This window comes from Sciurus carolinensis, chromosome 2 (genome assembly GCF_902686445.1).
Source record: "Sciurus carolinensis chromosome 2, mSciCar1.2, whole genome shotgun sequence".
Lineage (NCBI taxonomy): Eukaryota > Metazoa > Chordata > Mammalia > Rodentia > Sciuridae > Sciurus > Sciurus carolinensis.
This window is the reverse complement of record NC_062214.1, coordinates 188490137-188634315: the sequence shown is the minus strand read 5'-3', so window position 1 is coordinate 188634315 and position 144179 is coordinate 188490137. Positions and strand designations below refer to the sequence as shown.

Below are 144179 nucleotides of genomic sequence, written 5' to 3'. Positions count from 1 at the left end.
GTATCTTGGTCTTTGCTCTCTGCTCTGAGTATCTGATGTTGAATTTCAGCAGTCTTTCACCCACCTTGCTGAGAAGCAGTATATCCCCACTGCTTGAATCCCAAGCCATGGAGCAACTGGATATGCAGTCTTCCTCCAACGCACCATCTTGAATCTCCCTAATGAGGTGACTTTTAGAAGATGCCTAAGGATTGGGGCTGGTTGCCAGGGAAATCAACCACATGACTCAGAGGGTTAGAACTTATCCCACCTCCTGACCTCTGGGGAGGGGAGCAGGGCTATAGATTGAGTTCAGTCACCAATGGCCAATTATTTAATCAATCATGCCTGAATAACGAAGTTTTCACAGAAGCCTCAGAGGGTTCAGGGGATTTCTGAATTGATGTCAACAGTGAGGTGCTAGGAGGGTGATGCTCCCACAAGAGAGAAGCAAGTTCCATATTCTTCCTGTATATCTTGCCCTATGCATCTCTTCTAAATGACCGTTCCTAAGTCACACCCTTTAAAAAAATTGGCATGTAAAGCATTTCCCTGAGTTCTGTGAACCATTCTAGCAAATCATTGAATCTCAGGAGGGGTCATGGGAAGACACAATTGGTAGCCAAGTCAGACGTGTATTGTAGGTACCCAGTGGACCCTCCATTTGTGCTTAGCACATGAAGTAGGCATAAGACCTATGAAACCAAGTTATTAACCTATGGGGTCTATGGTATTTCTGGGTAATGTCAGAATTGAGCTAAATTACAGGACACCCAGTTGGTGTCCACAGAGTAATCGAAAAAACTTAGTATGGGAAAACCACATGTTTGGTGTCAGAAGTGTTTTGAGAATATAGAAACAGTTTTTCCACTGACAAGGTGACTCTTAGATTTCTGGGATGACCAACCAGGTACATGATAGTACCTTTCACTTAGAAGGGGAAAAATGAAGACCAGTTTTTTGAGGGAATGTGAAATAAAGAGTTTGGCTTAGAACATGTTCAAGAAAAGATGTTCACATTAGCTATATGATACTGGAATTCCCACTAGATTTGGGTAGAGATAAAAATTTGACTGCTATTGATCAGTAGATAGCATTTGAAGCCATGAAAATGGGTAAGGTTGACCAGAGAGATAGTGTAGAGTAAGAAGATGGCCTAGGAATGAGTTCTAAAGCACTCCCAATTTTTAAAGGTCATGTGCATGAAGATAAGCCAATAGAGAAAAATGAGTTCAGTGCTAAGAAAATAAGCACAGCATAATGACATGACAGTTAAGGGAAGAGATGGTTTCAAGGCAGAAGAGATCTATTGTTCAGAAAGCTGATGAATAATAATGAAAAATACCTACGGCATTTGTTAAGACTTCATGAGTTTCAACGGAGTGGCCAGGACAGAAGACTGAAGAGACAGGCTGGGGACAGAGCAGTCAGAAGTTATCTATGAAAGTGGAGATAAGGTAGAATCTAGAACAGAGTAGGAGAGTAAATAATTTTTTAAAAGAGGGAAATAGATCACAAAGAATCCTGAAACATAAGAGACCTAATAGATATCATGCTGAGAAACTAATTCTTGTATTTACAGAGTTAATTACACTAAAATTCTTAGTAGTTACTTGGGATTTATTGTTATCTACCAATGAACAGGCAGACATGGGAGTAGCCAGGTGGAAGGAAAGTGAAGAAAGAATAAAAATTCCTTTGAGAATAAAAAGTGAGCTTCTGGTATCAGAAAGCATCTTCATTGGCTATAGGTAGACTCATCCATGGAGTGTACTCCAGGGAACTTTGGAGACCTAGAAAGACATGCTGCATTGCTTCCTACTTTATGTAATGTTTTTGTCTTAGTCTGAGCTAATCTAACAAAATAATAAATTGGTTAGTATATTAACAACAAACATTTGTTCCCCCCAATTTTGGAGACTGGGAATTTCAACATTGAGGTTCTCTCAGATTTGTGGATGCTTGCTTCCTCACAGCCTGACAGAGAGGCAAAGCATCACATTCAGCTCTCTTGTATAAGGGCACTAATCCCATTTGTGAGGGCTCTACCCAAATGACCTAATACGATCATCTTGGGGGTCAGGATTTCAACAAATGAATTTGGGGTGGGGAGATATAAACATTAAGTCCACTGCAAATTTACCACAGGTTCCTTTGTCAATATAGTAATCTAACCACCAATATTAGGTCTATAGGATCTTTTCCATCAAACACATCACCAAGCAATTTTGAGATAGTCAGGCACCAGGGTTTGACAATGCTGCAAAGAATCCAGCAACAAAGGCTCAGAGAATAGAAGAGCATGTGTTTAACAAATGGAATGAGTGTCCAAAAAAGGCTAAAAGGATTGTATTCCGAATTTAAAAGGAAGGCCTGGCTTTTTAACATGAGAAGATGGATATGGGTAAAAATAAGTTTGTAAATATGGCAGTAGGTAACTGAAGGAATTCTTTATCATCAAGAAGTAAGATTTTTTTTGGGGGGTTGGGGATATAGCTCAGTTGGTAGAGTGCTTGCATGGCACCACCAAAAACAAAAAAAGATTTTTAAGTCGGGTATGGTGGCACATGTCTGTAATCCCAGTGACAGATGAAGATCTTCTATTAGGAGTAAAGAAAAAAGCAGGTGAGTTAAAGGTGAGAAAGTGGAAGGAAGTTAAGAATTTTTTTTCAGTGTGTCAATTTACAAAAAAATAAAATGAAGATTGCTAGGTAGGTAAATTTAGTGATCATAAATAATAGTGCTACCAATCTGCTTGCTTTTGTGTGTTTCAGGTCAGGGATTTAACAAATCTTTCCTAATTCCTTAAGTTATGTTTAATTCTTACTTTATTTGAGCCTCCAAAGCATTTTATCCATGCCTCAAACCCTATTTTATAACACTGCTTTAATATATGGTTTAATTTTTCCACTAAAATAAAAATCTCAAAATAAACAATGATGGCTTATAGAATTTAATTATTTAATATTGATGTGTTACATAAAATGGCTCATTGCTCATTAAAAGTTTAGTTGTTTCATGATCAAGACTCCATACATTACATAATCAAAAAAGATGAAAGGCTCAGATATCAAACTGAAAGCTAATTTAGAGCCACAGCCAACCAAATTTATTTTTGCTAAAATAAATCCATCTCTACCATGAAGAGCAGACGTTTTTATCATCTTCTTGCCTTAGAAACTAAATTCCACAGCATAAGAATATGAAAAGCAATACTGAACAAACATCACCATCATTTAAAAGATATTTTATTCAGTGATTTAGCTCAGCATGAAATTGGCAACCTTTTGGCCATCTAAGACGACATATAAAATTTCCTTTTAGATACCTACTGCCATTGTCAGAATCCTGTGATTTAATGTTGGTACTGACTATAATCATTGTTTTTAAAGATAAGACTTTTTAGAGATGAAAATATTTAAAAACCAAAAAAACCAAGTTAAAATTTTTTTCTACTAAGAAATTATTAAAAATGTAGGCAGCATTTAGCTTCAGACAAATTGCCACTCAAAAAATAAAATACAGTTTTTGAGGGTTACATTAATTCTCTTAATATCTTTTAAAATCTTAAATCTATATTTCAAAGTGGACATGGTATTTTACATGGGCCCATTTTTTACAATTCTTTCAACTAAGTGTTTCACCTAAAACTGCAAGCATTTGAAATTTAATTCTTAACAAGAATTACACTTATATAACAAGAAGAACATCAGAAAATGTCTTCATAACTACCAGATACAGATATTTTATCTGGTATTTTTCTTAGTATACCTGAGGAAACACCAAACAAATGTCCAAATATTGAAAAGAGATGTATAATTTTGAAATACCTGTTACTGAGCTGGGCACAGTGGCACGTGCCTGTAATCCCAACAGCTCAGGAGGCTAAGGAAGGAGGATTTAAAGTTCAAAGCTAGATTCAGCTATTCAGTGAGGCACTCAGCAACTTAGTGTGACCCTGTCTCTAAATAAAATATAAAAAGGATTGGGACATGGCTCAGTGGTTAAGCGTTTCTGAGTTCAATTCCCATGATAAGAAGTTAAAATTTAATGAAAAAATTTTAAATCCTTCATAAATAAGCAAATATTTGATTAAACAAACAATGGAAATTTTTGATAGGAAATAGTTTCCACTGGACTGTGGAGTACATTAGTATCAGAGAAATTCAGGTAATTATATTCAAATAGAATTTCACTTTGGGTTATTTTCAGACCAATTACATATGTTCAAAATCCCATTGGTTTCTTAACAGTCTGATTAAGAGATTGAACTGATATACTTTGGTGGTCATTTCTCAATGAGTTCTCCTTTAAAAATCACACATGTAAAACTAAAAGTCAAGTAGTGATGCTGTATTTTGACATGGGTTGTAGTTATTTAACTGTTAATGCAAAAGTTTATAAATAAATATTCTTAAAGATTAACACTATATAAGCTGTCAGTTACCAACATGAACCTTCCCATGGTTCCCTTTGATCACCCAGAATCATTTGGTTCCCTTTTTCTTTTAAGAGAAATTTTTTTTTTTAGTATTTTTTTAGCTGTTGATAGACCTTTATTTTATTCTTTTGTTTATATGTGGTGCTGAGAACTGAACCCAGTGCTTCACACATGCTAGGCAAGCGCTCTACCACTGAGCCACAACTCCAGTCCCCCCTTTTCCTTATAAGAGTGGGGTAAAGTCAAGAAAAGCCTCAGCAAATATAAAGAAAGGGAAGTGATTTTTCCATGGTATCTAATTTTTTATTACCAGTTCCTATTGTTTTTCTCACAATATGAATGCCTATTAACAGGAAGAGTGTGTTTCTAGGGCTGGAATTGTGATCAGTGGTAGAGCGCTTGCCTAGCACAGGTTAGACACTGGGTTTGATTCTCAACACCACATAAAAAGCAAATAAATAAAAGAAGGTTAAATTTTTTAAAAAGTATGTTTCTATTTACATTTCTACATAAAGCTTCAAGGAACCAAATGAGCGTTTCAGCTATATTCAATCTCTCCTCACCTTTGGAAGGTTTAAGTAAATACCAATTAGAATATCTGTAGTCTTAGTTCTATCAATATTTTCCTACTTGAAAGTTTGTTTAAATGAAAAGTTTTCTTTTTATTGATTTACCTGGGATGCTTAGAAACCAAGAAAACTTCTTTCCCTCAAATCATACATTATACACATATTGTAAAAATACTGCAAATTAAATAATTAAAAATTGAGTTGAATATATGGACTACATATATTAAATTTAGGAATTGAAAACACAATAGAACACAGAAAATTGCTAAAATAAAGTTCTAGTTTTTTAAAAAACAAAGCCTGTTATTTATTATCTAAAAGTCAATAAATATACTTATTTCTTTGATAGCTATTAAAATAGTTGCATTGAGGAGGATTTTTAAGGCAATGAGAAACTACTGAGCTAGATTCTAATGATAGATACATGTCATTACACGTTTGTCAAAATTTACAAAATGAAAAACACCAGGAAGGAGTCCTAAAGTAAATTATAGACTTTAGGTGATAATGGCATGATTGTATGTTCATCAGGTGCAATAAGTGTATTATTCTGGTGCAGGAGCTGACAGTGTAAAGAGGCTGTGCTTCTGTGTGTATGTACAGGAGAGGGTATGTAGGAAATCTCTGTACCTTTTTCATTTTGCTATGAACCTAAAATCACTCTAAAAAATAGTTTATTTAAAAAAAACATGACAAAAACAAAAATAAGTTTATTTGTCTCAAAGATTTTAAATACTACCACACAGGTAGTATTTCTTCTAGAAGTCCACGTGAGTACTATCAAATATACCATTTTCCTTTTTTATTTATTTATTTTTGTTTTTTAAATTTAATTTATTTTAAAATTTTCATTTATTTATTTATTTGGTACTGAGGATTGAACTCAGGGGCATTCAACCACTGAGTCACAGACCCAGCCCTATTTTGTATTTTATTTAGAGACAGGGTCTCACTGAGTTGCTTAATGCTTCGCCATTGTTGAGACTGGCTTTGAACTCGAAATCTTCCTGCCTCAGTGTCCTGAGCCACTGGGATTACAGGTGTGTGCCACTGTGCCTGGCCTCTAATAGACCATTTTTCACAAATCTAAAATTATTATTTCAAAATGCACAGTGGCAGAGAATACTTGTCAATACCACTGATAGCATAAAATCTAGGCAGAAGCAAAAGGGATATAAAACTGATACATTTTACAGTTGAGGAGATGGTATCTAGGCAAAAGAACTAAGTATTTATTTGGGGAAATTTTAATGATATACCTAGAACACAGGAACCAGAATGAAAAGGGAATGCTTAGGTTATAGCAAGGTATACTTATAGCCTGAAATATTACCATCTCTCGGCGTGTTTAGGACAAAGAAAGAAAAATAGAAAACCAAGAAAACAGAGCACATAAGTCTACTTACTAGCAAAAATAAAGTCATATTTTTCTAATAAATTAGGAGTATGGTTATTTGTTTCCCCAAAAAGCTGTTGTTTTGAGCTGTAGTAAGTTGTTGTTTTAGGCCATGGTTCATATGGACAACTAGGCTGAAATTATCCCCTTATACTGAGTTCTAATAAGTATCTGAAAGAAACCTGCAATAGAAAATATTTGCTATACAATGTTATCAGGTATAGTTATAAAAAACATGAAAAAATACTCTAACATTATAGATTATGGAACAAGTAATTTGTACTTAAAAAATTAAAAGTGAGGAAATGATTATCATAAAATATTTAATTTTCTATTTAAACTCATTCAATTCTGCTAGTTAGGATGGACCATATGGATGATAATCTTATTTCAACTCCAAATAAAACAAAGACTAAAATATCTAAGGGAGAGAAAGAGCAAAATAAATATGATTCTGCATCTCCAATTAAACTTCAACCTTCTGGTATTTTTGTTTATCCTTGTCTAAATGTAGTTTCTATTTTTGAAGTTTCTTGGAGGTAAGTTGTTTACAAAATAACAATGTAATGTCTTATAGGTAATAAATTATAAACACAGGTCATGAACTTTCCCCAAATATAGAAAATAATTGAAATGGTTCAATTCAGTTTTGCTGAGAGAAAAGATATAGGAAGAGGCAGACAGTGGAACCAAAACATGATCAATAATGCCTAGCACTGAAACAAAGGTATAGTCATCTAAATATCTAGTAGTACAACAGGGACTTGCTATACTAGGTTTATTTAAAAAAAAAAAAAAAAAAAAAAAAAAGTCTAGGTAAAACTTAAAAAAAAAAAAGCAAAAACATAATACAGAAATTCCTACGTGTGGTTGATATTCTCATAGACTTCATGTTATTTAACTGCCATCAAAATACTACCCTTTTATTTTTGTCTGTTCTGGCACTATTTTAAAGCATTTCCTTCACTTTGTATATCTGATAAAATTTATTATAATTTTTGGCGAATTAAAATTCTAAGTCTTCTAAAAGAATGTCAAGTTGTTTCTTCATCAAATTAATGTGTGAAGTCTTCAGGATGGATTGAACTTGTGCCACTTGGTAACAACCTTTTCTGGATTTGCAATTGTTTCTTTCCATTGGTTCACTGCTTCAGTGCTATTACTGTCTTCGCTTATCCAAATCTAAAAGGAATAGTGCAATCATTTAACTTGACACATAATGACAAGTGAGTTAAAACAGTTAATTATTCTTATTGATAAAAAAATTTAAAGTCTGGTTTATATATTTATAAGTAAACACCATTTTCCCAAAAGTAAATTTGATGTATCTGTTTTGTATCTGTTTGAAGCTTAAACTCTAAAACATTTAAACTATTTAGTCATCCTGAAGACTATTTCACAAAAACCAAATCTAAAAATTTAAGGTGAGATTTTTTGCAAAATAATTTCCCCCCAAATAGTTCCAACTTCCCTTTCTTATTCAATTAATCTAGAAGCTCAATTTAAAATTGATTTTGATCACTCAAAAACAACTTTAGAAAGATGAACTAGACTGAGGATAATAATGATTTCAATTAGTGAGGAATGTGCATTTTTAAATTTTCATTAAATAAAGTTATGATCTTAATTGAAATTTAATAAATTGTCATTCTTGATCCAGAGTAATTTCATAGTACCTGTCACTTACGGGTTTTAGATTATACATGTGAATAAACCTAGGAAAATTGTATAGTATTATGTAAATTTAAGACATCACAACGGCTATACATCATGGAGACAAGGTGGACAAGGAATCTAAAACCTGTACCTTGGCTCTAGCATTAACAAATGCTATAACCTTGGAATTAATTTCTCTGAGTAAAGAGATTGGAGAAGATCACTAGTTTTCAAATCTTTTTCCTTTTCTTTCTTGGTCTGAAGACACTTTCCTTTAAATAATATGTTACAAAGAATCCCAACATATAAAACAGGCAACATCAGAGTGCTGTGGTTGGTAAACAAGAGTGGGAGAACTTGAGTCTGCATTTGTTTACCCCATTATGGTGACACCAAAGGCCACCAAAGAATCTGTTGGGGGTAGACAACCAGCAAGAAACATTCCAGAATCCTATTCCATTCATACATGATAGCTGAGGCTTGATGATACAGAAAAACTTTAAGTGAATTGACTTCATAGGCCTCATGGCTATCAAAAGTATACTAGTTATATAAGGTCTTGAATTCAAGCTATTTTCCAAATAATAAATGCAGAAACAAAACTACATTTAAATTAACATTTTAGGTAAATTATATGAAAAAGTGAGTCAAGAGTTAATATCAATCTTTAAAAATTCATATATGTAATTTGAGGACTACACATAGACTATGAATAGCAGTTTACTATGAAGTGGAAGTTTTTAGACCTGTAATTTGAATGTGGTTCAAATAACTGTAAGAAAAGTAAAGATTAACAGATAATAGACAACTACCATTAATCCATTCAGAGTAAGGAAAAAATATAAATGGAAACAAGTTGCTATAGGGTTGGCAAGTAAGCTAGTATTCTATTGTATTACACAGATTACTAAGAATTTTAAAATAGACAATCCAGACACTGGTATTGACCATCTAAATATTTCCACCAATGTTCAAATTGTTTTTTAGGAATTCAAATCTAACATAATTAAATTAGTAAAAGACAAAAAGTGCTCATATTAGATATTAAATTGAAGGTAAAACAGAATGAGGCAAATTTGACATTTGAAGTCTTAACAAATTCAATGTACATACTTAGTGTTTTCTTCCACAACGAATGAGTCAGTAATACTGAAAAATTGATCTTAGTTTTTAAAGTTGAAAAGCTGAGAAAAAGGCTTATAGATAAGCCTGATTTCTTAGAAATTCCAACTACTTATATTAAAGAGGAGTGTGACGAGATTTGATCTTTGTGTCAACACTGAATATTAACCTATGCTAAGAAATATGACACTATTCTACTTCAATATTATTCTCTATTCCCTTTGTTAACCACTGTTTTAAATGCATAGGAAAATACAAGAAAGAAATTCAAGATAAAATCCTCCTACTAACCTGGCCCACGAAGTGTTTTCTTCTTACAGAGCTTCGACTATAAAGCTTAATGAGGAAAACAATTTCCTTTTCATTCTGTATAAGTGGAAAAATCATCGTCTCTCCCCACTTCACTCTTCCACTGGAGGCCTTCAGTAATCGTGTTTTCTTCTTATAAATCAACTCTCCTGAGCTGAACATTCCCACCTTCACAGAAAAACCTATGAAACAAATGCTAATTTATAAAATTTTATTTAAAATACCACACGAAGATATATATTAAAATGTTATGTTGACCACAACACAATACTGGCTGACTTTAACATGCCTCTGTCACCTTTGGATAGATCCTCCAAACAAGAACTAAATAAAGAAGCTATAGAAGTAAAAAATATAATTGATAATTTAGACTTAACAGACGTATATAGAATATTTCATCCATCGATGATAGAATACATTTTCTTCTCAGCAGTACATGGATCCTTCCCTACTATAGACTATGTTATGGAAGCTATCACATATGTTGGCATATGATTGTAATATTACCTTAATATATTTTTAGCACCTGTAGGGTTATTTTTATAGCTTCCTTTCCACTGATAATCATTTTTGTGTTCTTGGCTTTTATCTTAATAAAACTTTTTTTTAATCAAATTTTAGCTGTATTATTTCTTGTCTATTTCATATATTTCTGCTCCTACTCTTATTTTTCTTACCTACTACATAATTTGAAAACAATTTGATTATTATTCTAGTTTCTTTTTGACACAAGTACTTTGTTATAAATGTTCACCTGAGTACTGTTTCATTCCAGAGATTCTGATATTTTAAGCTTTTATTATCACTTAGTTCAAAGCATTTTTTATTTACTTTTCTTGAGCTTTCTTCCTTCACCTCTGAGATATTTATAAGTGTGCCATTTAATTTTGAAATAGTTGACATGTAGGGGGTGGGGTTCTATATATCTTAAGGTGACTGATTTCTAATGTAATAAGTCATGCAGGAAACATAGTCTGCATGATTTCAAATTTTAAAAAAACTAATGGAGGGGCTGGAGTTGTAGCTCAGTAGTAAAACATTTGTCTGGCATGTATAAGGCTGTGGGTTCGATCCTCAGCACCACATATAAATAAATAAATTAAATAAAAGATTCACTGACAACTAAAAAAATATTTTAAAAAGTAATGGAAATCCTTTTTATATTGACTGTGTTGGTTGCATACATGTCAAAACTGATCAAATTGCATACTTCAAATATGTGCATTTTATTGTACTTCAATTTTACCTCAATAAAGCTATGGAAAAAAAACCCAAAAAAATGTTATGTTTAATGTAAATATATAAATTAGCTATTTTATTTTATTTACTTATTTATTTATTTTTTTTGCAGTGCTGGGGATCGAACCCAGGGCCTTGTGCTTACAAGGCAAGCACTCTACCAACTGAGCTATCTCCCCAGCCCTAAATTAGCTATTTTAAAAGGTTTAATGAGCTACTGTTTGATGACAGAAAACATCTCTAGTCATCTAGTCAACCTTATAACCTTTACTACATTTCACAAGTAACTACTATAACTTCAAATAAATTTAATCTTCCTTCAGTCTGAATGACATTAACAATTAGAACTGCAAGCATAAATAACAAGGGCAGTAAAGGAATATGCACTAAAAAGGATTACAAAAGAGAGAGGCTCCAACTCTTTGGATAGATGAGGTATTTACTTCACAATTTTATGTAGGTAAAATTTTTTGCTTGAGACTCTAGAAGTGTATGCCCACTAGAAAACAATCCATTCTTTAAATAAGTTTGAGATACAGAGCTTCCAACAACGGTGAAATAGTTTGTATGAACTAATCTTCCCATAGACTACAAGTACAAATTTTGGGGAAATATTAAAAATAAAGATTGATCAAAATCAGGTAAAAATTGAAGGGAAGTCGACTCTTAAAAGATGGGAACTTCATTGAAATTCAGATTTAATACAGCTTTTCACTTCAGCATATGCCCTAGTCTGACTGGCACAGGATGCTTATGGCTCAAGCAGAATGGGCTACGTGACTAATGTTAAGAGTCCGATGATAAGAGTGGGGACTGTAGGGTAGCAAGAAAGGAATGAGGAAACTCCCAGGAAGGAGCAAGTCTCAGAATGAGGACCAAGAGACCTGAGCATTTAATTTATAAAATGGAGATCATCAGTAATGCTGATTAGCAGTTTTGATCTGGGGAGGTCACCTGTTAATGTAATATATTCTATCCGTGGACTTCCACTGCTGTCCTTGTTTCCTAGAATTAACATACATAATCCGTGGTGACTCACTATTCCAAGATGGATTTTATTTGCTTACTTTTTTAAAATTTGTTCTTTATCTACATGACAGTACAGTATATTTTGGCATGTTATACATAAATGGAGTATAAGTTATTCTAACTAGGATCCTATTCTTGTGGTTGTACATGATGTGGAGGTACACTGGTTGTGTATTCATATATGAACACAAGAAAGTTGTCTGATTCATTCTACTCTCTTTCCTATTCCTATTCCCTCTCCCTTCCTTTCATTCCCTTCTGCCTAATCCAATGAACTTCTATTCTTTCCTTCCCTCTATTACTTTTAATTTGTGATTTTTCTATGTGTGATGTTAGTGTAGAGCTACTTTTATGTATATGCTTTCTAATCTGTTTATATATAAGTTGTAGGTAGACACAATACCTTTATTTTTATTTTTTATGTGGTGCTGAGGATTGAACCCAGTGCGTCGCATGTGCTAGGTGAGCACTCTACCACTGAGCCACAACTCCAGCCCTCTAATTTGTTTTGATATCAATAATATGCTAACAAAATTATTATCCATCTTTTTTCTTGCTTTAGAATAGCTTATATAAAAAAGGAATCAGGGGCTGGGGAGATAGCTCAGTCAGTAGAGTGCTTGCCTTGTAAGCACAAGGCCCTGGGTTCGATCCCTAGCACCCCCCCAAAAAAAAAAAAAAAAAAAGGAATCAGATGTTCCTTGATTTCAACCTCTCAAGTAAATTTCTTAGAAAGCCATTTATTTCATATAGATGTACAAATAAATGAATTAGTACTGTTACACCTGGTATTGTCTTATATACAACCAAATCTCTTCTGAATTTGGAATTACATCATTTTCTTTGTTCCAAATACCATTCACATTTTCTCTATTTTTTTTGCTTTATCCAACCTACAGATTGGCCTATTTTAATGGTCCTTTCAAACATTTGGTTTCATTGATTGTGTTATCTGTTGTTGTCTCCACATTTTATAGCTGCAACCTTAGCTTTAATACCTTACTTCTTTCCTTGAATTTGCTGTTTTTGTAGCTTCTTGAATTGAATGTTCAATTTCATCTATTTTTAGCCTTTCTAGTTATAGTGGACATCCATTGCTTTGCCTGCTTCCAGATAGTTAGTTCCCTTTTTTGGTAGTAAAAAAGAACAATCCTATCTTCCACTTAGTCTGTGAGGTAGGGCTGACCTCAAACCTCCAGCTCTAGGTATGACCAAGTAATTAGGCCTAGCTAACCAAAGTATCACAAGCCCTGCTTGTGCATCCAGCAAAGGACACAGACACTACTCTACTGGTCTCTTCATTCTTATTGAATTGCAACCTCTCTACATTCGATGTACTTTCAACACTACACACTTACTTAAAGTCAGAGGTGTTGATGAGCTTGGAAGGTACCGTGCCTCAAGAATTTGAAGCTGAATCCTGCTATTTACTGCTTGAAAACAAGTCCCCAGTTCAAGTTCTGCATGGCAAACCTGCATATCAAAAAGTGTCATTCAGTATTTAATAATAAAGTGTAGGAATATTTCAAAAATTCAAAATTAAAGGATTACACTTAGAAATTCTGAAAGGACTGCTTTCTACTGACTCTCAAAGTACTAAGATAAGGATAAGAAGATAAACGTCATAGATTCTGTAAATATAAGGTATTCATGTACATGAATTCTGAAAATGTTGTACCTACATACTGGATTTCAATATCAGTGATATCAAAAGACAATTTAACTTAAAAACAAATTAAATTCCTTAGCAATATTAATGGAAAAACTCCAGTGAAATAAACCAATAGGAAGGAATGCACTTTTAAAATAATTAAATGTAGTCAATTGAGTTATTGAGAACATATTAAATATGATAAAGTTACATAAAAGAACTATTAATTTTCCTAATTTTACAATTCAGAGTAGGTGCTATAAAAATTAGAAGACAAAGGATTACTATAATAAACAGATTTATGGATCCAGAGTTGCATTTCTATCCTGAATGGAAACAAGCCAAGGAAGGTAGTCAAAGTGATGAGGAAGAGGTTTTAAAAAGTAACAACCTAAGGCAAACTGTAAGATGAAGACTACAGGCAGTGGAGCAGGGGAAGGGATTAAAACACACTCGTCAGTACTGCTTACCAACAGCAAAAAAAAAAGTTGGTGATTTATCTATGAAATACAACACAAGTCAGCCTACTTGTGTGGATCCCAAAGTACTTGGAGTGAAAAGTAAAAGAGAAACATGAAGTTGTCCAGACACAAAAAGATCACGGATCATGCATTGAAAAAAAAAAAAATGGGAATAAGAATACAACATTTTCAGATTTACTAGAACTGATTTCAATAATTCTACAGAATAGTTGACACTTTACAAAAAGGTTTAGATATTTGGTAACAGCCCAGTATTCTTTAATTATTGGCTCATTGAGGGGGAGAAAAACATAAAACTTGGTCTATGTACATGCCATCAACTCAAGCTTGGGTCTTTCTGAATAATGTATCAATTTTAAAACACGATTCTGTGTTAGAGAAACACACGATTCTGTGTTTTTAAACTGTCATGCCATGAGTAGTCAAGAAATAGAAAGTGAAAAGTGAATTGTTTAAAAAGTATAAACTTGAGTTAAGGTTAATTTCCTCTTGAAAAAGTCTAAAATGAGAATAAAACTGTTCATTTTGGCAATAAATGCTGACTTCTAATAAATAAGTGAATTTGTTGCTTTTGATGTTTAAGTGCGAACAGATTAACAACTTTTTTGTGTGAACTAATTTGATAGCCACATGTAAAATAAAGTCTTTGTTGTTAAGAAAAAAGTTGTTTCTGCCCTTGGCATTTAAATTAATACATCAAAAAAACTATAGTGGCTTATTGTTTACAAAACACAAAGATAACCATCATTAAAATTTTTTCATTAATTCTTTATTCATTATGATTTTGTACCCATAATTAAATCATACTTATGAAAACAGCTAAGGGTGGCAAAACTTCTCTTACTGTTACACAATTGCAGAATTCATTCTCATAAACAGCAGCATTTGGCAAAGGGTTTGCTATTTCCTACTTGCCAAGGTTATTTCACAAATAATTTATGTTCCAGGACATTAATTCAGATCATGAAAAAATATTCAAAGTAGTTTTCAATCTCATAACATAACAACCAAAAAGTTAATATTCAAATCAATTAGGTGGTATGTGTTAACTGTATTTAATGGGCACAAAACTGTAAAAGGTGCAAGGTATGATCTCTGCTCCTGAATAATGTATCAATTTTTAAAGAAAACTTTATTAGCCTTCCTGGAATTGTTAAAAAATGAAATGCCAACCATAATCAGGAAGAATCATAATCTGGTGATGTCTGAAAATATCTTCCAAAGGGACATACATGGTAGAGTTCAGAGAGTTGGTTCTGGAATCAAATCTGGACTCCTTGACTACTTACTGGCTGTGCAAGTAGCTTCACTGATTTCCGCATTAAGAATAAGGAGAGCACAGGCTCAGGAGTGTGGTATGAGCACGAGATCACTTAGCAACCATAAGGTAAGTCAGCCACGAAGGAAATCTCTATAAAGGTCAACTACTTCTTCAGGCAAACTTTGTCTCTTCTATCTTATTCAATACTGAAATTTGAGATCTCAAGTTAATACATTACCATTGGCCAAGGTCAGGAACTCTCCTTAGAAAAATATTAGCTTTACAAAAAGCCGTGCTATTCGTGGTGCAACAATTATCAATGTGGATGGCAGGTACACAAGCCTGGCTCTTTCAATGGCACAATTACAATACCTATTTTCCTCTTCAGAACATGAAATGAAGTATAGTATTCTTCTTGTCTTAGCCAATAATTGAAACATCAGCATAAGTAACATAAATGCATTGGTCCTGAATAACCCAAATGCTCTTATTTTAAGACATCAATCTTTGTATCTCTAGCACCTGGCATCCAGATTTCTAATATATGAAATATAATTTAGTAGAAATCCAGTCATAATCATTCATTCAAATTCTCCAAGGCACATAATATCTCAATTTTCCAGAAAATGCCTTCAGTGAGTTCTCTTCTGATGTTTTCTATTTTTAGAGCTTTAATATATGAATTACCCATTTGATTAGTATATTTGTATCTTCTGTAAAATATAGTTGCAGATTACTATCTACTAAGCTAGTATTATATTTTAACAGAAAAGAACAATAATCTCATTTGGTATGCTTTTGTTCATCATTTATTCTTTCATACCTGCCTACATACAAATATTCAGTACCGACAACATGGTGGGACCTTAGTTAATAGAGCACGGTAAAACATGAAGAAAACAGATGGAAACTTGAAACTAGTTTTGTTTTATCTAAAATTAAGTAACCTAAATAAAGATATGATGTGATAAATGCCATAAAGAAAACATTGGGGACTGAGAATAACAGGGAAAAGATAAGAAATTTCAGTTCCTCTAGGTGAATTACAGTAATCCTTTGTTTTTTATGTTTTAATTTCTAATTTCCCCTATACTTTGGTGGTTTGCAAGGCTACACATTAGAATCACTTGGAGAACTTCTGAAAACCACAAATTTTTCTGTCCCAACCCCCAAGAAATTTTATTGACCTACATTTCCAAAGTGATTATAATGTACAGAAAAGGTTAAGAAGCACTTCAAATCATCATAAATATTTTTGGAAGTAGGTAAAATAAAAATTTTATATAAATTTAAAATTACATATAGATTTGACCTTATAAAACAGGATTGATCTCTACAAATGTTATCCTGATAGAGAAACTATATAATTAAATTGTTAGGAATCTCTAAATAAAGATAATGTTCAGCTGGCCAGTTGAGAGAAGTAAACATCAGGTCTCAGAAATCAATCAAGCACTACAGGTAAGCAAGGGTAAACCAAACCAAACCAAACAAACAAACAAAAAACTCAGTTGTAAAAACTTCATTTCTGGGCTGGAAATATAGCTCAGTGGTATAGCATGTGCTCACCATGCCTGATGTCCTGAATTCCATTCCAAGCACCAAAAAATCAAAACCCATCATCTAACCAATTTGTGAACAGATATATTGCTTACCCATGATTAAACCAACTTCCCTAATCTCTATCAGGGCAATCTATTTTAGTTTGGACTTTGACCTTATGATTCTTTGTTGTTTTTCCCAAGTCATCAGGTACTAGAAAAACTTTTAAAAATGTGTTGAAGTTATTCATACTTAAGGGTTATTGTACTTGATGAAATATTAATAAATAATGTGCTAGCAGAAGGTAACCCAAGGTTATTTTAAAATAGAGAAACAATTATGTTGACCTTTCATCAATTATTTCTGAAATATTACTTCCTTAAACTTTTACAGATTCCATAATTAATATTCTAAAGTGTTCAAGTTATCCTCCACAAACAAAATCCTACTCATTAAGCCATTCTAAGAGTACAAAATACTTTTAACACTACATAGTATTATCACTTACAGAAAATTTTGAAGGTGGTATTATATCCAAAGAATAATCCATTTCCTGTGTGCTGAGAGTTCTGAGTGACACAGAGCATTCTCCAATGGTTTTCTTCCTGGGAGTTTGGGTTTGAATCTTAAATACAAGTCTTACAGTTTGTAAATGTTGTAGTTTAATAGCAAATACAAAAGTTTCCAAAAATTCAATGACCTTAAAAAACAAGAAAAAATATATAAATGTATGAAAAAAGTTTGATATACTACTACAAAATGATATTTTACTTTATATATAGAAAAGTCATATTTAATTTTTTTACAACAGTAAAAAATATTTTTTCCACTTTTTTATTGGTACATTTTAGTTGTACATACTGATGGGATTTGTTGTTATTTATCAGTATATGACACAATATAACAACATAATTTAAAAATTTTTTTAATGTAAATGAAAATGAGAAGAGCCATACTTGTTTTTCCAGAGTTTATTCTGGATACTACCTTCCCTACCTTCACAAATCATCTTTTTAATTACCTAGGAATTCAGGTCAATATCAACACTGAGCTAACCGGAATATAGCTTTTACCCTTTTATTCATCTTTGGATCTAGGACATCTTTCCTGCTATTCGCCACAATTCTTCAACAGTGAAAGTAGTCCAACAATCTCACATGTGAGCACCTTCAGTGCCCAGAATCTTGAATTATCACATGGAGAGATTTAAATTATCTCCTTAAAGGAGACTAAACACTAGACCATTCTTTTCTATATACTTCCTTCTTTCCGTCTTTAGTGCATTCTTTTGAAAAGGCAAGCTATCTGAGTAACTAAAATACATTATTTTTGAGACTGTGGCCAAATTTTCACCCTCACTGTAAAAGTTTACATCTGCATGCAGTCAGAATAATGTTTCTAGAATCTCCCCACTACTGAACTTTTTCTTTAAGGCTTTCAAGCTACAGGACCACTCTGACAATACCATTACACATAAAATGTTAAACAAGTTTACAAATTAAGCAAGTATGCAGGTTTACTTCACATTTTCCACATTTTGCCATAATAGGGATCTCCCAAAAATTTACTATATAAAAATAAATGTTAAAAATGAAAGATCCGATGTAGGTTCCAATAAACTAACATTTTCCCCACTAACTTTTCCTAAGTTAATTAGTTAATTTTTAAAGAAGTAAAATTGTTTAATTCAGAAAATATTCATCCTTGAGTGGTAGAATTATAGCCAGAGTTAAGCTTTTTTTCCATCTAGGCTTTCTATGATACATGTTTTCATAAAGTGAGATCCTGATATATACATTACACACACCAATTTTTGATCACTGCCTTTTTCTCTAATTTACCCGGTCCTTAAAAACTCTTCCTATACATTATTTTTCACAGATGCCTGGTATTCTATCACATAGTGTTATGGGTTGAATTGTGTTGTATCCAAAGTTCTAACCCCTAGTACATCAGAAAGTGACATCATTTGCAAACGGGTTTATTGCAGATGTAATTAGTAAAGTTAAAATAAGGTAATACGGGTGTAGGGTGGACCCCAATCCAGTATGAGTAGTATCTTTGTAAGTAGATGGCCATGTGAAGACACAGAAACAGGGAGAACACCATATGAAGATGGAGGCAAAGGCCAAAGTTACGCATCACCCAAGACAAGAAATAAGGAAAGTCAAAGATTGCCGGCCATCACAGAATCTGGAAGAGAAGAGTGGAAGAGATTCTCCCTCAGAAAAGGAACCAACATTGCTGACACCTTGATTTTGAATTTCAATTTTTTTTTTTTTTTCCGATGCTAGGGATTGAACCCAGGGTCTTACACATGCTATACAAGCACTCTATCATTGAGCTCTAACCCTAGCACCAAACTTCTGTTATTTTAAAGTCATCCAGTTTGTGGTACTTTTTTTTTTTTTTTTTTTTACAGTAGCCTTAAGAAATTAATTAAATGGGTATACCATCAGGTCCTCTATGAGACTCTGAGATTGTTTTTAACTTTTTCACTATGAAAAATCAGCAAGAATATTTTATATAGTTTTGTTTGGATTTTAGATTATTTCCAAGGAGTAGATTCCAAATAGAATTACTATGTTAAAAAGTAGAAATATATAAGGTTTTGATGTGTACTGTCAAAAGCATTTCCAGAAAGTTGTATATTCTAGAATACCTGTAAAATATTTCCTTATTTCAAGAAAAAAAGAGAAAGATCAATATGTAATTTAAATCTGTATTTCTATGATTTATAACAAGAGTAATGCTTTGTTAGTCATTTGAATTCTATTTTTAAATGATATGTTCTTTTAAAAGATACCTTTTCATTTGTATATAAAACCCTAAGTTTTCAACTATATCAAAAGATAATAATGAACATGCATTAATGTGAAAATAAGAATTTATGAAAGCCAGGACCATAAAGTCCTCCAGTTACAATGACTGGAAGTACTTAAAAGTGATTAATTGCAATTGTGCAATTATTTTTCAAAGCCAATGTTAGGCACAAGAAAAAATGAAAACACACACATTTATTTTCTTTTCAAAAAGATTTCTTATATATTGCTAATCCTATATATATTTTAGTGATCAAAATTTTCTTTTTAAATGCATCTTAATATTAGACAATAAAATATCAAAACATTTTGAGACAAAATTTATCTTTAATTTTAAGGAATACATAATTTTTAGTTTCCTAAAAGTAAAACATTTTCTTATTCTATACAGGGATAAAGTGACAGCTATTAGAAAAACAGAAAAGAAATTCAAACATAAACAGTCACTTACATGAGAAGCTTCCTTTGCTGATGACTTGAAATGCACTGGTTTGGGCAATGTTAGTATTCCTTTTACAGAAACAGTGGGAGTATCACCATAACTAGAAGGCCAACTTAAATCTATGCACTAAAAAATTAAAAGTGTAGTTAGAATTTTACAAAGGAATCAGACAACACAAATATTTGATATGTTTGTTGAGTTAATGGCTTTGGATAAAAATTTTAAATATAAATATTTTGTACACTGAATGACTTTAAAGATTTCTAAAATAAACTTTAGTATATACTGAGACTTCATGTTTCATCCACATAAAAAAATTGATATTAAATATAGATACATTAATTTTTCTCTTGAAGTTAAAGACATACATATAGGGCTGGGGTTGTGGCTCAGTGGTAGAGCGCTTGCCTAACCCATGTGAGGCATTCGGTTCCATCCTTAGCACCACATAAAAAATAAATAAATAAATTCATAAAAAATATACTCATTACACTACATGTTTATTTTCTTAAATGCTTTTTTTTTTTTTTTTTTTGGTACTGGGAACTGAACCCTGGGTACTCTACCACTGAGCTTCATCCCCAACCCTTTTTGTTTTTTATTTTGAGAGAGGCCTCAAACTTGCAATCCTCCTGCTTCAGCCTCTCAAGTCACTGGATTACAGTTGTGCACCGCCAAGCCTGCTTCTTAAATGCTTTATTAAGTACTATTTCCTGCAAAACACTATAAAATCCTAAATTCCCAACTATTAACCCTTTCCCCAGAAGAGAGCAACAGCAGGTGTCTAAATATATAATTTCATAATAAAAGTTGGTACTAACTATACTAACTTACCTGTAAAACTGTGATCCATATCTGCTCCACTGAAGAATTATAAAACAATTTCACATTCAATCTGCCAAAATCTTTCTCATCTCCTGAGAGAGTAATTGTATCTGAATTGTAAAAAAAGACAAAAGATGTAATCTTGTAAATTCAATTTTAAGAGCACAATTGAAAAATGCCCACAATTACTTTTTAAAGTTTCCGATTTAGTAGGGCAAAAGTCATACTTCTATGTTTTATTAAAGACAAGAGGTGACATAAACTATAAAAACTTCACAGTTTAAAATTTTAACCAAATTGTAGTGTGAGGCATTTAAGTTAAAGCTTTGAAAAAACTTTCCAAATAAGGTTTATATGGCTTTAGTACTGTATGCTTCTGGAACTTTCTTCATTCATCTACTTTAAAACAAACATACAAAGATATTTAACAGCTTCACATTTTAAAAACTGATTAATTCATACTGACCACTGAGAAATGGACCATCTGATCTGAGTATCTACATGCAGATAATACTGTCAACACAGATATAATCATGTAGAACTTTTGTTTTTAGTTGATCATGTTCACTTTCAAATTACTAATGAGTATAAAAATGGAATCTTATATTTCTTACCCAGGCTTCTGTTACTCCCCTGAGAATTTTTTCTTGAAGATGTACTGCTGGGTACACTAGACAATGAATCATGTCTCTACAAATAAAATTTTTTAGTTAGAAATTATATATCAAACTTTAAGGATTTTGATTCTTATGCCCCAGTATCTACCCTAGTATCAAACTGCATGTTAATCATTTTGACAGTGTTACTACTGGTCAGAAAGTCCCACTTTTGGATAGTTAAAGAGAAAATAAGTTTTCTGTGTGTGTTATCAGAAAAATCTTAAACATCTTACTAAGTAATATATTGGAAAGTCTCTGCTGATTTTGGTTTGATTTTATAATAAAGAGAAGGAGATTATCTTAAATTCCATACAAAAACATTAATGACAATCAGAATATGTTTGGAAATGCCCAGGTACCTAAAAACCTGCAAAACAGCATTATTAAAATATGGTCCCTCTGGTAGAAATAAAAACTCAGGCTCCACCACAGGGCTGCTGAATCAAAAATTCTGAGTGGCAAGGGATGGCAATCTGTATTCTAACAAGTTCTCCAAATAATTCTGATGCATGATCAAGAATTGCTGCTATAAAGAATTAAGTCTGCAAGAAATTAACTTGACAGAATTATTAAGGATGATTTAGAATAATGTCCATTGTATAAACTGTAAGTATATACAATTACATGTGAAGAAGATCACAAGTATATATAAAAACATTTGCACAGATTTTACTTTCACTTACAGGAATACAGATGATTTGTCATTTTACTTTGCTTATTACTATCTTCTAATTTTAAATAGTCATAGTTTATTTGCACTAAAAATTAAAACTTTTTAAATTATCAAAAAAGTTATCTCTGGCTGCAGTTGCGCATGCTCGTAATCCCAGCTACTCGGGAGAGTGAGGCAGGAGGACTGCAAGTCTGAGGCTGGCCTGGACAATCTAGCAAGAATCTGCCTCAAAATAAAATTTTAAAAAGGGCTGAGGACATAGCTCAGTGGTAGAGAGCTTGCCTAGCATGCATAAGGTTCTGGGTTCTATCCTCAGTACCACAAAATACAAAAGCAAAATAACTCAAAAGTAGGATACTGCATTAATATCAGTGAATAAAGCTCTACACCTTGATAGGAATGCTAATTTTTAATAACAACTTTCAATAAGGAAAGTCGATAAGTACTTTCACTATACCATTTAAAATTCTAACTGCCTCAAGATTCCTTAAGTGCATACCAACTGAGAGAGAAAATTCACAAAAAACAAATAAAAGAAACATATTGCCTTTCATTAGTCAAATGAGAACTTCCTAAAATAATACATATGGGAAATGTATTTATTGTCCAAATATTAGAATAGATATGTCCACAAAAGCATGTTATTTCTAATGTAATTTAAACATTTCAGAACTTTTAGTTTGAAAAAAATTATCACATGTAATAAAATTGATATAACTACTTTACCTGGATGAATCTCTGAGATGAACTTGTAAGATCAAACATAGATTTGCTTAGGCCGGGGGAACCAGGAAATTTGCTGGTCCTTAGATCACAAACTACACAGGGAAAAGAAAAGTGCTGATTTGGTTTGGTTTTGTTTTGTTTCTTTGTTTTTCTTTGGGGGGGAGGGGACTGGAAATTGAACTCAGGGGCACTTGACCACTGAGCCACATCCCTAGAGCTATTTTGTATTTATTTAGAGATAGAGTCTCACTGAATTGCTTTAGTACCCTTGCTTTTTCTGAGGCTGGTTTTGAACTCTTGATCCTTCTGCCTCAGCTTCCCAAACTGCTGGGATTATAGGCATGTGGCACCACAGCTGGCTTCAAGTACTTATTTTTATAGAAAAGAAAATGACACACTGAAATTCTACCTAATTACCATAAGCTAAATCTCTATAGGAATACATCATAAATATTATGTGCAAATCTATATAAGAAATAAAGTCATCTGATGAGATCTATAACATTTTTCGTTATTTTACTTTTTAATTAAAATTATTTTAATTTTTACAGACTGCATTTTGATTCATTGCACATAAATGGGGTACAACTTTTCATTTCTATGGTTGTACACAATGTAGACTCACACCAGAATGTTTTCGTTATTTTACTTTTGTTTGAAACAGAAATCAAAAGAAATCCAAACAACACATTTTCATATCCACATCAAAATGGATTTTTGCTCACATTCCTCAATCCTTCATCTGAGAAGAATATCTAAGAGGATATAAGTACTGTGCTATATGTACTTTATTTAATGAGTACTTATCACATTAAAAAAAATGAATTCTGAATCTTATGTGCTCCTTTCTAGTATCCTTCTGAACTCAGTAAATCAACTTTATATTCTAACACAGTGGGGAACACAAACAGGCCCAGTGGTAAATATCTCTTCTTATTTTCAGCGCCCCACCCTGAATCCAGTGGCAGAGATAGCTAGATACTAATTATCCTAAAAAAAGGGGGATTTTGTGAATTAGAGATACACATGATAGTCTATAATTGGAATAGTTTCAAATATGAAACTAAAGTTCCATAGTTTCTTAAGTATTTTCTATTCTATTTATATTTCTAATCACATAAGTTTTTAAACTCATCACTTTAACTAGAACATGAAAGAAAAAGTTTGTAAATATCTGTTGTAGAGTTTATTGGATACATGGTGTATACATGAATAAATATGATCTAAAAATAATTTTCAAAAAGGAAAAATTAAATGAAATTTACAACAACCAATAGACATAATGCATTAATCTTTCAGTTTTTAAACTAAAGTCATGTTGTTTATCCCAACATTTTGAAGTCTGCTTTTCTCTTATTTAAAAATTATTTTTAATAATAAAAATCACATCTTCCAGGTCTTAGATTTAATTTGATTGCTAAATTTGTTAAGGAGATACACAGAGGAAAAGCACAAAAAATCTTTCATACCTGATCCATACAGTCTTGTCGCTTCTGAATGAGGAGGAAAGCGCCGGCTCAAGTCAGGTGAAAAGTGCTGATACATATAGAATGGGTTGTATACATCATAGTTCGGCCCATGCTGGGCCGAACCCGAAAGTTCCACCTTTCGATCTCCAAAAGATGCTCTGGCAGATCCTGAAAGCAAGCGTTCTAATGTTTTACAACATCTTCTCTTTGGTGTTATTAAACCAACAGGTGGTACACTCAAGGCAAAGGAAAAAATGTTTTCTCTCAAGTAATACTAAATTATATGTCTTTGATAGCTTAAAAAAATCAGCACGCATTTATGGAGTTCTAACCATGTGAACTATTGTGCAAGGGATCAGTCAGGAATCTTGCTCTTAAGATAATCTAGTAAATTTTTAGCATTTTCTCTTTGACCTATAGACAATTCTATATTTTGTGATCTGAGTTTCCTCTTATTTTTTTTTTACTAACATACAGAACATCTTTTAAGTGGAAAAAAATTTTTTGCTTAGTGATACACCCTTTTCAAGAGATACAGAACATTTATAATGCAATTAAGTTTGAAATCGAGTAACAAGAATATGAATAAAATATTTATATGAAAACACCAAGAACTAAGAATAAGCAAAAAAGATAATCTTTAAGAAAAAAATCAAAAGATTTTCTCTATAGGGTAGTAAGAATAGAATATTGGCACAATGACAGAAAAATAGATCAATGAAACAGAATAGAAGAGGTATCCAGTTTTTATAGATACTTGATTTACAACTGAGGTGGCCCTGCACAGCAGTGGGGACAGTAAGGTCTTTTCTCTATAAAGTGTTAAGACAATTCAATATTGATATGGAAAAATTATAAGCCTTCATTCGACCAAATATATTCACAAAAATTAATTCTATGAGGGTTGTAAATCTAAATTAAATGCCAAAGGCAAACAAGTAAAGCTATAGTTAACTTGCACGTTTTTTACAAACTTAGGACAGAGAAATACTACTTACATGGAACACAGAACATATTAACTACAAAAGTATTCAGCTATACTAAAAGTCAAAATTTCCATTTGTCAAAAGTAAGAGAGGGCAGGGGTTGTGGCTCAGAGGTAGAGTATTTGCCTAGCATGTGTGAGGCACTGGGTTCAATCCCCAGCACCATATACAACTAAATAAACCAAATAAAGGTACTGTGTCCATCTGCAACTAAAAACGTTTAAAAAATAAAAAAACTAAGAGAGTACAAAGGTAACCCATGGAGTGGGAGAAGATATAAATGGCAAGAGTTCATATGAGGAACTCCTATAAATCAGTATGAAAAGGATAGACAAACCTCAATATAAATTGGCTTATGAGTTAAATGGGTACTTAAGAGGCCAACAACCTCATTAGTCATGAGGAAAATGAGTTTAAATTCAATGAGATATTACTACACACCAGTATAGTTACAACTAAAAATATTGCCAAGAGCAAACATTTGACAAGAAGCAATGTAAACAGTTATACTTTGCTCTTGGGAATGTAAATTGACATAATCACTGTAAATAACCATTTGGCAGTTTCTACTAAAGCTGAAGATATTTATACTCTATGACCCAACAATGCCATTGTAGACATATATCCAACTGAAATTGCTACATGTGTACACTAAGAGACATGTACAAGAAAGTTTGTAAGTATCATTATCCATAATAGCCAAAAATTGAAAAAGAACCTCAAATGTAAATAACAGTAAAATAAAAGTAGTATATACTTGCTATATAAAGATACCTTAGAATATGCTATACAGAAAACTACTGTATATTATGCCATTTAGAATAAACTGTAATGTACACTTACACACAGATACTGAAAACAAACTGAAACTACTAACAACTTGAATGAATCTCAATGTTGAATGAAAAAAACATAAAAGAATATATACTGGTATCATTTCATTTAAATAAAGATCAGAAAACAAAAAAATTACACAATTTAGGGAGATGTGCTTACTTGGTAAGAAGAATAACTAGAAACTTACAATGATTGTAAAAAAACTAAAAATAAAATCACCAGATGATCCACCCACCCTATTCCTAGGTTAGGTATATATCTGAAGGAAATGAAGTCAGCATGCAAGACACCTGCATATCCATGTTTACTGAGGCACTTGTCACTACAGCCAAGACATGGAATCAGTTTAGGGGCCATCAACAGACTAATGGATAAAGAAAATATGGCACATATACACAGTGAAGTATGTATTAAGGCATAAAAAGAATAAAATCCTATCACTTGAAGGAAAACAAGACAGACCAGGAAGGCCAGCATTGCATGTTTTCTCTTATATGTGGAAACTCAAAAAATAATATTAAATTATAAAAAGATGACCAAGTAGAAAAGTAACTATTAGGAGCTGGGAAGGGGACCCAAGGGAGTAAGGAGAAAGGGCAGGATGAGAGGGGCAGACCAGAGGGTGGACATAATCCTTGCACTACACAGGCATGCATGGAAATGTCTCAGTAAAACCCATTAATTTGTACAATTAATTTGTGTTAATAACACAAAATGCAACTCTGATTACACTGGGTGACTGACAGAAAGGGGAAAGGGAGGCTTTTGGGGTTGGCTGATGATACTTTATTTATTTACCTGGGTGCGGACTACACAGATGTTTTGCTTTGTAATAAATTATTGTACCATGTGTTTCTGTTTTGTGCATTTACCTATGTGTGTATATCTTATAATTAAGAAATTCCATAAGGTTAATAATCATTTGGGGAATAAAATACAGACATACAATAAAGTTTTTCAAAGGCTTAAAGGTTTAAGTTACTGTCATCTTTTAATTCTTTTTGTCTCACTTAAAATGGAACACACAGAAACTGGTATTTTTTGCATTTATCTAAACAATAAAACAAGTGATTCTGCCTAGATGTAGGAAGAGAAAAATAAAATATGGAATATTAAATGGGATTTTATCCTCACCCTGGTTCAAATAATGGTTACAACCAAGTATAGCACATAGGAGAGAGAAGCCTAAAAGGAATTGTGATGTCAGAGTCACCACCTGTATACCTTATAAACTGACACTGAAATCACTTAGCAAACAGTGACACAAAATCTTTAAGGTAACCTGAGTAGCACTGATCTTTAGGAAGAAATTGTTCTACAGTATTAGCACCAAGATGATTTACAAGCTTAATAAGCTACACTTTAAAAAGAATACAGTATTCTCATTTCATTTTTCCTTTATGTGAGTAATTCTAACTAGAGATATCCAATTTTCCCCTGAGATAGTATATTGTGATATTTTTTTACATTCAAGTAGAATTTCTCTCAATTTACTAAACTATAAAACCAAATGTAAAGTTACATGGTAGCTAACCCCTCTCAAGAGACAAATTTAAAATTCTTTAAATTTCAAATGCATATTCTTAGTGGACAAGTAGTAGATATGTGAAAACACAAAAACAGCACAATGATAATAGTAAATTTTTTTATTAAGGCAGTAAGGTACAGTTGTAATAACACCTATTATCAAATAAAAACTTCAAATATTTGAAACATAATTATAGTCACTATTGATAGGAATCTATCTTCTCAAAAATTTGTCCTCCATCTCAGTTCATCACTCGCAATGCATCCACACACATACCTAAACACATATGACTCATGTTCCAAGAGTACTTTGTTGAATCTAATAAAATAAAGTAATTTTCTGGGCTGGGGTTGTGGCTCAGTGGTAGAGCGCTTGCCTAGGATACATGAGGCACTGGGTTTGATCCTCAGCACCACATTTGAATAAAAAAATAATGAATTGTGTCCATCTACAACTAAAAATTTTTTTAGGAATTTCTTCAATATATAAAAATTAGATGTTTGTTACATCCTCAATGAACCTATAATTAAAGAGTTAATTTTTTCACTCATTCAACTCTAAATATAGTTTGTTTTCTAGTGAGTGCAATGAGAAAAAAGAAAAGTCATAATATATTTCTAGGTAGCTATTTCTAACTTTTTTTCCTGATGAAAAAAAATGGTGTCAATCCCTCACACCAAAAAAAAGGAATGAATATGAAAACATGTTCGCCAAGTATGATATGAATAAAACATTATGAGATTACTTGCACAGTTTAATCCTAATGTTGTTAACAAGTATGAAAAAAAGCAGTAAGATCAACTGATCGTGTCCTGTGAACCAGAACTATTTTTTAATTGGTTCTTTTTAGTTATGTGTGACAGTAGAAAAACTATTTTTGAGAGATACTTAATATGCACTGGGTTCATCTTTCCTTCTTTCCAAAAACAAAAATCACTCCTACCAGACCCAACTCTCCTACAGATAACAACAAACTCCAGGGTGAAAACAAAGCAAAAACCCTGAAGAAAAAAGAAAAGTAGTGCAGATTCTGGACAGGAGTTGACTCTTGGAAAAAAGGTAAGGGCCTAAAGCGAGTTACCTGTTTTTTGATAACTTTTAGCCTGAGAACAGGTCAAAGTTGACACCACACAGGATACATAAAACTCCAATAGCAAATGCACAGAAAAACCAGAGAGAAATTCCAGGCAACCAGAGCTGCTGGAAAGAAAGGTGGGAATCCTGGAAAGGAGAGAGTCCCAAATTTTATGAAGGAAAGCTGCTTAAATATCTGACTGATACATGAATCACCATACAAGGTTGCTGCCAAGACAGAATTTGTAGTCCACATTCAACCAAGTTATGTATCTGATGGAAGGGAGGGACAAAGGAAGGAAACAAGGGGAAGGAAGGGAGAGGAGGAGGGAAAAAGAATTTCTCAGAATAAGGTAACTAAATCTAGAGTATCCACAATGTAACATTCAATGTCAAGAAAACAATTCAAAATTATTCCATATACAAAGAAACTGGAAAGTGTAATCCATTCTCAAGAAAAAAAGGTTTAAGTCACAGAATCCAAATCTAGATGACCTAGATGTTAAAATTAGCCAAGATTTTAAAACTTTAAAGGAAATAGGCTTGCAGTAATATAAAAACAGAAAATTACAGGAGACAAAAACTATGAAAAAGAACCAAACATAAATTCTAGACTTGAAAATCTAAAATAAAACATTAATTAGATAGGCTGAACAGCAGAATGAAGATCACAGAAGTAAGAGACTGTGAACTTGAAAAGAGATCAACATTACCCAATCTAAAGAAGAGAAAGAAAAAAATATGATTAGAAAAAACTGAACAGTCTCAGAGACCCATAGAACACTATCGAATGTCAAAATATGTGTAATTGGAATCCCAGGAGATGGGGAGAGAGAATAGGGCAGAAAAAATATTGATAAGAGTGTGGAATACACTGTAATATATATTTTCCAATATTCAACAAATATATACTTAAAGTTCAACAAATACACATAAAACTCAGGACACATACACTTGGGCAGTTGCCTACAAGATTTATGTCAAAAGAAGAAACTGTAAACAAATCACTGAACTTTTAAGTATTCAGAAGACAGTGTATTGATGTCTTTAATTTACTCTAACATGCATTATCCATCCCCAGCCAAAAAAGGGGTATTAATAATGGAAAGAATAACAGGTAGGTGAAGAGATATGTGACAAAAACAAGTACTGAAAATGTTAATAGGAGAATTTATGTGGTAGACACACAGGTAGGTATTCACTGTTAAGTTCTTCCAACTTTTCTGTATGTTCAAATTTTTTCTAATAAAATTTTGAGGGGGAAAAAGTCACTGATTGGTGGTGTTTCAATGGAATAACACAAAATATTTTAGAAAGTTACATAAAATTTTTTTTCATCTTATCTTCATTAATCCCTGGCTTCTACAACATAAGCCAAATAACAGTCAATGAATCTACCTATGCAGGTAGCTATTCAGTCTGGGAAGTACATACCAGTGAGGAAACAAGGGAAGGAAAAAGGACTACTTGGTTGTTTCCTTATTTCTCATTGTGCCACATTTTAGAAAATGGCAGATAAGAAACTACTGGTTTTGTGTTTATCGATCAAATACAGAATAATTCTTTATTTTTTCTTTCTAGATATGTGAAGGATTGCTGAGGTATAGATTATTCTTGTTTTAAAACACCAAATCTATACACAAAATATGTTACATGTGATCAGATTTCATGCTGGGACCATTCAAAAACACTATACATTCAGTTCCTCTACAGAAAGAGCAAATCAAATAAAAATCAGAATATAAAATTTTAACATAAATTTTGTATAAAAGATATAAAAGAGCAAAATAACAGCAGTAAAATATCTTTAAATGCTGCATGTTGAGTTTTAAATCCTGCTCTTTTATCATTTACCTTCAAGTTCTTCCAGATGAGAAGGAGTTCCTTGTGCTCTGGGCTGAATATAAGATAACTTAAACTTAGGCACCACAAATGGTACTTCTTGCCATCAGAGGGTAATTTGGAAAGCAAATAATCCTCAGTACAGCCAACCTGAGGTTTTACAGACACAGAGGTCAATGGAGGTATACAGACAGTGGTAGTCTGACTATTTGAGATTGCTGCTTTAAGGTCTCTTTCCACAGAAGCTGCATACAAAAGAAGAAAAAATAAAAATAGAAAAAAGTCACAAATATGAATAGGTTTTACACATAATAATCTAAACCCAGAACGCTTCAGTACTTATTTAATCAATTTAGAAGAAATTCCTGATACATAAACTACTCTTGAGTCCTATCAAGCACTTCTAAGAGGCTATGTTAATTTTGGCCAGTCAACGTTTGAACAATTAACACAATATTTGTTAAAGTACATTACCATATCATAATGGTTAAAAGTAGTTTTTAAAGAGTCTCATTTCCCCAAGAGTTCACTAATGAAAACAAGTTCATTTTGTAGTTAATTTCATAACTCTTTCAAGTGAAAAATCTAGACATTTAAAAATGGGTTTCATTGTAGCATATTCATACATGAAGATAACATACTTCAAAATCAAGAATCAATAAAAGGGATGGATTCAAACTAAAAAGTTTCTTCACAACAAAGGCTGTGAAGAGAAAGCCTACAGAATGGGAGAAAATCTTTACCACATGCACCTCAGAGCATTAATCTCCAGGATATATAAAGAACTCAAAAATCTTAACACCAGAAAAAATTTAAAAACCAATCAATAAACGAGCTAAGGAACTGAACAGACACTTCACAGAAGAAATACAACTGATCAACAAATATATGAAAAAATGTTCAACATCTTTAGCAATTAGAGAAATACAAATCAAAAATAAGATTTCATCTCGCTCCAATCAGAATGGCAATTATCAAAAATACAAGCAACAGTAAGTTTTGGCAAGGATGTGGGGAGAAAGGTACACTCATATATTGCTAGTGGGACTGCAAATTGGTGCAGCCACTATGGAAAGCAGTGTGGAGATTCCTCAGAAAACCTGGAATGGAAACACCATTTGACCCAACTATCCCACTCCTCAGTTTATACCCAAACGACTTAAAATCAGCATTCTACAGTGACACAGCTACATCAATGTTTATAGCAGCTCAATTCATAATAGCTAAACTCTGGAACCAACCTAAGTGCCCTTCAACAGATGAATGGATAAAGAAAATGTGGGCTATATACACAATGAATATTACTCAGCCTTAAAGAAGAATGAAATTATGGCATTTGCCGGTAAATGGATGGAGCTAGAAAATATGTTAAGTGAAATAAGCCAAACCCAAAAAACCAAAGGCTGAATGTTTTCTCCAACAAGTGGTTGCTAATTCACAGTAAGTGGGGTGAGGGGAGTGGGGGTGGCTAGGAAGAATAGAGGTACTTGGATCAGACAGAAGACAGTCAAGGGAGGGAAACAGGTATGGGGGTAGGAAGAACAGTAGAATGAATTAGACATAACCCTATGTGCATATGTGATTACATGACCAGTGTGATTCTACATCAAGGACAATCAGAAGAATGAGTTTTGCTCCATTTATGTATGATGTGTCAAAATGCATTCTATTCTGTATAACTCTTTAGAATAAAAAGAAATAAATAACATACTTTGATCATATCCATTCCCTTCCACACCATTACCCTCTTTTACCTCCCTCTCCCCATTCCATCCCCTTCCTTTTTCTGATTATTTTCATATTTTCCCCCCACCCTAGATTCCTAGGGTGGAATTTTTCCCTAGATTAGGAAAAATGTGACAATTGTTTTTGAGTCTGACTTTTTTCATTTATGATCTATAGGGCAACCCATTTTCCTGCAAATGATATGATTTCATTCTTCTTTATGGCTAAATAACAGTCCATTGTGTATATACAACAAGGATGTAGATGATTCCATGACTTGGCTATTGTGAATTGTGCCGTGATAATCATGGGTATGCAGGTATCTCTACTGTACGCTGACGACTTAATTCCTTTGGGTTTATACCCAGGAATGGTTTAGCTGGATCATACAGCAGCTCTATTTTCAGTTTCTTGAGGAACCTCTCCTTACTGATTTCCATGGTGGCTGTACTGATTTACATTCTCACCAACAGAGTGTAAGGTTCGTTTTCCCCCCACCTCTCCACCTGCAATTCATTGCTTTTTGTATTCTTGATGGCAACCACTCTGGGGTGAAAAAGAACTTCAATGTAGTTTTAATTTGCATTTCTCTGGTGGCTAAAGATGTTGCACATTTTTACATATTACTGGCCATTCACACTTCTTTTGAAATGTGTCTGTTCAATTCATTTGCCCACTTATTGATTGGGTTGTTTGTTTTTTAGTGTTCAGTTACTGAGTTATTCATATATATCTGGATATTAATCCTCTAGCAGAGCAGATTTTCTCCCATTTTGTCAGTTGTTTACTCTTCAACAAAGCAATTCTGTTGTCAATGCTACCCATGTTTACTCATGGTTAACATGAGTCTCAAATACATAAAGCAATACTGAGAAGACAAAAGTATCCAAATCTACACGTATCTCCACCAAAACAAAAAATAAAATGTATGCTAACTCTAGATATATACCATATCATCAACTCTCCCTGTCCTAGCTTCTATGACCCATTTTATCCATTCTCTGAAATCACACGTGATTCCTAAGCTGCAAGACCAAAATAGGCAGGTAAGTGACACTAAAGTTCATCTTTATGTTTAGTATTATTTGTAGAATGAATACAATCACTGTAGTATAGGAACTTACAGAATGTTTTAAGGTAAAAAAGAAGCCTTCTGTTATGAACTGGATATGGTTTGAATATATCTTCCAAGGATTTATGTATTGAAGTTTTTTTGAAAATTTTTTTATTTGTTCTAATGAGTTACACATGACAATAGAATGCATTTTGACACACTGTAAATAAATGGAGCATACTTTCTTATTCCTCTGGCTGTACATGGTGCTGAGTCACACCTGTAGTGTAATCATATGTGTATGTAGGGTAATAATGTCTATCTCATTCTATTGTCCTTCCGATTCCCACCGCCCCACCCCTCCCCTCACTTCCCTCTGCACAATTCAAAGTTCCTTCATTCGTATCAGAGAAAACATTTAGTCTTTAGTTTTGGGGGTATTGGCTTATTTCACTTAGCACAATATTCTCTAGTTCCATTCATTTACCTGCAAATGCCACAATTTTATTCTTCTTTAAGGCTGAATAATATTCCATTGTGTATATATCCCACATTTTCTTTATCCATTCATCTGTTGAAGGGCACTTAGGTTGGTTCCACAGTTTAACTATTGTGAACTGAATTGCTATAAACATTGATGTGGCTGTGTTAGTGTAGTATACTAATTTTAAGTCCTTTGGGTATAAACTGAGGAGTGGGATAGCTAGGTCAAATGGTGGTACCATTACATGTTTTCTAAAGAATCTCCATTTATTTGTTAAAGTTTAATCCCCACTGTGATGTATTAAGAGGGTGGAAACTTAATCCAACTATGAGTTTAGAAGTGGGGCCCTTGGGAGGTAATGAAGATTAGATAAGGTAAAGTGGAATCCCCATGACTGAATGCTGGTGGTTTTTAAAAGGGAAAGAGATCAGGACACCCACATTCACTTCCTGTCTCTTGCTATGTGAGGAGACCCTGCACCATCTTAGGATTCTGTCAGCAAGAAGGCCATTACCAGATGCAGCCCCTTGACCTTGAATCTCCAGAACCATGAGCCAAAAGAAATCTCTTTTTGTTAAAACTTAGTTTGTAATACCAAGTTGTACTGTGTTACAGGCACCAGAAAACAAACTAATATACCTTCATACTCAAACATATTAAGAAGCTCTGCCATAGACTAAAAAATATAAGAAAGAATCAGAGAAAAATAAAGTCCCAGTCATAACCCTGAAGAGATAAGGAAACCATCCAATAGAAAGGGGAATCTCCAGGGGGTCCTTGACAAATGTAGGTCATAATAAAGTTATGGGAGTTTCACCCATTGGTCATTCACTTATATAAAGTGTTTTCTAATGTACTGTTCATAAATTAGAAATTTCCTTTACTTTTGTTGAAACATTTGTCAGAGTATGTTGTCCCCCAAACACACTTCTCTACCTGCCTCTGTCTATATCATTCCAACCACCGGTCCATGTTCAACTATCACATTCTCTTACTACCTCTTTCTTCTGCTCAGCATGCTAAAATGCTGCTCAGACTTCCATGGCAAATGTCATCTTCTTTATGGTGATGTCCAGGTTACTAGGTTGAATTCATCTCTCTTCCCCCTGTGTCAGCATACCTGGAGTTCTGGAATACTTACCTACTGTACCTTCTCGTTTTGTTTCCCCCACAATATCAGGAAACACTCCCAATTTGTCTTATAATACACAATGTCATAAATAAGGCACTGAATAAATGTTTACTGAAATCGAAACAAAATAAAACTCACAATTGTGCTTTTCTGTTTCACCATAGAAACATCCTCTACAGCAACTCTTTATAAATTCTGCTGCCATTACATTCAATTTCCAATGTCCCACCAAAGATAGAAACTTTCAATACTGATATAAACCTGATGGTAGAATAGAAAGCAAGTTAAAATTATCATGCTTAATGTCATTAGATATCATCAAATAAATTATATTATCTATCTTTATAAGACATAATGTTAGGGCTGCAAAGTAAAAATATTTAAGAGGATGATGGGTTTTTTGTTCCCATATAGAATTTTGTATAAACCAGGATTCTTTTAAATTATTAAAATGGTATGCTTAAAGATTACTTAATGAACAACGTCAATATTAAAATTCAACAAAGAAAAATCCCATTCTCAATTTTCTCTTAAGTGATATACCTAAAACTACGTTCAAGAAAAATTTGAAAGAAAATATAGCACTCATTAAAAAGTATGAAAAATTTACTTTCTCCATATCCATTATTTTGTAATTCAAAATCCCTATAACTGGGGCCAATAAACAAATAACTGTATAATTTATGTAATTTGAATCGGAATTAAAAGTATATATTAATCTCTCTCTCTCTCTCTCTCTCTCACTCACACACACACACACACACACACACACACAAAACACCCCATAAATAAAGTATAGTTCAAATAAAGGAAGTCTATTTTATATGTACGAGGAACATGAAATTGTATAAGAACTTCATATCCAATTTCCAACCTTAGTTTCAAGGTCTTTGTTTCAAATGCATTCTCTTCATTTATGCCTACTTCCAAGTCACACATTTTTTGATGGGAAATTTAAAACATGCAAAGAATACAGGATAACAAAACCCAAATTACCCAAATAAAACAATTACCATTTCATGAAAATCTTAATTTCAATTATCTCAGCCTCCCAACTTACCCAGTAACATCCTTTGGGTTATTCTGAAATAAATTCCAATCATATAATTTCATCCATAAGGACTTAATTAGTAATCTAAAAGATATGGCAGAAGGATCCAGAGGTTAAAACTTCAAGAGGCTCTCACCAGCTGAATATGGATCGCTTCAAACATTAAAACAAACAGTATTTGTAACAAAGAGTATTTATAACAAACAGTATTTGTAATATCAAATATTTCAAAAGGTATGTACTTATTTTAAATATATAAGCTTCTTGAAATATTTAACCATATATATAGTTATGTGTATATACATATATATAAACCATAATAGCATTATCACATATAAAAAATTTACCCTTAGCAACTACTCAGTGTTTAAGTTCCCTTTGATTTCAATCCTCTAATAGTTGCTTTGTTGAAACTGAGACAAAAATTTGTATTATTTCATCTTTTGCTACTGGAAACAATGCCAAGATATCTCTGTGCACACATATTTTTCAATCTATATCTGTAAGATAGAGGACTATGAGGTCAAAAGGTATATATGTGTAATTTTGCTTGTATTGCTAAGTTTCCCTCTGAAGCTATATCATTTTGTATTCCCAAAGTATGAGAACACCTGTTTCTGTCACCAACAAAATATGTTGTCCAAATATGCTGGACTTTTGCCATGTGATAAGAAAGGGATCATCTTGTGTTCTTTTAATTTGCATCTATCTTATAAGTGATACGGGTATATTTTCATATAAAGCTAGTCTATATTTGTTTCTATGAATTCTCAGTTCATATCTCTTGCTAATCTTTATAAAGTTTTTGGTCTGTTCTCATTTTAGAAGTTATTTATATATTTCAGAAATTAGCTCACTGTCCATCATGTAAGTGGCAAAAATTCTTCCAGTTTGTCATTTTTTATTTATTGTGTCTTCTGCTAATGCATAAGTATGTGTGTATGTGTATGTATACAAACATGCTACATACATATATACACATATACTGAGTTTGCAATCAGTATGTACATTGGTTGTATACCTCCACACATATACAGATTGAGTGTCCCTTATCTGAAATGCTTGGTACCATAAGTATTTAGGAATTTATGATTTGGGTCTGTTTGCTTGTCTATTAGATTTTGGAATTTTTGTAAATATATAATGAAATATACTGGGAATGGAAACCAAGTTTACACATGAAATACATTTATATTTCATATACACTTTATATACCTGAAGGTAATTCTGGGCATGAAATAGTTTCATGGTGTGGAATTTTCCACTTGCAGTGTCATGCTGGCACTCAAAAAGTTTATGTAAACATATACAAAGTTACATATAAACATACATAAACACACATGCAATCATACTCTTCTATATTTTTCCTTTTTTGCTTCTGGATTGAGTCATAGTAAACTTTCCTCCACATATGGGTCATAAGTACTTTACCTATGTTTTCTTCTAGTACTTAGCATGCTATTATTTTCTATATGGACATTGTGGTATACAATATGAAAAATGGATTCAAACCTATATTTTCTCAATTGGTTAAAATCTTTTGTATTTCTACTGGTTCTTTTTCTCTGTATCATAAACACCACATATTTTAAAATTCCATATTTTCTCCATTGATATTAGGGTGTTCCCTTAATTATAACACTAAATTTCCATATGCAATTGGATTGGTTTCTGTATTTTCTACCCAATTAGTCTATCCATTGCTGTACCAATATCACATTTCAATTTTAAAGGCTTCAAAGAGCTAGCCACCCTTACTGTTTTTCACTTTCAGCATTTTCTTAGTTATTCTTGCTTGTCTGTTCTTGCAAATTAGCTTTGCAATATATATTAGCTGCCTGAGAGGAAAATTACAGTAATACTTTCACTGGAATTATGTTAAACTAATAAATTATTTTAGAAAAAGTGACATCCTTAAGGATATTACCTTCCTCACCAGAACACCATCTCTCTTTACATTTGCTCATGTCTGTCTTTGTACCTTTGGGAGTTTTTATAGTTATCACCATACAAAGTCTTAATGCCTGTGTAATTTACTTAATTATTATAAATTGCATCTTTTTCATTATATCTTATAACTAATTTTCATTTTTAAGGTGTATACATTTTCAAAAGCCCCGTTAGCCCCAGTATTTTACAAGAACCATTCCTTAACCACCCAGATATAATTTTCTTTCTTATTTCTAAATGTCTAGTATACTTAAAAAAAAAAGCTTAACTTTTTTTGATATTTTATATCTCTGCTAAAATATAAACCGTTCAGAAACAACATTGTACTTTCTATTTAGAACTCAGTCTGGTAGGGGCTGCAACTGTAAATCAGTGGTAGAGCACTTACCTAGCAAGCATGAGGCACTGGGTTTGATCCTCAGCACCACATGAAAATAAGCAAATAAAATAAAGGTATAAAAAATAAATACAGTAACATTTTTTTAAAAAAACTCAACCTAGTACTGGGAATATAGTAGTTGGGACTCAGCAAGTCTAATTAACAGATAAGGAAACAACTATCTCCTTTAAAAACACCTAACATACTCAAACTTCCTCTCTTGCAAATACTTAAGTGATCATGAGATGAATGTAGGAGGATTGATTAAAAATAATTAGTACTTCTAGGGGGAAAGTCCTCAAGGTTGATGGCCTGGAATCACCTAAAATGAGGTAGGAAAGATGGGGAAAAGATGTAGAAAGGGAGACAAGTTGACATGAATAAAATGAAATCTGATTAAAATGTACACCCAGGAATACACTGAAGAAAAATGATTTAAAATATGGACATACAGACAAAATAAGAGTAACTGGGACCAGATTTGCCCTACCACCTGAGAAACAAACAAAACGTATGAAACATCAGTTTTCAAGACACTGGCTTAGGCAACAAACAACAGAGAAACAGGAAACAAGGCGAGCCCTGCGCTTTACTCCCCTGAAGGGAGTTTCTAGTCCATGATAAAGAAAAAGTGAGCCAGATTCTCTGAATCTGTAGCTGAATTCCACTGTAGTCAGAGAACTCTCAGTATGACTTCAGTATTTTAAATTTTTGAAACTTGCTTTGTGGCATAATATACAGTCAAATTTGATAAATATCCTGTGTACATTTATTTCTATTTTTCTGTTTCTTCTATAAAGTACTAAAACAGATGTTTGTAAAATGAAAACTCTATGACTACATATGACTATGAACATATTTATTTCTTCTTTAGTTCTATCAGATTTGTTTTACATATTTGAGACAAATTTATTAGGTACATACAAGCTTATTAAATAGTATTCCTCTTGGTCTCTACTAATACTTCTAGTCTTAAAGTTGACTTTGTCTACCATAGTCATAACAGATTTCTTTCAGTTAATACTTGCATGTTATATGTCCTTCCCATCATTTTCTTTTAAACCTGTTAAGTTCAAGTTGTTTTTTATAAACAATATATAGCTGAACTGTTATATTTTCACTCTAACAATCTTTGCATTTAACTTGTATTTAGTCCATGCATATAAATTTAAAATTGTTTTAACTTGCTGGTAATTTCAACCTCTTAACATTATGGTGAATATTTTTAACCTCAGAAATGTTCTTAGCCTAAAACTGATTTTGTCTGATAGTAATATAGCTATGCAGCTATCTTTTGGATAATTTTATATGGTATATCTTTTTTTCCATATGTTTACTGTTTTCAGTTTACTAGTCGCTACATATTTTAGATCTGTCTCTTATAAACAGCATTAAGCTGAGGTAGTTCAGTCCAGATTGACAATCTCTGTCTTTTAACTGGAGTACTTAATTCCATTTACAAATATTTAAAGTAATTGATGTATTTGAGTTTATCCCTATCCTTTTTCTTGAGTTTTTATTTGTCCTAATGGTCCTCTGTTTCTTTTTCTTTCTTGTCATGTCTTCCATTGGACTGACAGAGGGTTTATGATCTCTTTTTTTCTTCTTCTTCTTCTAATAGATTGGTTATTGTATTGCTTTTACATTGCTGTTGTAACAAAATACCATAAACCACAAACTTATGGATCTTAAAGTAACACACAAAGTGTCTTCAAGTATTTAAACATGGTTCAGCATAGAGATTTTAATAATCTATGACTGGTAATTCAGTCTTTTGTAGGTTTATTTCTAATTATCAATTGTTTCTGCTGATCATTGCTAGAGTTTTATTTCTTTTTGCACTTGGTTATCTTAAATTATTCACTGACCATGAAACTTTCCTGTTAACTTCTCTAAGACAAAAATGAAAGTATACTCCTCCAGAGAACATAAGTATTTGCTTACCAGATCATTTAAAATTCATATTTTGACAAATTATGCAATTAAAAATGGGCAAATGATTTTCTCCAAAGACCACACAGACAAACCACAAACAGGGGCTCACCATGCCTATTAGGGAAATGCAAATCAAAACCCTAATAACATACCACTTCACACAGTTGTGCAATTATCACTATCTAATTCAGGGTTATCCTTCTCTAATTCAAGAATGGGCTCATCACTACCCAAAAGAAACTTTGTACTCATTTGTAGTAACTTTCCTTCCAGCCTCTGGCAACCACTCTTTTACCTCATTTCTGATTTACCTGTTCCAGACACTTCATATGTATCATATAACATGAACTTTTTGTGTCTTGCTTCTTTCAATTAGTACCATGTTTTCAAGGTTTATCCCATATTGCAGCATGAATCAGTACTTCATTCTCTTTTATGGCTGAATAATATTCTACTATATAGACAAATATGTCACCACATTTTGTTTCAACATTCATCAGTTGATGGATAGTTGAGTTGCTTCCGTTTTTCACTTCTATGAACTTTTGTATTCAAGTTTTGCATGAAAGTTTGTTTTCTACTTTTATAGATATATTAACCAGGAATGGAATTCCTGGGTCATATGGTAACTTTATGACTTTATGTGAAGTTTTTTTCTTTTTATGTGAAGATTTTGAGGAACTGCCAAAGTTTTGTACAAAGCAGTTACACTATTTTACAATCCTACAAGCAATGTATGAGGGTTTCAATTATTTTTTGTCTTTTTGCCTGTGCAATTATCATATTGATCTGTATTCCATGTGTAAAATTGGTTGAATACATAAGTGTACATACAGATTGAGTATCCCTTATCTGAAATGCTTGATACATAAGTATTTAGTATTTTTTTGAATATTTGCAATATAATGAAATATACTGTAGATGGAAACCAAGTCTAAACATGAAATTCATTTATATTTCATATTCATATAACATTGTATAAAAAGTCATAGAAATAATGTAATTTCATGTATATAGCACTGCAAAATAGGCAAAACTAAACAAAACACTGTTTAGGAATACATATGGATATGGCAAAACTATAGAGGAAAGCAAGGGAAATGCAAAGAAAGATATAGTCAGGGAAGAATACATAGGGCAGCTTCAAAAATATGGGTTATATATTATTTCTTAAGCATGAAGCAAGCATACAGGTATTTGTTTGCTTTAAATCTATAAATGTGCCAAGAGTACAATTTTATAAATATGAAATATTTCTCTACTATAAATTTGGTAAATATATGGTTATTAAACAAAATAAGAAAATTAAACTTATTCATAATCCCATCACCTTGAGATGAGATTTAAAGGAAATACTCTTATATGATGTGATTTCTTTCACTATTTTTACTCTTACAGCTTTATTGAGGTTAAATTGATCTACAATAAATTGTACATACATACAATAAAAACATACAAATTAAATGAGTCACATAAGTATATATTGGTTGACAGCATCATCTAGAATTTAGGGGGCTTATGTTGGAGAATATTTTATGCATGTTTTACTTTAGTAGATACTGTCAAAGAGTTTTTCAAAATGATTGCACCAATTTATACTCCCACCTGTACAGCATGAGAGTTCCAGTTATTAAGCATCCTCATTAATACTTGGTAGTCAGACTTTTCAAATTTAACCATTCTTTTCATATTCTAAGGAATATATTCAAACTACTTGTCTGAATTCTAGCACAAACAACAAAAAAAATCACTTTGGTGAAGAATGAAGTGAAACATACAGAAGTTTTAATCTAAGCGCATTTCCCCTTGCATAATAACTGAAGCAAAAGCTCTAACGTATGCCTCCATTCTGATTTAGTCAAAACAAGATTTTTAGAAGAATCACTGAGGTATACCCAAAGGAATCAAATGACTTAAACACGAGTTGGGAGTATCAAACTACTGGAATTCAGGTGAAATATAGTCCAACCCAGTTTATACTTGTGACTTTAACAACACCTGAACCCAATACACAAAAATTCTACTAAAATAGTATTCAAAATCTGGATGGGGGAGATGAAATACTTTATTGTGAACAGTGCTAGTCAGTATGCTCAGCTACTTGTTCTCAATTTTGCTACTTAACCATGAAAAGCAATGCTGAGATGATTCACTTTAATATAAAGCTATTTTATAGTCCTTTATATTTTTTCAATTTGACTATAAATTCCTCTCTTAAAACCATGAATCACCTCGCCCTTGTTTTTCAAAATACGGATTCTACACTCACAATCTTTTTATCGTCATTTTCATCTCAAATTCATTCATATTTGACCCTTACCATTTCACTTAATTAAGTTTGCTGGGTTAGTGACCCTTCCTAACTACCAATGTCAACAGGCAATCAGTTCCTAACTTACTGACCTCTCCAACTGGTCTGACTCCCAGACAGGCTTCTCTTCTCATTAAAACTTTCTCCTCCTGGCTTCTAGGGTCTTACCTGGTCCTACTACACCTTCTCTCTTCAGAATGCCCCTCAGTCTCCTGGTTGTTACTATCACTTAAACAATACAGTGTTTCCCATCCTTGGTCTTCCTCTCTTTTTATCCTATGTTTATTTGAATGATTTCTCACCCCTTTACAGGATTAATTACCACAAATCCATTACTGCTTCCAATGTCTACAACTCTGAGTCAGACTGCCGAAAAACCCAATGCCAATAAATCTAACTGTCAACTAGACGGGTCTGCCAGATGTCCTACAGAAACTTAAACTCATTTTCTCTCACCATAAATTAATCTCTCAATTTATTAGTTTTATTCATGAGTGCACAATTATAATCTAAGTGATGTAAATAAAATTCAAGTCATACTTTCAAAACTTTTTCTTGAAGGGTTAAAAAAAAAAGAACTTTTTAAGGTTTTTCCCCAAAGTTATGAAGGCAACTCATATTCATTAGCAAAAACTGCAAAATATAGAAGAGATATTTAAAACCCTCCTCAAATCCCAGCTCTCAAAGGTAAGCAATATTAACATTTCCTTCCAGAAAAAGTAATTTTTAACCAAGATGAAGTTATATATCAAAATATTAAAGTGATAAACAGAGTTCTGTTAACCTTGTTTGGAAAACAGTCTCAGTATTCTTACAGGCTGTTTTTTAACAACATTAATCAAGGAAAAAAACTTAACTTTATCCCTGTAGTGAAAATCGGAATAATATTTTAATTACAAAAGCAATCCTTTCACATGCTTTATTTTAAACCCCCAAAAATCATACTCGTAGGAATCAGTGTTTGGCTTGGCAAGTGAGCAGCGTGCCCAAACCCAGATGTTATCAGGGTGCGATACACCCCACAATGCCACCATTCTACCTCCCTGTGTGTAAAGAAACCACAGCGGGGAAAGCAGAAGAGGTGGAAGCGCCGAAGTCGCACCCAGACCTGGCTGGGGGGCTGTGGCTTGCAAACTCCCGGGAAAGTGACTTTCTGACACCTTAGCCGCCTCGCGAACTTCCCGGCCCCGCCCGGAGGGAGCCCGCCCGGGCGCCCCGCGCAGCGCCAGCGCGCGGTTCCCTGGGGTTGGGGTCGCGGCCTTGGGTTGGGGGTCCCGGGGGTCCCGGCCGCGCCCGACCCCTCCCGCGCAGACGTCCGTCAGGCCTCGGCGAGGCAGGCGTCGGGAGGAAGAAGCCGAGGCGGAGGCAAAGAGCCGACCCAAACCTGGCCCCGCGAGCCCCGAGCGGCGGGTGGAGGCCGCGCGGCCCGCCCGCAGGGCGCACCTGACGGCGCCTCCCTCCCCACCAGGGCCCGCGCGCTCCGCGGCCCCTCACGAGCAGCCCAGCCGCTTACCTGCTCCAGGGGGCCGGCGTTCTGCCCTCGCCACGCGCCTGAGCAGCGAGCCTGAGTACCTCCCGCGGCCGCGCCCCGGAGCCCTGCCCCTCAGGGTCGCCGCGCCCCGCGAGTCCTCCGACCCCCAGCAGACCCACCCCGCCTCGCCCCTCAGGGCTGCTGAGCTCCCCTCGGGTTTCCCCGCCCTTCCCGCGTCGCCACGCCCCTCCCCGCGTCGCCACGCCCTTCTCCAGACCCGCCCCCTTCCTCAGGATCGCCCCGCCCTCCCTGGGTCGCCACACCCCTTCCAGGTCCGCCCCGCCCCTCGGAGGTGCGCCGCGGGGAGCCGGGTGGATGGGGCGGCTCGGTAGTCTACCTGAGCTGTGCCGCTCCGACGTCCTGCACTCTGCCGCTGCTCTGGGCGACTTTCATTTGTTCCCCCTGAAAGATCTTAAAACCCAGTGAGGCAGAGCCTGGGATAGAAGGATCAGAAAGGAAGTAGCTAGAAAGGGGACAGAAGGAAAACTATTGACCTGGTGAACTTGTCGGGGGAGGAAGGAGCAGTCTTTTTTTATTGCCAGTGATGTTTCCGCACTGTTCTTTAAGAAGCATAGAAGTTGTCTTGTGGTGTCACTTGACGATATTTTTACAAAAAAATCTATAAAGTTTGAGAAGCAGCCCGCGCCCCTTCACTTTTGTTACTTTATACCTGCTACTGCCTTGCCACCGGTGTGCGTCTTGAAAGAAAAGTTAAATGTGTCCACTACAGCACCTTGACCCTCCCATTACATGGCTGGAATCTCCTCTAACCCTGGCAAGGGATTGGCTGCTCTTTTTCTTGTATACCTCCATGGTGGACATCTCAGCACTGTGCGTGGGCAATTGTTGAATAAATTTCTAGATTATCTGATGATGAATGGGTTCACTTTTGAGAGATTGGTGAATTATTGAAGTGAAAGTTAATAACTATTGTTCCCACCGTGTGTTCTATCAGTCTCAAGACCCTAGAGATGCTGGAAAAGGGGTGAAGTAGATTCCCAAGATCACATAAATTCAGGGAAAGAGACATATGTCACTTTCCTTCAGGTTCACAATCACATTCTCATCTTACAGGTCAAAGAACCGTGTTTTACTTTGCTTAATTCTACATTTTTCTAATTTGACCACAGAACTCTATTCTTGAGAAATACCTATTACCATCCCTGGGCATTAGTGTTTCAGCAAAAACGCTTTGATAAACTCTGCTTGAAAGTCCTAGTACTTGCACCTTCAAATAATTGACCACCAATGTTTGCAAAGTTCTGTATTGTTTACAAAAAGCTTTTACATGAGTCATCTCATTTAAACCTGGCAATCATGATGTAGCTGGTATTATCCTCGTTTTACAGCTCTTTAAAAAAAAAAATGGCTGGTCAAACAACCTATTAATGGTTGCCCAAGTATAGGGTCAAGATATGAATTTGAACTTGACACCAAAAGCCTTCTGTGAGTTAGGTGCTATGCTATGTTCTCTCTCTCTCTCTCTCTCTCTCTCTCTCTCTCTCTCTCTCTCTCTCTGATATTATCCCTTAAGTAGAACACATCCTTGGTCAGAAACTTCTAGATTCATATTAGTTAAAGTTTCTCAAAGAAAAGACCATATCTACCTATATTTTACTCCTCTGTAGCACTTGACATAATGCAGGGCCCAAAAGTGTCATTCGAATGTGCCGAATGAATGAAGAGTAAATGTGTGCATGGATGCTCAGTAACTGCTGATTGAACTTGGCTGAGTACTTGTTTCTTTAACTGGACAACTTTAACAACCTCCTCACTGATGCAGAAGTTCCAAGAGCAGGAGCTCCTGGAATTGTTCCTAGTTTTTTGTTTTTTGTTTCCAGAGTCCATCTAAAACAGCTTTCTTAGAAGAATCCATTCTGTTGACAGATACAGCTATTGCAAAACCATGAAATCACTTCCCTTGTTTTCCTTGAAATGGGCCTCTTTCCTGTTCCACTCTCAGAGGCAAGGCTACATGGAGATGAATGGAAGATATTGAACCTTTCTTTGTGCCCTTGTGTTTAACATTTTCTCATTTATCATTGCAACATTGAGCAGGTTTTTGTTTTCTAATGTTACCAATCATATATTATTTGAGGTAGTTCCTGGGGAGAAAACGATAGATTTTGGATGATGTGGATAACAGCTTTTGTTTAGATTTTACTGAGTATTGTTTCTTTCATTCAGTAGAGACAAATTGTGTAATACCTATTTTCTACTCTATATTCATTCTTTCTTCATTTAATGCAGTTGGTAAATGCTTTATGACTCAACTCAGGCCTATTTCTCTCACCTCTACTCCCATTTTTGACCTCCTGAACTAATTGTAGTTTTCTAAATTATCAAATTTGCACCAATGGTTACCTTCACCTCTCTCTGTGGGGATCAGCTGGTAGACTCATGTCCATTTAGCTGAAGAGTCACCTCTTCTGGGAGATGAAACCCCACAATACCCTTCCCTGACTGAATCAGGTGCCTTTTTTCTGCATCATGCCACAATCCAGTCATATTGCTATAATGGCATCCACATAATAATTGGGATTGTTTTCTTTTCCCTCTTCTTGCTTAGCTCATTCTAGGTGAGTTATCAATGGGCAGGAATTGTGACTTGCACCACTATTCCCTGAGCATAAAGCATAGCATCTGACACATGGAAGACTTCAAATGTTTGAATACCTTCAAGGGAGTATAGTGAAAACATATATTCAAGGAAATATGAATTCTTAGAGTGCTTGTGAAATAATTTCACAAATATAAATGTTTGTGTGAATAAAATAGGGTGACAAATAAATATCTGCTTCTTCCCATTTTCTGAAGCCTTGGAATAACATAACAGTAAATACCTATACACAGTTGCTCATTTATTCATTCTTTCACTTGTTCAGCAAACCTTTTCCAGTGCTTAGAGTGTGACAGGTACAGTCTTAGATCCTTGCTTCAGAGAGAAAGTGACGTTCTAGCTGAGTCATAGTTGCTCACCAAATGTCAATTTCTCTTCCTGGACACAAAAACTAAGCTGCTTTGCCCATTTTCCTTGCATCTAGGTAAGGCCAGGTGGCCAGTACTACCAGTGGAATTTGAACAGAGTTTCCCTTCAGGATCCACAAAACTAAGAATATGTGAACCTTCACTCTACTCTCTCCCTCTTCCCATTTCTTGACAACCTTGGGACGTAACTGAACCATGCCAACCATTGCTAAAGCTGATGATGTGACAGAATGGGAGAAGTCTATGTCCTTGACTGATTAACCCTGATTGTTTTGTGACATAAATGGAAAAATAAACTTGTTAAAATCACTAATATGTGGGGATCTCCCCCCAGGAGCTAGCCGTACACTCTGATTAAAATTGTCATGAATGGTAACACGTGGACAAGGTGAAGCATACAGAAAATTTTATTTCTCGAAGAGGAAACACGGAACATGGAAATTTAGCAAAGAAGGTATTAAGTTCATAGAAGTTTTAAGTTTGTCCTGAGTGAATAAACAAGTGTTTAAGGACAACGTTCTTTGTTCTCTGTTGCCATAACACTATCATCGTCCTGTGAAAATGAGCATGGAGTCACCGTCACATCATCTCCACCCGCCCTTCTCAGGCTTTCTGAGTTTGCTTGAGGGCCTCAGGAGATCCAGTGTTACTCAAAGTCAAGTATATATGGGGGAGTAAGAGAAGACAGGAGTGGGAAGGTGGGCACTGAAGGGTCTAGACTATCTTATTAAGGACTTGGCACATTAATCTATAGGACACGTAGAACTATTTGTGATGGAATAAGTTTCTTCTTTGCTTCCCCTATCATCTTCTTTCCTGGGTTCTTGGTTCCTATTAAACTAAGATAACAATGGGAAAATGGATGGTCACAGATGCTCCACCAAGGGACCCAATCACTCTCAGTGTCCTCCCACAAAACCCCGCCCCCGAACATTGCCATCCCCCTCCTGGAAACTTCACTAATCAATGAAAGTTCACGGTATCAAATGATTGACAATTTCACTGGAGGCTTATTAAAAAATATTCAGCACCTAGAATGAGAGGCAATAGCAACAGTGAGATGAAAGGAAGGCTGTGAAGGAGGAAAGGATCCAGGAGAAAAGAGGGCTTCCTCCCAATCACATGATCAGCTCATCCAGGCCTGAGGAACGGTCTGAATAGGTCGAGAACACATGGAGGAATAATGCGAAACTGTCTCAGAACTCCAGCACAAAGCCTCGCGACTCTCTGAGCAAGCAGAGGAGGATCTGAATCCCCAGGACCTGGGAACTCTGTATGGAACAGGAGAAATGACTCAGCTCGAAGTCCATTCTTCTGAACTCTAACTAGACCTGCTTAAACTGCAACTACGCTCCCCAAACATCTTTTCTTATGTGCAGCATTCAAGTTCTGAATTTGGCCTTTAAGAAACTTTGTGTGTTTTTTCTTTCTTTCCCTTTTGTGCTTCTATCAGTGCAAGAAGATTTTCCTGGGTCTGCTAGCTGGTCCAGAAAGAGTGAGAAACCTGTGGATCCATGTCCTACAAGATAAACCCAGCCTAGACCAACTAACCCCCAGCTGAGGAGCAGATGTGAAAAAATAATAAATGATTGTTCTTTCATGCCATGGCATTTTGGCACTATTTGTTACACAACCGAAGTTCCCTGACTTATCTTCCAACCAAGATATTCTGAGATGGGGTGATAGAGGTGCTTCTACTCCCACTGCATCCCCAGAGTCCCAGACCAGTGTGCCCAGGACTCCCAACTAGGCTCCAATTAGGCCAAAGGTAAGTTAGGAGATGAAGCTTCTCACTCTTAGTAAAATTTACTTGATAATTTTCTGCCCTTTGTATTAGATGTAAAAATCTAAATATTTGTCACCGCAGAGGAAAGATTTTAAGACTCTTCAGAAGGCTATTTCTGAACATGAATGATTGTAGAGCCTCTAAAAATCATTATGTAAAATAAAATTTGAAACCTATCATTTGTAATTTTTGCTTTCAGCAGAATTTTAGGAAAACTCATACGCCCAGCAAAATCCCCAGGCAGCTTTGAATGCCAAAGCTCTCTTCCTCTTCCTTTGTCTGTTCTAAATCCATAAGGAGAATTCACGAATAAACGTGGTTGACAGATGAACCAAAGACGTGTTGTTTAAGATGCTAGCACCTTTAATGTGCTGGTTTCAAGTACACGTTGGTCTCCGTATGCCTTAGAAGCCTGGGGGAGGGGTTCTCAAAGTAATTTCTAACCCCCTTTTCACACATTTCTTCTTCCTCCACCCATCCAGCTTAGGGAGGGACTGACGGTGTTGGGATACTTTTTGAGGAACTGTGGGAGGTCTGTAATCCATTTCCTTCTTGATGTGGGTACATTAACCCAAAGGAATAAACAACACAAATATGTTCCCTGCACAACTGGGCAGCAGCTTCACAAAGTGGCTTTCAAAGAGCTATCATATCGCCCTGTGAGGTGACAGCACTTTAGGGCAGGGCAGGGTCTTTGAGGGCCAGCGAAGCATACCCTTCCATTCCTGAAAGATATCCCCTTAGGAAACAATTTGGCGTTTTCTGCAAAACATGAACTTGCTTGGCAGCCTGACCAACTCATCACTCCTGTTCAGCTCATACTGCCTGCCTGATTAATAACAAGAACTCTTCTGAGAACAGAGTGAATACAACTTTGATAGCACAGGGGGCTAGAGAAGCCAAACAACATTCTTGCCAAACAAACACACATGTACACACGCCCACACGCACTTCTCAAAGCGCTGGGAAATATAAAATGCTTCCACATTATTGGCAACAGAGTTGAAAATTATTTCCCTTCTCCCAACCAAATGTGTACATTAGCAAGCTTCAGAATGATAACTGCTGCTATTCCCCATGGACCTACTATGTGCCAGACAGTGCTAATAGTTCATTCACACACACACACACACACACACACACACACACACACACTCATTTCACCCTGCAAGAATTAGTAGGTATTATTATCTAGACTTTATGGATAAGTAACTTTTCCAAGATCACAAAGAAGTGATCAAGAAGCAAAATTTGAACTCAAGGCTATTTGTGACTCTAAAGTTCAAACCCATCACCAAACCACAGCTTCATTTAGTAAGCTGTAAGCCCAGATTGGAGTGTTTTGCATGAACCCAGCCCTCGCCCAAAGCTCACTGGAATCACCATCTCCCTGTGGATTCTCGACCTGCTCTATACAAAGTTCTGATGGTCACAAGGGGCAGAGACTCACTCAAAGTAGCTCAAGGAAAAGACAGAGTAGTATTCTAGCTCTGCCCCTGAGTTGGGGAAAAAAAAAAAAAAAAAAAAAAAAGGAACATATTCAAGAGTCTGAACAAGTGAGCCACAGAAAGGACAAGACTGGAAGCAGCCCAAACCCCCTCAACCCCTCATCTCATGGAGACCCCTTCTGTTTGCATACCTGCATGTCCCAGTAAGCTTTTCTAAGTCTCTGATCCCTCAAATCTACTAGACCTTGAGCTCAGAGCCACTTAAGAACAAAACTCCCTGTCCAGATTCCTAGGAGAAGAATCCTGTTGACTTGGGCCCTATTTCCCAGCCAGGTCACCCTCAGGGCGCAGGTTGCTGGCTGGTCTATGGTTGGGCACCCTTGGGTCAGACATTTGTCCTGGCTGGTCATTCAGGAACCTGCTGCTGCCCCTTCTAGAAAGGGAAGCCCCCTGAAATTCAGGAACGGCTCAGCTCTTCTTTGCTCTCCTTCTTTTACCTGGCTGCAGCAACTGTCTTAGCACTTGATTTTAAGTAGCTTCTTATTGCTCTTCAACTGCCTTTTGCTTGTTTTCTTGGTTCCCGGAGAACCATACCTATTGTCCTCATATCTGTAATGCTCAGCAAGTGTCAAAGACGCTGTGCACAGTTACAAATGACTCGTCGTATGAGAGAGTCCTTGTGGGCAAAACCTTCCCTCATGTCCAGAAACAGGAAAATGATCAGAGTTAGGAAGCAAATATCAAGTGTCTGATGACAAATCATCAACCTCACTACCTTAACTGGAGCACAGGTAGAGGAGGAAAAGAATTTGAACCTGATCAAAGGAACTCTAAGTTTCCCCCCATCTCTCTTGCCAAAGGAGGTATCCAGGCCAATAGTTCTCAGTCGAGTCAAGTTCCTAGGTACCATATCAGATTTCCTTGCTCTGGGCCCATTCCTTTATCCTCCACTCAGAGACTTGTAGTAGAATTGTACTGTGGAGGCAAATTAGCGCAGCCAAGGTGAAAACCAGTGTGGAGGTTCCTCAAAATATCCAAAACAGAACTATCATATGATCCAGCAATCCCACTACTGCATATACCCAGAGGAAACGAAATAAGTGTATCCAGGGATATCTACACTCTGTGTAATAAACACAGCACCTTTCATAATATCCAAGACATCAAATAGTCCTAAATGTCCATCTGTGGATTAATGAATAAAGAAAATGTGTTATAGCTACACAATGGGATACCATTCAGTCATATTGAAGAATAAAATCTGGTCACTTGCAACAGGAAAACATTATGATAAGTGAAGAAAGCCAGGCACAAAAAGACAAATGCTTCATAATGTCATGAGTCAAAAAACTGATCTCATAAAGGAATTGCATAGAACGGTGGTTACCAGGCTTGAGAGATTGGGAGGTGGGCATGGGGAGATGTTAATCAAAATATATATAATTATGGTTAGAAAAGAGGGGGAAAGTTCCAAACAGTCAAATACAGAGGGACAGAAAGTAGATAAGCTATTTCCTAGGGTGGGAGCCAGGAGGAAGCAGGGAGAGAAACTAGAAATGACTATTAATGGTTGTGGAGTTTCCTTCTTGGGTGATAAAAATATTCTAAAATTGATTAAGGTGGTGGGTGCACAACTCTACGAGTATACTAAAAAACCCCACAGAATTGTACACTTTAAATGGGTGAATTGCATGATACATGAATTGTTTCAATAAAGTTGTTTTTCAAATTCAAAAAGAATTCTACTAGAATTAAGATGAGTGGTATGCTATTACAGATTTGATTGCCCTGATTTTAAAAGAAAGAAAAAGTAAATACATTTCAAAACCTTGGTATTAAGTTACTAGTAACAAATTACCAGCAACTGTACTACAGCTGCCATTATGATTGAGAGCTATTCATTTAGAACATTCTTCTGCCCGCAGCTGAGATGATAATAACTGTCAATAAGGATGCTTTCAGCCACAAATAACAGAAAACCCCATTCAAATATTCATTAGAATAAAGCAGGGTTTTAGCTGGTATGTTGGTTTAACCCATGTCCACAATTTTTTGAAACTCCCTCAACAAAAGTTGGAATCTTTGTCTTCTGTACTGTATCCCAGGTAACCATAGTGACTGCTTAACTAGCAAAGAACAGTGGAAATGATGCTGTATGAGAGCCCAAAGCTAGGGCATAAAAGGAGATGCAGTTTCTATTTCGTTCTTTTAGGATGCTTGCTCTTGGAATCCGGTCACCATGCTCTGAGGAAGCCCAAGCAGTTTGTAGAGATACCCACAGGAAGAGGCTCATGTGAAAAGGAATGAAGCCCATGGCCTTCAAATCTGACAAAGCCGGTACCAACTGTGTAGCTATGTGAGTGAATCCTCCAGATTCAAGCTGAGCTGCCCCCACTGTGGAACAGATACAAGCCTTCCCCACCAAACTCTGCCCATATTGCAGATTCATGAACTAAAGAATAGTTAAGTGCTGTTTTAAGCCACTAAGTTTTGGAAAGTCTTGTTATGTAATAGATAACTGATAAGGTTAATGTAAAAGGAAACTCCAACATGGATCAGACTTTATTGGCAATTCAACCATCATGGAATGTTCTCCTTCCTTTTTCTCTGTTTTGCATCGTTTAAGTGACATCCTAAATCTAATTCCTTTATAGTTACCGAATGTCTGCCAAAGCAATCAGACCCACCTCCTTCAATTCAGGAACAGAAATGAATTCTCCTCGATTGCTCTCTCTCTCTTTTTAAAATCTTTATTTCATTTATTTATTCATATGTGGTGCTGAGGATGGAACCTAGTGCCTCATCTGTCCTAGGCAAGCAGCTCTATCACTGAGCCACAACTGCAGCCCCTGGATTGCTGTCTTTTTTGAGTCATGCACTCATTCTTGAATCAAGGCTGGTAAAGAAGATGAGATAACATTTTGGCTAATCAGACCTGTCTCTTGAGTCGAGATCAGTTTGCCAACCTGCATTGCTACTACCTAGGGGATAGAGTGAGTGTCGGGAAAGTCACTTCACTCATCAAAGACATTTGAAGAAAGGATCAGGGAAATGGGAAAACCCTCAGGCTTGGCTAGCCGAGACATGGAGTATAGGAAAAAATCCACAGGATGGGACCTGTTATGGTTTGCATATGAGGTGTCCCCAAAAAACTCACGTGTGAGACAATGCAAGAAGGTTCAGAGGAGAAATGATTGGGTTGTAAAAGTCTTAACCCAATCAATGATTTTATCCCCTGATAGGGATTAACCGAGTGGTAACTGAAGTGGTGGGTGTGGCTGAAGGAGGTAGGAATTGGGGTGTGGTTTGGGGTATATATTTGTATCTGGTGAGTGGAGTCTCTCTGCTTACTGATCACCATGATATGAGCTGCTTCCCTCCACCACACTCTCCAGCCATGATGTTCAGCCTCATCTCAAGCCCCGAGGAATGGAGCGGCCTTCTATGGACTAAGACCTCTGAAACCGTGAGTCCTCAAATAAACCTTTCCTCCTCTACAATTGTTCCTAGTTACAGCAGTGAAAAAACTGACTAAAACAGGACCTATCCTGAGTAAGCTAATAGAGGGGGTCTCCTTCAAAGGGTTTGAAAAATCTTCTTTCAAAACCCATTGACCTTTCCTTTATAGCCTTTTCTGGCATCTCTCCTTTTAAAACCTGTCTCACCTTCATCGGGCATCTAGATATTTATACCTGCTCCTTGCAATGATCAGCCTTGTTGGGTGGAGGGGTGGAGAGGTACCATTCAATTTCTTGTAACTTTATTCCAGTTTCCCTCTGAAGAAAAGCCTCTTGATGTATTCAAGTTTGGTGTCAATATTTCCCCTGATTTTTTCAATGAAATAACGAAGGCTTTAATGAGAGTCTCAGAAAGATTTATTTCTCTTCCCTGGATTTGTTTACTTTCACTTAGAGACAAATGAAAGTAGAACAGAAGAAGGTTAATATGTTTTCTAGTTCTGGGAGTTTTTGAAATCTTCCCTCTAGCTTCTCCAAAATGAGCATGGCCAACCCTGGAAATCTGTGTGGTTTTGTGTGGTCATTACTACACATTTAGCTCTTCTACATAGTTACCATCTCCCTGCCCTTGGGAGTTTTCTGTCACTACTCTGGGCCACCTCCGGGTTCTGCCTTCCTTCTTCACTTCCTGGACTGGCTACCACTAAGGGGAGTGAGGATTCTTTAACTACTCTACCTGTCTTTTTCCTATTTATACCTTTTGGTAGTGGGCTGGCTCCCCCATTGCTTTGGTTTGTTTTTGTGGTGCCAGGGATCCAAGCCAGGGCCTCCCACATGCAAGGCATGTGCTCTACTGCTGCACCACATCCCCAGTCCAGGTTGACTCCTTTAAACCCAGAACCATGCTGTGATGGAGTTCAGCAAATTTCATTTCCAAAAATTGAACTGGTATTTCTTGGAAAAAAAAATCTGTGATTGTATGTGCAATTCTAATTCACCAATTAAAAAGTTCAATTTAAAAAACTTGGTGAATTACATTTAGGGTGCACAGAGTAGACATCTATTTTTAGTTTGACCATGAGACTCCTCCTCCACACCAAATTTGTACGACTGCTGTGTTTTCCCATTATTTCTCTCGCTTCACAGAACTGACTGGTTCATGAGAAGGTATCTGACCCAAGAGGTGTTGATCAGAATCTTTCCCTAGAATTTATTTTAGTTGAAACAAGGAAAAATCACTCAGTGATAGAAGACACTTTTGTGGGCATGTCCCCTAGGTAGAACTCAATCTACAACAAAGGAGAAGAAAGTTGATAATGCTGAGAAATAAAGATAAGTGGTAGTGTAAGAAGCTGGGGGTGTAACTCAGATGTAGAACACTTAACCTGGTATATGTGAAACCCTGGGTTTGATTCCCCACCCTGCAAATAAATAAATAAATAAATAAATAAATAAATAAATCACAAAAGAAACTATGTAAGAGGTGCCGAAGGCATTATATTTCTTTGTTGCATTCAGTCTTGAGAAAATCCACACCCCTATTTTTCCCAAAACATTAGCACATAAGACACACCATTAATAAGCCCATAAATTATACTTTTTGTCTTGAGTTAATACATACACTTAAACACAGTGTTCAACATGAGTACGGAAAATCCTGTATTCCTATGAAATTCTTTGGAACTGGGGTTTCAGTATTTCCATTTGATTGTGATTTGCATACATCATCATTTGCTTTCCATGTTCTTCTCTTAGCATTTGTTTATGGTGTGGAACACCATGGGGAGGGAGGGAAACTGGAAGCAGAGAACTTGAGGTTAAGTTCTGCCTTTAATATTTCTTGTGTGATAGTGTAAGGGCTTTCTTTAGCCTTGTTCTCTTTCCTCTAAAATGGGGAAAACAATAATTGTTGCCTAGTAACTTTTCAGGGTCATTTTGATGATCAGATTAAGAAAATGGGGAAGGACAGGGTCATGTTTACCTTTGCGTTCCTAACATCTCCCAACATGCCTGGGACAGTGGTTGTAGATGCTGAACAAACCTTGGATGGATGTAAGAAAAAAAAGCACAGAAGCACTTTGTACACTTTAATTCACTATTCAATGTGAGTTATAGGAAGAAGACCACTTTCCAGCACTGAAAGGCATATATGAAGATTTACATTGGCAGGTTCTGTTAGTCTTAGGCTGAATGATGATTTCAGTGTCACAAACAGAACTTCAAAAACAATTTCTCCACTCTCCTTTTGGTCGTTGTGATTGATCTAAACAGGGTGTCAAGGTGTCGCTGGTCTCCGGGTTTACCAGTGGCCAATGCTCCGGAAGCTGGCCTGTGCTGTTGGAGAGCATCAAAACGGAGAAGAAGGTTTGAAAGAGCACGAAGGCCTTCTGACTTGTATTTAGCACCTAACCTTTGACCCACCACCATGCTAAGGCTCCTACAAACCTCTAAGGATGCAGATTGCTCAGTTTGGGACTCTTCTTTCTCCTTCCAAATGCTCATGTGCAATTATACAAAGGAGCCAGGAGGATTTGGGAAGCACAGTGGCCTGGGGTCATTCCGGGTAGGGACAGACAGCCCTTCACACTGCACTGCAGCAGTGCCGACACCGACCTTCACAATGATAGTTCTGAATCGTAACATAAAACTTTATGCGTGATAGAGTCCAGCTACTTAGACAATAAGCCGTCCATTTTTAATTTTTAATATTCATCAAAATGGCAAAAACCATTCTAAGGGGTTAGTCCTTCAGAAAGTATTTTTGAATTATCTGAAACCTGTTTTCCCAAATGACTCACTTTCCAACGATTCAGGATCTCTGACTTTCAGATATCATTGCTCAGGCAATGGTTCAATAAATTAATTACAGGTACTAGCAGCCCATGAAGTAAAGAGCACAACAGAAGGTGAAAAGGAAGAATCTCTCAATAATAGGCACATTCTACTGGAATAAAAGTGTTTTGCCTCATTAACTTTGCCTTTTTCAATTTATAATTATATTATAAAATTTATATTATAAAAACTTTTATTTGTCTTTGGCCAAATTCCTACAGTAAAGATTGTTGGGGAAAAATGAATTATCGTGGACTTTGGACTGATTTTTTTGTTTATTTTAAAATTTTTGTTGTAGATGGACAGAATACTTTTATTTATTTTCATGAGGTGCTGAGGATCGAACCCAGTGCCTCACACATGCTAGATAAGTGCTCCACCACTGGAGACAGAACCCCAGCCCCTGGATTTATTTTTACTCTGACCAATAGATCACTTATTTGTTAATTGTTTAAAACAAATTGCCTCCTACTGTCCCACCTTAACAGACATAACATGTATGCTTTAGCCTTTGCCTGGCCAGTGAAACATACACAAGAAACTTGCCTAGCGTGTTTGAGAACAGGTCCAGAGAGGGCCAGAGTAACCAGACCAAGAGAAAGAGAGGAAAAGGAAGGAAAGGCGGAGCAGAGGAGCATGTGTTAGGATTTGGGGTAAAATGATGGCGAGGGGGGTTATGAAGACATTTGCAGTCTGGGGGCTTAGCCTCAGGGGGTAGGGCGCTTGCATAGCATGCATGAGGCTCTGGTTTGATCCCTAGCACCAAAAAAAACTCCTTTTACTCTGAGAAGTTATTAGAGAGTTTAGAATAGAAGAATAAGAATTGTTTTGACATTTACAGATTACTCCAGCTGTTGGATTGAGAACAAACTGCAAGGGGCAGAAGTAGAAGCAAAGAGACCAGCCAACTGTCTGATAATGACTAATTATAATTGAGATGAAGGAGAAAGGCGTCCAGGACAAAGGTGGCAGAGAGACAGGTATGCAGTGATACACACCAAGAAACAGCAGAACGATTGGCACAGTCAGCCCCAGTAGATCTTCACTATTATGGCGATCTGAACCCCAAACTCATTAGGACCCAGTTAGTTCAAAGGTCAGGATCGAAAAAGAAACATTTTGAACATTTCTGTGCAGATCAATTAAACTGGAGTGGAATCAAATCAAAACTAAAGAGTTTATACTCCCTCTCATTTAACCCTCTGGATTATAAAAAAAAAATAATAATAACACACACGATCTATCTTCAAAAAATTTTTTGAAGTGCTACAATTGCCCAGAATTCTGCTTGACCTTGCAGCACTCCTCCTGATTAACATTGTTTCTATGGGCTTACATTTTTTTGGTTTAATAAGCACAAGAGGCCATGAACTCTCTCTAATATCTCAAGCAGACGTGTTAAACATCTGGGATCTGGCGCAAGCTTCTCCTATGGGATGCATTGTTTGTGCAAACTTTTATTGAATAAAAAAAAGTAAGGACTGAGTTTCAAAATATTCATGTAACCTAGTCAAACTATTTCTCTGAAGCCAGAATCAAAATACAGAGTTCTTTAAATGGATTAATAACCTTAATTTAAAATTAAGCTAGAAATCTATTCTTAAAGCACAGCCTTGTTTCAAATGAAATAAAACTTAAATTTCTGGAGCTGTAGATCAAACCAGAAGATAGCTAGACTAAATTAAATGGATTTTTTCCAGGCAAAGTCTGCAGCTCTGTGTTAAGAATGCCGTGGAGTTTGCAGGAGTTTGCATGGCCTGGGAGGACCTACTCAGTCACTTAAATGCAGATGATCCTGGACAACCTAATTTACCTCTGGGCTTGATTTTCCTTATTTCTTATAAAAATTGGGAAGCAAAATACTGTTCCATAAGTCTTATAAATGTACATGCATTTAAAAATAGAATAACAAATATGGCAAAGCTTTTTAAAGGTCTACATGAATAGACAGGGAGGGAGGCGAAAAGAACAGGAAATGGAAGAGGAAGTAGAACATGAGAGACTTTCATTCGAAGGTGGAAAAGACCAAACTAATAGAACAAAGAGTTTAAAGAGGAAAAGCCAAGGATGGTCCTCTAGAACTTCTAGCAGGGTCATGCTTCCTTTGAAGGTTCCATGCAAAAATCCTTCCTCATCTTGTCCTAGTTTTTGGTGGGTGGGTCCCAGAAACACCTGGGGCTCCTTGGCTGGTAGCCGCATCGGCCCGACTCTGCCTGCATCTTCTCATGGCCCTCTTCCTCTTGTGCATTTCTATGTGTCCCTCTCTTCTTATAAAGACATCACTTGTTGGATGCAGTGGTCCCCCTGCGCTCGTAGGAGCTCATCTTAACTTGACTAATCACATGTGCAAAGAACCCATTTTTAAGTAAGATCATATTCCAATGTTCCAGGTGGACAGGAATTTGGGAGGGGCATTATTTGATCTACTGCGATATTGTTTCATTTTGCTTTTGTGGAAATCAAACATGAGACTGTTTCATGTCAGGTTCTACTGTCAAGGGACCCTTGGGGATGGGAGGGGAACTACCTATGACCCCAAAGAATTCCAGAGAAGTTCAGAATTGAGAGTTAGAGGTGACCATGGAAACCAAAGTCCCCCTCACGTCCAAAGAGAGATTTTGGAAATGCGGAAGATCTTTAGAATTCCACAGGGCGTGAGATGGGGAGTTCAAGGCAACATTATCTAGATCCCAAGGCCTGGGGACCCCAGCTGACTTCTGGGTTACAAGCAAAAGACATGAGAAAAGGGAGACAGAGGGGTGAAGGGGAAGAAAGGACAAATTTGGGGGGATGAGTAAGAAGGACAGAGGAGGGTTTTTTTCTTGCTTTATTGAGCTGCATGAGACCTTCAGTACAATGTTTTATAAAAGTTGTTTTTCTTTTTTAATTTGTTCTATTTAGTTATACATGACAGCAAAATGCACTTCAACTCATTGGACACAAATGGAGCCAACTTTTCACTTCCCTGGTTGTACATGATGTAGAGTTATATCATTCGTGCAATCATACACGTACCTAGGGTAATGATGTCCATCTCATTCCACCGTCTTTCCCACCCTCAGCCCCCTCCCATCCCCTCCTTCCCCTCTGTCCAATCCAAAGTTCCTCTAGTCTTCCCTTAACTGCTGCCGCCCCACCGTTATGTATCAGCATCCACTTATCAGAGAAAACATTTGGCCTTTGGTTTTTGGGATTGGTTTATCTCACAGCATCATGTTCTCCAACTTCATCCACTTATCTGCAAATGCCATAATTTTATTTTTCTTTAAAACTGAGTAATATTCCATTGTGTTTATATACCACTGTTTCTTTATCCATTCATCAATTGAAGGGCATCTAGGTTGGTTCCACAATCTAGCAATTGTGAATTGAGCTGCTATAAACATTGATGTGGCTGCATCACTGTAGTATGCTGATTTTAAGTCCTTTGGGTATAAACCAAGGAGTGGGATAGCTGGGTCAAATGGTGGGTTCATTCCAAGTTTTCTGAGGAATCTCCATACTGCTTTCCAGAGTGGCTGCACTAATTTGCAGTCCCACCAGTAATGTATGAGTGTGCCTTTTCCCCAGATGAGCTTTTTTTTTTTTTTTTTTTTCATTCATTTACTCATTCATTTTTATTTTATTCATCCATTCTTCCACATAACCATTCAAGAAATAATATTGAGATCTTCCTTTGTGCCAGGTGCTGGGATATAGCAGTCAACATAATAGATGCAGTTCTCTCAAGGAACTTATTATCTACTAATGAGGCAGTTCACAAATGACAAATTACACTTTTGGTAAATCCTAAGAAAGAAAAGTACAGGGTGCTTTGACAGCATATAAAGGAGGGAACTGGCTAGTCTTGGGGAAATAATGAAAGTGTTCACAGACTAGGTGGCTTTTGAGCTGGACCATTTTTGGAGGCTTAAGCTAGAAAAGTTTCCATAGTATCTGTGATTTACAGATGATTTTCCCAGGGAATGGAACCATAGACTTTCAAAGCTCATTTGATTTCTCTTTCTTACCTAGTCAGTATAATATTGAACAATGCGTTCTCATACAATAAGGAATGGCCTTCACTTTTTATACCTGGAGAAAATCATCACAAAAACACCTGATTTGAGTCTATTTTGAATTCTAAGACAAAGTAACTTGTTTCTGAGGTTGAATTACCCTTTGCATAATTCATGAGACAGTCACATTACTTTACTTTAAGCAAGTATAGGATTTAAATTTTTGCATGTTTATGCTAACTTATTTGTTTTACATGCATTGTGAAATACTTTTAATAAGTCCTTGATGTAGAATATTATGATGGTTGAGCTATTTATATCCTCTAGAACATTGATCTACTGAGTGCTTAACATAATGCCTACAGCATACTAGAAACTTGATATTTTCTTTCATGAATGAATGAAATTAACATAGCAATAATGCTTCTTTAACAAAGATATTTGGTCTGTGTAAGCATCATCCTATACACTGAAAATCTAATAGTAAATAAAATAGATGAAGTCTCAACCTCCATAAGGTGGGATAGATGGAAAATTAAAAATAAAGGAATGGATGTAGAATATAATACTTTTTTATATATTAGTTTAAGAACTACACTGGTTTTTTTTGTGTTTAGGAAGCCAGATGAGCTTTTGAAAGGTGACTAAGGAGAAAAAAGCACCAGCTCTTTGGGGGTCAAGGTAAAGGATCTAGCACAGAATCTGGTGTATGAAAAGTGCTCCAGATGAGTTTGCAGAAGCAAGAAAAGAAGTGTGGAGAGAGCTGTGCACGTTCTGTCTCCAACAATCGCCTCCACTGCCCCCCAGAGCTGTCCATGTGCTGCTTCTCATGATCCGATTAACCCTAAAGCCTAGAGTGGCACTTGGGACGCTCTCTGCCTCACAGTTCTTTATACATCCCCCAAGCTTCTGAAGTCTTTCCCTTCTCTGCCAATGATTCACATTCTCTCTAAACCCTAATTTGAGTTGTACTTACTTCTGACTTCTTTGTGGTTTCTACTCTCCCTTGGGGAACCAGAGTTTATCTCACTGAATTCTTGTGGAAGGCACTAAAGTGGTCTAAATTAGGGAATGTCCTTTACCACCAAGGAGCAAGAAACCCACTTTGGATTAAGCAAATTGTTTTCAGGTCCCTTGAGATACAAGCAGCTAAGATGGCTTCAGATTGGAAAGATTCAGAAGTTCAGGGGAAAAGAGCTAGACCAAGAGAGCAAGACCCAAAGGCCTACCTGCCAACCTGCCAGTAACTGGAGCTGGTCCAACACCCACCCCAACCTCAGAGTCCTCATTGTACCCCCGGCACCTGGACCTTGTGACGGAATTTCTAGTTCCTTTCAGCTGTTATGGTCTATAATTTTATCCTCTTTTGGAGGCATTATCAACAAGATTTCATAAAAACTACCTCCATGGTTACTCATACTGTATTGCAAGAATGGAAATGTTGCTAGAAACCACACCCCCATTTGTAGAAAGTGGAGGTAAAGCCAAGCCTGGTAGCACACACCTGTGATCCCAGCAACTTGGGAGGCTGAGGCAAGAGGATCACAAGTTCAAGGCCAGCCTGGGAAACTAGGCAAGACCCTGCCTCTAAAAATGAAAAGGGTTGGGGATGTAGCTCAGTGGAAGAGTACCCTGGATTCAATCCTTAGTACCAGAAAAAAGAAGAAGAAGAAGAGGAGGAGAAGAAGGGAGAAGAAGAGATTTTTAAAAAAAGGAACTGACATCAAATTGAAATGGAATGAAATGCAATAAGGAAAGTGCAGAGTGTATACCAAAGGAGGTGGGCTGCGTGCTCCTCCGAGTTACGGGAACTGCTGAGTGACTGAGCAACGGCTTGGGCGTTTGGAAGGTTCCAGGTGAAGAAAGACCTGGGATGACTGCAGCTTTCTAGGAGGTGGGGAAAGAAGCACCAAGCACTTCCACTCACATCGTGTTATCTTGTTTCTCAAAATGACTTGAGGAGCTGAATACTGTTATCCCAACGAACAGAGAACAAAATCGAGACTCAGAAAATGCAAGGAACCACTCCAGGTCACAAACTAGTAATTGACAAAAGTCAGGACCCAAACCCAGGACTCTTTTTTTTTTGGGGGGTGGGGTGGGGGGCACTCAATTACTGAACCACATCCCCAGTCCTATTTTGTATTTTATTTAGAGACAGGATCTCACTGAATTGCTTAGTGCCTCGCCATTGCTGAGGCTGGCTTTGAACTCATGATCCTCCTGCCTCAGCCTCCCAGGAGGCTGGGATTACAGGCATGTGCCACCATGCTCAGTTCAAATCCAGGACTCTTTAACTCTAATCCTAGTGTCTTCTCCACCTCACCAGTTTGGTCCAGTTATGCCAGTCATCAGACCAGAACACAACTCCTGCGACACCCCTGAGCTCAGTCCTTCCCCATCCTGTGGCCTAAAGGATGCAGGCACACTTTTGGATTAAGAGTGATGTTTCTCTGGCCCAGGACCCAAGGAAAGAATTGTTAAAGCAGTAATTTTTTTTTTTTTTTTTTAACCAGGTCAGTGTCTGGAACAGAGTAGAAGTTTGCAAAATATTTGCTGAGGAATAGAATGAACACAGGATTCAGAGCTAACATTTTCTGCAGGTTGTAGGAAGGATCTGAGGCTTGGAGAGACCAAGTGACTGGTCCTGGGTCACAGAGCAGAGAGAACTAGAAAAGGAGTCATAGATTTCTAGACTCCCAGAGGAGGCCCTTCCGTCCTATCACAACACCACAATTCCTCTGGCCAAGAGAATTTTTCTGACGTATTTAATTAAATGCAGTATACTTTGGGGAGAAAAGAGGGCTAAGCTCCAATGGAGAGCATTTATTTGCCTCGTGGCTTAATTAGCAAATGACTGCTGTTTCAAGGAGCGAAGTCACAGCCTGGTTACTGCGATTTTCAGTTTTTGTATAAGGCTGTGAGTCATTTTTGTTTATCTCAGGATTCTTTCCTCATGTGTGATACGTGGTGACCACAATTGCTGGGAATGGGAGCCACATCGCTCCCTCAGGAAGTGATGGACTGGCTCGCTGGGAGTAGAGGAAGGAACTCTGTTTTTGTGAGTGTATTCAGTCAGGTAGATCAAAGAATGACTCCTACAGACTGTGACTGCCTTGTGTCCCTCCCACTGGCCTGTACACTTTTGAACATGCCCACATCCTAAACAGCAAGAAGATAGCCCAGCCACACACACACACACACACACACACACACACCCCACACAAGCAAAAAACAAAGGTAGAAGAAAACACTCAGGTTCCACATGTCCAAACACACAGAGGTGGGCAGCCTGGCCCTCCGCTCTCAGCCATCTCCTCATGCCACATCTGACCATCCACAACTCCGACTCTCTCCTTCAGTACATACTGCTGTCCGTCTTCAGAATGCCCCAGTCTGGGGGTCTTACAGTCATCTCGACTTTAGCATGGTTTTATTTTACTTCGTCCAAGCTGTGTGATTGAGAGCTATGTGTGCCACCACATCGAAATGTTACCGCAACAAAAAATAAATATCTAGAAAGAAATAAGTTTAAGACAAAATTCTTCTTCCCTCACTAGCAAAACTCCTCCCCTGAGGTCTTCAGCTTACCTCCAGGTGTCCCTGGGCTCCTGAATCCTTCACTCTCACTAGTCTTCAGTGAAATGCTGGCCTCCATGGTAAAGTTCATAACTGGTTAGGTGAATAGGGTGTGAATAATAAGGCCTCCACGTCCATCACTCCCTGCCACATATGCACCCCTGTAACCTTGGTTAAAGCAAGACTGCCCTTGTATTCATCTCTTCTGAAAACACCTTGTCCTTCAGATTTTCCCCATGTTATAACATAACATGAGGCCCCTGCCCTGATACTGGGGCCAGGTCTGTGGACTTCCCCACCTCCAGAACCAAAGAGCAAAATCAACTTCTTTCCTGATAAACTACTAGGTTCAGGCATTTTGTGATAGCAGCAGAAAATGGACTCAGATGGTTACAGAGATGCAGGTTGATCTGCTGCCCATGAAATCACTCTATGTGCTAGCGTTTGGAAATCGTTTAGATGAATAATTCTGTAATTTGTGGAGAGCGCCAGACTGTTTGACAAAGAAAGTTAAAGCTTATTTGCTATTGGCAAGGAGACCTGACTTTTGGAAACTGTGCACTGTCTGTATTTAAGAAACTCCATCCTTTCCCAGCTTCTCCTACATGAAGCTACAGGGACCACATCAAGCCATCAGGCAGCACCATGCACTGGGGACAAAGCTGCAAAGATAAAGGAGTGCGTTTCTGGGAAGAGTCCTGGCTCCTGGACAAGGGGTGTTGGGATGAAGGCAGTCTCTCTGGAATGCAGAGACGGAGAGCAGAAAGGACTCTCTGAAGGACCACTCCCTGGTGAGGAATGGCCACCTGCTCATGAAGACCCACGTTCACACGGTTGGATAAGGAGACTCCCCTTTTGAGCAGGGGTAACAGGAGGAGAACAAGAGAAAGGAAGCCATGGTTTTGCTTGGGAAGGGGAGTTCTGGGGACTCGCCCTGTGAGCTTGGGAAAGAAAGGAGGAGCCAGAGGAAGAAGAGAAGTCTCTGTCCCTTGCACCCAGCTGTGCTCTGGGTGAGCACAACCTGCCCCTGACTACCTCTGTCCACCGCCAGGAGGAAGATCAGGTGTAGGGGGGAGAGGGGGAAGGTGAGGAAGTGCCAGCAGGAAAGAAGACAGGTGGGGAGGGAAAGAAGGGGCGACGTCAAGCTGCATTTCCTGCGTAGTCTGGGGGAAGGGGACCAGCCCCTCTCCATCCACTTCCTTCTCGCCTCCACTGTCCTCAGGTTGTTGAAGGACTAATGAAGCAGGAGAATGGGGCTGAGGGGAATCTGGTAAAGCTCAAGAACAGCCTTGAGGTCGTTTCCCAAGAGAGAAGCAGAGCTCTGAAGGGAGCAAGTATAAAGAACGGGGCTCCATTTGGGCTGGGAGGAGCCACTTCCTGTCCTCTCTGAGAACTGCCCTGTCCTCAAGGTTGCTCCTAGTGAGGCGACCTGCTTCTTTTTGGTGACGTTACTGGCCCCAAATTCTTGCAGCACCTACACCTGGGAGCTCGCCACTCCTCTAACAACGATGCCATGGAATTTAAAAAAGTGGTACTGAAGGACCTGAAAGAGAAGACATTCCGAAGTTCCATCAGGAAGGAAAAGCAGGAAGCCGGGGTCTGGCTCTCCCCAGATATGCGTGAATTCTGAGCTAGAAGGTTCCCCTTGACTGACATCCGTTTTACTGAAAGAAGTAGCTTATGATTTCAATAGTGCCTTTGCCCTTGAAGAGGAAGGTATGCCATCGGCCTTTCGGATTGCTTCTTTGAAAGACTGTGTGGAAATGCCAGCCTGGGGACAGAAATCTCCATGAGGTCTTTCTAAATGTGGAACTAGAACAAAACTGGACAAGACAAAACAGAACATGACCTTAGGTTCACTGTAAAGAGCTAAGATATTGGCAAATACTATAGCTTGGCTTCAGTGGAGGCTCTTTTTTTTGGTAAAAATTTTAAGAGCAGAGAATGAAAAACATTCACCAATATCATAACAACAACCCACACTCCCTTTTAGGGATTAATTATGAATGGTTTGTACATTCAAACTCAGAGGACTCAAGGCATCTATTTTAAAGTACAGTAGTTATCTGTGATATAAGCCTGTTTCACAACATTAACATCATGGAAAGTAAGAATTAGGAAAAGAGCCGTGTTGAAGTCAAAGCAATTCTCCCCAAACAAAAGCTACTTGTAAGTGGAACCAAGCTATCCAATGGCTCTCTGGTCCTAAATCAATATTAATAATTCATCAGATCTTAATAAATGGGTGTCATAATCTTGATGGTCACATCTGAGTACAATCTACCCCTACCTTCATTTTTACATTATTACTCAATAATATTCCAAATTTCTTGAGAGAGTGCTACTGATCACTGCCTGTTAACATGAAGAGATACCAACATGGCAACTTAACAGACCTTTCCTCTTTTGACACCTATCATCTCACTTTTATAGTTCATTTTTCTGCTGGCTACTGGCTAAGATTCATTATTAGGAACAAGTTAGAGTCTAACTGGGGTCGTCATCTCAAGAAAAAACTACCAGAGTGATAAATCTTGCCTCTCCACATTCCTTTGCTCTGGAGCCTCTTGGTTATTTTTTTAAACAGCATCTTTTAGTTACCCTCAGGGATTCTAATGAAGATATCAATCATCTGTTAAGTAAAGGGACTAAGGAATTTGAGCACAAAGATATCAATACCAGGAACAATCTGTATATTTGTAGTTGATGAGCATCAATCAATTGCAAAATAATGCCGAATTTCACTAAGTGTTCACTTTTTCCCCCTAAAAAAATAACTTTGAACTAGTCATTTTTGAAATAGTTATTTCAAGGTACATACAAATCATATCCAAAAAGAAAGAAAAATTTAACTTGACATCTGTTTTGTGTTTCCTTTAAATATATTTACTAGTTCGGAGTGGAGGTATCTTATTCTAAATGTCAACATGCGTCTATGAATATTCATACAAATTTTGGTTGTATAACATAGATCTGTGTTGATCATTAACTAAGATGACCAGGTCATGTTCCAGTTTTGTCTGGGGTGCTGCATGAACCCTTGGATAAATGTGCTCTTTGTGGACTTGGTTCATCTCTCTAAATCCAGCAGTGTCTCAACCAAACTGGATTCTCAACCAGAACTCTTAGCCCCTTAAGACAAAGACATTTTTTGCAAACAGGATTTCATCTGGCAAGAGAGGAATAAACAATAGTCACTCCTTTGTCATGCCACCTCTCTCTGAATGACCTTCTTGGCTCAGGATGAACAATTTGTGCACATTACAGTTAACACCCAGGCCACAAAAATACATTTAAACCACTGAAAATGAAGTAATTGGACCTATTTAAATGTTTTCACCATCTGGACAAATAACACCCAAGGGCCAAGACTGTTACCTAAGAAAATTTCTAAGTGCGTTACCCAAGTCTGAGAGGCAACAGGTAGGTGGATTTTGCGCCAATTAGAAAGTGTTATGATTGGCACATGGGTCTGAAGCTCTAAAATTGTGGTTTAATGGAAATGCTGGCTGTCATCCCTAAAGTACATTTCAAGGAATCACAAAACTTTAGAATCAGAAGTGAGTGAATAGAAGTTCTCATCCACATGGAACTCAGACGATTAGGTGGTAACACAAGGACTTTTGCAGGTGTCCCAGTCTTTAATCCAGAGCCCCTTCTGCCACAGACCCCACCATCCTTCAGACCCTGATGGAACAGAATGGGCCAGGGTTCACTTGACAAGCTCCAGCCCAGCTCCTGGATGGGGCGACACCGACAAGGGACAGGCAAGGATAGAGCAGATATGTATGGGTCCTCTAGATTTCCCATCTAGCACAATGCTGGGACTCAGAGAGCTGCAATCTCCATTCTTGGGGGAAAAAAAATCACATCTGACCCATCTCAAGGGCTGGGTGAAAGTGAACTGCGTTTTGGGTTCTAGGAGCCTCTGGAACAGTTTCCTGAATGTTTGGGGTTTGGACTCACAGGACACACTTTGCCCCAGGCTGTTCTTCCTTCATTTTTAGGCCCAAGTGTATTTAAAGGTAAATTGATCCCACATGCGCTGGATTCGGTTACACTGAACTCATCGGCTTGTGTTTTGGAAGAGCAATCTGAGGTCCAAGAAGCCCTCTGAGCCTGCTTCATTGAGGGCTATCTGTGTCCTTTTTCTTAGAAGTAGGAAGCCACATTTGAACGTGTACAAGTGAAATGCAAGCCCTAGGGCCATGGGTCCGGTTCCAAATGTGGCACCTCAGAAACCAACGGGTCCTCCAACCACCAAGGCAAATCTTCACGGCCTTCTTTGTCAGAAGGGACAGGAAACCAGCCGCCATGCCATCTGGAGCCTGAGCTCATGGTCTGGCTGCTTGATGGCTGTGGAGCTCACAGAAGCCTCTGCATCTCCAGTCCAGTTCCTGACACCTCAGCCTCCCAACGCAGGGGTACCCCTAACCAGCGAGTGCCTTCTGGCCTTTGCCCTGCAGAGACCCCAGCTGAGGCCACCCGCTGGGAAGTCTGAAGAAATTCATCCCATTTTTCCAAGCTTCTAAACTGGAGCCTCTGCACCATTTGCGTGGATATTACCGCTAGCATGGCCTTGGCCTGAGGCTGACCGGAGCAGCACCATTGGGCAGGTTTAGATGCGCTTTGCTTTAAAGACAAAACCAACCGGAGCCCTAGGTGAGGTTAGATGTGTGCTGGGGGTGCAGATGCCTCTGCGTGAGGAAGGCGGATCTGCAGCTGCTGGGCTGCTGGGAGTGGGCTGAACCTGCTATCTTCCCCCTCTGAAGAGCTTGATGACTAAGGACTCACGATTGCCCACTAGCCCTGGGTCTGGAGCTCAGCTCCTGGCACAATGGAGGCCTGTAATGAATACAGTGCCAGCACACAGGATGGGTGCATCCACCATGGATCCTACAGACTCAGTCTTGGCTACCAAAGCTCCTCCAGTCCATTCCTGGAATGGGCCATGAAGGTGGCTGCCTGGACCTGTTATCCAACCTGTGCCTGGTGCTGTTGATGCCCTTTGCCTTGGCCCTGGGGTTCTAAGGCTTGAGGGAAATCCAGAATCCCTGACCACAGGAAGGGTGATGAATCCTACAGGAACTACAAAGAGGCTGAGAGACGGTGGCTAAGACCTGGGCCACATTGGCCCACCTCGTTTTGTAGGGGTCCTAACAGTGCATTCTCAACTCTAGCTGTTGATTAGAGTTTTAAAAATTCAGATGCCTGGGTCTTACCTAAGACCAGCAGCATCAAGTCCTCTGGCGGTGAGTCACGGGATTTCAGTTTATTCTTCCAATTTCTACCAGTTATCTTTCTGTGTAGCAGGGTTGAGGGCCACTAGTTTAAAGTGATTTGAGTACATTCCTGTCCTGGGAGGGGTACCCCAAATAGTCCAATAACATCAACTATTAGTGGTTTTTCAATTGCATGAAATAAGACTCGGGTTGATGCTGGCCCCTAGCTTCTCTACCACCCCAACTTCACTGGCCCCTTCTGTCAACTCGCCCCTCCTGGATGATGGTCCAGCTCTCTCCCAGCACACAATAAACAGGTCCAGACAGAACTAGGACCAACCCCAAGTGCTGAATCATCCATGGTGTCAAAAGAGCCAAACACACCAGATCTCTTCAAATATTTAATCAGTTTGGAGACTTCTGTCTTCCAACCCAGTTGGGTCAAAATTCTAAAGAAAGCATGATTAAGGGGTCCTCAAAAAATTAAAAATAAAAACAAAACACACACACACAAAAAAAAAAAAACAAAAAAAATCAGAACAGAAAACTAAAAACACAACATTGGCTGGTGTGGAGAGGAGGCTGGGACTAGGAAGACAGAACATAGCATGTGTCTGAGGTCTTCTGAAAGAATTCTACTTCTTTAAAAAAAAAAACTCGAAATGAACAAGAAAGGATTAAACAGTTATACAAATTTAAGAACAACTAAAATTTCTTTTATGGCTGAAAATACCAGACGTGGTTTTGAAATAGACTCTTTAAAAGTCCTTAGATCCTGCTGTGGTTTGTTTCCATAGCCTTTTCAGGACATGCAAAAAGCAAACTAGCTATACCCAGCATCCCCACGTGCTCTTGGGGTCTTTGCAAAGCAGCAATGCAGCAAGAGACAGAAAGAAGGAGTGGAAGAGGAAGAGAAGCTGTTCACAGTCTTCGCACATAGACTCAGACCCCAGCAAACCTAATCTAGTTTCTTTGAAAAAGATGGAAAACAACCGAAGACCTTGAAGAATCACCGAGGATCTCATATCCCGGGCCAATGAGAATGCTTTTCAATAACTGCATCATAGGAAGAGGGGGCGGAAGGTCCTTCTGAGGGACAGGTCTGCAACAGGACTCTGGGCTGACTCCTCTGGGAAACGTTCAGCAGGAAAGGTGCAACGTTTGTCTCACGCTTGCCTTCTTTCTCCTGTTTCCTCTCTTCCCCTGTCCCTTGGTGCTGGTGAGAGGCAGTGTCAGAGGCTGCAGCCCTGGGCTCAGAAGGGGTACTGTGACACATATATCCGCAGTCGGATCACAGAGCTGCCTCTGAAGTTGATGACGGTATTGACAGTGATCATCTCCAAGTCCAGCTGGATGTCCCGGGGCCCTTTGATGGGGCGTGTCATCACCAGGGTGGCACTGATGGGGCCCGTTTGCTGTGGACAGAACAGGGGGACACTAGTTAGAGAAGGCATGATATAAACAGAAGGCCCGGCTGGTGGCTCTGCAGCCTGAACCAGGGCCCTCTGCCTTGCCCAAAGCTCAGCGACCTCCACACCATGCCCGTCCCCCAGCTTTGCCCGTTCTCCACCCACCTCTTCCTAAGGAGTCTTCCCTGACTCCCCAGTCTAAAGGTCCCCCTGTGACTTTCAACTTTGTGTAGGGAAGAAGACACGCCTTACTGAGTGTAACTGTGCACGCTATCTCCTTGGCCCATGTCTGAGGTCTGATCCCTGCTAGGCAACGAGAATCCCCTCAGAGTTCAGCATGTGGCTTGAACACAGTAGGTGTTCAGAAAACACAGTCAGTCCTCTGTATCCATGGGTCTGCACCCTTGCATTCAGCCAACTGTAGACAGAGTATATTCAGAAAAAAATCCCTGCGTCTGTATTGAACACCTACAGATTTTTTCCTTCTCATTTTTGCCTAAACAATATAGTGATTATGTACATAGCATTTAGTATCCTACATTATAAGTCATCTAGATGTGATTTAAAGCATATTGGAGGATGAACACCAATGGATTTGGTGTCCTTGGGGGTCCTGGAACCAGCTCCTTATAGACATGCAGGGATGATGGTGTAACTGAGAGAATGAACAAATCACTGTTTGAACTTCCTAAAAGACTCAGGGATGTCACTTCATCTCTCTGGGTCTCATTTCTAAAATGAGGGTTCAGACAGGATCAGCAATTTCCAAATAAAGGGAATCAAAAGCACCTAGGATACTTTTTTAAAAACTAACAACTGTTCTAGGGGCCTGGTCTAAGACTTTCAGGCTCAGTACACTTTTAGGTAAGCATGGGAGAAGTGAAATTTGTTAAAAGCTCATATCTAGAAACCCTGTAGTTTCACCATTCTGTGATCCTATTACTGAGATTCTAATAATTCCATGTGGATTTTGCTCCTCCATGGAATTTTTTTTCTAGGACTTTCAAGGAAAGAGAGAGAGAGGACTGACATCAGTTGAGTACCTACCATATCTGAGGCACTCTTCCAGTTACTTTTAAATACATTGGTTTCTTTTATCCTCATAAGCCTTGCTATTCCAAGTGTGCTTCCTGGACCAGCTATACTAGTATCACTGGGTGAGGGGGGAGGGATGGGGGGTAGAAATGCGGAATCTCAGGTTCCACCTAAGATCTACTGAGCCATACTCAGTAGCTTAACATAATCCCCAACTGACTTGTGTGTACATTAGCAATTTTAAAAGTGCTGACTAAAAGCACAGGACCCAGTGGGGACCCTGGTGCCCTTGTCTAAGGTCTGTTCTAAAGGTATGTCTCATTACTTCCCTAGTTTGTAAATAAGCAAACTGGGGTCAGAATGAGCTTAAGTAATTGCATAGGGTCATCCAGCTAGTCAGGAGCAGGACTGGGGTCTTTCCGTGTGACCTAAACCTCAGCCATTTATCACAGCATAGCTTTATCAGGAAAGACTGTATATTTTACTTCTTCTCCCTAGTACTGAACAGATATAGGGCATCTGCAGAGGACACAGTGTGAGGGAGAACAGGGACAGACTGAAGAGTCACTTCCCAGGAGTTGCAGAACCCAGTCCTGAGCCCCAAAAATGAAAGCACCAGGATCTGTAAACCAATCAATCTGGCTTGTGTAAAGCCACACCAGATATTTTTTTCTGTCTCCGTAAAGGGAGGGCACCCCATAAGGTTCTGCCACAGGTATAACAAGGGCAGGGCTGGCTGACAGGTGTGGGCCAGGCCCTGGGACCTCCTCTGTCCGTTGGCAGACAGCAGCTGTGCGGCCGTGCAATTTCCTCTTGGCACTGGCGGTCTGCGTGCCCGTCAGCATTCACGTAATTGCAACCCCTTGAGAAGAGGATCCCTTGGACTTCCTGGTCAGTGCTGGCAACACCTCAGGGCCCTGGGCTAGCTAAGACTAGAGGGTACAGCCACACAGGGAAATGCCCATAGCGTTCACACACACAGACATCTTGCCAGCTTGCACCGTTTGCGTGAACAAAGGCCAGGCGAGGACCCTGGGCAGCCCTCTGAAGGGTGACTGGCAGAGATGAGGGTCTAGAAAGGCAAATAGAGGACATGGAAACTTGCAAGTTGTTCTTTTGGGCTTTCCTGGTAAATGTCTCCACAGAGTGAAAGAATCCTAGACCCTCCCATTTGGAAGGAACCTCAGAGGCAGGTCGGTGAGTCCAATCTCTGCTGAGGTCACAAGCGCAGCACCCTGGAAAGGCCTGCCCACAAGCAAGCACCTGGAAGGGCAAAAATGCCACCAGGAGAGCTGTGGACGCCCACCTTAGGCAGAGTCTGACCATCAATGAAATAAGTCCTCCCCCAAAGCCCCAGGTTATTGGTGGCCTTGAAGGTCTGTGTGGGACACAGTGCCAGAGAGGGGGGCTGAAGGGCTTGGGGTGGCAACCAAAGCCCTGGTGCCCACTTCATGGACTGGTCACTGTGACATCCTTGGGTAAATCTCCAACATCTCACAGGGTCATTCATCCTGTGAGAGCAAGAGCATTTGGGCATCTGGATACAGTGACAATAATCAAGCAGACCCTGGCCCTCCAGAACTTGCCCTGTCTACCAGCTGCATGCCCCCAACCCTGGAGGAGCCAGAATCCATGCTACCCCTGCTGAGAGGAGAAGAGGAGGCTGTACAGAGACCAACCACACTCGCCCCTGCTCTGAACCAGCAGCAGGGAGGAACTTTCCACTAAACGGGAGGTAGAGAGGTTGACCTTTTCACTTAAACCAGCAGGGACCTTTGACAAGAGAGAATGGGACAATCCCACAGTGACTGCACCTGTGAATCCTGGGGAGCAAGCTGAGCCTCACTCCCCCAGGCGTGCTCAGGCTTGGGCACAGGAGAGGAGGAGGAAGTTCTGGCCTATTTTACCCCTGCCACTTATTTAACAAAAGTCTCCTGCGTTCCCGGCACTTCGCGAAGTGGGTGATCTCATCTAATCCTAAGGTAAATATTGTTACGATCTCCTCTCTCCAGATGAGGAAATTGAGGCCCAGACAGGTTAGGTAACCATGGTTGCGATACATGTGAGAACACAGGGCACAGCGGGTCAGCCTGGCCTTGGAGCCCACAGTAAACACTTGAGTGCCCTCCTGGGTGGGTCCTGCAGCTCGGGACAGCCTGGACCCTTGGAAGGTCAGGCTTACCTGGCCAGTTTCTCTCTGTCTTCCTGCTCCCATGCCCTGTGGCTTCCCAGGGCCCCACCACATGGCTCTTTTGTCTTCCCAGGCATAATCTTGGGAACTTTCAGGCCAGGAGCCGCCTCCCCCATCCATAGGACATGGCAGGCTATGTCCCTTTGTGCCCTCCTTGACCTTGCACGTCTTCTGAATAAATAAATACTAAAGCAATAGGGCCCTTCTCAGCTGAGTACAAGCTGCGCCCAGCTCCAAGCTCTGAGTTTCCAGGGTTCCCTCACTGCTGCGACACTCTGTGCACAGGTTTTCAGGAAGGGAATCTCCCTCTGTCCACTGAGCTATCAGATAGTCTCTCCACTCCCACGTGACTGGCACCCTCTCAAGTCAGCCACTGCAGGACCGTTTGGGTCCAGCAGGATTTTAGTGGATGCCATCTGGATGCAGGCTTTCTTGCCTAGACAAGGCCACCTCTGCAGATCTCCTGCTCCACCCAGCATCAGGGCAGCCTTAGGCAGGAGGTACCAGGGAGGGTGCTTTAAATCTAACAGGGGGTATCTTTTCATCCTATGATTGGGACTTGCTATGTCTCTCCAGATGAAAGAGGCCGGATGAGGGAAGGCTGGAGGTGGGCTGGCCTCACCTCAAGAGAGCGGCCAATTTGGAGGTTCCAGTATGGGTTTGGGGATAAGGCAGACATACACACAGGACCACCTTTTTCATCTTATAGAAGCTCCTCTACCCTCACCCATTCTAACTTCTTTCAAAGCCCCTGACCTTGCTATCTTGGTCTACAGAGCCAGGTCTATAGCAGCTCCATGGGTCACATACTCGCACATGACCTCAGTCTGTTTGGGTCTTACTAAAAGTATGTTAGTGAGGATCCCTTGTCCCTGGGGCCTTTTCTAATCTGTTCTTTCCACTGCTGCTGAACGTCCAGCTCCAGAGGCAAGGAGGGAAAGATACTGCCAGGGGTGAGGAGAGGAGGCTTAGAGATCAGGGATGTGATTCTTTTATAGGCCGCTGGGTTGGTCTCTGGTAAACATCCATGGTCCTGTCCTTCTGCATGGAGCCTCCCCCCCCTCCCCCAGTGACACTGGAGGACCATATATAGTTAGTATCTGCTAGAAATGCTCCTGGGTATGGTGGGCTGAATCACGGCTTCCAGATAGCCAGGTCTTGGTTCTTGGAAATGATAAATGTTTTCTTAGAAGGAAAAGGGACTTTGTAGTTGTGATTAAGGATCAGAACACAGGGAGATTATCCTGGATTATCTAGATGACTTTAAATCTAATCATAAGTGTCCTTATAAGAGGGCAGCAGGAGGAGCCTTGATAAGTGCAGAAGAGGAAGGAACGGGTTCTCCTCCGGTGCCTCCAGAGGGAGCACAGTCCTGCCGGCACCTTGATTTCAGCTTAGTAAAACGGACTTCAGATATTTAGCTTTCAAAACTACAAGAGTATGAATTTCCTTTGTTTTATGACACCAGATTATGGCAATTTGTTATAGCAGCCACTGGAAACTAATACACTGGGTGTCTTACCATCTTCTGAAACAGGTCCTTTGGAGGAGAAGCTCTGCGATCTGCTTTTTGGACAAGTACCCAAATTCATGCTGAAATGTGGCAACCATTTAGCTACGTGGTCTCTAAAGAGGCATGATGACTGCGGGGGTTGGGGGAGACAAAGCTCAATAATATAAATGGTATGGTACTGCACAGATGCAATTTATAAAAAAGTCAACATACTTTAGGATGTGTGCTCTAAAACATTTTTTACTAGTATGAATGGGTCAGTGCTTCCCAATCAAACTTTCTACAGTGATAGACATGTTCTATATCTGAGCTATTTAATACAGTAGCTAGGTATGTTCTAGAGCACTGGAAATGTGGCTAACCCCATGGAAGAGCTAAATTCATAACTTAACTTTAATAAATCTAGATTTAAAGAGCCACAGCGGCTCCTGTGGTGGACAACATTGGGAGAGTCTACTGTGAGCCACACCTTCCCACTCGCTGGCATGTAAAAAGCAGGAAGGCAAGGGTGTGAGGATGTCTTCCTCACTGCGATGTCCTCGGTCTCTAGAAGTGCCTAGTAGGTACTTAGTAAGTATTTGTCAAATGGGTGGATGGAAAAATGGAGGTGTGAATGCCTCTCCTGCAGAATTTTAGGAGAAAAGAGACTAAGATTGCATCTTGGTCAACTTCTTAGTTCACAGATGAGGTCCCTAAGGCTCATGGAGGAGATCTTCTTTCTCAATCCATGTAGAAAGAGGTGGAAACAGGAGCTTTCACCCCTGAGTCCCACCTACCCTCTTCTCTCTTCACAACTGTCCTTCCTCGCTGCACTCCTACCCATTCCCAGGAAGCCAGTCCCTAGGCTGGACACCACGAGGCCATTGCTAAAGATGGCGACACTGCTCACCACTCCCTCTTACCCGCATATAGAATTCTCGACCCTCATTCCCAGATTTGATCTGGAAAATGTAATAGGCCCCAGGGTAGCGGGTCGTTGCTTGCATCTGGAAGATGTCAGCAGGAACGGAGCGTCCTGACACCACATCCATGTCCCGGAATAAGATGGTAAAGGGCTGGTCTCTGCAGCCAGGATTCTCAGCAGGACACATACAGCGGCTGGAGGGAAAAGAAGTCATGTGAGAGCTCAGTAAATCCTTTCCAGGTGCTGGCTGTGTCTACTGAGGACACTGAAAATGAAGCCACCGCATTTTTACCAGCAAATGGCATAACTGGGGAAGGTCTCCACCCTTGGCTCTAGTCTAAAGCTGCTCCAGCATGTAGCTGAGCCCTGTGTCCTTAAGAATAGTCAGCTCTGGCCATCAGATAGTCTGGCTACTAGAGGATGTAAATTAGATCTCTGGTTCTCAGAACACTGGAATATTCTCCAAGGCACTTTACACTTGTCCTGTTTTCAGGCAACAAAATGTGCTGATGGTTATGTAGTCCTTTACTTCCCGGTCAAGATGCTCATTCATACATTTTAAATTACAGAGATTGACAGGTCTCAAGGACCCTTTCACACCCTACTGCACTAGTGTGGAATATAATTGAATCTTTTCATTCAATAAACAAGAGCTCAGAATTTAACTGTTTTCAACACATGATATTAGACAATTTGGAAATCTAATTATAAATAAGATTTTTTTTTTCTTTTTCCTTTTTTTGGGGGGGCAGGGAGGTGGGGGATGGGGAGGTATCAGAGATGGAACTCAGGGGCACTTGACCACTGAACCAAATCCCCAGCCCTATTTTTTTGTATTTTATTTAGACACAGGGTCTCACTGAGTTGCTTAGTACCTCATTTTTGCTGAGGCTGGCTTTGAATTTGTGATCCTCCTGCCTCAGCCTCCCAAGTCACTGGTATTACATGTCCAGCATGATAAATAAGATTTTAACCATAAGTAATTTACCTTCTAATAAAAGAAATAAATAAATCATAAATACAAATATCTCTAATATAAAATGACTAAAATACTAGTAGTAATATGTCCTAATATAAAAATCAGTGACTTTTATTAACAAGGGTATATAGACACCCCTTAGCTCCCCTCTTCCATCTCTCACCTCATTCTTTTTAAAATTTTTTTTAGTTGTAGAAGGACATAATACCTTTATTTTGATTTGACGTGGTGCTGAGGATGGAACCCAGAGCCTCACGCGCTAGGCAAGCGCTCTGCCACGGGGCCACAGTCCAGCCCTCTCACCTCATTCTGGAGACTTCCTCTGGGGGTCAGAGTTCACAGTAGGATGAGGGTATCTGCTGACACCTGCCTTGGTGGCCAGCAGCCTTGGTGGCCAGCGTGGGGGGATCAGCATTGTTATTTTTCTATTCCAAACTTACAATCTATCCACAAACCCTGCTGGTTCTACTTCCCAAATAGACCCAAATCCAATGGCTTCTCACCAACTCATGTCACTGCCACGGTCGTCCAGGCTACCATCCACTCACCTGAGCCTCTGCAATGGCCTCCTAACAGGTGCCCTTTGTCAAACATAGATCAGGTTAGGTCTCCCTCACCTAAGACGCTTCTGTGGTCACCCATTGCCACTTGAATAAACACCAAATGCTCACTCTAGCCTCTATGACCCCAAAGGGTCCAGCTTCTTCCCACTTCTCTGATGTCCTCTAGGGCCACTGTCCACTGGACTTATGGGGCTGCAGTGACCCGAACGTCTCCCACCCTGGTATGCACAGAGGTGACTCTCGCCTGCAGCCCTGGCACCTGCAGTTCCCTGTGCTCTTCCACTCGATTAGCTAACGTGGACTCCCCTCCCAGTCCAGCCCAGCCCGGCCCAGAGGTCATTTCCTCACCGGGCCTGTGGACCGCTGGGTCTCAACTGGATCCAACCCACCTTCTTTTTGTAAATTTCCTTTCTTTCTGTTGACAAAACTCATCCCAATCTACTTATGTGACAATTTGCTTAACATCCCTCTCCACAGACTCTAAGCTCCCAAAGAGCAAAACCCAAAGCACCCAGCACACCGCAGGAGCCTGCCAAGGGTTCCCCAGCAAGGACAAACAAAGAGTGTTCAAAGGATCATTTTTTAAGCCTGCATCAAAATTGCCGAGTCAAAATATCCCTGGTGCCAAAAGGCCACATTAAAATGTCATGTGCCACATAGAAAATAATTGTCTCCTACGAGAACTTTGGAGGAGGGAATGATGCCTCTCAGCTGAGGAGGATCACAAAGCGCTGGGAGAGGGGACTTGGGCAAGATCCGAAGTGTGACCTGGCCACGTGGACAGAGGGAATGCCTTCCACCCAGCAGGACCTGAGGACCTGTGGGCACAAGGCGGGGAGGCTGGACATGCTGGGCGTGGGCCACAGTGGCACAGGACACCTGGGCAGGAAGGGGGCTGGTGGGGCAGACGGAAGCAGTCACCCAGTGTTTTCAGCATCATGGCTGAAACTTCACAGACAACACCAGCTCATGCTGCCTGTTGAACGGGACAAGTGCCTGGCCAAAGACACACCAGAAAAACCAGGAACAGAAGCCAGCAAGAGCCGCCTGAAGCTCTGATCAAGTACCAAGGGCTCTTGAACCAGCAGTCAGAAAGCTCTGTTGTTCTAAAGGGTTGCTTAGAAGCATGGCTCTAGGGAACAGGTAAAGACATCCCTGAAGGACCTGCCGATCCTGGCTTTGTCCTCTCCTCTGCCCATTTTCCAATTCAGGGGAAGCACCCGTGTAAGCCATGAATTCCTGGAGATAGAGGGCAGGATGGTATGTCTGGTCCATCCCCTGACCTCCAGGGTGAAGGCTTGGAGTTGCTCAGGGGTAGAAACTGTAGCTGAATGGAAGAGTGGAGAGCAAAAGATGTACAGGCACTTGTACATGTACGGGCGTAGGCTGAGGAGGGACCCAGGTGGACCAGCAGGGCTAAAAGAAAAGGAAATGGAACTCGCAGAACGTCGGGGCAGGGAAACACGGCCCGGGGGACTCACCTTGTTGAAGCTCTTTCTTTAATTTTCTCCTTGACACTAATGTTCACCATTTGGCGATTTAGTAATGTGCTGACCATTATGACTACAGACGCTTAACTACACAAGCTAAGAACTCTCTAGAAAATTTTCCTGCACTTCACTACTCACAGACAGACCAGGAGCAGGAAGCCTTTGTTTTTTCTGGGAGTGTGTCTGAGAGGCAGAATCATGGGCCCCCTGCACACCCCCTGCATGAGCCTGCACCCTAACAAGGTCCCCAGGAGGAGCTTCTTCGAGCTGCATTTGAGAAGCCTGCAAGTCCTGTGTCTCCAGAACACAGTCACGAAAGGGGAAGGGAGGTTCGTGAACCCTGCTGCCTGGTTGGCTTTCTAGAGAATCTTCATGTAGCTCTGGCACAAGTGGGGGACTGGTAGAGAACAGTGCTGTGTGTGCACACACATGCATAGACAAGCACACATGAGACACCTGCTGTCTATTATGGCAGTATCTCGGGATGGGAGCACAGGCTAGGCGGTGGGCCCTGGCCAGTGCACTCTTCCTCACAGGATACTGCCAACCTCCTGGACCACACCCCTCCCCAATATTTCCACTTCCAAAGGGGACGCCATGACTTACTTATCACTGATCTGCAGATAATGTTCCTCACAGCGGATGGGGTCTATGCATTTGAAGCCCCCTTGCAAATTGTAGCAAGTCTGCAGCAAGGTGCATGTATGATTTCGGTGCTCACATTCGTTGATATCTGCAATGCAGGTAGACAGGTTGGCCCTGGGTCACATGTATAGAGGCAGGGGACCTGGTCTTACTATGGAGTGGCACTATCCAATATGGCAGCCTCTGCCCCACAGGGCTACTCACTGGGCACTTGACATGTGGCTAGCCTGAACTGAGATGTGTTATAAGACATGCACACTGGATTTCTATGACTTAGTACAATAAAGGACACAAAATATCATTAATTTTTATATTGACTACATGTCAAAATGATAAGGTTCTGGAACAACCACATAAAATATAGTATTTTACGTGTTTCTTTTTATGCCTTTAATGTGGCTACTAGAAAATGTAGTTTCACAAGTGACTCACATTTGTAGCTCACATGATATTTTATTGCCCAACACCCCTGTGGGGAGTTCTTGCTTAATACTAGGAAAAGACAGGCTCAAGGAGGTTAATAATGGGTCAGTCACTCCTGCACGAACCACCAGTAAGGGGGACTGGAAATCAAGCCAAGCTGGCAATCTGAGAAGACCCAGCCCTTCCATGGCTGGGGGTCTGAACCCTTCAAGGGTCCTAGAAGACAAGGGCATCAGGTATCCCAGCATCCATTCTCTAAGAAATCAGTAAAGGAAATTGAGCAGGCCACCCTCCAGACCACACAAGAAAGCCTGAGCCCTGGTCCCTGGGCAGGGGCAGGTCACAGGAAGTCCTGGTTAGGTTTGGAGCACCGTTCAGAAGGGCTGCAGAGAAATCTACATGGCAAGGCAGGAACCAGACCTTACAGGGCGCCATCTAGATCTGCAGAGTTCATTATAGAAGCGTGCGCTGGGCCCATGTCCTAGTCAAAGGATCTGTCACAAGGCCCAGAGAGAAGGAGGCACCAGCCCAGGATCCCGCCCAGAGTCCCACTCTGGGATCCACCAACGCCTACTCACACCCTCACTCCTGCCACCTTCCTGAAGCTGCACAGGAACCCCCAGGTGAAGGTGTCCAGGTGACCCCTGAGTCGGCCCCAGTCAAGCCCCTCTGGATGGTCTTACCCTGGCAGCTTCGGTTGTCATCCAGCAGGATGTAGCCTGGAGGGCAGGAGCAGAAGTATGTGCCGGGCTGGTTCACACACTCATGTTGGCAGAGGAACTCAGAAAAGCTGCACTCGTCCATATCTGGGGGTGACAAGTTACACCTGCTATCTACTATGGCAGTATCTAGGGATGGGAGCTTATGGTCATCTACTTCAACTCCCCAACTCTACCTGTAGACACACGGCTTTACTGTCATGTAGTTGTCAATTCACTTCTTGAACGCTTCTGGTGCTGGGGAACTCACTACCTACTGAGGATGTCCATTGATATTAGACAGCTCTCATTGCTAGAAATTAGCAATTAGCAAGCTGAAATCCATCTCCATCAAGCTTCCAACAGGTTCTGGTCTGGCTCAGCCGCACCATCCACTGTTTTCTGAGTCACTTTTGCCCTGCAGGTGTATCCATATGAACCTCCATTTCCACCTTGCTCAAGGGGTTGAGATTTGCTTGCCTGGTGGGGTTTTCCAGGTCCAGAGCTCTTCCCAAAGACTTCAAAAACATTCACTGGACCTGGCCTACCAGACAGGATACTTAGCAGTTCCAACTCCCCTCTTCCCTCCAAGTGAAAGAACAATATTGTTTCTAAAATCACAATTAAGAGAGTCATATCCAGAAAACCAGGGGTGACAGTGATATTAAAACCTCATGTATCAAGCTGGGTATAGTGATAGGCACTTTTAGTCCCAGCGACTGGGGAGCTTGGGACTGGAGGATCTCTTGAGCCCAGGAGTACGAGGTCAGCCTGGGCAGCATAGCAAGAGCCAGTCTCAAAACAAACAGTAACAACAGACAAAAAACTCCCTTGAAAGAGAATACCCTAGGGAGCCTAAGGTGGGCAGGACTACATTTTCTGTGGCCTGTGTGCCTCAGGTGCTCCCGGGGACAGGGACAGAGCAGCCTCCAGCCTGCTTGGGACCAGCCTGGACTGGGCCACCTTGGGCTGCAGAAGAGGGGCGTGGGGAGGGATGCTGCCCATGTGACATCGCCACTGGTCCAGCAGCCCATGCAGAAGCAGGTCCTCCAGAGAAGCCAACTCTTCATCACACACAGAGTTTGGCAGCTGGACATCCATTTGCGCCTCATTCAACAAGCACGCCAAAGAAAACATGTTTTTCTTGCATTTGTTGTTTCCCGAAAACTTGCTTTCACTAGTTTCCCCATGTGACGTGTCCTTGGATTACTCTGTAACTCACAGATCGCTGGTGGCTCAGATCACCCAGATGGGGTGTCGGCACAAATAAGGCCTCTGCTCTGCTCCACCGTGAGGGAATTCCACCTAATGCCTCTCGCATCGGAGAAGAAAAGCTCTCTCCCATCTCTCTCAGCGGTCTTCCGAGATGGGTGATGAGCCAGCAGCTCTGGGATGCTGACTTGAAAACTTATAGTGGGCTCCCAGCTCCAGTACATCTGCTTCCGCCAGCCCCTGCCCCTGGGGGGGTGGGGAGGCTGCAAAGACAGCCCCAGATCTGTTCCCAGTCCATCATCCCAGAGTGTCCTTGTTTACTTCTGTGACATTTGTAGGTGCCCTTCACACCTCTATCGGATGTAGTAGTGAATCCTGTCAATTCCTGAGAGTCACTAGGTATGAGCCAAGCTCCAGCTTAGGGGTTTCCCAGGCCTTGAAGTCCCCACCTTGACCTTGTAAAGGAGGTGTTATTCATGCCAATGTTTCTCAGAAGAAAAACTGAGGCTTGCAGAGAGGTTAGGTAACTTGACCATGCTCACAGATCATGAGTTAATAGGAAAGCTGGAATTCCAACCCAGCCAGCTTCCAGATCCTAAGCTGGTAAACATGATGTTGTCATGTCCTCCTAAGCAGTTATGTTCAGAACTTCCAGTCAGTGAATCTGGGGAGCCCTGAGGTTGTGGTAATTCCCCAAGCAGGGTTAGCTCCAGTGCAGACAGGGAGGGTAGCCCCCACCCTTGCCTCCCGCTGGGCGGGAGGGGCTGTGACCAACCCCACTCACTTATCTCTGGGTGTGCAAGTCCCAGACCTCAAGAGGAACTGTGGCTCCGCCCTCCACTGACAAGCTGGAATACAGCCGAGTTTCTGGCAGGGAGTACACATTAGGCCATTTTCACTCCTCCACGGGAAACCCTACCATGGTTTCCAGGATTAGTATGGCTTAGAAAATTCCCGGGGGTTGGGGGGGTGGGCAGGGGGACAAGGGGACAAGGATAGGAAGGAGCTGGTGCTTCGTGGAGAGGCCATGCAACTATGCCAGCACAGACATGGAGAAGCACAGAAAAACAGGAAGTTTACAACAGTCAGAGCTTACACTAAGGCTTATGGGAAAGACGGCATCATGATGAACCTGGAAGAGGAATTGGCCATTTTGGGTAAAGTGAGTCAACTGAAAATTCTTTGCCAAACCAGCAAGGATTTGAATGAACTCCTTGAGAAACCAAAAATCTCTGACGTTTACTTAGGGAAGATTAATTAACAGATAAAGACACTTCAGTGTACCAATTTGCCTAATTCTGACTCTGTGGAGTGCTTGGTTGATTTTTTAACAAAGGAGGAAACTGAGGCTTAGGAAGTGCTGTGGCCACAGAAAGCAGTAAACAACAGAGGCAGAATTTGGCCTCAGCTCCATCTGGCTCCAGAGTCCCTCTACCACACTGCCGTTGCAGATGGTCAATAAATATCTGTGGATTTGCAAGGAATTCTGGAGAAACAAATAATCCCATCTCGTACTGCTCAACTTTCCACACCTCTTAGTTCCTTGGCTCTGACTTCCCAAAAAGTGCCAGGGGGGATTGAAATGTAGGAAGAGAGTGGCCTTTCATGGCTGAGAGTATTTTATTTCTGTTTCTGGGACTGATATTTAATCAGTTTAAGGCTCTCTGTAACTGCCTGCTTGTGGCTCTGATTTTCCTGGCCCTGGGGAGAGGTGCTCATTTGTTTCGGGAGGCTCTGTCCCTAGGACACTCCAGCCCTAGCTGAAGTTATCAAACAAGGCTCATTCACAGCCTGGGTCAGTTCCTGTTACAACAAAACCCAGGATCAGGAACCACCAGACAAAAAGATTTCACACCCCAGTGTATGGCCCACTTATTTTGAAAAGTACAGTGAAGCATTATTAAGCTGGACTTTGTTAATTCACAACTGTTGACGATGGTGAAAGTGGATGAAATAGTTTAAGTCAACATTTAAAAAACAGGTGGGGCAGGGAGACAGTATGAGAGAGAGAGAAAGAGAAAGAGAGAGAGATAGAGAGAGAGGTGCATGGTTCTGTGTGAGAGGCTAAAGAGAAAATACAAGATGTAGTCTCTATTCTTAAGGAGTTAATCTAGTAATAGTTTTCTAACTATCTGGACATTAAAATTTAACTTCCTGGGAGAAAAAGAGGAGCTTAATGAGAAAATTATAGTAGAGTCAAAAAACTAGATGAGCAAAGAATCATAGCTCCTTGGGCTTGGAAGGACTTTATAAAAGACCAGTTAAGCTACCACACCTAGGATCTCACAACAGATGGCTAAGATTTCATTCATTCAGCATTCCAGCTTGTCACAGGCTCGGGAACCAACTGTTCCATGCCTACTGTGTGCTACCCTCAGAGCTGGACACTGATTATACACAGAGCTTTCAGAAGTTCTCGAAGCGTGTACACTCACATACATGATCTTGGTCATTCAAAGTCCTCTCCTGATGAGATATGCCATCATTCCTGGGTCACTGTCCTCTGTAAATACTATCTGTGCTGGCCCTAGGACTCAGGTCAGTGCTGTGTGAGGACAGTTTACTCTCAGACCAACCGGGCAAGTTGGGGGGCTCCTCTCCCTCACCAAACCCCCTCATGCCTAGACGGGAGGTCCGCTGACTTCTCTGTTAGGAGTCAGATGACAAAGAAGGTGAGGCTCTCCCCGACCTCTTAGGAAGTGACTCATCTCTGTTTTGTGTGGCTGTGGAAATGTCCCAACTGAATGAGTCCAGGAAATGAGAGGAAACACCTGTGAAGGAAGCTCTTCCCCTCCACCCTCCCCACCTGGCCCCTAGAACAGGTGGAAGGCTCAATGTCAGGCCCATTACCACTGCAATGAACACCATCGTCCTCGAGTTCATATCCCGGGTCACAGCGGCAGATGAAAGAGCCATAGGTGTTGACGCAGGTTTGCACGCAGGGGTTCTCAGTTGCACACTCGTTCACATCTGCGGAAAGCCAAAGGACATCACTGACCATTGGTACGGCAGAACACAGGCACCAATCAAAAAGAAAAATGTGCCAGCAACAAAATCTCCTATTGCCAGGACACCAGAGCCACAGGCACCAAGGACCTCGTTCAGAGACCTGTCCGACCACAATGGCAGACCCCAGGGTTCACCATCTGCATGCCTCTTCTGGGGTCACAGGCAGGAAAGGGGGAAATGTGTACACACACTGCATCTGCCACTGGCCGAGTTTCCAGCTGAGAGATGTTCTATCCACTTCACAAGTCCAGTTAAACCTCTTAAGACTCTGAACAGAGACTGAGTGTTTTCGGAGGTAAAGGCTTCACGGTGAATTTGAGGGGCTTTGCTTAAAGGGGAGGACAGCTTCCTGCTGTCCTTGGAGTTCACAAAGGAAAAATAAATAAGTGAACAGATGTGTAGGAGGGTCCAGGGAGATACTGGCCTCCCCTGGTGCCATTGAGAGGCTGGAGTTTCTTCACCCGGGGTGGGGTGGGACCAGACAGGAAATGTCCATACTGCTAAGCCACTGGGTGCGAGTCAGACAGGCCAGTGCTGATGTGTTTAAGGGTTGGCAGCCCCAGCTACTAGCCAGACACTGGCCACATGGAGACAAATGAGCTCAATCCTCCTTCCATGGCCAGCAGCTGCTTCTGAGCAGGTCCAGAAGGAGCCCACCCCTGGGGCCCTCACTGCCCTTCCCTGACAGCCTTTCCAGTTGCCCTTCTGTATCTTCTGAGAGCAGACAGCACCCTGCTCTGCCCTGCTGGACAGGAAGGCTGGGCCCTGGGTTTTCCTCTCAACTCTGCCACCACCTGGCTGCCTGACTTGGGCCAAGTGCCTTCATCTTTCTGAACCTCAACTTCCTCATCTGTGAAACAGAGTCACCTACACCAACCTGCCACCTCAGTAAAACTACTGCTGGGGTTCACTGAGATGAACAGTCATGATGATGCTTTGAGGAGGACAAAGCGCTCGTGAACACACAGCCCGAGCCGCCTGTGGGCCCCTCTGATGCAACACCTGGTGCCTGTGTCCAGGCCTGAGAGCTGTGCCGGCTGCCTCATCACAACGCTGGATTTGGCTCTGCCAGGTGTCACAAAGGCGTCCCTGAGAGGGCTGAAGGAGATACGTGACTTTGGGCTCTGCTGTGCAGTACTGCTCCTCAGAAGGTCCTGGCTCGGTGCACTGGGCCAGGCTCTGAAGGAAAGCCGGGGTTGGCACCTCCAGGCCCAGCCTTGGCACCAGCAGCCGGTATCTGCCCTAAGCAGCTTATGGCAGCAGCAAGGGAACCAGGCGCCATCTCCAGGCTCTGGGGGCAGGAAGAACCTCTGCTCCGCCAGCTTCCCAACCTCACGGCCACTTCCGCTGTCAGAGGACAGCGACCCCTCCCTTGAGAGGAATGCAGCGGAGACTTTGTGGAACAATTAGCAGAACCAGCTTTGGAAGAGAGCCCTACACAGAGCCCAAGACCAGACCCTTGAACTCTTATGCCTTCCTGTTTACCCAGTGATTTAGATACGATTAAACTAATGGAGACATAATATCCTCCACTAGCTGGCCGAGAGCCTGCCAGCCAGCGCTCCCTGGAATGGTGTGACAAGGAAATGGCCCTGTGAAGCCTGGTGGCCTGTTCCAGACAAAGACCTCATTCTGCGTCTCTGGCGCAGCCTCCGCCCGGGACCATGCTGCTGCCAGGGCCTGGAGGCCCGGTCGGGGGCTGGGGCAGTGAGCGGGGGCCAGGGCAGAACTTGCACTAATTCCTTGGGTCTTAAGTCCTCCATTTACTTCCTGAGCGGAGGAGGCCTTTCCGATGGAAACCGCGATAGACCATAGACGTGTAGCTTGCTTTTCTTACTTATCAGTATTTGAAGCGATCGTGTGAGAACCAGAAAGTGCCTTTGTTTCATTCTGATTTGGGGAATGCCCAGGAGTGGAGAAAGCACCCTCACCCACCCCTGAAACTCTTTGCAGAGTAACAGGCCCTCTTAAGACTCAGCCCAGACAATGCCCGCAAAAGCCCTGCAGCGTGCGTGTGGCTCTATTTTGTACTTCATCAGGGGTCAGGTCCCTGAGCAAGCCTCTTTGGGTCTCAGGAATTGAACACAGGCTACAGGACAGGTGAGAAATTTCCTGATTCGGTGAGAAAGCCTGCAAGGCCACTTCTGGCTATGAGACACAGAAAGAAAAGCAAGTCCAGGACCGCCTGAGCTCCTATTGTGGTTCCTTCCTTCACAATATCCAGAACTTTGTGAGCTGTTTCACATAACCTCTGTTCGGGTCTCAGGTTTCTATAAGCAATGGGGAGGGGGTGGGTGACAAGGGACGGGAATACACTTTAACAACAGTGTTTCGCAGACATAAACTGTCAAGCTCTGAAGAAGACTGCTTCTAGTGTTTCACGCTGTGTCCAAGTTGTCATGCACGTCACATACCTTGGCAAGATCTTCCATCCTCGTTGAGGGTAAAACCCGGGTTGCATGTACAAGAATAGGATCCAGGAACATTCGCACAGAGCTGCTGGCAGTAACCATAGCGACATTCATCAATGTCTAGAAACAGAGACGCAAGCGAGGTGAGACAGGTTCTCCTCACGGAGGCCATCCCCAGCATAGCATCACTGCCAGCTCTCCTGGCGAGGGACCAGGAAGGGACGCAAGGGGGCCTGATGCTAAGAGTCCCCACTGAGTGTCAGGAGGGGATTCTCTCTGGATGACAAGGCTCCATCTCCCTACAATCTTCCACCTCCCCAAATCATCCCAGTCCCACGAATACCTGAATCAACCCTGAAAGCTGCAGAAGAAAAGTTCTGCTTTGAGTGCAATATTGGGGTTTATCCAACTCTAAGACTTAACTAAGATTTATGCACCATTAAGATTCAACTCTAAGATTCCATATGAACTTTCCACTGTCCAGACAAGTTAGCCTGATGTGTAAGAAGAATCCACAGCATTGCTCCACTAGACATGTTGCCAGCTCCATTAACAATGAACAGGTCCACCTGTCAGGAACAGGAGCCAGTGCAGACCAGAACAAGTGGGTAGTGCGAGAGCGAGACCTATGAATCCAGCAACACAAAGGTGCTGGAGTTCACTTTGGCTCTGTCCTCCTGGAACCAGGCAGACATAAAAACTCTGAATAAACACACCTCTTCCAAGCCATGGCTGACCTTTCCAGGGAAAGCAGTCACACTGTACTGAATGGATCCTTGGGCGGAGTTGGGCACTATGACCCCCGGTAACATGCACCAACCCACGGGGAGCCCGATGTCAGTGGGAAAGCACTTCACAACATCCCGGGTTGATGGGACAATGGCCATAGGACAAAGTGTCTTGGATGGACTCACCAGCCTGCAGGAGGAGGCATGTCCTCACCTATACCGACTCCTGCTGGGACCAGCTGGTTTGACTGTAGTGGTGACTGGTTCTTATCTCATCCCCACGTCCCCCTAAACTGACCACGTTCCCTCTATGGTACCCCAGTTCCTCTGAAACCAGTGTCCACCCCTGGGCTCTGGCAGTCTGCTCAGAACCTAGACCCTGTGCCCAGTTTCTACTACCTCCTGCCAAGAAGGACTCCAGCGCCCCAGCCCCTCTCAATGCCTTACCTGTTTTTCATCCCTTATCAGAGTCTGGGCCCTGCCTTGGGATTTCTTTTCACTTGAGTCCCAGATACTTCTAACCTGGCCCACCCCACTACAGCCTGAGTGCCGAGCAGCAATTGCTAGGAAAGCCCATTGGTTTGTATCAAGGCTGGTCCTGACCTCTTCCCAAGGTAGTTGGGCCTATTGCCAAGGCCCAGGGAGGTAGCAGAGACCCCAAGGGTACTAAGAGGAAAAGCAGCCCCCACCAAAGCCAAGCCAAAGGTGCACAGAAGGGGCAGCAGGCTGCTGTGGAACTTGCATTTTGAGAGAAAAGGTTCTGGTCAAAGGAAAGCATGAGTCCTGCAAGACAGCAAGGGAAGTCCTCACGTCAGTCGTCGAGAGCAAGAGGGCTGCTCCAGGCCTCGCCCCAGGCCTCCACCAGCATCCCTCCCAAACTTCCTGCTCTGTGGAAGAGAACAACCCTCCCAGGGAGAGGAATGTCCCGGTTGCTGGCACCTTTCAGACCAGGGGAGTTTCTAGCCCTAAGGTCTCCATAGTGGGGCGCATAGCTTGGGTTCTCCTAACACACCTTGTGCTGAATTTAAAAAAGAAAGAAAAAAAATTGGCTTGTAAAGCAGGAGACTTAGATATTAAACCCAACTCACTTTAACTTTGTCCAAAATGTTCCTCCTCTTTGAGTCTGTCTCCAGCTCTATAAAAGTTGGATGACATAATAACTAACATCCCTTCCAGCTCTGAAATTCTACATATTAAGTTCCTGTACAAATAACTCCTTCTCACTGATCTACTTATGTTCAGATCAGTAGCATCAAATTTTCCACTGGCACAGAGGGTGGTTTAGATGCATGAGACTGTCATTGATCAATGTCCACCTATACCAGCTCTTCTGTGCAGGCCTGGAAAGAGGGCCATGCCAGTCCAGGCTGGCTTATCAGGCTTCCAGGATGTGTCAGATGGTCATGAGAGCCGACCCCACCGCAGCCTCCACCAAGAGAGACTTGGAAAGCAGCACTTCCTTTGACTTTTCTCTTGGCTTCCATGATGTTGTTTGAATGCGTTCTCAGCCCCTTCAGGACTGACTTTCAGGCAACAGAATAATGTCTTAGAGAATTTAAACTGGCAGGACTTTTTCAGGAAAATGCAACATAGAAATCACACCCTAGAAGAAGAAATTGAAGTGACAGCTAGAGATTGCTATGGATTCATTCACTTGGCTTAATGAAGATCTAGAGGAGAGGAAAGGAAAATCGCCCTCCAATGAAAATAAACAGAAGGATCACATAGCAGATGCCAATGATAAGGGATCCATCAGGGATGAGTAACTCCTTCAGCGTAAAAAGACACCACAGCTGGTGGGGTGGGCATGGCCAGGGCGGTGGTGACGGGGTGTTGGGAGGTGATGTCTGATCAGAATCTGCGGATCATCTAAGACTTGGAACATTGGTGTGACTCAGAAAAAGTATTCCCTTGGCTTGGTATTATTTTTAACTAGGACAGGATAACTCACTTCTATCACTTCCTGACCTAGATACAAACTTCCTGAAGGCAGGAAGCAGGGCTTGGTCAAGTCCAACTTGAGCCCTTAAAATGCATCAAAATATAAGAAGAAGCTATAACAAGAAGCTAGGCACGATGGTGCACACCTGTGGTCCCCACTACTCAGAGGCCGAGGTGGGAGGACGGCTGGAGTCCAAGAGTTTAAGACCAGCCTGGGTAACAGAGCAGGACCCTGCCTCAAACAAAAACAAACAAACAAAGAAAGAATCCCATCATAATGACATGAGAGTGATGGTGACAACTGATTTTGAGGGTGGCAAGGACTGGGGACGGCTCTGTGTTAGAGCACTTGTCTGGCATGTCCCAGGCCCTGGGTTCGATTCCCAGCACCACAAATAAAACAAAGCAAGTATACCAACTCAGAAGCCTTCCACCTCCCGCGCAGGGAAAAGCCCACGACCCTCAGGACTCCCACCACGCCACATCCCACCAGATCCTTGGTGGTCATCAACTCCGGCTTTCCTGCGGGCCCCGGCCAGCTGTTACCTAAGCACTGGCCCTCCAGCAGCCAGTAGCCGTCTGTGCAGGAACAGGTGTAGCCTCCCTCCGTGTTGATGCAGATCTGCGTCGGGTTGCACTGGTGGGAATCTGTGGCACACTCGTCCACATCTGCAAAACAGAAGCATTCCACACATGTCACCTATACCTTTCTATGAGCCCTAGTGCCCCCAGAGATACCAGGTGCTTGCTGGATGAGGGCAGAAGGCAGGAGATAATGCTGCAGGGTTGCACCCAAGGACATGGAAGTATCTCCCTGGACAGACACCTCTAGGAGACACTGGTCTCTGAGTGAAGCGGGCAGAGCTCGTCCACAGAGTGGATGGTGAGAAGTGGCCAGGAAGGGAGGACATAACCTCCGGCCGCTTCTGCCATCCTCTGCCATCGCTCTCTGAAGGGACACCACCTCAACCACAACCAGTGCTGGTGTAGAAAGGCACCTGTATTCGGGGAACCCATCACGTGCAGCAGGGTCTGCTGTGCTCCTGCACAGGACTCTCAGAGTCACCACCGTGGACAGGACAGAAGTCCAGTCAATGTTTTCTGCCAACAGAATCTGCTAGTGTGGTTCCTCAATCCTGTTCGGCCAGGAAAGTCTTTCAGCTGGACTCCTGCCCCTTCCCAGAGCCCCACAGCTGCCCCCAGAGCTCCTGGACTGACCGGGAGTGAAGGCGCTCATGCCCAGCTCGGTCCCTGCTCTTTAACTGAGGGCTTCAGCACACGATCCAGTGTGTTCGAGGTCATGTCTCCCGAGGTGCCGGGGGTGTCTGACGCAGGCTCTGTGCATGGTCCAAGCTCAAAACTCAGTTTAAACTAAAATATCCTCCTCACTCCCTCTCTCCCTGCTATGCACCTGAGTGGAGGGCACCCCGGATCCTAAGATGAGACCTCTGGATGCCACGTGCTCACTTTGACCTAAAGAGGAGACTTTACCTGGTATCTGTGCACTGACTCACTCCCCGCGGTCCATGGAGGGCCTGTGTCTGCTGGCCCGGCTCCACTGCTCTTCCACACCGTCAGTCCTGGGCTCACCTGCCTGCACCTCCCCGTCACCCTCCATTACTGCAGCAGGGTCTGCTCCTCTGTGCCTCCTTTCACCTCCTCCAAATGTACCATTAGAAGGAACATTGAAGGCTGCAATGGACTGTGTGCTGTGCCCAACACTTGTTTGTTACTGTATTGTTTCCCACAGACCTTTGAGGGCGGCTCATGATCCCATTTTACAGATGAGAAAACTGAGCTGAGAGAGCTAATAAGCTCCAAGCCAAGAGCTGAGCTCAGACCTCTCTGCCTGTCTGACTCCAAGTCCACTTGGTGCTGGGAAGACAGAGGGACCACACAGGTTCAGAGGAGACTGGCAGAGCACACAGAGCAGAGAGGGCCAAACTTTTGCTGCCTTTTCCTCAGGCCACCTCACAAATCATCCGCCTGCTGACACGGCAGGGTTGCAGACTTGAACCTCAGCCATTTGTGTGGCTTCTGTACGTACGTGTGGTGGGAATGAGGTGTCCAGGCCCCAAAAGCGTGAGCTTCTTGAGCCAGAGCCCTGTGGAGCACAGCGCTCTGCACCGGTCACAACTGGGGGAGACCTCGGACCAGGCAAGCGACGGTCCCTTAGAGCAGAGTGATGCCACATCCAGCACCACATGCAACATCAACAGCACCAACCAAGCCCCCACGCCACAGTGACCGTGCCTGCGCCCTGGAAGAGCCAACCTTCTCTCCTCCAAACGTGGACAGCCTCCAAGGGCCTATGCCACCTGATGTGCTGACTACGTGCAGAAGTGAGGCCGAGCCCCACTGAGTGTTCCACTGTGGGAACTCCGGCCCAGCCTTCGCATCCCTTCCAGCCCGGCTCTGCCCACCAAGACAAGCTTCCCAGGGGACCCGATGAATAATACTTGGCGGTGGGCCGCTCCTGCCCCAATCTATATAGAAGCCTATGACAATAAATAATGCCACTATCGGCTGGTGCATACTTGCATTTCCCCAGCGGGGAGTGATAGATGGCAATTGTACCCTGAGAACTACACTGCCTAAGGAATTTCTGCTCTTTTTCCTGCCTGGAGGGGAACAAAGGGTGAGGAGACCGAGGCAGGTTAGGAACTGTTGGAGAACAGCGGTGACGACGGGAAGCTCCCAAGTCTTTATGTTTGTGTGACTTAGGGCACTCACAACAGCCACAGAAACCAAGTACATGTAAGTGGACAGACTGGGCTCAGAAAGGCCCATGTGTGTACACACACACACTCATACACATGCACACACGCAAAGCATTCAGGCCTAGAAACAAAATCGCCAAGCTTCACCTCTTCAAACACTCTCCTTGTTTCTTGAACTACGGAACGCACTCCATTCATTACACCTCGGTTCTGTCAATGTGCACATAAAAAGTCAACATTTTAATTGTCGTTATTCATTTATACGGAATTGTTGATATATTTTGGGAACTCAATAAGTCCCTGGAATTTTTTGAACTCATATTCCCAAAACACACCTGGGAAGCATTCAGTTAGCTATTGAACGAATGAACCCATGAACGACCGAGATCACCAAAGCCCCCCACAGTCTTTCCAGCCTACACGCTGCCAGCATGCACCACCCCAAACCACTGTCAGCTCACACACCTGACGGAGCTCACACCAGCCATGTTCACACTGCGGGTGTCCACACGGGGCTGAGAGCCACATCACGCATTCCAGTTCTCAGCTGAATTGCTTACATTAAATACATTTGACTTAAATAACAGAAGGAAAATACATCGAACCACTCCAAGGACATTCTTTGGCAGGGCCTCCTTTTCTGCATCAGTGGAAAAGTACAAGTTATGGCAACCTGAGCAAGCGTCATTATCCTCACGCGCAAATCGTGGCTGTTATTTCCTTTCCTGTGTGACAGCCAGAGTCTCTCAAGAGAAAAGAAAGCTGGGTGCATTCCCTCGTCTATCCATTCATTTGCTCATTCATTCTTTACGCTCTACAGGGGCTGCATGGGTATCCTTCCAAATCTCCAGGCCATCCAGGAGAGCCGGCATCAAACACGGTTCCTCCTGCTAGGACTTCACCGAGTGTCCTTCTGGGCCCCAGCAACTGTCTGGACACGTGGGGGATTTGTCACAGTACCTGTAGATTTTCTCCCCAGGTGAGGTAATGTCTATTTGCTGTTCAGGTGACCAGCACCCTTGCAACTCAAGGGATGCACTCACTGAATTTTCCGGAATATAGAAAAGCCCATTGTTGTCAGGAGGAAGACCCATGAAATGCGCTCTGCACTATCACTCCCTCCCTCAGATGTCCCCAGACTGGCCTTCTCAATCGCAAACAACTGCTCTCATGAACATCACGGGGACCAGTCCATATCATCTCCTTGACGACTTCCCAGGGGGCCACAGGCAAAGGAGGGTTCCTAGGCCCAGGACAGTGGGCCACGCTGAAGGACACTCATTTACGATTTCATCCCACTAGCTAGGCCTCATGTCCCCAGTAAGACAGCAGACTTCACATGGCCAAGGGGGCTGAGGAGGTGTGACTGAAGCGCTGTCCTTTGGGCAGGTGTGCTAAAAGAATAAAGGACTGCCTGTCCTTCAAGTCTGATCTAAATGTCATAGAGGCACCAGATGGAAGAACTGGCCTTGGGACATCACAATGCACCTATCCAGCTATTCTGAGGAAAATAAAACAAACAGAATCTTCCTTCCATTCATACTCAAGAGATAACACAAGAAGGGACCACAGCCTCAAGCCACTGCAAATTTTAGAACCTGCAGCCAAAGCCGGGCTGATTGGCAAACCCCAGTTAGAATCTGAAGTTCTCCAGTGAGAATTGTGCTGTTAGTTAATTGCCATTTATGCCTTGCCCTTGGGAGTGGGCTGCTTTCCTGAAAGCACCATGCACCCACATAAAACGACCTCAAGTGTGATCTTACGTTAACTCTCAGTTACCACATAAAAATCTCCATAGGTAGGCACAGCAGACTTAATGTACTGCCACTAATAGGCATTAATATGTTTGAATACCAGTGACACAGATATGCACGTCGACTGTTTTTATATTTGAAGGTACATATCATACCTATATGAAATCACATTTCAACCTTTATTCCTGAGCGTTAAAGAGAAAATACTTAGACTGGCTTCATAACAAATCCTAACTAAAATAAAATGTTCATTAAAAACTGTACTAAACACTAATGGCTCCCTATGCCCATAATGAGAAGTTGCTAGGCCACCTCCTAGTACCACATTTTAAGAGGGGAAAAAGGACTGGGGAGATAGCTCAGTCGGTAGAGTCGGGATTGAACCCAGGGCCAGCACAAGGCCCTGGGTTCAATCCCCAGCACCGCAAAAAAAAAAAAAAGAGGGGAAAAAAATGCCAGAGGGATGAGACCTCCCCAGAAAAGGCAACGGGAGGAAAAGAACAAGAAACAAGAACTTTGGGAGCAGGTGGGACTGCGTGGGAATCCAGGTTCCTAACTGAGGTGGAACTAATGCCTTCACCTCTCCAATCCTTAAGCATCCTGCCAGATAGGGCGAATGCAGCCTGCCTCACAGGTTGCCGCGAGAGCTTGTATGTCACCAGGTGCAAGGGTCCCCTCACTGTGCCGGGCACATAGTAGGTGCCTCGGAAATACGAATTTCTTCCCTAGTGAGGTGCTGTTCCCAGCAGCTGTGGAAGACAGGGGAAGCTTGGCTTCTGCCTCCTGCAGTTTGTTCCAGAATTTTCCAAAGGCACAAGACCACAGCCTGGGGTCTTGGTGGGCTATACTGCATGGTTAGTTCTGTGGTTCGACCACAGCCAAAGCCAGGGGCTTCTCCTGCTCAAGCCCCAGCCTCAGGGTGGGAGATCAGGACACAAGGTGACAAAAGACAAAGACAGGGTCCATGCCTTGAAAGTGGGGTCTCACTTCTACCTGTGAGCTCTGGCATCTGTGGGCCCACCTGTGATTCTAGAATTATTGGCATCCAAAGACATAAAGGTACAAGTGTCTTGCCGAACTCCACAGCCCTGCATTCAACCTCTACGCAGTCTCTGATTCTGCCCTTTTTCTGCATTTGTGTGCGCCAACTGCATGAACAAGCAAGCACTGACTTGGGGAGCCCGGGCCTATAACCATGGTCAAATGTCTGTTCTTGTGTGAACAGTCCCGGGCCAACAGGGAACATTCTCATTTGGTGACACCAGGAGAAGTTGTCCAAAAGCCCTAGGAAAAGGACACCTTTCCAAGGCCTCCACTCTTCCTTTTTTAGACATGGCAAAAATAATTTCCTTGGTAGTAAATTTTTACCCAGTGAAGCAACATGTTTTCCTGGCCCGTTTTAGTCCCTGCTTGCTCAGGCTAATGGGGCTTGATAAGAAAGAAGAAAATAACAATGCCACATTCCTTGCCTCCAAGTGAAGCCAGGTGCAGCCCGGCTGCTGGGCTGGGTTGGGGCCATTTTTCAGCCAGACGAGCCCAGCCAAGGCGGAGAGCTACACGGGGCCCACTTCCCAAACACCTGCTCAATTAAAGATCTCAGCGTTAGAGAACTCACTGGTTGAATTCCTAGGACATCTGCACTCCATGTGTCTTGGGGTCTTGGGTGATCATTAGCAATCAGATTTTTGTGTGTTCATAGGGCTCGATATTAAGCATGGAATACCAAAGCTTGCTCATTTTGTGCCTTTCATTAGGCAACAAATATGTGGTCCATTTTCCAAACCCCACCCCCAAAATTTCTTCCCTCTTGGATGAAACCAGCTGGAATCCAGGATCCAATCTCTCAGTGGATTCTATTTTTCTATCTCTAAAGTGAGCACTTGGAGGGATGTTCTGAAAGACCCCAGTTAGCTATGATCTTCTACAAACTGCAAATGAGAATCACATTGTTCGGTTCTTGGGTAATGATTTTCATCCACAAAGTGCTTAGTAAACATCAGCGACTCTAGCTGCTTTCAAACTGGGCAGTGACTTGGCCAAGACCGGGCATTCAACCCTTGCCAGTGCATGAACAGCCACTGCCATGGAGGAGGGGGAAGCACATGCCTCTTCCTGAACATCAAGCATCAAGATGTCCTGAGAGCAAGGGGACAAGGCTGGGGACTAGCAATTCAGACCTTTTTTTTTTTTTTTTTTTTTTCCGATGGACACAAAACTTGGGTCATTATTGTAACTATAAAGCAAACAGACATGGAGCTCAAATTAGATTTCTATTTCCTAAAATGCTTGCTGTTTGTCCATCAACAGAGTACATTTTTGAATCTATGTGAGCCAGTGGTTTCCAGACCTAGCAACCAAACAGAATCATTTGACTGTATCAGAATGCCTGGGGTTGAGGCTCAGCAGGCTATATTATTTTAAAGTTACCTAAATGAATCCCACGTGAAACCATCTCTTGAACTCACTACTAGACCAGTATTTTTCAACCTTAAAGTGCACATGAATCAGTAGGAATTTTGTTAAAATACAGATCCTCATTCAGCGGAATCTGCATTTCTAACAATCCCCCAGGTAGTTCCTGGGGCCCAGGCTGCCAACCTAGGGACCGCACTTCATGAAACGTGCTCGACTCTTCTGAGTGATGTTTGGCTCTTTATCTACATAATGTGTTAGAATAGCCTGCTGCCCTGTTTCTTGAAACGGATTGTGTTGAAAGAGCCACCTGTCACTTTTCCACCCTTGTCTTCAGAGACCACAGGTTTCCAGGATGGGTGTTGTGAGAGTCTTTCCCAAACATCCTCAGGACCTGCTCTCACCTCTCCTCCCAGGTTCGGGATGGTCCCTCTTGCTTGTTCTGCAGCCTCTGCGGTACCCCCACGCCCTCTTCTGTGTGCGGCACGGGTTTTCCCGGCTCACCCTCCAGCTCCTGGGGCGCAGGGCATGGCAGGCATTTATTTTCTCACAGTCCTGGAAGCTAGAAGTCTAAGATCAGGGTGCCAGCAGGTCGGGTACCTGGGGAGGGCCCTCACATGGTGGAGAGGGAGCTCAGGGCTCTTTGCCCCATTTTCAGGGCACCAATCTCGTCACAGTGACCAGTGACCTCATCCAAACATCATCATCTTCCAGCGGCCCCGTCGCTTAATCCTGTCACAGTGGAATAGAAATGGGGCTGGGAAGGGTCAAGCATTCTTGGCGACATGGTGCCCTGGTGGAGGGTGCGGCCTCCTCTTTCCCCCCAAGACGCTTGACACCCAGACAAGAAAGAGCTTCATTCTCAGCAACCACACAAGAGGAACATCAGGGAAGGAAAAAGACACTTCCCAGCCTGGAAACAGGCACTGACAGGCCCCCATGCGGCACAACCAGAGAATCCAATCTACTTTTCCACCTGGGCCAAATCCCACGGCCTGGTGCTGGCCGTGGGAACGCCCAGCTGTACAAATCCTCCCGAGGGACTGCTCAGATAATGAAAGCTGCAGGTGTGCTCTTCCCACTCTGGGTCAGAAGACCCCGCCGCCACCTCTGGGTCCCTCACAAACCGGCATGCCATTGACCTTGTGCACAGCCTCCTCACCACTAAGGGAACTGCTATGCCCTGTGCCCCAGGAGTTGGAGGGTGAGCCGGGAAAACCCGTGCCGCACACAGAAGAGGGCGTGGGGGCACCGCAGAGGCTGCAGAACAAGCAAGAGGGACCATCCCGAACCTGGGAGGAGAGGTGAGAGCAGGTCCTGAGGATGTTTGGGAAAGACTCTCACAACACCCATCCTGGAAACCTGTGGTCTCTGAAGACAAGGGTGGAAAAGTGACAGGTGGCTCTTTCAACACAATCCGTTTCAAGAAACGGGGCAGCAGGCTATTAAGAGAACACATGTTCCGCCCTGCGACCAACCCACTCTACTGCTCTCCTCTCCCGTCTCCACCCTCCCCCCGGGAGGGTGCAAGGCCTCCTGTACTTCCTCTCTAGCACATCAGAGCATAGCTGTCCAGGTGGCACCTGTGGGGACATCTGTGGGGAGGACACAGGGGGAGCTACACGTCCCCAGATTCTAGAACTCTGAGCCACACCCACACACGCCCAGGGCTGAGCCAGCCACGCCCTGCTTCCCACCAGCCTTTGGACTTGGTAAGAGTTGGCTTATACCACTTGAACCTCAAGTAAATATTTGAACCGAGTAAACACTTTCCAGGATTGTGTGTTTGCCCAGCAGGTGGAACGGGGGCTGCCCCTTCCACCCGGCTCTCTGGGGTCAGCAGCAGGCTCCTGGACTGCCTAGTGTGGAAGGCACTGCACGGGAGGCCAACCACCTGGCTGACTGGCCAGACCACTCCAGCCCTCCCTCCTGCACGAAGGGCACAGGGCTGAGGCCCAATGCCAACGGCGCATCTGTTCAGGGTTCATCAGTGCCACACGCATTTTCCATGGGCTGACCGTGTTACAGGTTCTAGGGAACCAGAGATGAACAGCACAGGGGCCATGTCTGTTCACAGTCTACTAGAGAACGTGCAAGGGCCAGTCGATCCTCAGGCAGGGTGGTGCAGGCTTCCTGGAGCAGAGACTGACATCATCCTCTAAAACCCATTCTCCCAACCACAGCCTGGATTTCAGCTTCCCTCACAGTGAAGTGTGGCCATATAACTAAGTGATGGCCAGCGGGAAATAAGTAAAAGTAATGCATACAACATTTGGCTATGAGAGTGCCATCTGCTCCAACCTCCTCTCCTCCAACTGGGATGCAGATGTGATCGTGAGAGCCGGAGCAGCCACACTGGATCCAGAGAGGAAAACTAGGCACTGAGACATCCAACCCGCCCAGAACCACTGCCCTCTGGTCTGTAGCATGAAACAGAAATCAAAGTCTCTCCTCCCTTAACGAGGTAGTAAGGTCCCTCTGTTGTAGCAGCTGTGTGCCCTGATCAAATGAGCAGGAGAGGAAGGTGGGGAGCCGCAAGCGCCCGGACCCAGCTGCCTGAGGCCCGCAGCACATTCAGAGCTAAGAGCAGTTTAACCTGAGTGAGTGATCAACACAAGAGACACCTGGGTGACAAGTAAGACTGGGGGGCTAGTTGGGAAGACCGGCAAGGGCATCGTGTACCAGGCTGAGGACGCAGGAGGATGGGAAGGGACAAGGGGAGCGGGGAAGACACAAAAACACAGCCATCCTCTCCCACATGTGGGAACTGGTCCTGGTTCCGTTTTGGGAATCGCTTTCTTCACCGAGACACCCACAGAATCCTGTCCCTTCACAGTTCCACTTCCCAGGTGATTCCACGCCCAGGCAGGGTGCAGAAGCATTGGGCTGGACGATTTCTCAATCCTTCCCGGCTGTAGGACTCGCCACCTCAGCACCTCCTACCCGGCACACGTTCAGGGACTTGTCTGTGCACAGCTCTGGGCCGCCCAGGCGTGAGGGTCAAGAGCAGACTGGGCTCAAGTCAGAGGGCTTGAGTTTGTGTCCTGACCCATCCAGACTGACTTCCAGGATAAGCTCCGGGAAGTTCTCAAACCAAGTGCGGGAGGGATCCTGGAAGCCTCACGAAGCTCTTTAAGGGACGTGGGATCCTGTTCAGCTCTCGGCTGTGCCAGACGCTGCTGGGAAGTGTGCAGGACCCAGATGGGAATGACCAGAGCCCCTGGATCTGACACTGAGGAGCCCACTGACGACCTGATGATGGGCAGCATTGTGACTGGAGATAATCACTTCCCAGGAGTCTGAGGCAGAGACGCAGAAGGCAGAAGTGTGGTAGCCGGGGAAGCGCACTGGGTCGCTGTTCTTTTTTTTTACTAATATTATTTTTAGTTGTCAATGGATCTTTTATTTAATTTATTTATTTATATGCGGTGCTGAGGATGGAACCCAGGGCCTCACACATGCCAGGCAAGCGCTCCGCCACTGAGCCACCACCCCCCCCCCAGGCCAGCTCTTCTTAATATGCTTTTTTCCTATTAGAATTTCCTCTACTTCTCCCTACTAATGCTTATCAAAAAAGCATGTATTAAAAACCAACTGGCAATTATAAAAAGACCCCTGATCCAACCCTCTAACGTCAAAGGATAAATCTGGGGTGACTCACCTTAAAGTGGTGTTTTTAGAAAATGATTGACAGGAACTCATCGAAACAAAACAATCACCTGGGAAGCCCCTTCCCTGACTCATTAGACTGGAATTCTTGGGAGGGGATCAGGCATGGATTTTACTGTGCAGCCCACCTGAGAACCACCAATCTAGCCCAACGGTGTGCTGAGAATCGTCTTGGAGATTTGTTTTCTTAAAAACAAAAAACAAAAAACAAAAAAACCATAGAGTGCCTGATTCAGGAGGTCCAGGGAGAGACCCAGGAGTCAGCGTTTTTAATGGTGACCGAGATGCTGCTGGTACAAATGTTCAAGCTTGCAGAAACGCAGGTCTAGCCTCACCAGCTTGAGGGTAGGGAACAAGTTTTAATTATCTTTGTAGCTCCCTGCTCCAGGATCAGTGCTGGCACAGAATAGTCACTTAAAAACCAGTCACTCACCTCACAGCCATTAGGAGGGTTGCTACCAAAAAATCAATCAAAAAACACACGAAAAAGTGCTCATCATCTCTAGCAATTAGAGAAATGCAAATCAAAACTACTCTCAGATTTCATCTCACTCCAGTCAGAATGGCAACCATCAAGAATACAAGCAATAAGTGTTGGGTGGATGTGGGGAAAAGGCACACTCATACATTGCTGGTGGGACTGCAAATTGGTGCAGCCACTCTGGAAGGCAGTATGGAGATTCCTCAGAAAACTTGGAATGAACCCACCATTTGACCCAGCTATCCCACTCCTTGGTTTATAACCAAAGGACTTAAAATCAGCACACTACAGTGAAACAGCCACATCAATGCTTATAGCAGCTCAATTCACAATAGCTAAACTATGGAACCAACCTAGAGGCCCTTCAACAGATGAATGGACAAAGAAAATGTGGTACATATATACAATGGAATATTATCCAGCCTTAAAGAAGAATGAAATTACAGCTTTTGCAGGTAAAGAGATGGAGCTGGAGAATATCATGCTAAGCGAAATAAGCCAAACCCCCAAATCCAAAGATTGAAGGTTTTCTCTTATAAGTGAATGCTAATCCATAATGGGGGAGGGTAGGAAAGCATGAAGGAACTTTGCATTGTGCAGAGAGGAGTGCGGGATGGAAAGACGGTGGAATGAGAAGGACATTATTATCATATACACGAATGATTACACTGCCAGTGTGACTCTACACCATGAAAAATAAATAGTTGTGCTCCATTTGTGTACAATATGTCAAAATGCATTCTATTGTCCTGTATAAGTAATTAGAACAAATTTAAAAAGAAAAAGAAAATGAGAGAATGCCAAAAAAAAAAAAAAAAAAAAAAGGTCAATCAATGGACTGGAGTTGCAGCTCAGTGGTGGAGTACTTGCCAAGCGCATATGAGGCACTGGATTTGATCCTCAGCACCACATAAAAATAAATAAATAAAATAAAGGTATTGTGTCCATCTACAACTGAGAAATATATATTAAAAAAATCAATCAATCAATTAACATTCACTGGGGAGGATGTGGAGAAATCAGAACCCTTGTGCACTTCGCGGGGGGAATATAAAAAGAGGTGCCACTGTGGAAAACAGCATGACAGTTCCCCATAAAGGAAATGCAGTCATCCCCCATCCATGAAGCAGGGGGCTGGCGGATGCCTGAACCCACAAATAGTACCAAGCCCTATACATACTACATTTTTTCCCATACATGCCTATGATAAAATTTAATTTATAAATTGGACACAGTAAGAGGTTAAAAGCAGTAATGAATAATCACAGAACAATTAAAACAATATGCAATAAGAGTTATGTGAATGCGGTGTGTGTGTTTCTCTCTCAAAATATGTTACTGTATTTTGAACTTTTCACTTCAGGGAAGCCTTTCACAGCTTCCCTTTGATACATCCCAACTGTCAGCATCACTACCCTCACACTTTGAGGACATTAGTAAGTACAGTCATGGTTACTTGAACACAAGCACTGCAATACTTGTGACGGTTAGTCTGATAACCAATGCCACCACTAGGTGACTAACGGGCAGGTAGCATATACAGGGGATACACTGGACAAAAGGTGATTCATTTTGTAGCTGAGACAGAGCAGGACAAGTAAGTTTTCATCAAGCAACTCGGAACAGTGTGCAATTTTTATTTCTGGAGTTTTCCATTCAATATTTTCAGAGCATGATTGAAAATTAACTGAGACCATGGAAAGCAAAACTTCAGAGAAGGAAGGACTACTGTACAGAATTACCACTTGATTGATCCAGCAATGATGCTTATGGACGTGTATACAAAATAATTGAAATCAAGGTCTTAAAGAGAGATTAGAACACCCATGTTCATAACAGAATGTTTTAGTCAGTTTTTTCACTGCTGTGACTAAAAGATCTGACCAGAGCAATTTTAAAGGAGGAAAAGTTTATTTGAGGGCTCACAGTTGCAGAGGTCTTAGTCCAAAGAAGGCTGGCTCCATACTTTGGGGCTTGAGGAGAGGCTAAATATTATGGCAGGAGTGGGTGGTGGAGGGAAGCAGCTCACATGATGATCAGGAAGCAGAGAGAGAGAGAGAGAGAGAGACAGAGACAGAGACAGAGAGACAGAGAGAGACAGAGAGAGACAGAGAGACTCCACTCACTAGATACAAATATATACCCAAAGTCAAATCCAATCCCCACCTCCTCCAGCCACACCCCACCACTTCAGTTACCACTCAATTAATCCCTATCAGGGGGATTAAATCACTGATTGGCTTAAGACTCTTACAATCCAATCATTTCTCCTCTGAACCTTCTTGCATTGTCTCACACATGAGCTTTTTGGGGACACCTCATATCTAAACCATAACACAGAATATCCACAACAGCCAAGAGGTGGGAACCACCCACATCTCCATTAAGGAATAAGTGGATGAACAAAATGTGGAATACAAGAAATGGATAATCAGTCTTTGAAAGGAAGAAATTTTTGATACATGCTGCGTCACAAATGAATCCTGAGATAAGAGAGACAAGTCAGTCACAAAGAGACAAATACCATATGATTCCACTTACATGAGGCATTTAAAGAAGCTAAACTAACAGAAACAGAAAGCATAATGGGGGCTGAGGGGAGAGGAGAGGAAGGGGGTATTATTTAGGGAGCATAGGCAGAAGTTGAGAGTATTGAAGAATCAGCACAACAGAGCACACTGAATACACCCAACTGCACCCTTAAGAATGGTTAAGATGGGGACCCATAAATGTAGGGTTTTATTACATCACTCATTAAGTTGTAATGCAGGGCTGGGGTTGTGGCTCAGTGGTAGAGCGCTTGCCTGGCATGTGTGAAGCACTGGGTTTGATCCTCAGCACCACATAAAAATAAATAAATGAAATCAAGGTCCATCGATGACTAAAAAAATATTTTTTAAAAAAGTTGTAATACAATTTCCTGGATCTTCATTTGCTCCAGCTACTAGAATAAAAGCTCAACACAGATTTTTTTTTTAACGGTTAAGATGGCAAACTTTACATTATGCATATTTTAGCAGTTATAATTAAACAACAACAGAAAAAAACTTGTCACTGAACAAACATTCAGATCTGTATTCTGCATGTGTTTACTGAGCACAGATCACAAGCAAAACGCTGTGCCAGGGACTTGCACCCACGTGATTTCATTCAACCTTCAAAACAATTTCAAGGAATGCCATTATTTCCTTTTCACAGGGAGGGAAACTGAGGCCTCAAGTTTGTGTCTTGACCACGGACACCCAGCTCACAAGTGGTTAGTTAGGATTTGAATTCCAGTCTACTGAGTCCAAGGGTGCTGTTCTTCCCTCTCTATGTTTGAGGGAGAAGAAGATAAAACTTTCTGCAAACACAATCGGTCCTCTACCATTTGCTCTCCAAGGAGCATCAAATTCAAATCTGCCCTTCTCCAGTCAAGTCACATCCTGCCTTTACTAAGCACTCTGGGCATGACCTACTAAAACCCTTTCAATGGCAGCAGACTTGGTCAGGTGTCCAGCCAGCATCAAGAGCACTGGGTAAGACCCAGATGTGGGCAGCACTCAGGAATTTGCTGTCTCCTGTAAGGGCATGGATATTTCATATCAGATGGGATTTTAATTGGGAAATTAAAACAAGGCTATTCTTGAACACCATTCTTTGTGAAGATGAAGAGGTCTTCGCCTTAGGAGAAGGAAGGTCTTCCTCCATCTGTGTGGCTGCTACAGGAAGCAGGAAGGTAAGGAGATTAGGAGGAGCCCCTGAACACAGGGGCTTGAGTCAGCACCTGCCCCAGGCTTCTGAAAGGCACACTGAAGACACAGGAGAGTTCCCCTCTCCTGCAGAACACTCCTCAGCTCCTCAGGACAAAGACCACAGTCCTTCTGCATGCCTGGTATGGTACCTGACCCATATGGAAAATGATAACATGTAGCTGAGTGTTGACCAAGCAGGGCATGACACCCAACCTAGCCATGATTAGCTGTGGGTGTCAAGGGCTTACCTGGATGAATTAAGTAGCATGCCCAGGTTAACACAGTTAGTTATTGGTGGATCCAGGAATGGAACCAGCTCTGTAGCCCACGGTCACCCACTTCCACCACAGTGAACCATGGGACTTACATGAACTAATACCCCTTGTCTTAAGCAAGTTGAAAGCAGTTACTACCTAGAATCACACGCAACAACATGAGGAACCTCAACGACATCACGCTTAGTGAAATAAGCCAGATGCAGAAGACAAATGCTATATGGTTCCACTTGTCTGAGGTCCCAGTGTCATTGAATCCATAGAGCCACAGGTCTACCAGGGGTGGACTAGGGAGAAAAGGAGAGTTGTTATTTAATGGATGTAGAATTTTACATTTGTAAAATGAAAAACTCCCAAAGCAGTTTCAGAACATCAGGAACTTCACATGGCTGAAATGTGTGCTGGGCGGTGGTCAAGGTAGGAAACTTTATGTTATAGTTTCCACAATGGAAAAGTTAATGTCTGTAATTCACAGTCTGTCTCTTCATTGAGACCCATCCCAAAGTTCACAAACTGCTCCTATTCAAGAAAATCGACCTATGATCTAAAGGAAACCCCATGAGGAAGAGCCGGCAACCATCGTGGGTCCCTAGAAGCTCAACTCTCCTCCCAGGCTGCCACACCTCTTCCGCAGGCCCTTCTCCACGAAGGCCTGGAAACCCAGTGTCAGTGAATAAAAGCAGATGCTCCGGGAGAAAAGGGATGGTGGGAGAAAGGCGAAGGTAGGGAAGGGATGGGGGAGGCAGGATGAAGACTGGACTACAGAGTGAGGCAGCTCAAGGCCCTAGTTCAAGGTCAGCACAGGGAGGTGTGTGCATGGGCTTTGGGGGCAGACCTGGTGCAAATCCTGCTGCCCCATTTTTTTTTTTTTTTTTTAGATATGTGATTTTTAAACAGGTTTGTATTTGTTTCTTAGGTCCTACAAGAGTTATTTCCCTCATTTGCAAATGGAATTAACAGTAATACTTAACTCAATGGTTTGGGGAGGATCACAGTAAGCAAAGTCCTTAGCACAGCACACGAGCTGCAGAACTGGCCCCCAGACAAGGCTGGCTGCAGGGCTTCATTCCAAGAAGCAGGAGAAAGCTGAGGAAGAGGGGAGGGAGCAGAGGGCATCCACCTCCCAAAAGAAGAGAAGAAAGGATTGAAACCCAGGTTCCAGTTCGGTGATGTGGCTCCACGGTGGACTTTAGGCAAATCTTCCCCACACTGTCTCTTCTGAAAAATGGGGTCTCGGGATCCTTGCATCTGGGAAGGTTGACAAATCTGAACCCTCCAAGGTCCAGGTGAATGTCCTGCTCTGCCAAGGCACTGCCTGCCCCTCTCACCCAGGCAGGGTAAGGAGGCCCTCTGGAGGATGTGAGAGGAAAAGGTGACCATGTGGCTGGAGAGCCCACGTGTGCCCAGGCATCCACCAAGAGAGAGGAACCCTGTAGGCCAGTTACATGCAGGGGAAAACCTCAGGAGCAGATGGCCTGAGGGGAAGACAGCTCCTCACCTGATCACTTTGAAAGGTAATCGGGAGCACAAGGAAGTCAGCTGCTACTTTCTGGTCTGCGCCTGTCGTGCACCATTATAAACAAACACAGTCTATGACAAGCACTGTTGTACTTGTACATATTATTATAACATATGAACATTGTTATACTCTAGGAAGGTGGTTCCACCAGATGCGTGGTGGTATCATATATGAACATTGTCATATTTTCTGAAATAAAATTTGGCTTTTTGGTTTTTGCAGTGTTGGAGATGCAACCTAGGACCTCCTGCATGCCAGCCAAGGGTTCCATCACTGACTACACAAGAAGGTTCTAATATTTCCCTGCTGATCTCTTTCAAAAGGCACCTTCAGAATGCACCTCTAGGCTTAGAGGAAGACAGAGAAGCTAACAACTCACTTTTTTCTCCTTAAGATGCCAAAGTCATTGTTGCTTCAAAACAGAGAAAATGTACTCAACACAAGGGCTGCTCATACATGTATACATTTAACCATTAGGTACTGACTAGTTACAGAACGGATTTGCATTTTTCATTCTTTGTCTCCCAGCACCCTTTACTAGCAGAATTCAGTTTGAAGTTTTTATTTACCTATAAGTTCTTAGGCAAGTCTAAGGTGTTAACTCTTTGTTATCATAAACTATAAAAATGAGGAGATGGTTAGTGTATGGAATAAAAATTGTCCTCCCACGGACTGGGGTTGTGGCTTGGTGGTGGAGCACTTGCCTGGCACACGTGAGGCCCTGGGTTGAATCCTCAGCACCACATAAAAATAAATAAATAAAATAAAGGTATTGTGTCCATCTACAGTTAAAAAATATTTTGAAAAAATAAAAATAAATTCTGCTTCTTAAAAGTACATATTAGGAACTCAACCAGCCCCACTGCTAACTAGTTTATGTCAGTATTCCCATTTTTTAAGTGGAAGTACCATACCAGAGTTTTGTGGATTCAAAGAGATACACCCTAAACATTTGCAGAACATTTCCATCAGAGAAAAACTGCCTTTCTCTGGGACACAAGAAATCTGTGGGAAGCCATGATTTAAATCTTTGGTGTTTAGGGGTGGGTACGAGGGCCTCTCCTTACCAGTTCTGCCAGCAACCTCACCCTCACCCCCACAGTGTCTGCTTCCCAGGACAAAGGGGTAAGGGGGTGAGCAGCAGAGAAGACAGTTTTCCAGACCATTATTTTTCTAGCACTCATTGACAAGACTAATTTGGAATATAGTCTGGTTGGCAGGATTGGGCGATTTGAGCAGAAAGATAATTCCTCTAATGCCTGGTAAGCAGACATTGATGCATCTGTCCTTCATTATATTAGCAAATATTTACCAAACAACTTCTACTTTCTTGGCACAAATCATATTCCAAACATATGGCACAGAATCTGTATCACACAGACTGCATTCCCCAATGACAATGCAATTAGGTTAGAATCAATACAAAAAGATAAATGAAATCCCCAAAAATGTGTAAACTTTGAGGACTCACCACTAAATAAATCATGGACCATGAGAAGTAACTGCAATGGAATTTTAGAAACATTTTAGAATTTCATAGCAATGAAAATACTAAATAGTCCTGTACTAAAATGACATTTTGGTCAACAAAAAAGCACATATATGGCAGTGCCCCTAAGATCATGACAGAGCTGAAAGACTCCTATCACTTTGTATTTTTATTACACCTTCTTCATGTTTAGATGCATAAGTTCTCACCACTGTTTTAGAGTTGCCCACAGTATTCAGTACAGTAGCAAGCTGTACAGGTTTGCAGCCTAGGAGCAAGGCTATCCCATGAGACCCAGGTGTGTCATAGGCTAGACCATCTAGCTTTATGTCAGTGCACTTCATGACATTTCACATTTCTTAGAACATAGCCTGTTGTTAGGTGACACGCAGCTATATACCCAAACCTGTAGGACACACAGGGAAATCCATATGTTCTTTTTTTTTTTTTTTTTTTTATTCTTAAATGCCAATGAGGAATGAGGAAAGGCTTACACAGTCAAGCATCTAGCCTGAGAAATTAGGAAAGGAACAAAGATACACAACACTTAGGAAGAAGAAAATAAAAATAAGAGCAGAAATTAGTGGAATAAAAAGTAAAAAGAAAAGAAAGAGATAGAGGGGATCAGCAAAGACAAAAATCAGTTCTTTGAAAATGGTTAATAAAATGGATAGGATTTGGCAATATTCATTTTTTAAGAAGAGTTTCAAAACATTAGGAATGAAAAAGCAATGAACTATAGACACAGCAGAGGTTGAAAATACTAAGAATATTATAAAAAACATTACAATATATCTAAAAACTTAAATGGACATTGTCAGAAAAATACCATCTTGCCAAACTGACTTAAGAAGGAATAAAAAGTCCAAATAGTCTCATAATTGTAAGGAATTTATATTGGTAGCTAAAAATCTTTTCACTCACATAAACTACAGACTTCAGTGATCTTAAAGGTAAATTCTATTTAACTTTGCATGAACAGATCTAGCCTTCCAGAGAATAGAAAATAATAACTATCTCACCATATGAAACTGATATGATACCAAAATCAATAAGAGTAATTCAAAAAAGGCCATTTTAATTTATAAACATTAATGACAAAAGTCCTAAATAAAAATTAGCCAAATAAATCAGGCAGTATGTTTTATATAAAATATGCTACATCATGACCAAGTTGGTTAGCCTAGGAATAAATATAAGGGTAGTTTAATAAGAAAACCTACCAACAAAACTCCTTGCATAGTTTTTAATGCATATAATTAACTTAATATTTGGGAAAAAAAGCACTTGACAAAATTTAACACCCATTTGTGATCACACACACACACACACACACACAAAAAAAAAAAAAAAAAAAGAGAGAGAGAAAGAACCACTGAGTCACATCCCTAGCCATTTCTATGTTTTATTTTGGAACAGGGTCTTGCTAAGTTGCTTAGAGTCTTTCTAAGTTGCTGAGGCTGGCTTTGAACTTGCCTCCAGAGTTGCTGGGATTACAAGTGTGCACCCCCATGCCTAGCAGCACAACTGATTCTTGGTGAAACATTAGCCACGATTCTTTTACTATCAGGAAATAGACAAGGATGCCCACTGTCATCACCTACACTTAACATTATTTCGAAGATCCTAGCCAGTGCGGAATGACACGAAAAATAAATAAGAAGCAGAAGAATTAGAAAAGAAAGAGGGTAGAAGAAAGGGTGGGCTTAATCAGTGCAGAATGTGTGTGGGGGGGGGAATGCTGTGAAGCCCATTACTTTGTATGATTAATATGTGTTAATAAAATGAGAAGAAATAAAGAGACAAAACTTCTTATTCACAGGTACTGTCAGAGTAACCCAAAAGATCATATAAAGTACTGAGAACAATAAGAGAATTCCACAAGTCATCTGGATACAAGATCAACATGCAAACATAAATTGCATTTCCATACATTAACAACAAAGAGAATACTGACGTTCTAAAGATACTGTTAACAAAGAAAAAAACTAGATCCTATAATGAGTCTAGACAAAGATGTGCAAGAATTATTTGGGAGAAAATGGTAAAATCTTATTGAAAGATATTAAATAAGGTCTTAAAAGGGGAAGAGACTGAAGTTTGAGGATATACAGAGTCATTAAGACAAAGATGTCAGTTCTATCCAAATTTATCTAAAAGTTCGATGCAGTTACAACCAAAATCTGAATAGGGTTTTTTAAGGTCCTTGGCCTGAGATTAATCAAGATATGCCTGAAGAAAGTAAGACCTGTCCTATCAGATGATAAGACTAATTCTAAAGCTATAATAACACTGGAGCTGGTGCACAAATTGACAATGGAAGAAAATCGAGAAGAAAAGCAGAACACAGTTGTGGACCCTTGATGGAAGATGGTGGGCATGGTTGCAAGGTTTTGTATGGAAAGGCAAAGTCTTAGCACTAGAAAAGACAACAAAAGAAAATATATTCATGATCATAGGATAGGAAGGATTTCTTGACAAGATAACACAGAACACTACAAAAAGATTAATAAGCTCAACGGCATCAAATTGGGAATGTTCACTGCTCAAAAATACCATAAAGTTAAGCCACAAATTGAGAGGAGAGATTGGCAACTACACAATGCGAAAGGCCTTGAATCCAAATGTATAAAGAACTCATTCAAATCGCAAGTATGTAAAAGAAAGAAACCTCAAAAGTGGGCCAAAGATATCAGATAATTTCACAAAATAGAAAATACAAATCACCAATAACCCTATTAAAGATGATTAACTTCATTTGCAACCTGGGAAATGCAATTAAGAACTGGGGTGGGGTGGGGGCATTTTACAACCACCAATCAGATTGGCACTGATCAAGAATGCTGTCAATACCAACTGTTGGTGAGATTGTGCATCAGAATAAACCCTCGTAGACTGCTGATCGGTGCGTAAGCTGATATAATTTTTTTTGGAAAAGAGTAAAGCATTGTTTTGTAAAGTTGAAATTACCGTGCGATACAGCTCAGCTGTATGGTGCCCAGAAGAACATTCGCGGCATCATCCTTAGCCATAGTAAAACACTAAAACAACCCCCAAGTCTTCTAACAAAGGAATGAATCATAAACTGTGGTACAGTATGGTCTCAGTGGAAAAGTACACAAAAACAAAAAATAAACAACAGCCACACTCAACAATATAGATGGGAATCTTGGAAACACGATGCTGAATGCAATTAGCAATTCTCAGAAGACCTTGGAAGGAGGGGGAAGGGGCAATGGCAGAGAAGCACACAGTAGGTACACCAGGGCAGGTTCTTAGGTTGGGTGCTGGCTCCGCCTGCATGCATAGTTAATAGGCTCCCAGCTCACCTGTAAGTTACACACAATTTGCATACATATCAAATATCGCAAAAGTCCTTTCTACAGCTCAGCTCACACTTGACTGAAGAGACAACAGACGCAAGATAGGCTGATAAACATTATAATGGGTCAATTAAAAAAAACCCCTCTGGAAACACTGAGTTCTGCAGATTTTATAGGAACTGAAGGCTCCACCGCATCATCAATCACCCCATGAGACGGCTGGGCGGGAACTGTTATCCCCACTACACAGAAGAGAGAAGTGAGATCCAGGGAGTTTAGGACTTCTCCAAGATCATGCAACTAGTGAGGGACAGAGCTGAGGTCAGACCCACATCTCTCCTCCCTGTCCCTGAGGACTTTCTGTGGTTGTTTCTTCCTTTAAACATTTGCAGGGAAGATTCCAGGCTATTTCTTCTAAAGAGTCCAGCCCTGAGCACCTAGTGTGATTCTGGTTCATTTTCAGAAAAGTATTATTCAACTGCTTAAGAATTTCTTTCTCAGTCCTCAGCAGGGTACACCCTTGGGCCATCTTTCCAGTTCCAAAACCCTTAAAAGCTTTTCTGCTGTTTGTAAGTGACCAATGGGACTCCCCCCACCCCAAGAGCAGGAGTTATCCTGATAAAACTTGTCTCGGGAAGGTGCTGGGGTTGGGCTCAGTGACTGAGCACTTGCCTAGCATGCATGAGGCACCGAATTCAATGCTCAACACCACATAAAAATAAATAAATAAATTGGAGGTACTGTGTCCATCTACAACTAAAAAAAATTTTTTTAAAAAACCCAGCTGGTCTCAGGGAATATGTGGCTACGTATAGTTTTGCACCTTGTTGATTTAGAGTCATCTAATGTCACGTGCTTTGTATATATTCTAATCATCACAGAAAATTCTATCAGATAGGGCTTGTCTCCAATTTACTGATTAAAAATAACACAAAAGATCCAAAAAACAAAGGTCATATCCAAGGGGCTCTATGACAAGAGGCCAGGAGATGAAGAAGGACCAAAAACTCTGCATATGTGCGTGGAGGCAGAGAGTCCTGGGCAGGGCTTGCTGTAATAAAATGAGGTCAGCAACACCTACGGGCTTTGACGTGGTGATGAAGATGACTATGCGGTGACAGTCACACAGGGTGATGTCCACCATTTTCCCCCTCCCCCTGCAAGAGCAGGGTGGGAAAGGCAGAAGCACAAAAGAGCTCAAGCCAGGCACCGGGCGTTCCTCTCGATTCATGGTAACAGCCGGGTGTTTCTATGGAGGGGATTCACGTTAGACTCTCTCTGGTGATTTTTAGTCAACAGGAGAGTTAGTTGCCTTTGATGGGCAGTGTGGGTACCTGCCTACCTGAGGACAGGTGAGTAGCACAGATGACAGCTTCAGGTCCCTTCCTCCTTTACTGGGATCATCCCCCAAAGTCACAGAGGGTGTACGTATGGCTGAATTGGCTGGTGAGTGCAACCTTCATCTTCTGTCCCTATTAGCTGAGGACAAGCTTTTGGCCTCTTGTTTCTTTTGTCTCCGTGTAGAAGCCAGGATCCCAGGTACTGCTATGGTTCCCTCCAGCCTCCACACTTCTCTCATCTGGTAACAACACCCCAATTTCCCTTCAAGGAACCACCTCTCTGCACTTTCTGTCCATGCACTCCAGGGAGCTTTGAGACCACTGCTGATTCCAGGGGTGACTTGTGACACGGGCCTTGCTAAATCAAAGCCCCAAAAGTTACTGGTTGTTACGGTTCAGACCTGGAATGTCCCCCCCAAAAGGTGTGTTAGGCAATGCAGCAATGTTTAGAGGTGGAAAGATTGGATTAAGAGGACTCTGACCTCCTCCGTGGATTAATCCAGTTGATGGATTAATGATTTGAATGGACTACTAGGTGGAAATTGTAGGCAGGTGGGGGATGGATAAAGTAGGCAGGCCATTAGGGGCATAGCCTTGGAGACTATATCTGTCCCTGGTCCCTGCCTCTCCCGCTCTCTGTTTCCCAGCTGCCTTTGCCACACCCTTCTACCATGTTGTTCTGCCTCACCTGGGGCCCAGAGCAATGCAACTGGCCCATCAGGGACTACACAAATCTGAAGCCAAAATAAATCTTTACTCCTCTAAGTTGTTCTTATCACGTTTTTTGGTCATAGCAAAGAAAAGCTGACTAACACGCTGGTCATAGTGATGAGCTCAAGAATGGGCAAGTAACCCAAGCTGGCCACCAGAGCCTGACCATGTCCTTTAGCTGGTGCTCTAGGATTGAACAGTGTCTCTGGATTCCAAACTGGTAACACATAAGCCCGGAGCTTCTGTGGACTTCCACTGAAGATGGCCTGCTCTGAGAATGAGGAAGCCTGTGTACTGGAGACAGGAAATGGAAAGAGAAAAAAGACTAGGGGTGAATGACATTGCTTGGGCCCCTGGATCCAGTCATGTCTGACGGTACCTCTGCTCCTGGATTTTCCAGTATGAAAAAACAAATTATGTATCATTTCTGTTCTTTGTTGTTCTACTTAACCCACTTTGAACTAGATTTATTTCACTTGCAACCAAAAAGTCCTGGTCACCGATACATGGAATGTAATCAAATTTCTCTATGGCTTTGCTGAACTGCAGAGTTCTGAGGCCCACATTCACTTCATCAAAAGCCAAAGCACCAAGGGCGATGGGTGAATGTGTCTCATTTAAAGGTAAATATTGAGAAACCTGCTCTGCATTCCTAGAAATCTCTGTAGAACACAACCGTCTGAAGCTATCCCCCCTAATCTTTGTCACGTGGAGGCGCACATGGAACATTACAAAAGTGGCCGAGGCATGATGGAGCACAGAGGTGACTGGCCCCAAGGACTCATGCATCGGAAGCCCCAGACAACCATTCCAAGACCCAACGGGACCAACATCCACCACCCTATCACCAGGTGCCAGTCGGCAAGACTGGGGTCCTGAATAAAGGCAGGAGTGAGGGGAGGATGCCTCCGAGCAGATCCTCAGATGAATCTTCTCTTCACAAGACGGGTGACCTGCTTCATCCGGGAGCGCATACTTCATCCTCCATACACCATTCTGGAACAAAGTGCTTTTAAGTTATGAGCATTTCTTTCAAAATCAGCCTGCCAAAGCCCAGCCGTTTCTGTACGGTCGGGCCTTCTGGGGCGTGTGGCTCTGGATTCGTGGGAAGGACACTGAGCTCTGCTGAAACTGCTTTTGCTCACTCCAGCAGACCCAGACACTCGGCCAAGAAACAAGGGGGCAAAAGGCCACCGGGTCGGGGGTGGAGGGAGGAGTATCCCAGAGTCCGGCCAAAAGAATGCCATTATTTAAGAAATGATTGAAGAGTTTCTTCAAAACTGGCCAAAAGAGTCATTCTCTTTGAACTCTGGGGGCTTAAGAATGCTGAGCACCCAGTCTGCAGATTCTTCTGTTGACCCGCTGTGGTCAAGCGAGAATGGAAGGATGGAAAGAGTTTCTTTTCTCTATAAATTCAGTAGCTCGGCTTTGTCCTGGAGAGAAAAGGAAGCTCAGCAAAGACCAGCTGCCACTCCAACAACCTTGTCTCCCCATGGATTGAGCCCTGATTACCCAACTTCCTTGGCTGGGGCCCACCCACAAGCCAACACACATTACAGACCTGCTCTAGACGCAAGACAGGAGGCGAGGGACAGGAGGGAGACACAGAGATGACCAGGACACCAGGCTTTGGTCGGGAGGGGTGCAAACATATTTCACGTCCAAGGTAGATGGTGATAAGTGCACCCAAAATGGTTCAAGGAAACGATTTTGGGATCTGAGGGACAGGGGAGGTTGCAGTGGGTTTGGGACCAGGACAGTGAAGACCTAAAAAGGCCTCGTAGGAGAAGTTGCACATGGGTTGGGTCGTTAAGGATAAGGAAAAAGGATGGCGTTCTTGGTGGCCTTGGACCTCAGAAGGGTTCCCGCTGGAGGAGCAATCTGCTTCCTGTGGTACTGGATGACTTACGGCCGCTCGAAAGTCACATGTTGCAGCCCTAACCGTGAGCACCTCAGAACGTGACTGCATTTGGAGAGACGTCTTCAAAGAGGTATATTAAGCTAAAATGAGGCCCTCAGGGTGGGCCCTAAACCAACAGCCCTTCTACGAAGAGGAAGTTTGGACACAAATGCACAGAGGGAAGTGAAATGAAAACACCAGAAGAGGGTCAGCCAGAAGCCACGAAGAAAGGCCTAGAACGGTTCCTTCCCCTGCTGCCCTCAGGTGGAACCAACCCTGCCAACACCTGCATCTTGGACTTCTGGCCTCCAGAACTAGGAGACAATAAATGTGCATGGTTAAGCCACCCAGTCCCTGGTACTTGATTATGGTCACCCCGGAAGCAAACACATTCCATTGGCTTCCCAGGCTTCCAGAGGGAAGGCTCAGCCTCCTCCTCCCTCCACCCCGCCCTGTCTGCTCTCAGGGTTCTTGTTGACGAGACCCTATTAGCGTGCGTGTGGCTCTTAGGGCCAGATCTTGGAACCCCACATCCTCTTCTTCATGGTCAGTAGGCTGCCCTGGAATGTGACCCTGGCAAGCCTTCCCTCCTCATGAGAGCCAAGGTCAGATCGCGCCATCTCCTGTTGTCTCAAGGACTTTCTATCTTATTAACCCATGTGTGGCTTCTTGCCTACAAAAGTCCCAGAGACTCTCGCCTAGATTTTTGCATCTTTGGAAGGAGATAATGCCAGCAGCCACATTCGTTCCATCTGACCACTACGCATTGAGCTCGAGTGTGGAAAGCCTGGAGCCGTAGGCAGAAGCTCAGCATATCCACGTAGGACGTCAGGGAAGAATTCTGGGAAACCAGACTCCAGTTAAAAAATCTGAACCCTACACCATGAGCTCACTTTGAAGAGTTACTTTACATCTCATCCCAACAGAACTACTTAGATGATCAAAGGTAAGATGGAAGCACTCAGTCAGAGATCCCAATGTTGTAGATCTGAGATTCCCGGCTGGTCACTGTTCTCCCCACTCCCTGGGCAACACATGAGCATCTGAATGATCTTAAAATCACCCTCAGAGGAGAAGCAATTGCCCAAGGCCACTGGGCCTCTGAATCCAATCTCTTTCCACAACACAATGCTGGTTTGGGGCCTAAGAATCCACTCGTTGGGCTTTATCCCTGTTCTACAAATGGCCTGCTAGGTACATCTTGAGCAACTCATTTCATGTCGCATCTCTGGCCTCCAGATTTCTCAGTTAAACTATAAATACTTCCTCTGTGAGGCCCCCTTGATTCTCTCAGGCAGAAGTAGCTGCTCCCAGGGTATTTGCCCCCCTGCAGTCACACGGTGGTCTCTGCAAGAATTGGCCTTTCCACCTCCTGCAGCTCTTTGCAGTAGGGTGAGGAGGGTCAAGACGGCCCACGCCTAGTCCTGGCATTCCCCCAGCCACAGGGACAGCTTTGAGGGGTCTACAGTGACCTCAGATCTCGTCTTCAACTCCCTTTCCTCAGGAAAGATAAAATTTTATAGTTAGAACCTAATTGTAGTCTGGAAAAATCTCAACTTTGTTCTTCTGAAATCAGAGTAGGCGGCCTCAGATACTGTGGGCTCACAAAGGGCCACTCAGGGAATCCTGAGATGGGTTCCGGGTAAGTCACTTAGAAAACTTTAACTCACTTACCCAGGAGGTTCCCATGAGGTTTGCGCTGCAGGGCCTGGGCTGGGTGCAGTTGGCTTCCTAGAACCTGGGGCTGACAAGCCCAGGTCAAGACTTTTCTTAGTGCCAATCTTCTTGTCACAGAGGGCAGCCCCGACCCACGTGACAGCCTGCGCTCCAACCCCAGCCAGGTCTCTTTTGTGAGGGCGGCGGTGGGGGGGGGGGGGACAGTGGGAGCTCTTCCCCACCTGCTGGTGGGTGAGGTGCACTTCAGGGTTTAGGCGCAAGACCACCTGAGATCCCCGGTAGGCCAGATGTCCCGGGGCTAGTCTGGAACTCAATAACCCTCCCTGAACCCAGAGTTCAATTCATCACCTGGGATTTTATGAAAACTGTCCAAGTAATCTATGCACAAAACCACTGACCCTAGCAAAAGGCTCAAGAGTGGAAAAGTGGTGGTAGACACAAGAGATCAGACCAAGGGGCTCCCAGGGGTCCTGTTCATGCTGGACCTTCTTCTTTCTGAGGTGGGGGACAAGAACGGTAGATCCTCTGTAAACATATCTGCATACTCAGCAGATCCAGCTAATCACAGATCAAACGTACCCAGGCAGGGCAGCGGGGCCTGAGTCAGTGCTAACACGCACAGGCATTGGTTCTTGTCATTATTACCTGAACAGAACAGCAGAACAACTATGTATGCAGCATTTACATTGTATTAGGGTCTCTAAGTCACTTAGAGACCAACTAACCTACACGGGGAGGTGCGTAGGTTACATCAAATACCATGCCACTTCATAGAAGGGGTTGAACATCCGCAGATCTTGGTGTCCGAGAGCTCCTGGGACCAGCCCCCGTGGGTAATGGACACCAAGGACGACTGACTGTATTAAGCAAGGGGTCCTGACCGAATCTTCAGTGTGTGTACAAACACTCATCGAGCACTGTGGCAGGCCAGGCACAGAGAAACAGCAGGAAACGAGGCACCATTTCTCCCCTTCATGAAGGTGACCACTAAGAAATGGGAGGACAGTAAACAAACAAATGTTCGCAGATAGTTATGAACCAGTGGTTCTCACAATGTGGCCCCCAGGAGCACTGGTGTTACCTCACAGCCCAGCCCCAGCCCAGACCTACTGAGTCAGAAACTCAGCAATGGGGCCCAGCCGTCTGTGTGCGAAGCCCCAGATGATTGCACACATGCTCTTGCTTGTGATACACGGTGACAAGCCTGTGATTGAGAGTAACTGCCGCATGGTTTTAGACAGGGAAATGAGGGCAGGGCTCCTTAAGGAGGTGGCATCAGAACTGAGCTGCAGCCTGGAAGAGCCAGCAGTGTGAAGAGCCAGAGGACAGTTCCAAAGACAGGGAACAGGAAGTGCAAAGGCCCTGAGGTGGGAAAGAGCCCGGTATGTTTGAGGGAGAGAAAGGAGGCCGATGCAGTCTATGAAGACCAGAGCATTCTACAGATGAGCAGTTCTGGAAGTCAGCCCAGACCGCGGACAAACTCTGGGATGTATGGATGTGTGGAAGCCACACTCCCCTGAGCTCCAGGTGCTCACTGCTCTCATCTGTCACTTCTCGCCTCCAGCGCCGGGAAAGATTCCCATCAGTTACGTGCCGCTCCCCTCCACGCCCTCCGCTCAGAGTCAGGGCAGAGACTGTCTCCATCATCCTTAGCACTTGGCAGAGTCGGACACAAAGACGTGCTCCGTGGATATCTGCTTAGTCAAATGGCAGCACAGCTGTGTGACACCTGTCCTGCTGGAAAGCTTCTGCCACCATTCCAGCCAGGGCCTGCCCAGCGCCAAGTGTCTACTTTTGCTGGTCTGATGTCACTGAGCTACAGTTATTTACATGTTGGGCTCCACAATCTCTAACCAATGCACCCAACTCCTGCCAAGAGACCGTGGTGGTGCCTGATCAATCTGTGTGGGTCCAGGACAAACCCCAAGGCGTAAATGATAAATGAATGAATGCCTTCCGTGAATGGAAGTCAGTTCAGGACAACTATTCCTGAAGTACAAGCGAGGCCTCTTTCTCGTTTGAATCGTTCACATACAATCCGCCATATGTGGCTTCTCATTCAACAAATGCTTCTCAGGTATGAGAAACGCAACGGTGAGGAGCAACAAGGTCGTTCCTGCTGGGCAGAGAGAGGCTGAACAGTCAAAAACGTCCACAGACCACAGCGACGGAGTGTGCACCCGAGGAGAAGTACAGGCTGCTGTGGTCACTTCTGAATTCCGAGTCCCATCAGTCGCGCGGGCAGCCCCATCCCATCCTGCTGCATCCTGGCTACAGCACCCAGCAGGGTGGACGCCCCTCACTTATCTCAGATGTGGAAAACAGATGACTCGCCTTTGTCCCCAACAGGAATGAAGCAGGGGCTGGTGTGTGTGTGTGTGTGTGTGTGTGTGTGTGTGTGTGTGTGTCTTTGCATTGTTCCATACAGTCTCCCTCAAATTATGACCCCCTCCCATGGGAACTGTGGAAGATGCCAATTTCATGCTGATTCCGGATGCGAAGTCTGTTCCGTCTGACCTCATTGACTCCTAGGGGACGTGTAAAGACCTGTGAAATATGTGGAGCTCATAAATCAGCTCTGGCTGGGTTTCTGCAAATGTTTCAGTTTGAGGGCGAGTCAGACAGCACTGCAAAGTCCCCAGCACGCCCGCCTCTCCAGCCCCAACCCGCCAGCCGTGGATGCCGGCTGCCTGGGGCAGGGCCCAGCTCTGCTGTCCCCATCTCCCCTCTGGCCCAGTTCTGAAAAGCTGGAGGGAAATGAGAGGTCAGTCCTTGACATCTTGTCTGCTGTCTGAGGCTCTCTGGAGGGAAGGAATCCTGTGAATGTCCTTCCTCTGCCAGCCCCCAAGGAGATGGCCCTGAGACCCTTCCCCAGGCACGCTCCTCTGTTTCCAAGACAAACATGAGCCTCGGGTGGCTGTGGGGCTCCCAGGGGGCCAACAGCATGTGATGTAATGAATGGCGCCCCTGAGTTGTGCGAGGGGCTGGCCCTGGCTGGTGGTGGACCCCTGGGAGCCAGTGTCATGTCTGGCAAGGAACAAGGCCCTGGCTTAGGGGTGTGAGGCACACCCCTCCCGACAGACTGCCCACAGAGAGAGGACGGCGGAGGTGGGTCTCCCTGCAAGTTCATCTGGCCCGAAGGTTCCCTGGCCTCTTCCCACCAGCCCCTCTGCGAGGCTGTACGTGCAACTCCATTCGACGCTCGCTGTGTGAGCGTGGGACAGAGGCACTGACCATCTGGGTCATCGTGGTCCCTCCCAGCATTCAGCACAAGTGAGAGGTCAGCAGGGGTGCAGTTCAAGTCAGGGGTGAGAAACCGAGTGAGGGAAGGGGTAAAGACCCTCTTATTTGCCGACTTCCAGGTGCCCGTACCCTCCTCCATTCATTACTTGATCATTGACAGTCACTTATTGAGAGCTTATGCTTCCAGACCTGTGGACCAACAGTGGATGCTGATGCAGCATCTGTGTTCCAGAAATTACCCTGCCAGGCACCCCCGACACACTTCCCCGAGTCCCCCGCATCCGCCCCTCCAGATGAGAGCAGGGGGCGCCTGCCCGCCCTCACCTCGGTGCACACACCTGGGCGAGGGAAGCCCTGGCCCTTCTGCCTACTGGTTGCCAGTAGGAGAGAGGGGACCGCTGTTCAGGGAGTTCAGCCTGAAACATCGAACACGTTGCATGTCCTGTGCGAAGCCTCAGAACAACCCCACAAGTTAAGTATTAGGTTCCAGCCTTGTTGATGGAAGGTTCAGAAGTCCTAAAGCCCTGAGCCACACGGCTGTGCAACAACGTGTCCATCCACCCGCTCCTCCCTCCATAATAGACTGCTCACTCCAGTTCCTTTGGAAAACAGAGACTCACTTTACTGTTCGTAATCGCAAATATTCTAACTTGAGCCTATCAGATGATATTTACAGGAAGCTGTCATCAGCAACATCAAATCCGGTTCCTAATCTACTGACCTCCGTCACCTCCTCCATGAAACAATACTTTGCGTTCGTATGGTATTTTTACCTCTTTATTTCATTCCTGGTAGCACAGATAGCTCCCGATTTACTGTTTCTTGCATCCTGGCTGGGGTGCCAGGGGTTGTGGGTACCCTGCGGGCACCGTTCACACAAGCAGGGAAGTGCCATGGAGCACCGGCGCAGACACAGACTTACGTCCAGAACCTGTTTGAGCGATTCGATTCTAGAGCTCGCCCACGGTGGGTTTGCTCCACTCACAGCAAAGGGATGTTTGACAAGAAATCGGCAATGAGCCTCGATGGCAAGAGAGAAGGAGCAATCCAGCCTCCGCTTCAGTACACCAGGAGGTGCTGCCTGAAGCCAGACAAGGCACACACCTGTGGGTCCCTGCTGCTTGGGAGGCCCAGGCAGGTGGATCGCTTGAGCCAAGGAGCTCAGGACCATCCTGGACAACAGAGCAAGACCCTCATCTCTAAAAACTTAAAAACAAAAAAGCATTGATGCTCTTTAAGAAGCACCATAACATGTACTTCCCACTAATTCAAACAACATACGGCTAGCCGGGCTCCTCAGCACCGCTCCGGCGTCTGAGGCCACTCACACCCTGGAAGGAAAGTGGCCTCCTGGCCTCCAGCGGGCACCCTCTTCCAGACCAGGCAACGCGTCCACTGCTCCAGAATCATCAGAGGCAGAACTGAAAGGCCCTGCTGTTCAAAGACCCACATTCCACCCCACCTGCTTCACACACACTGAGCTAATTCCAGAGCAGAATATAATTAAAAGAGACCTATCGGACTAAGGCACGCGAGATGAGAGCCAAGCAAAACCTGCAGTTCATTGAGAAAACTGCAGTGCTAGGCAGTGGGGCAGCGGCCACCGCACAAGGGCCCCGAGGCTGGGCACTTCCCTAGTGGGACCCCACCCAGCACACAAGGCCAGTCAGTGCAGCGGCCTCACCACCCACCAGTGCTGGAGACTGAGCCCGCTGCAGCTGGGGTGGGAGGGACCGCCTCGTGAATGGAGAGTTGGCGCAGTCCCAGCTGAAGATGTCATGGAGCAGATGGGCTGAGCCACATGGCCTGAGCCATCCAGGTGAGGAGGAGTTAACAGAAAATCCTGACTGTCTGGACATGAAAATGATGTCCCCCAAGGACTGAGAAGATTGAGAGTAGTCGAACATTCTAGAGTTGGAGGGAAACCTGAAAAATCATCTGGTCTGGGGAATTTTGTGTGTGTGCCATGAACCGCCAGATGGATAAAGCCCGTGGACGGACCCCCACTCCCCGCCCCCATGATGCCTTCAAGATTGTGAAGTAAAATTCACAGGTTTCAAAGGAAACCTGCTCTACGGAAAGACAGCTATCCAAATATTTTAGAAAGCAAATGTGTGATATAGTATCTGTGTGTGCATGTATTTATACACACGCACACAGACATGCATATATTTCTTCAGTGCATTCAGTCACAAGATTAGGCAGCAGATCTAACATTTTCTACAATTTTAAAGTAGTGAGAAGCATGAATGATATTTCAAAATAATTCATATAATGTGATGTGTAAATATCTGGCTCTCTTGTTGATCCTGTCACGGTTCCTGCTCAGAGTCCTATGGCGGTCGGTTGCTGACATAATAAACAGTGATGCTAAATTTCAGCTCAAAGTTAATGGGGAAAACATGAAAATAGACCCCCTGAAATATATCTACAGACCCTACATTAAGAACCCTAATGTAATATTATCACTTCTTTTTATAGATAATAGTACTTAGGCCAGAGAGATCAAGTGACTTTCTTAATGCCACACAGCTAATAAATAGCAAATCTAGAACCAAAGTCCAGTTTCGACAGATGTCTTATCCGTTCCCTTTATTGCTCCAGCATGCTGTCTCCACTTAGCTTTAAAATAATTCCTTTTGGGTTTTTGTTTTTAAACAAAAGTAATTCATTCTTCTAATAAGTTCAAGCAATATAGGAATTACATTTTAAAAGAATGTTTCTACCTTTTGTTAAATGCAGTTCTCTCTAATGATGGATAGACAGACGAAGGCCTTGAACTCTGAGTGTGGCCCCTGGACCAGCAGCATCATGTCAATTGGGAATGTGAGAAACACAGAGCCCCAGATCCCAGACCTCTCAGAGTGGGAATCTGCATTTCCTGATGGTCGACTTCCTGGAGTCCTCTCTCTGCTGAGGGATCCTTGGAAACACAGACTAATCCCAACTACTACTGCCAGAGCATGGCCAGAAGCCAGTCCCCAGGCCTCTGGAAAACAGGCGCTTTTGAATCCACTTCCCCGGGGAAAGAATAAACAACAGAAGAGCAAGACTAGGGCAGAATAACGGGAATGGGGGAAGCCACAATAGGATGAGGAAAAGAATGTGAAACAAGAATGATAACAACTAACTTGTGAAGCCCTTACCATGAGCCAGACTCCATTACCCTGGGAGGCTGGTGGTGTTAGCCCTGTTTACAGATGAAAAAACTGAGGTTCAGATAAGCCACTGCCCACTGTCCCAGCCCATGACAGGAAACACTGAGGCAAGGAGAAACCTAGGAGGTGGCCACACGTGCACAAGCTTCCGGGGGTTCGAGGACAGCTGAGCCTCTGCCTCAGCCCTGGGTCCCTTTCCTCCAAGGTCTGCTCAGTTGCAAAGACCTCAACAGCTTAAAAAAAATCAGCCCCTGGGCTTCACGCATTTTCCTCTGGGGTAAGCCTGAGGCTTGGGTTTCAGGTTACAGCCCAAGCTGGAAGCCTGGGTAGGGAACAGGAAAAGAAGGACAGTGAAGGCCCCTTCTCTGGCTTTGTGCTCACCACAGCCCTACCCCACTGGGGCCTGAGGTTTCTACGTGCTCTTGGCTTTGTCTTATCCGCTCAGAACAAATGCCACATTGGACGGACTTCCCATGGTTTTGTTTCACAACTTAAATAAGCCCAAGCTTTTCTGGCATCTGCAAGCAGATTCTCGAAGTGAAGTCTCCTCAAGGCTTGCGGGGTGGGAGTGGGGGGTGCTGCAAAGGTGGGTGTGTTCCCAGCTCAGTTTCAGGCCATTTTAAAGGTTTTAAAGAATTAGGCCATCAGTACATTCTCAGATCCTTCGAATCTTTCCATCTTGTCATCTCAAGACCCTAACATGAATCCATCCATTTACTGGGTGATACTCCCAACAGACACTGAGCCAAGTGTTTTCCTGTGTTACCTGTGAGGCAGGCATCGTTGTACGCATTTTATAGATAAAGAAACAGAGTTCCGAGTCTCATAGGTAGGAAGCAACCAAACCAAGATGAGACTCAAGACCTGACTTGCAAGTTCCACCCGCCTCTACCCCAGGAGACTTCCCATCTCGGCCTCCTCCAGTACCATCTTAGGAACTTAGAGCCACCTTAGATTGTACCATTCCTCCTTCCTTGACCACAGCCCTGGAGAGAGCCCCATGGCATCCCCCTTTGTGGCTAGGCCAGAGCCTGCCACCGTGGTGGCGTTGTGTGAATATCAGTTGACTAAATATTGGCTGACTTTCAGGAAAAATAACTCTAGAGACAGCCTCAGACCGACTCCAGCCATCTTCCAAAAGGATCTGTGTCTATTGCTCTCTGCCTGCTTGGACGCACTGATCAACAACAACAACAAATTTTCAGATCAGACAAGAAAATAAAGATACAGCTTGAAATTTCACAAATGGCCAGAAGAATCCCTGCGGTCCCTGATGAGGCCCAGCTCTAGCAAAAGGCCACTTCCTCAGCTGCAAAACAGCTCGCAGGCCTTACAGGGGGAGTGCCTAAGTCTACCCCCGAGCCAAGCTGGTTAGCAAAGCCAGGACTTGGAATGTCCACCCAGAGAGATGACAGCAGAGCCCCAGAGGGGGCAGGCTGCAGGGATGAGAGGCAGCCACTCGGGGACACGGGTCTGGGGACATGTCAGGAGAGGAAGGAGCCTGAACGGGAGTTCAAATCTTGGGTACCCCAGGCCCTCGGACGCAGCTCCCGACTCTGGGACCCTCAATATTCACATGCTGACCCCTCGCCAGCCAGAATGGTTCCCTAATGGTTATGCAGCCAGCTCAGAGCTGTGTCTGTGTGTTGGCTTTTGCTTTTTGTCTGGGACTTGGTTGGTGACACTTCCTCCCACAGCCCGGTCCTTCTTGCCAAGTTAGCCCTGCCTGGCTGGCTTCCCAGTCAGAGAATCTAGTCACCAGATCTCCTGAGGGTCAAAAATCTGCATGACACATTCCAACCAGCCATGAGTCCCATCACTCTTGTAGAGCTGAGCACCCTCAAGCCAAGATACCAGGTTCCTTAATGAGACACAATGTTCTTGGCTTATGGGTTGTGTGTGATTCTTGGGTCACTATTTCCTGTTTGCAAAAGTGTCACAAGTGATCCAGCTTTGTGTCCAGGGGCATGGGGACTCAAACCTGAGGTCAAACTTTGTTCTAGAAGGAGCAGGGTCTAGTCATCTTCAAAGTGGAACCCAAAACAGAGACATCAAAAAGGAAGCTTCGAGATAACAAGAAACCAGGGTTCTGCCTGACCTGTGGACCTGTGGGAACAGGGCTCACCCTACTGTGGACACAGGGGAGGAGACGTCTTCTTTGAAAGTGGGTCCCAAATTTAGCAAAAGTGAGCCCAGGGGAGAGGGTGTCCTTTAGCTTCCTCACAGCAGACTCTCTGACTTCATGAGAAGAAACCCAGGAATGGCGAACGCAAAAGACCAAGGATCCTGCCTAGGAATGGCTTGCCAAAACACTCGCCTGGACTGGATCACGTTTCCAGAACAATTACGGGCTTACAGAAAAAGGGGATGAAGAAATAGGTTAGAGCGCTTTCGGACCACCCCCAGGGAACCCTCGGCCAACCTCCACTGTAGGAGATTCTCCAGACAACAACCCCGTGTCCTCACCAAGGATGTGGCAAGGAACAAGGCAGAGGGGACACTATCCAGAGACTTGGCGACAAGGACAAGATCCAGAGATGTGGCGACAAGGACACGGGTAGACTTTCTGTCTGATTTGAATAAGCCAAAGGAGTAAAGGCATCAGTGAGACCACCAGGGAAATGTGCCCACTTCCCAGAGGTTCAATGATGAAAAGGGGTAACCGCTGGCTTTCCTAGGTGTGAGAATGGCATCGTGGGTCTTGAGGGAGTCTTTTAGGTATTTTCGTAAAGAAGCTTTACCTTGTAGAGATGATTCTGGAATAGTTAAGGATGGAATGATACAGGATCTGGTATTTGCTTTTAATTAAAGCACTAAGTGGCAGGTAGAGAAGAAAGGCTCGTGACGATGACTGCTGAACTCAGGTGGTAAATAGGTAAATGTTCATTATATTCTCTCTACTTTTGTCTAGTCTTAACAGAACAAAACTTTTGATTAAAAAAAAAATAAAAAGCAAAAATCTTGCTGTTAATTCTGGCTTCAGGACTATCTGAGTGCCTTGGTTTCCTCACCCAGAGCCTGATCCAGGTTCAGATCCTGGTTCAGCCCCTTACTCACTGTGTGACCTTATACAGATTTCTTAACTTCTCTGTGCTTCGATTTCCTCTTGGGTACAAGTAGAATAAGGGCTCCACCTTGTAGGTGACAGTGAGGACTAAGCGCACTCATTTCAAGGACCCTGCACACCAACACTGTGCACGTATCTGGGTCTTACTGAGGCTGTTATTGCTGTTGCTATTTATTGTTATTGTCATGATAAAGAGGAGCTTCCTCTCGAGCTGCTTTCCTCTCCGAGAGCGAGCAAAGTTCCAGAAAGCTCTCCCAGTCCTCCCAACTTCCACGTTGCTGCTCCAACACTTCCTCCTCAGTTTCCCTGGGCAGACAGCTCTGGACAACCCTCCAGTCTTCTCCCACAATCTCCTTTCATGCGCCAGCCTGTTCCCAGGCCTGCTCTCTCCCATCCCACTTCCTGGAAGGAACAGCAGGGGAGAGAACTTTCCTTCCCACCCTTCTCCTGCTCTTGGCCCCCCAACACCACCTCTTACAATGTCCAGAGGGACCTCCGTGACCCTCTGTAAATCAGGAAACTGCGGGTGGAGTGAAGGGAAGTCAGAAAGAACTGGGGACTTATGAATACATAATGCTGAACTTTCTGGAAATGGATGGGCCTGGTGCCAGTCCTCACCAGGGTTCCTAGATTGTATTCTTCTTACAAAAGGGCCATTATGAAGGCTCTGTCTCTCCATGTGACAGGTTCAGAGCCACCAATGGTATGACATCATGGGGACCAGGAGATGAATAGGTGGCCTAACCATGTCCTCACTGTCCAGGGCCTTGGAACCCTGGAAGGAGGTGTGTGGGAGGCAAGCGGACATTCCTGGGAGCCCCCAGGCAGAGAATGGGCTGGTGGGGTGGCCCAAAACATACTCCAGAACTGGCAGCCCCACGACCACCCCCAAACCTGGGTGCCTGCAAAGTATCAGCACCTGCTTCCTCTCCTCCACCTGCGCACATGCAGGCACTGGTCACTCAGCAGATGTGGCCCCAGGTGACATCCTCTGGAAGAACAGCTCCCTCCCCACTGTCTCTCTCTGCATTGTCTTGGGGTCATTTCTTTTCCACTGATAAGAGAGGTCCTATCATCTAGTTAGGAAGCTGCAGACTGGTAGCCAGGACAACCAGACTCACGTTCTAACTGGCTGGAGTCCTTGTTTACCTTCCCATAACATGAAGAGACTGGAATCAAAGGTTGTTAAAACGCCCCTTCCAGTTAGGATGGTCTCTTGCTGTGCTGCATGTTGGAAGTAAGTGTGGACCATCTTCTCCACCAGGCCTGGAAGAGTGCTGGCTCGAGCGGGTCCCCACGCCCTGCCCTCAGCACGGTGGACTCAGCAGGGGAAAGTCAGCTCCCTCTCCTCCCGACCCCCCACACCCGCCATCACACCATGCCCTTTGAGGCCAGTAAGAATGCAGAGCTGGGTTCCAGAACATTCAGTTTTCCCGTGGAGCTCTGAAGGACGCTTGCTGCACAATTCTCACGTGTATTCAGAGAGCAAGGCACACTCATTCACAGGGACACATTGAAGACATTATAAACTCATCAGCAGGACCTGACAGTGGGGTACAGCCCAACACTCCAGAGCCCGGAAACCAGCACAGATCCCATGAAGGAGACTAATGATCCCCTACACTTGAAGGACGTAGGAAGGAAATATTAGACTTCCACTTACATTTGTTTTTGTCACATCCTTTGATGTTTTCTATGTCTTGCGGGTGCTTTATAGTTCTCAAACCATAAGGTATAACGAGTATGTCTGTCATTTATAAATGTGCCTGTAACAGGGATCCAGGTCAAAAAGAGGTGGCAGATGGATGCATGATCCAACAAATTTGGAGCCTACACTATAGTCCACCTCCCAAAGCCAGAAGCACTTACAAGGTTTTAGACTGATCACAGCCAAAGGGACAGAGAGGATCCCAGGTCACACTGACCACCACACCTATGGCTCTCTAGGGCACTGGTCACACCCCTTGCCAACTCCTTTAGGGCTCATGGCATATGGTGTCCACTTCTTCCCAAAGTTCCACTGGTGAGACCTCCTTAGGCCATAAGAACACTGATTCCACCCAAGGAATCCACTTTCTTTCCAGAAGAGGTCTCGTTGGCCCTTAAGACTTCTATTGTAGGAGTACATCAGCATATTGAGGGCAAAGCTCTGGCCCTTTCTAGATCTCTCTGGGATTCACTTTTTAAGGTTGAACAGATATATTTGTTATTTAGTTGAGAAAATATGAGATTGATCTTAAAATATGTGGGAAAGAGGAAGGAAGGAAGGAAGGAAGGAAGGAAAGAGGGAAGGAAAGAGGGAAGGAAAGAAGGAAGGAAAGAGGGAAAGAAGGAAGGAAGGAAGGAAGGAAGGAAAGAGGGAAGGAAAGAGGGAAGGAAGGAAGGAAGGAAGGAAGGAAGGAAGGAAGGAAGGAAGGAAGAAAAAAAGAAAGAAAAAGAAAAAAGACACTGACTCTCTGAAGAGCTGTGAAGCCAGCCAGGCTGAGCCCCCAGGGAGAGGCCCCAGAGACGGGCTGCTAGTAAACTCGTCTGTGGAGTAGGTCACTGCACCAGCACACTGCACGGTGGCCGATGCCCTGGGGTAGACGCGCTGCAGGCAGACGGAGCCTTCAGGGGTAGCGCGACAGAGAGGGCGGGAGGACGCAGACCACTCACCCACACACTGGTTGCCTTCATCCATCTGGTATCCAAAGCGGCACACGAGGGGCCTCGAAATCGTAGGGTAGTTTGACGCCGACGCCGACACCGGTGGGGCAGCCGCTGGGTAGGGACCCGAGTAGGGGGTCGAATAGGGATTGGAGTAGGGCCCTCGGTAGACCGGGTTGGTTCGGGGGATGCACAGGTACCCGCCATTCTGGTTGACACACATCATGTCTCCTCGGCAGGCCTCGGGGATGGTCCGGCATTCATCAATATCTGCAAAGGCCACAGACAGGCCAAGTGTTAGTGGCCCCCAGCCACCACGTTCGGAGAACTTTTACTTTATTTTTTGCATTGCTGGGGATTGAACTCAGGGCCTCCCACATGCGAGGCAAACGCTCTACCTGAGCTGCATCCTCAGTCTCCAGAGTCCATTTTTAAACACAGCTTCGTATCAACCTTGATGCAAAGAACCCCCAACATGCCTTCCCGGCTCTCTTTGCAGGCAGGTGCTCCCAACTGCTGGCTGAACTGAATCAAATCATGATTTCGACCCTCCCCACATAAACCTGTGCTGGCACCATCTCCAGACTTCTTTAAATGAACCTGCATTTGAAGCTCAAGTAAATGTATTTTTTTAATTCTGTATGACTACAGAATTTTTTTTTTAAAACTCTCTCAATCAGCACAAATAGAAGAAAACAGTAAAACTAGAAATGTAATCATTAGAATAGTGTTTGTGGGTGTAAAAATGTGTTAGGTAATGTCGTCAGCACACGGGACACTCTGCAAGCACAGGGATGAGCACATTAGTGAGGCTCTGTCTCAAAATCAAAAATAAAAAGGGTTGGGAATGTAGCTCAAAGGTAAAGCCACTCTGGGTTCAGTCCCTAGTACCACAAATAAAAAGAAAGACAAGGCTAGCTGAGAGCTTGTGACAGGCTAGGAAAGTCCTGCCTTCTTTTATATATATATTTTTGGTACCAGGGATTGAACCCAGAGGTGCTTAACCACTGAGCCCCAGCCCCAGCCCTTTTTATTTCTTATTTAGAGACAAGGTCTCTCTAAGTTGCTTAGGGCCTCACTGAGTTGCTAAGGCTGGCTTTGAACCTGCCTCGGCCTCCCAAGCTGCCAGGATCATAGGAGTGTGCACGGCACCCAAGCCCGGCCTTGCTTCAAGGTCAGCTCACTTTGTGCCAGTACGCAGGGTCCCCTTCCAGCCAGGCTGGGCCCAGCTTGCTGTTCCTAGAAGGGGAGAGGGGGGTTCCACAGGCCAGCCTATCACCAGCTCTGGAGTCTGCTCCACGTGGAACCAGAAGCTGGGGAGAGACGCCTGGACTCTGACAGCTCACCCCTCCATCCCCCTGAGAAACCTGCACCAGCTCCACCTCAGGAAGCTGGCATGCTGAGGCTCAGAGGGCAACGGTTAAAATGGGTGGGTCCAAAAAGAGGGCTGCTGTCCCCTTTGTCTCTCGGAACACGGTTAAATCCAAGCGTTAAATCCAATCTGACTTTAAGTCAGAGTGTGAGCCTGGATTTCCCGGTGCAGGTTTTATTCCTCCACCCTCAACCTTCTTTCAAGCTGTCCATCTCCCCACTGGTTAGCCAATGTGAGCTCAGGGAAGACACACAATTTGGCGGCATCAAATATGACAAAAAAGCCAATCACAGTGCTGGGGGAAAGGCAGGGTAGGGGCTGCCTTACTCTTCTCATGCACCCTGTGCTCCATCCACAACAGGCCGCCGCTCTACACTCGGAACGTCCTTCCCACCCCAGGGCCTTTGCTTAAGCGGCTCCCCCACCTGGAATGACATTTCGCAGATCCTATTCATCCATCAGTACCCAGTTCAAACGGGACCCCACCACTCTTCATTAACCACAGACAGAGCATCACCCTCTCCTCTCTCTTCCATGGTCCGTGGCTTTACCTCCACAGCAAAGACTATTCCGGCAAACTGTCTCAACATTCTCAGGGTCTGTCTCCCACTAAGTGGTCTGCTAAAGGAATGCCCACCCCCGGGAAGGGCCTCGTCCTAATCCTTGGAACCTGGGAATATGTTAGGTATTAAGGTTGCTCATCAGCTAACCTGTGGATTATCTGGATTATCTGGGTGGGCCCAAAGGAATCACATGAGTCCTCAAAAATACAAGAAAAGGCAGAAGAACTGGTCAGAGAGACGCCGCAACAGCAAAAGCAGCAGCATGAGAGGCACTGGATGCCACATGCCAGCTCTGAGGACAGAGGAGGAAGCCACCAGCCAAGGGGGAAGGGCAACTTCTAGAAGCTGCAAAGGCTCTCAGCTAACAGCCAGCCATACCTCAGTCCTACAGCCGCAAGAAAGCGAAACCTGCCAACAACCTCATGAGCAAGGAAATGGAGTGTCCCCTTGAGCCCTGATGGTAGTTTGACCGTAGCCCGCTGGACCAAGGCTGGGCTCTTGACAGATGGAACCCTAAGATCATGAACCTTTGTAGTTTAAGCTGTGTCGGCGGCTCTCTCATTGCAGCTGCCCTGGGAAACCAACACAGCTGGAAAGCTCTTGAGCTCTCACCGTGCTCGGCTGGGGCCAGACACCAAGAAGGCAACTAATAAAAGGGCATCACTGACCGCCATCACTTCCTACCACCGAGTTCCTCCATGGCAAGGCAAACAAAGGCTTGACAACAGCAAACAACAGCTGAGAAAGAAAATGGCCCTGCAATTGGGCTGTCATCAAATGTCCCCATCCCAGCGAGGGATCTGCAGAGGCTCCTACCTAAACACTGTCCTGACTGGCGATCCAGGTCAAAGCCGTTGGTGCACTGTTGCTGCAGGAGAGGAGAGAAGAAACAGGTAAGGTCATGTCACTTCCTTTTCACTATCAAAGTATGAAAGATGAATTGCAGAATGTTTGGGAAATGGAGCTAAGAAGGAAGACATTCGCGAAACCCATACCTGCATCACCACCACTTTTTACAATCATTTTATACTTAGCATTGTTTTTTCTTTTTTTTTTTTTAACTTGGGAGCACTTTACCTCAGTCCCTTTTATATTTTTTATTTTGAGACAGGGTCTCACTCAGCTGCTGAGGGTCTCACTCGGCTGCTGAGGCTGGCCTGGATCTTGCAATCCTGCCTCAGCCTCCAGAGTCACTGGGATTACAGGTGACCACCCTGTACTTAACTTTATCTTTAAATTTCCCCTAACCCCCACTTTTGGCGAAGGTTACTGGGCTTTTCAATGCTCTAGTTATGAAGAGCAATACAGATCAATCTGTACGTGGGAGGCAGCACGCCCTGCCTTGAGCCCCTTCCTGGATGTTTTTAAGGGCAATGACTCTTTCTTCAAATGCTACTTAACCTCTACTTCCCAGAGCCCAATATAAATTCTTTGTCCCCTGTGAAATCCTCTTCCTAAATCTCAGTCCTCTACAGATAGCTAATAAAAGCTACTTGGCAGATGTGATCAGTTTTCTAAGAAAAGCAGGGCTGGGAGAAGCCTCCGTGTGGGTCTCAGCAGAGTGATCACACACCTAGATGCAACCAGAAAGAACTGTGGCTCTACCATCCCAGAGGGCTGTGAGTTTTACAAACAACGTGAGCTACAACTTTATGCACTTAAAAAAAAAGGCTTGGGGTAGAGAGTCAGAGGGCCCTTCAGGAAACCCCTGCAGCCTGACATTTTATAGGGATAAACCAAGGAGGTAAGGTTCTGACTGTGGAGCTCCTGTGCTAGGCCTTCCCTCCACTTTCAGGGGTCCAGCATCCCTGAGCTGTGGTTGCTTGTGAATGATGGGTTTGGCTGCACTCCTGGGGAGGGTTAGGTGCCTTAGGCCTTGAGACAAAGGATGTAGAACAGAAGAGCCAGGAGGCTGTGCCACTGAGCCCAGGAGACCGGGTTCAGGCCTGTTCTCCAGCTCAGCACTGGAGTGGGCTCAATCCAACTGGTCTACCCAGCTTCAGTCCTCACTCTGGGCCGCTCTCGCTGCACAACTTTCCTATGCCCCACTTTCCCCGTGTAGAAAATGGGAATGACTTACCTCTAAGTGGTTGTAAAGATTAAATAGTTTAATGTATGAAAAGTTCCTAAACCGTAGTAAATAGAGTCTGGTAACCACTGCCCTCTGGGCCTAGATGTCTTCATCTGTGCCCCACAAGGCTGGATTAGAAGACTCCAAGGTCCTTCCGAGACCTAAAATTTTCTGTTTCTCTTCCCAAGACCCTCCTCACCCCAGTGACCCCAACTCAAATTCATTCTTCCTTCCTTCCTTCCTTCCTCCCTTTCCCCCCTCCCTCCCTTCCTTCCTTCCTCCATTTCCCCCTCCCTTCCTTCCTTCCTTCCCTCCCTCCCTCCATTCCCTCCCTCCCTCCCTTCCCCCCTCCCTCCCTTCCTTCCTTCCCTCCCTCCCTCCTCTCTCCCTCTCCCCTCCCTTCCCCCTCCCTCCTTTCCTTCCTTCCTTCCTTTCTTTTTGTGTAAACACAGGCCTGGTGCATGTAAGGCAAGCACTTTACTCCTGAGCTACACACCTAACCCTGCTTCAAATCTTATCATGAAAGGAAAAAATATTGCCTGCCCTGCTGCAGCCCCTCTGCTCTGCTTCCAGATGGGGGGCTTCTCTCATTTCTTTCCTGAGTCAGAGGCATGAGTGCAACTCTGAGTTTTTAAAAGGGATCTGCTCACATTTCTCAAGGGCTGACACAGCTGGGTCCTTCCCTCCCGACTCCTCCCAGTCCCTCACCCTGACTTCCCCTCACCTGCCATGTCACATTCCTCCCAGGGTCCCAGCACAAGGGTGCTCTCCTGGGTTTGGGACTGAAGCACCCAACACTGCCCTGAGAGAAGTCTGCTTAACCTCCACCCCTCCCCTCATCTCCTCCAGGAGGATGCAAAAATGGAGGTACTCAGGGACTCTCAGGGCCATGGACAGACCCCCAGGGCACAATCCTCCTGAAGCACTATGGCCTATTGCAAGTTTTACCATTGAAGATAAGCTGGGGTTCCCTGAGGGACATAAGGGGACAATCTGATTCTTGGACTGGGAGTCAGGATTCCGAGCTATAATCCCAGCCCTGCCTCTTAGAAACTACATCCCTGGGGCCAGTGGCAGCTTCTCGGAGTCCCAGCTACGGTCCACAGCGAAGAGCTCCATTCGATTAGGTCAATGTAAAGTCCTCCCACCACCACAGTCTAGGCTTCTAAAATGCATGACTGGACTCCCTCGCCCTGGGTTTTTAATACAATTCCAGACAACTTAAAAAAAAAGTCTTACTTGTGCATTCCCAGGACGTGGAAGACCGAGAGCCAGGAGGGTGGTAACGGTGAGTATCCTGTGGAAGGAGAGAAAGTGCATGTAAATCCCAGGTACAGCGGGTCTGAGGGGCTGTGCATCTCAGGCCCCCAGGAGGCCGTGATGGTGGCTTCTCCACCTGCTCGTATGGGGAGGCGGGGCACACTCTGGAGAGGTCAAGGAGGCTTCCAGATACCTAACCACCCCAAACAGAAGCTGGCCTCCTCCACTTGCTTCCTGTATCAGGATAATAAGTTGGGTCACATTGTCATTGTGTGTGAGGTGCTGGGGATGGAACCCAGGTCTCGCCTAGGCCAGGCAAGTGCTCCACCACTGTGGTACAGCCCAGCCCCTAGAGCATATTTTCTTAACAAAGAGTTTTGCTGCTTCAAAAAAAATTTTAAAAGAAAGAAAGAAAATAGAAATTTTTTTTAAATGTTACTGTGAGATTCACAGTGCATTGACCAGCTGAGTTTTGAACATCTCATTCTGAAATGACTAGAGTCAATAAGCCATTATAAACCATCAGGCCACGAAAGGAGAGGAAAGTGGGAACAACGTGAGGCACTCTGAGTTCCACTGAAGAAAAGGGTCACAGAAGTCTCCTAACCACAGCTTTGAGCCCTTGGTCCTCACACATGAGAATCCCCAGTCAACAGATGGCTCGGAGGACCCAGCTCCCTACACCAGCCCCAGAGAGTGAACTGCAGGAACTGTTCCACCAGCAGGCCCAGGCAAGAGAGGACTGGGGACATAGGGGAAGGAGCCCAGAAACCACCAGTCAGGACAGTGCTGTCACCCGCAAGTCACTAACCCTCTCTGTACCCACCTGCAATCTGACCTTCATCACCCCCAAGCTTTGCTTTTTTTTTTTGCAGTGCTGGAGATTGAACCCAGGTCCTTGCACACGCTAGGTAAGTGCTCTACTACTGAACAGTATCACCAGTCCTCAAACTGTTTTCTGATGAAACCGTGATCACCAATATGCTGTAAAAGTCTGAGCGGTGTAATGGTGCACACCTGTAATCCCAGGGATTCAGGAGACTGAAGCAGGAGAATCTCAAGTTCAAAGCCACCTCTGCAATTTAGCAAGGTTCTAAGCAACTCAGCGAGTCCCTGTCTCAAATTAAAAAATAAAAAAGGCTGGGGATGTGGCTCAGTGGTTAAACACCCCAGGGTTCAATCACCAGTACAAAACAAAAAACAAAAAACAAAAACCAACTATCTGTACCACTTCACATCCATTAGGATGGTTATTTTAAAAATAAATAAATAAACTAAAATAACAGGTGAGGGCAAGGATATGGGGGAATTGGAACTCTGTGCACTGTTGGTGGGAATGGAAAAATGTGGTAGCCACTGTGGGAAACAGTGTGATAGTTACCCCCAAATTAAACATAAAACTACCACCTGATGCTGCAACTCCACTCCTGGGTACACACCCAAAAGAACAAAAATCAGGGACTCAAACAGACATTTGTCCACCCATGTTCACAGCAGCAATATTCACCATAGCCAAGAGGTGGACACAGTTCAAATGTCTCTGGTGGATAAACAGCTAAATGAAATGTAGATAGGTGTACGTATGTGTACAAATATATCACAAATACACAAAGGAATATTATTCAGGCTTAAAAAGAAGGAAATTCTGAAATAATACAACATAGATGAACCTTGGGGATATTAAGAAAAATATGCCACTCATTTTAAAAAAAGACAAATACTGTAGAATTCCATTTATATGAAGTACCTGGATTTGTCAGATGCATAGAGAAAAGTGGGATGGAGGTTGCCAGGGGCCAGGGCACGTGGGAAGAGGAAATTACCGCTTAATGGGGAGAGTCTCGGCTTGCAAGATGAAGAGTTTCTGAGGCTGACTGCAGAGCACAGTGAAGGCACAGGACACTACTGAGCTGGTGCTTAAAATGGGCAAGTTGAATACAAAATACATGCAAATGCACAACCTTATTTAGGGCTGTCATTATGCAGTTCAATAGCAATTTGTCTGAGCAACTACTGCCTGCAGCAAGGACACCAGGCAGAGCAGCTACAAAACTGTGACCCGACTGCTCCCCAGGTGAGCTGGTTGGGGATCTACATGAATCAACTGGTAAGAGCACTGATGGAGAGACCCACTGGGTGCCAAGGAGCCAGGCTGTGGGGAGGAGCAGGAAGGTCAGGGAAGACTTCCCAAAGGGGGTGAGCTTAACCTTCTTCTAGGGCAGTGGACCTGGGACTGGTTGGATTTGGTGACCTTTTCCTGGCAAAGTGCATCACCACTTTGTAATCCCTCCCTTAACAGAATGAGTGTTGGGTAGATTACAAAGCTCACCCATATCCATGACACACGGTTCTTGTGAAGCAGCAACTCTGGGTATTCAGACGGCCAGAGTTAAGGTGACATCCAGAAAGAACAGAGTCCCAATATGGTACTAAATGCAAGCCCACTTCCTTCATCTAGTCCCCAATCCAAAGAATAAAGACCCTGAGCAGCCACAAATTTTCATTTTATCTAAACGCCTGTGTCAGCCAGGTTCTAGAACACTGGAGACAGCTCTGACCTTATAAAGTGCAGAGCCAAATCCTAGGGCTTTTTGATATTTGCAATGGCCAGATTTATATCTGGAAGGAATGAAAGAACAATAACAAATTTATTTTCCAGTCTGTATATTATGAATTTCAATGTTTTCCTGTTTCTTCACATGAAGTTTCCTTTCGGGTGGTTATAAAATCCTGTCTCGTTTATGTTGGAGACAGAACAGGCTGACTGCATGCAGTGAACTTCAAGAGCTAGTGGAAAAGGCGTGCTAACCCCGCCTCTCCCTACTCTGCTCCCCATTCCCTTTGGCTGGAGGCAGCCCCAGGAAGGTCCAACACCAAGCCCAGCCTCCTGAAAGAGCCACAGCTGGGTCCTGGGGGCCAAATAAGCTCCAGGCTAATGAAGAGGGTTTCCAAAATGAAATAGTACCCAAGCACTGAAGCTCCCACAGCGTCACAAATAGCTGCACCTTGTCATGAAAAACCCTAGAAAACGCCAAAAAAATGAACTAACTGCAGCTAATGCTGGAAAGGAAAGAGGAGTCAATGCTCCAAACTGGTCCCTGGAACTTTCGAAATCAGGTGGGTCCACCCATTTCGTGCCCCATCCTAAAAATACAAGGAAAGCAGGGAGATCAAGGGAATCTCAGGACTGCCTGTCATTGAACTGCGGGTCCCCAAGCCAGGATGACATTATTAAAGCTTCATTTTCAGCATGCAAGCACACACACTAACACACACATACAAGGTTAATTTATGCAAAGCAGCTCTGTTTTCAAGAGTTGGCCAGAGAGACACTGTGCAGATGTCATGTAGATAAAGTTCTGCAAGACTTAAGGATTACTCGACTGGAATTGCAATTTCCGCAAAGAATAACAAAACATTTGCTTACATGTATCTCTGTCTGCTGTCCCCACTTTTCATTGGTTCAAAACTTCTGGGTCCCTTTGTGGATCCCACACAGACATAGAGCAAATTCAGCCCGTGATGTTCAGCCAGTCGATTTGCTTGTCCAACAGCCGAAGCAGCAAAGCAATTGCTAGTGAACTAGGAATCGCCCTCCCAAGTTTAAAAGATATATATGGTATTTTTTAAAAGTGCGCACCAATTTGCAGTCCTTACGGAAAAGAACGAAGAAATTAAGCACTGAGATTTTTGCAGACCTCTCTCTGAGGCTGACTTCTGAAACAGACAATCCCCACTCCCAAACCAAGGCTTCAAGATGGAAATTACAGAGGCGCAGCTTTTTATAATTAACAATATCATTGCATCACTGGCTAATGCCTTTTCCAATACCCTGACATAGCCTGAATCTCCGCCACAGCCATTTTCCACCCATCAGGTTTTTAGTAAGGTTTCCAGACCCTGGAGAAAGAAAGCCCGGCGCCGAGAACCTACCTTTTAAATCCTGGCATGTCCAAGATGCGCGGGGAGAAGAGGCAAAGGGGGAGAGAAAGTTCCCAGGCGGGACCCTCGGAGGAGTTCTGCGCGGCGGCTGCGCTGGGCCGGAGGGGCTCGCGGGTATTTTATTCCAGAGGGGCCCAGCGAGTGATGGAGAGGGAAGGGGGACAGCCTGGGTGCTCCGAGCCACTGGAGAGCCCTCGGAGCAAGCACCTGGTTTCGCTTAGCCCTCTTCAGTAATTCAGCATTAAACCAATTGGAGGAGGAATGTTAAAAATGAACACTTCATTTTCTAAGTATGTTAAACAATGCAAATGGGGCCTCAGTCTGGACACAGCTGGTTCAGATTACAGCGCTCACCAACTGGCTAGACTCCTCACAACAATCTTGGGGCGTCTGCCAGGGCCAAGTGCTCGGCGCTGGGAGGAGAGCCCGGTCCCGGCCGCACTCGGCTGCGAGCACCTCGGCTGGAGGCGATGGGCGGGCAAGTGCAGGGGCGCGGGCCGGGGAGGCCGCCGCGCCTCCGCTTCCCACCCGGGGCGGGGCGGCGGGGCGCGCGGGAGGGGGTTGCGCACCGGGCTTCGTGGCAGCGGGACCCGCAGAGGAGCGATCGCCGCTGGGACCGGAGCGACTTGCACCCACGACACACGCAGTTGCAGGGACTAGAAACGTAGCATTGATTGGGAATCCAGACCCTGTTAAGCCAAGTGGGAGGAGGGGGTGGGGAAGAGGAGGGGGCTGGACTCCCGCGGATGCTCACTCAAGGCTCCAGCCTGAACCAGGACACCTCTCCTGGTCCTCGTCCCTTGATTCCCTCTGGCATTTTCTGGCTTTAATTAAAAAGCATCCCTTGACTTGAAAGCGATTTTGACAAGAGGAGTGTTTTGAAAGAGAGGATGGTGACCGGCCCTCAAGTCCTGTGCCAAGTCCTTTGCGCACACTGTAGTGGTGGCGTCGAACTACTTTTTTCTTTTTTTCGAACTTGGGACCCTTTCATGAAATGAAATTGAGCCAAAGACACTACTCGAGGAAATACACAAGTGGACTGGTAGTGGCCCAAGCCCTCCTCGTCTCCACTTTCTCCTGGACCCCTCGAAGCCCTCCCTACAATTCAGCAAGCACACAGCTCCTCTCACCTTACCCGCAACTGGGCGCGGGAGCCCTCACCTCTACTGCTTTGGAAGTGGGGGTCATGGAGGGTCAGTAACTTCCTCATGGTCACCCTGGGCCTCCAGAGCCTGCGTATTTAATTTAGCTTCTCAAAGGACATTGTTTTGTATGCATGAATTAAATGGAATCCCACTGAACAAGAACAGCAGAACATTGATAGTTGTGCCAGCTGTGTCTATTTACTGTTTGAAATTTCCAATAATAAAACATTTTAAAAAATACCCTTTATTTACAAGGTTATTCCTCTCGCATTATTCATAACAGCAAAAGATGATAAACACCTAAGGCTCATCAATGAGACATCTATAGAGTTAACATAAGGGATTTCCAAAAGTAGACATTAAATACAAAGTACAATCATTTTTTTAAGCTAGACACATAAGAAAGACTACATAGTGACCAATTCCATTAATAAAAGATTTGAAGTCAGGTTGTGCCTGGGAGGGTGCACCAGGAGGAGCCTTCTGGGTGCTGGTAATATTCTAATTATCAATGTGGGTGCTGCTTACAGAGGGTGTGTAAACTTGGGATTTGTGAACTCCTATGTGTGTCATAACTTATTTATTTTAAAAAAAGACTGAAGTGTCTTTTTATGTGCTAACTTTGAAGAATTTCCAATATATTTTGCAGGTCAAAACTGTAGAATATTGGTAACTTCACATAGATCAATTTAATATATTGTGTAAAAGTAGAATACAAGTCTAATATATAAGCAAAAAGTAAATAAAAGCATAACATAAATGAAAAGGGAAATATAGAACTGTGTGTGAAGCATGCCGCCATTTGCAAAAAGCAGAAGATACGCAAGTTCTTGCTGTATGCGTACAGAAAAGATAAGGCATCTCTTTATGCATGAGACTGTTGTGTGATTTCTCTCAGTCATCTTAGGTTACTATAATTAACCACAGACTAGGTGTCTAAACAATAAACATGTATTTCTCACAGTTCTGGAGGTTGAAGTTCAAGATCAGTATGGTGCCAGCATGGTTGGGCTCTGGTGAGGACCTCCTTCAGGTTGCAGATGGCCTTCTCTGTGTCCTCACATAGTAGAAAGAGGGAAACTGTGGAGAGGAGGGATCTTTGATCCCATTCATGAGAGCTGCACCCTCATGACTGAAGTACCTTCCCAAGGCTCCACCTGCTAATACCATCATATTGGGAGTGAGGATTTCAACAGGTTCATTCTGGAAGAATATAAACATTCAATCTATAGCAATGTCCTGGGAAGGAAATTGGGTAGGAAGCTGGAGAACAGATGTGAGAGGCGACTTATCTTTTCATTGCTCATCTTTTGATATCATCTGAATTTTGTACATGTACATATGTTGCCCATTCAAAATATGAGATTGTTATTTTACACAGACATTATACTTATGTAGAGCTATTTGCTGAGGCAGGAGTTTTAAATTACTTAGTCCTCTTGCCCCACAGACACCACCAATTTTCCTGCAGGTTTCAGAGGGGGAAGAAATCAATATGACTGTTTTCTACATGAGCAAATTGAAGACCCCAAAATCAAAACTGTCTGGGAACCTATCTGGGACCAGAGATTATTGCCATCTTAAAATTGTGGGGCTAGCTCTTTCCGCCATCTTTTCGTGCCGCCTAATTATGCTCAGGAATGTCCTGGCTGATGCTCTCAAGAGCATCAACAATGCAGAAAAGAGAGGCAAATGCCAGGTCCTTATTAGGCCATGCTCCAAAGTCATTGCCCAGTTTCTAACTGTGATGATGAAGCATGGTTACACTGGCGAATTTGAAATCACTGATGATCGCAGAGCTGGGAAAATTGTTGTCAACTTCACAGGCAGTTAAACAAGTATGGAGTGATCAGCCCCAGATTTGATGTGCAGCTCAAAGACCTACAAAAATGGCAGAATAATCTGCTCCCATCCCGTCAGTTTGGTTTCATTGTATTGACAACCTCAGCGGGCATTGTGGACCATGAAGAAGCAAGACAAAAACACACGGGGGGAATAATCCTGGGATTCTTTTTCTAGGGATGTAAAGCATACATACAATAAAATGCCTCAATGGAAAAAAAATATATATATATAGAGAGAGAGAGTAGGCTAGAAGGAGGGAGAGAATGAGGGCTGTCATCAAAGACTTTGACCTGAGTCTTGGGTTTATCACTTACTGGTTGGGTACTTTGGACAGGTCACTTCACCTCTCCATATTTTGGTTTCCCCATCTGCAAAATGGAGATGATATCTCTCTCAGGATGATTGTGGGAGAGAAATAAAAGCTAGTTATCCTCATGATGGTTACTGTGTCCAAACTCCCATCCCTACACAACCTCCTCCCAAATATCTTTACTAAATAGCAACTTAGCCACTTCTAAAGTCGGGGGCGGGGGGCACTCTCACTATTGACCAGCTCAATTTGTTAGTGCTGTCACGAGAGGACCTCAAGTTGGCTTCTGTGGGGTTCTTTCCATGGGTCCTAATTCTCCCCTGTGCAGCCATAGGCCAAGCCCTCTTCTACCTAACAAGCTTCCCATTCACGAAAACCGTCCATGCTATTTCAGTACCCATCCCCCACTTATCTGCTGAAAGTTGGCTGCAGTCAACCAAAGTCCAAAAATATTAAATGGAAAATTTAAAAAAGTGATTTGAAAGTTTTAAATTGCACGCTGTTCTAAATAGAATGATGAAATCTTGCCCTGTCTCACTCCATCTGCCCAAGATGTGAAACGCCTCTTTGTCCTGCTATGTTAATCAGTTTTTCATTCACTGTGACAAAATACCTGAGAAAATGACCTAAAGAAAGAATGATTTGTTTTGGTTCAGGGTTTCAGTGCACATTCAGTTGATTCCATTGTTTCTGGGCCTGTGGTGAGACAGAACATCATGGCAGAGGGAACAGGGGCGTGGAGCTGCTTACTTCATGGCAGATGGAAGTAAGATGGAAGGAGAGAGAGAAAGAGAGAGACACAGGGACAAGATACAGTCCCCATGGACTTCCTCCTTTCAACTAGGTCCTACCTCCTACCCCACCCTCTGCCAATAGTCCATTCAGCTATGATCCATGAATGGATTAATCCATAGGCAAGGTTAAGGCCCTCGGGATCCAATGACCCCCCAAAGCCCCACCTCTGAACCTTGCTTCACGGGGACAGCCTTCAACACTGGAGACTTTAGAGGATGTTGCAGACCCAAACCGTGACACCAGCCTACGTATCCACACTGTGTGCACTACTTGGTCCCTTAACCACCGTGGTTGTCAGATCCACTGTCCTCGTGCGAAAGTACCTTTATGTTACTTCAGATGGCTCCAAAGCACAAGCATAGTGACAAGGTCAATTTTATTACAGTATATTGTTATAAATGTTCTATTTATTATTCATTGTTGTTAATCTCTTAATGTGTCTAACTTGTGAATCAAACCCCATCATGGGTAGGTATCGGAAAAGACATTGTGTATGTAGGGTTGGGTACTATCTGTGGTTTCAGGCACCCACTGGGTCTCAGGACTTATCCCCCTAGGGATGAGGGAGAGCTACTGTATTCTTTTCTCCAAGCCAAACATCCCAGTCCTTCCAACTGGTCCTCAAGAATCACATGACCCCTTTGGCAGGTGCATCAGCCTCGTGGTCCAGACTGAGTTAGCACCAGTGAACCATCCAGAGTACCCAGGCCACCTGGCCCCACCTCCTCCCTCCTGTTGGGCTGTTAATTCTTTTTAGCCAAGAATAAAGTTTTACATGTTTCCTTATTGGAGCTTTATCCATTGTTCAAGCTCTTTTCCAACATAAGTTCTGTCATCTGAGGTATCACGTGTCAGTCCCAGCTTTGACAACTGTGCATCTGTCAAATGTGACTTGGACTTTACGAGTTCTGCACAGCACCGTTACCAGGACGGGTGCTGAAGTGGAGCTGTTCCTCCAGGTTGCCACTGAGCTCTGCTCTTTCCTCAGCAGTTTGGGGTCACTGCCAATTGTCTAACTCTGGGTGCCGCCAGCCTCTCTCCCAAAACCGCCTGTCTCACCGCTGGATTGTTACAAGGGCTGTCGTGAGCTGAACCGAGTCTGCTTCCTGTGTGACCTGCCTTCCCTAATCCTCCCTCTGCAGCCACGGGTCATGCCCTCTTTTACTGAACAAGCTTCCTGTCCTG

At 42.8% G+C, this 144179-nt stretch overlaps 2 protein-coding genes and 1 pseudogene across 3 annotated transcripts; 1 reads left to right on the top strand and 2 right to left on the bottom strand.

Moving 5' to 3' along the window:
• Positions 1-6199: 6199 nt before the first annotated feature.
• On the bottom strand, positions 6200-44213 carry Tc2n (tandem C2 domains, nuclear). Its single transcript, XM_047541738.1, is given in 14 exon segments — positions 6200-7567; positions 9455-9654; positions 13099-13213; positions 17185-17376; positions 19950-20066; positions 20775-20875; positions 21380-21455; positions 22824-22915; positions 24293-24460; positions 30572-30661; positions 30664-30804; positions 35093-35215; positions 36015-36158; positions 44094-44213. Coding segments are annotated over 12 exon segments (1470 nt in total). The 5' UTR covers positions 35160-35215; positions 36015-36158; positions 44094-44213; the 3' UTR covers positions 6200-7456.
• Positions 44214-69913: 25700 nt separating this feature from the next.
• On the bottom strand, positions 69914-139388 carry Fbln5 (fibulin 5). Of its 2 annotated transcripts, none has more exons than XM_047540086.1 (11): positions 138891-139388; positions 134937-134994; positions 132443-132494; positions 129701-129961; positions 91120-91242; positions 87908-88024; positions 85335-85454; positions 81258-81380; positions 80113-80239; positions 76473-76668; positions 69914-70837 (listed from the first exon to the last, which is right to left on the bottom strand). In XM_047540086.1, exons 1-11 carry the CDS (start codon positions 138905-138907, stop codon positions 70676-70678), a joined length of 1356 nt encoding a protein of 451 aa, XP_047396042.1. In that variant the 5' UTR covers positions 138908-139388; the 3' UTR covers positions 69914-70675. The 2 variants fall into 2 exon arrangements, with proteins under 2 accessions (XP_047396042.1, XP_047396041.1); XM_047540085.1 differs by lacking the exon at positions 138891-139388 and adding an exon at positions 138385-138581 and having other exon boundaries at positions 69915-70837.
• A 2286-nt stretch (positions 139389-141674) lies between these two features.
• Positions 141675-142063, top strand: LOC124977704 (40S ribosomal protein S15a-like; annotated as a pseudogene).
• Positions 142064-144179: the final 2116 nt, after the last annotated feature.

Excerpts from the sequence above, each read along its gene's own strand:
- Fbln5 (XM_047540085.1), bottom strand. The coding sequence starts at position 138,416 with ATGAAAAGTGGGGACAGCAGACAGAGATACAT. Across the intron at positions 132,495-134,936 it reads CACGTCCTGGGAATGCACAA|CAACAGTGCACCAACGGCTT; the intron begins GTAAGACTTTTT and ends CCTCTCCTGCAG. Across the intron at positions 88,025-91,119 it reads GCTGGAGGGCCAGTGCTTAG|ACATTGATGAATGTCGCTAT; the intron begins GTAACAGCTGGC and ends CTCTGTTTCTAG.